This window comes from Malus sylvestris, chromosome 11 (assembly GCF_916048215.2).
Source record: "Malus sylvestris chromosome 11, drMalSylv7.2, whole genome shotgun sequence".
Lineage (NCBI taxonomy): Eukaryota > Viridiplantae > Streptophyta > Magnoliopsida > Rosales > Rosaceae > Malus > Malus sylvestris.
Genome location: NC_062270.1, coordinates 4,983,316 through 5,122,348, shown reverse-complemented (window position 1 = coordinate 5,122,348; position 139,033 = coordinate 4,983,316). Strand labels below are relative to the sequence as shown.

The following is a 139,033-nucleotide window of genomic DNA, read 5'->3' as shown; positions in this document are numbered from 1 at the left end:
GGAGGCCCTATGTATGGTACAAACAGTAGTCCCCCAAGTCTTCAGTCAAGAAAGTCTTTTGGCTGGAGACTTGAAATTCAGTCTATATGTGGGCCGAAGTAACTAGTCTTTTGGCTGAAGACTTGAAATTCAGTCCATGTGTGGGCTGAAGTAACTAGATGTCGTCTTGAACTAATGCTCGGTATGCGGCGGTGCCCGATCTGTAATGATGCTCAACTAGAAAGAGCACATGCTGCGAGGCTGCGAGGCTCGTGGCTTATGTTGCCTTGGTTGGCTCGGCTTGTGGCATTGAAGGTGAGGGAGTCCTTTTTATAGAATAAGAGCTCGATCCTCAATACATGAATGATGGGCTAGAGTTTATGCTCTCTAATGATGATGAGGGAGTCCCTTTTATAGAATAAGAGCTCGCTCCTCAGTACATGACTAATGGATGCTCTCTAATGAAAGTGAGGGAGTCTATTTTATAGAATAAGTGTTCGCTCCTCAATACATAAGTGATGGGCTAGAGTCCCCCAAGTATTTTCCATGAGGCCCAGTTGAGGCCCAATATATATGGTACATAATGTAGTCCTCCAAGTCTTCGGTCAATAGAGTATGTTGGCTGGAGACTTCAAATTGAATCCATGTATAGGCCGAAGTGGCGGTTGTTCGGATTCGGTATTTGTATACCCTGCACTGAAGCTTTGTAGGTGAAGCTTTGCAAGTGAAACTTTTAAAGCTAGAGCTCTGTAAATGAAGCTTTTGAAGCTAGAGCTTTTGTACATGAAGCTTTTGAAGCTGTAACTCTGTAAATGAGGCTTTTAAAGTTAGAGCTTTTGTAAATGAAGCTTTTGAAGCTGTAGCTCTGTAAATGAAGCTTTTGAAGCTAGAGCTTTTGTAAATGAAGCTTTTGAAGCTAGAGCTCTGTAAATGAAGCTTTTGAAGCTAGAGCTTTTGTAACTTTTGAAGCTAGAGCTCTATAAATGAAGCTTTTGAAGCTAGAGCTTTTGTAAATGAAGCTTTTGAAGCTAGAGCTCTGTAAATGAAACTTTTGAATTTAGAGCTTTTGTAAATGAAGTTTTTGAAGCTAGAGCTCTGTAAATGAAGCTTTTAAAGCTAGAGCTTTTGTAAATGAAGCTTTTGAAGCTGATTGACATGAGTGATGCTCATGAATGTTTATGTTGATTGACATGAGTGATGCTCATGGATGTTGACATGAGTGATGCTCATGAATATTTATGTATGATTGATATGAGTGATGCTCATGAATGTTTATGATTGACATGAGTAATGCTCATGAATGTTTATGTATGATTGACATGAGTAATGCTCATGTATAATTTGAAGTACTGGGCGTACTTTTGATCACCTGGTTGGTGATAATAGCGACGGGGTGCTGAATAATTTTTGTAGTACTGGGCGTACTTTTGGTCGCCTGGTTGGTGCTATTTTGGGCTTATGGGCCTTCGCTCTCCACACAACATTTCAGCCCATTTATTTTGGGCTTGCTGTTTTGTTTTATTTTTATTTTTATTTTTATTATTACCTTCTGATGGGGTTTATACAGATGTCTCCGAAAGATAAAAAAAATAAATCTCATCATACAAAAACAAGAAAAGTAAATCACATCATTTTGGTGGGGTGTTTATTCCTTGTTTTTGCTTTCTCTTTTCCCTTTTGGAAAATGGCAGACAACGTTTCCGTATTGGTTGAGGAAGTGCGCAGGCAATTATCAGCTATCACAGCTGGGTTTCTTGGGTCATCCTCAGGAATATTTCTTGTAACCTTGCCGACAAGATCTGCACCGACATAAGCAGCTTTGGTATATATGCCTCCTCCTTTTTCTTTTTTCTGCTATTTGAATACAAGTTGGTCCCACCTGCCTGCCTGTACGGCATATAATGGCATGTTGTTCGAATATGGGCACATGCAAGCTTTGCATAGTTGCAGCAGATAATTGCAGTGGAGATAATATATATATATATATATATATATATATATATCTTCTTCTCTTTAATGCTTTTCCAATCACTTCCCATGGGAGAATCCACTATGGTATTTTGAAAAAGCATCTGAATTTGTCTGACATTGTCCCACGCTGGGGCTTTGCTGGTATTGCCCAATACTAGGGTGTTGCTAGTATTGTGCATAACTGAATCTATAGCATGTACCTCTCGCTCTATCGCTTCAATTTTCACTAGAGGTGAAACAAAGAACTGGGAAAATCTTCTCAAGGCACCCATAAGAAACTCTGGCTTCACTTCAAAATGGTACCAGGTATGCTCTGCTTCTGTGTATGCATTTGATGAACCTCCATGCTTGGACAAGTAATTTTCATACGCATTATCATCTGGAAACTCTGTACTCCCCATGAAGAGCATGTGTTTTAGAAAATGCGCAAGCCCCTATGCTCCAAAAGGATCGCATAAGCTTCCTATTCCAACACACATTGCTGCTGCTGCTTTCTTAGTCTGAGAATCTCCTCCCTTCCCGCTTCCAGTTATCGGCAGTCGGCGGCGGCTTCTGAGCCGACATCGGTTCGGCGCTCGTGCTAGAGCCTCCATTTGGCCAACAGTAGTCGTAACAACAGCAGGTGTGTTTCTATAACACAATCTGGGGGCCTTAATTACGCCAGACTGCTCGATCACCATGCTTCCGTCAGCATCTTGCTCAGTGGCAATGTCCTGAAGAAACCAGTTGGCACTTCCATTGTCGCCGACTTCATGCTTCAATTCCAAAAGCTCAAAGGTCAAGCTTTTATCCCCGGTAGGGTCCACAAAAGTCTCCTGGTGATCGGGAACTTGTCGAATGTTACTCACATCCTCGAATCTGAGAAAGAATGTGCTAGTGATGGCATCACCGAACAAGGGGCGCTCAGAGTAGATATCTTAGGACATTTTGTTCGGCGATGGGAAACACGGAGGCAAGCAGCGTCGTTTTGTTACTCTAAGAAGCAGAAGCTTCTGCTTTCTTCTGCTTGAAATTGACGTGGGCTGCTGCCAGTCGTTGATTGTCGACAAGGAGGCTCCTCGAAACAGATGACATGGTGGCCGCATCTCGAGGTGTGGTCAGTGAGATAACGGTGCTAGACGAGCTCGGCCTGATCAATTTTGGGGTGCTGGAAGAGAATCTGAACCCAGATGTAGTTTCCAGAGAAGACGAAGGCGACGAGGCAAAAAGGTTGCTCACGTCAGAATTCTGAGCGATCTTTGTCTGGATTTGGAGGATCAAGGGATGTTCCGTTGTCTAATATGGAGTTAGAAATGGTAGAAAGATATTGCTTGTTCATGGAGATTGAATGTTTGAGGGGAAAAGATGATGATTTGGTAAGGGAGATGAAATTCCTCTGGGTGATGGTGATGGTATTAACGATTGGTTGGAGAGGAGTGCGACACGTCGTCGTCTGGCAGGACGAGGAGGAGGTGACGGAGGAGATCATTTTGGACAATCTCATTTTAGAGCAGCCTACTGAGCTATGCTGTGTTTTGGTGGGGGTTTCTGCATATTCACGATGGAGGTGAAAAAATGAAAAAGAATCGACACAACTTTTTGTATCGATTCCCACAGACGGCGCCAAATGTTGATGCACAAAACCGGAGGTCTTGGAACAACGTAAATCCGACCGTGAATCTGCAAGAAATGTAAATAACACAAGATGTATCGTGGTTTACCCCAAGGTTTGGGCTACGTCCACACTGATGTTGTATTTATGTGAGAGGTGAGGGAGAAAACCTCTGAATATGAGAGGGGATGTGAGAGGGATGAGAAGGCTTAAGAAATGGCCTCCCCCTATTGTGAGGGTGAGGAGTCCTTTTATAGAATAAGGGCTCCTCACTTATTACATATTTGCCCCTTCCTTTATTACATAATTACATTTGAGTCCCCTGAGTATTTATACGAGATCTAAATACGGATGTCCTAAGTATGATACAAACATAAGGCAATGAGCTACATTGTTTCCCATTACGAGGAACATGGGAAGAAACATCTCCAGTGATCGAGTATGTAAATAAAATGACATTATGGAAACTTTTGTTGGAGCTTGAAGCCTTAAAGAGCAGCTTCTAAAATAAACTCAAATTCTACAATGTTTATTCTACTTATGTTTTTTGAAAAATAAAATTATGTGTTCCCTTTTATTAATAAAAATCAAACATATATGTTATAATATAAGTGAAGGGATAATACGAAGTGGCGGTATCTCGTATACTTAAAAAATTATAACGTTTGGTACAACATACAGAGTTGCAGTTGCCAAACCAGGTCACCACATATCTAGTGGGCTTTGGCATGCCAAGCAATAATGAAATGAGGCCCTGTAAAGTTGGGCCAAATTGGTGTAATTTTATTTGGATTTGAGCAAAGTCAATGAGCTAGTAAATTCGGTATTTACAAAAGGTGAATCCGAAATTTACTGTTGAGAGTGTAGAGATACCACTATATTGTAATGTTTGTAGCAACAAATGCTTGTGACTTTAAGATATTAGATTGACGATTTCATCATAAAAAAACACCAGGAAATTGGAAATTGGAAATTGATTGATCATCACCATTCACTTTGTTCAATTGAAAGTAAACAATCCATCAACAATTAATAATTGGTATTTCAACGCCTATAATTTCAATTCTTTGAAACTAAAACATACTTTACTTGTTGAAATAATAACAAAATACCTAATAAACCCTCACTTAACAAACAAAACCTTCCTTAGCAAAACAAACTATATATAACCCAAAATTATATTTCTCCCAGCTTCTGGGATTTTTGGTTTATTCTTATCAGAGAGAAAGGTCCTTTTCTAAATTAATTAGGCTTCCTGCAGTTCAATCTAATCTCGCCCTTAGATCCAGTGAGTGGCTTGTTATCTCCCATCTTGATCATTGCCTTGGCAAAGTCAGCATTGAAGGTTTCAGCATTGCCGCTGTAGGATTTAACCAATGAATCGGTGGCTCCGCCGTTAAACAAAATTTGATCACTGTGGAGGAGACCCTTTCGGTTGACAAGGTTCTTGAAGTAGGCAGTGTCGAAGGTATTTGGGGTCGTAACGTCTAAAGGTGCAAGGTTGTTGTCTCCGGAGCCAACTGTTCTTGGACATGTGTTTTGTCTGGTCCTGGCAAATGAAGCATCAATGTTGGTCTCGTTGTATACGCGAGCTCTGAAAGTTGTACACCTTGCTTGTCCAATTGTGTGAGCTCCTGCCATATCATGTAAAAGCAAATACATTTAATTGAGAAATCAAAAGGAGCACATCTAATCGATATTGTTGGTGTTACATATGCTGTCAAATTTTCCATCTAGCACCACACATTCAAATAGAGCTCATTCCATCGATATCTCAAATTGACTGTCTAATAATATGAGTACCTGTTATTCATCTGGCAAGATAACATTTCATTAAGTCATCATCCATTTTGTTTTTATCTAGCTTATAGATGAATCAAAACGAAGATCCTTCCATTTTTTAAGGTTCTTTTCTCATTTCAAAACCGAATCCTTGTTAAACTAACCGGGGGTTCAAATCCGCAATGGTAATTAACCGACCAAAACCAAAGGGCTTTGATATGATATTTTTTTTGTCCTCTTTTATTTCGTACATTGAAGAGACAGCTACCAACAGCTCTTATTTTAGTGGTATTCTTCTTTTCAATAATGTTGGAAGGGATTTTAATTTCAAATTTGCCCTCCCGGTTGACCAATGAAATGACAAAAGAGCCAGCAAAAGATGTACATAGTTAAAAGGAAGCTGAAATTTACCAGATAAGGCTACCAAGTCCCTTTGAGAGAGACCTACAGCTCGGAACCTGGTGACGAGCTCGTTGAGGGTGGCAGTAGGAGGAGGGATGACTCCACTATTGGCAGCCGATAGGCTAGCTGTCTTTGAATCCCTTCTTCCAAGTTTAACCTCCCAACTTGGTCCTCCAAGCTGCAGTAAAATAAAATAAAAACCGTTAAATTTATACTTAACTTAGACGATTAAAATCTCCCTAAACCTAGCACATAGTTACTTAAATCATGTAGTTTTGTTACTCACAATTTGAACGGAGTCTCGAGAAGCAATAGCTAAGATATCAGCACAGGAAACGACGCCGGGGCATGCCTTTTCCACTTGGGACTTGATCTTGTCCACAACCTCAAACCCTCTTACCGAGTTGTTATTCGGGCCTGCAGTCTTCTCACCGGTGAAGGAAGAAGTGTCGTCCAGTAATAGAGATCCATCACAACCCTGGTATGATGCATGAATTCAACAACATATGATTAGTATTAGTAATTAATAACAATATCCACTAATATATATTGACTTTTATTATTTGGTTTGAAAGTGAAGAAATTGAGGTTTTACCATAAGAAACATGGATAGAAAGTAACTGGAAAAAAAAAATTATAACAACATCTGGACTGCAACATAGTTAATGTACAACTAGAAAATTACCTGAACACTAAGGAAAATCTTTTTTCACCACCCTATTTATCACCGTTAGATGAATTTAAATTTTAAAATCTATGTAGTGGATAGACACAAATCTCAAAATTTAAATTTATCCAACGTTAATAAATACAATGGGGTGCATTACGATCACTTAAAGGAGAGCAAAAATGTACTCAAACACTAATGAGAAGTATAAAACATATGGTCAGTGTCATCAAATTAGAGGTCATCATTAGTAGTGATGTTAGAAACTATAAGAGGTGTTATCAATTCTATTATGGTTGATAATGGAAGAGATTCATGTATTCCCTCTACAGAGTTGTAAACAGGGAAATCAATTCATGTATTGCCTTGTAAACACTATTCACTCATTCCAAATCTCAATGAAATCAATCTTTCCCTTCATGTTCTCTTTATCTTAACCACCACGGCATCCATACTAGATGATATGTGATCAACATTATCCAACTTTTTAATTAATAGTATGATCACATAAACAGATAATGTGTTTAATAAAGAAAAATTATAATAGAGAGAAGCACATATTAAAAAGAAATTACGTTGACGAAGCAGTCATGAAAGTGAAGGCGAAGAAGAGAAGCGCCCATGCGCTTTTCTTTAGATACAGCAGACTTGACAACAGATTTGACTGTATCAAAAACTTTAGGACAACTCTTAGAATAGAAATTCGTAGAGAGTTGAGCAGAAGAGCTCCCAGTGAAACCCACAAGAACACCGACTGTGACAATTATCAATATGGAACACAAAGAAAAAGTATTACTGAAAGCCATTGTTTCAAATTCAAAATGTAATTGAATTAACAACGTTTGAGAATATGGTGTTGCATGGAGAATACAATAGGGTTATATATAGAGGAAGATAAAGTGGGGAGATTTTCTGGATGACAGGTTAACCTAATCCGAAAGACTAAGACTAAGCAGTGCATGGCATGACAATTTCTACTTCTAGTATTTAATTAGGAAGAGTTTGCTTTTTAGTTGAAGGGATCAACTAGTAGTACAACCACAGCAGCAAAGAATGCGATGGATTGAATGATTTGGATGGAGAAAGGTGGTAAACCTTCAAAGGCACGTTTACGTGAAATGAACCAGCGGAGACAGTCAATGTGGGAATGGATCAAATTGGTCATAACTTTTGGGGATCCACCATTTTTTGTCGTTAATAACTTTTGGGATTTGGTGAAGATACCATGCAAGATTTCGACCAAAAAATAAATAAAATACAATGCCATGCAAGAATAATTATTTCGTAGCTCCAGAAAAAATCTGATGTAAATTATCAAGTCTTGAAAAGAAATACAAGGATGTTTTGCGGTTGTTGGTTAAACCCAAGAAGAAAAAGATCCTTTTACTTTTCTTTAATTTCATTTTATTTGTTATGTTGGTCTTTGAAATGATAACACCATTGATTTGGAGGTTAATTTCAGGGACAAAGTGTCCAAAAATTAGAGAGGAGACACAAAGGAAACACTGAATTGGGCATGCTCACTTACAATGAATAATATTGCAATGAATGAGTATCATTCTATTCATGTGTTAACTAGCAACTTAAGGAATAAAAAAGTAAATGAATCATATACTAAATTTTAAGTATGACATAATAAAATGAAGACACGATGAGAATGCTTATAAACAACTCGATGAAATGCCACTTTGGCATAATTCGGTGAATATTGACAAGTGATGCTCGACATGCCTCGATATCAAACCTTACAAGTTGTCGAAATATCCAAGTAGCACACATGGAAGCTTTCAACAAATATAGGTAGATGATAACATACTCACTATGTGCTCGACTAAATGTATTAATAAAAAAAATTGAATTTTTTTTGCACTATGACACCAGGAAATTAAAGTTATGATGCACCACTCCTAATAGCCTGTTAGATATACATAAATGAAATGCTAATTGCCAATGCGTGTAGGAAACAATAGTTCATCGGTACTACCTACAATGGTGTGCGGAAATATGATGTTATGGACAAATCTCTTTTGATGTAACTAACTCGTTGTTGTTTTCAATACTGCTATAGTGGCAAATCCATGGGAAATAAGTCCTCTCCCGTTGGTAGAGAGCTATCATATTCATAGGGAGGGTCTGGAAGTGACATTTGAGTTTTGAGTGTCACAATTGACAATGTCAGTTCTATGTGTAGCTAATCAAGCAAATACTGGCATTGTAGCAAATACGACTCTTGAATTATTTAAGAGAAATATCGGGCCATATCCCAGCCTTTATTTGTCTTATCTGGTAAGTATTCTGGACAACGAACTTGCATGACAAAACTACGCATGTGCTTTATACTATAATTTGTAAAACCGTTAGTATTAGGTTCGATTAGGTATGGGTTTATAATTGGTATTGTCGATAGCTTTTCTTGACTTTCGACTTTTATTTCAAAACACCAAAATTTCAAAGTTAGGCACCATTGCAGACCTTAAAAATAAATAAAATAAAAGATTATATAAGAAAATACCGGTTGATGGATTTTCTTAATTTCATGGAGAAGATACGAAAAATTGTGAGAGCAATTATGTGTGTGTGTGTGTGTATAGTAAGGAAATGGATCATCACTGGATCCTTTTCCTAGGGATTCTAGGAATCCTATAATTGTGTCCGTTCATCGTATATCGTACGGTTATAAATCATTTAAAATTTAAAATTCAAATATAAATAGTATCTAACGAAAACTAACCGCACGATATACGATAAATGAACACAATTGCAGGATCCCGAAAAAGATCCAGCCAGGATCCTTATATAGTAGTATAGAGAAAAAGTAGTAAAAGAGACTTCAAACTACTCTAAACGTATTATATTTGTCTCTTCAGTCAAGAAAAATGGCCACCATTGCTAGTCTAGCTAGCTTCTCAAAATTCAAGAGAACTTAATTTTTGAGGCTAAAATCTGGGGACTGATTTAGATCATGTTTCATGCACCAATAATTCTCCATTTGTCGATATGCAGACAAGAAGTATGCACTTTGTTAAAAAAAATTGCCACTTAGTATTACGGTTTAGTGGTATTTATCTTCACTTGTAAGTAAGAGGTCTTAGGTTCGATTCTTGCCAATGTGAATTTGAACTATATTAATGCTAACTCATTATGAGGCTAATCCCTTAGAGTAAATAATATCATTTGTTCAAAAAAAAAAATTCACACATTTTGATACCAAATTTTTAAATCATATTTTGTAAACCACATGATGTGGTGACTAGATACTAGACTCCTGCTTTAAATCATTAAAAATAAGTTCAACCATCAATGGTCATACCATTTGATCTACAAAAAATGGTCCAAAAATTTGGTTTCCCTAATACTTTTCAAAATAAAGAAGCTAAATAAAATGTTGGCTATCTTATTAAGATAAATAGAATTTAGTAGGGTTCACGTTCCTTCCAACAACAACAAAAAGTTGATTTCAAAATTCTAGTGTATATATAAATTTATTTGGAAAATGTTTTTCATTTGTTAAGCATATTGTAAATAAGAAAATTCAATTTCGATGTCTAGGCATACATTCTTTCTTTTTATAATTTTTACTTAGTAACTTTCATGTGTTAAGCTCGTGGTCAAAGTTAATTAACTACTAGCAGTGGCGAAGCCACGTGAGGGCGAGGAGTGGCGGCCGCCACTTCTCTTGCCGGAAAACACAACCCCAACACAGGTTCAGCCCCTCCCCTCCTAAAAAACCTAGCCCCTCCGCTCCCTGTCTGTTCTACGGTGAACTGGTTCTGCTGCACTGCAACATAGTGGATTCTGCTGCACAATAGGCAACGGAAAGGAACGGAGCAACAGAGTCGTTTCCTCTCACAGTCTCACTCCAGCCATTTCTTTTCACAATCTCACTCCAGGCTCCAGCCACTGAGCCATTGGCTTCCACTAGGCCAGAGCCTTCAAACTTCAATTCAAAGGTAAATTTATAATCCCTACCTAACCCTAAATAATTATTTAATACGAATTTTATTTAATTGGTAATTTGGTATAGAAATAGAATCATATTAATATGGTAATTATTAAGGGTACAAACGTAATACAGTACAATTAGTAATATAGTTAGAAGGTTGTTAGTATTTGGTTAAAGTAGTTAGGATTTTTCTTATAAAAACTGTGTGTGTAATCTTCATTTAGTTAATCCAAATCCTATTTCTCTCTCTAAACTCTCTCTCTCTCTCTCTCTCTCTCTCTCTCAAAGATCTTTGTGTTCATTCTTCTTCATCTTACTTCTTAATTTTCCCTTCAATTCTCAAACATTGCAATGTAGTTAACATGGTATCAGAGCCACAGAGGCTCACGCCATGGATCTTGGTGGTTGATTCCTCTTCTCTCATTACTTTCTATCGTTTCCGCGTATTTGATCGTTTATGCTTCCATATTCATAGTTCTTATTTTTGTTATCTGGATTTTTCTGCCAAGGGTTTTGTGTTTAGTTTTGGGGTTTCTTCTATAGGTTTCAAGATGAAGCCGACAAGACCAGTACGACACCATTACTCGACCTTCACATGGAAGACGTCGGCCCTGTCCTCTTCCTTCACCTTCAGAACTTCGGAACAACCTGAGCTATGGAGGCAGGCCAGGCGGCAATCCAACTCGGAAATTAAAAAAAAAAATGGCAAACAGGAGGATCTGCCTGATCACTGTAACCAATGGCAAAATCTGAGGGTTGTCAGATGTTAAGTGTGCATCATCAGTTGTAGTATTGCCTGTAACATGATCAAAAGGTGCATCATGTGTACTTCATGGATGTTTGTGATCTCTTCATTTCTCACTTGGGTTTTGCTCAGTCTTGGATTTCTCAGTGTGTGTGAGCGAGAAAGGAAAGCCATGGTTACTGCTAGTCAGTAGATTGATTCGCCAAGGTTTCTAGTTTGCCTTCTCTGTGGTATTTGGCTCAAGATTGAAGTTCTTATCAGGTTCTTGATTTCTGGTTTTCACAGTGCACTTAATCTGTTTGGTTAAATGTTTTAGTAAGAAAATGCTCGCTATTTTGTCAACTAGTAAGGCCGATAGCCAAAGAGTGGTATATTGAATTTACACTCCGCTTGTTCGTCTTTCTTGTGAATCTTTTTTGGGTTCTTCCAGTTGTTTGTGATATTTGTTTTCTAGATTCTTCATGTCAAGATCAATGTTTGTGATATTTGGGATTCTTGGATTCAAGAATATTGATCATTGCTAGATTGTGCAATTGTATGGTGGTGTCCAGTTCTTTCTCTGCTTCATTGATAGTCTGCAAGTTTATTGGGTTTAATCTTTTTGCAACTCGTACTCTCCTTTATCACAATGTCTGAAGTATGGTCGTCTGAACCTCGACAGGCAGAACGAAGAGAAGTCATCTCTGCATCTTGTTGCAGCTCGTCACTAGCTTTACCAGGTTTTGGAACTAGTGACAAGTCATTTGGAACATTTGACATTGAAGCTAATATTGATGCCCTATCAACGACAGAGGGGTCCCCTGATCTTGCCTCCATATGCATGCCATTAACTGGAGCAATTTAGGTTTCTATAATGCTAATTGAAGGAATGATGCAGTACTTTCTTTATTACAGCCTATACTGTCGAGTCTAACCAACTCAATTGTTAGCATGAATCTACAGTAAGTTCGGTTATATGATGAAGTTTGAAGAAGTTGTAAACGGTAAATCCCACGAAGGGTAATTCCATGATGTAAATAGGAAAATCCCACGAACGGTAGAAGAAGTTGTTAACGGTAAATCCCACGAAGGATAATTCCATGATGTGAGTAGGTAAATCCCACGAAGGGTAATCCTACATAGATGTTAATTTTCTGTTGTTGAAATTGTGAAGGTCGATGCCACTGTTAAGAGTAGTTGTATTTTGGTAAGGGCGATCTCGTGGTGCTATAGTTAAGGCTAATGCCACACTATAGTTTGTTATTTTTTCTGTTTTAAAGGCCAATGCCAATGTTAAATGAAGTTGATGATGGTAAATCGCACAAAGGGTAATCCTGCAAGAAATTGTTATAACCGGCTTGAGGGTGCGTTACAATTTTATAAGAGGTTGTTCTTCAATTGAAGCTCATGCAAGAGGCAAATGAATATTGAATTTTTGGATGGAAAAATTGTATCTGCAAAAGGTGCAAACTTCTATTTGGTTTACAGTAGCTACAGATGTGTAGACATCAGTTTGTGGGGCTGAACTTCTTTGGAAAGAACCAATAAGAAATTGCGCAGTTTAGTGATGCCAATCAGTGCTGGAGAAGTTGGAGTTAACAGCAAAGAGATGCCAAACAATGGTGGACAAGTTGGAGGCGAAAGCAATGTGATGTCAAAAGCTTCTCATGCAATTGCTATGCCATGGGCCATGGCACATATGTTTGCAGCTGATTGTTAATATTGCCTAAGGTCGTGGAGTCACATGTTTGGAAGTGACTGTGGCTGGCGGGACCAAGGTTTCTGATAAAGAATTTGTTGTGTCAATAGAGTTGCACATGAGATTTTGCTGTGGGATTGCAAGATTGCAGATGGTTCAACATTGTGTTCAGTAATTGCATAAATGTTTCTCCAATCTCAAACTGGGTTACCCCAGTTGAGATTGAGGGAGAGTATTAAGGGTACAAACGTAATATAGTACAATTAGTAATATAGTTAGAAGGTTGTTAGTATTTGGTTAAAGTAGTTAGGATTTCTCTTATAAAAACTGTGTGTGTAATCTTCATTTAGTTAGTTAATCCAAACCCTATATCTCTCTCTCTCTCTCTCTCTCTCTCTCTCTCTCTCTCTCTCTCTAAGATCTCTATGTTCATTCTTCTTCATCTTCCTTAATTTTCCTTTCAATTCTCAAACATTGCAATGTAGTTAACAGTAATGCACTAAGTTGGTTATTGGTTGTTGATTATTGATATGATATTATGAAATTAATTTTTAGGGTGAAAATTAAAATTAAAATTATTGATTATTGATTAATTAATTGAATTATTACATAATGTATACAATTATTCATATGATTAGTTGAATTGAATTTTTATTTATTGAATAATTTGTATGCTAATTGGTATTGATTAATTGAATTGTTGGTTGGATTAGTTGTTATGCATATTAGTATAGTTTACTCTAGGATTAAGAGTCTAAGAATAATTGGGAATTACAAATGAGTTATCACAAGCATTGCAAAAGAAAGATCAAGATATTGTGAATGTGATGGCATTAGTGGAAGTATGCAAGCAAAGACTACAATCCTTGAGAGATGATGACTTTGGGGACTTGCTTCATAATGTAGAAAAGTTTTGTGAGGAGCATGATATCGTCGTTCCTAACATGGAGGATTTGCATTTTGTACCTGGAAAATCAAGGCATAAAGCTCCAAAAATCACGAACTTTCATTACTATCGTGTGGACCTCTATTTTCAAGTCCTTAATATGCAGCTAAAGGAATTGAATGATCGCTTCAATGAGGTAAACACCGAGCTGCTTCTTTGTATGGCATGTTTGAGTCCGGTGAATAATTTTGCATCTTTTGACAAAGCAAAAATTGTTCGTTTAGCCTATCTTTATCCTCAAGATTTTGATCGTACAGACCTCATGAATCTTCCAATTCAACTTGACAATTACATTCATGATATGAAGATACATAGTGAGTTTTCATTATTGAGAGGAATTAGTGATCTTGCAAAAGAGTTAGTGAAGATCGGGAGGTGTGAAAGCTATATGTTAGTGTTTAAACTTCTTACATTGGCTTTTATGTTACCGGTTGCAACCGCTTTGGTGGAGAGAGCCTTTTCTGCTATAAAGATTGTGAAAACACCATTGCGTAACAAAATGGGAGATCAATGGTTAAGTGATAGCATGGTTGTTTACGTTGAGAGAGATGTATTTGCTTTTATTGATAATGAGCCTATTATGCTACGTTTTCATGACATGAAATCTCGCGGCAACAATTGTAATTTGTTTGTATTGATTAATTATGAAAGACATTACTATATAAACAAATTTAATTGTTGCCATTTTTCTTTAACCTTGCACTCTTTTAAGTTCGCCCTCCCCCCGAGAAATCCTGACTTCACCACTGACTACTAGTATAAAGAAAACTAAAACAACAAGCACACATTAAGCATACTCATTCGATCTAAACATCAAAATAACATTTCGTAGGCTAATCTTAAATAAAGATATATATATATATATATATATATATATATATATATTTTGTCAAACGATTAATTTGTTAAATTATATGTTAGATTATAGAGCCAATGTGATTTGAACACATGTTGTGATGTAAGGGCAATACTCATTTTCATCACTGTGGTAGAGGACCAGTTACAAATAATGACATATATATGATTGCTCAAACTTTTTATTATACGAAATCAAATTATATAATAGTGTACTACGTTGAAACTTCTGCAAAAGATGTTTGGTTGTTTACTTGTTATACTTGAATGTTGTCAATTCGGGTATTCAGCTCTAAGCCATGAGCAGTCTGGGAGCCATGGATGAAATATGACTCGTTTCTTCGAGCTGTCATATTGTCTCACGGTACAAAATACATTTTGGTTATTACGCCATGCATTGTGCGCATAAAATTGATAAAATGTGTGCTGAGTTTTCTCATCTTAGTGGAGACTGTGGAGTCAACTTGTATTTAATAAACCATGACAAATGGCTCAATGAAAAAGTGCAGGCATTACCAAAAAAAAAAAGAATATAACAGGAGGTTCTGCATATATATTGTAAGTTGTGAATCTGTTTGATCGTAACCACAAATAAGGTGCAATTCTCAATTAATCTCCTCCGAATCTAGAAGCGGTGGATAACTGTGGTCCACCATCCGTGGTTACCAACCCATAAAAAGCAAAGTAAAAGAAAACCTTGAGAATATCCTAGTTGATAGAATAGGATTATGCATATATACATCAACTAGAGTGAAAAAGGAAAACTAATGAAAAGGGCTTGAAAACTTTGAGTTTTAATGATAAGGACAAAATAAAGGGTAAAGTGAATAGTACCAGGATTGACTTTTTAGTATAAAAATGTGGTTTTTCGTTAAAGTGAACAGTACCAGGTGCTTTTCGTTAAAGTTCCCTTCAAAATATGATTGAACTGAGACTGTTCGGGTGGGGCTAACCTCTATCTTACCGACCTACTAAAAAACAAAGCATAGTGAGCTTGACTTTTATATGCAACCACCTTTCCTAACCCAAGTAGACATGCCCTTCAAATTCAATTTCTTAAATCAAACGTTTGCTTCAATTATTTTCCCAACACTAATAAACACACGTCAAAGATATCTAAGTTCTTCATTCAACTCTGACTCGTAACAAGAAATTTGTTCATTATTATCATATTGTCACCTAGTGTTACTATTAATTTAAATTATAGAATGAGTTTTATTTATTAATTTTAACTGTATTTTACACACTTCATGTTTGAAAACGGTATGCTTCAATTTGATTGATTGTATGATAATTTATTTGTTTTTTTTATACAACAATATTGGGGAGGGAGTGATTTAGGTCATAGTCAACCATATTTATATCTCGAACTCGTCATCCATGAAAATTAAACTTCAGACTTTTCACTTACAAATGAAGATGAGTATGACTAAACTTTAGTACTAGCAGTGACCGTAAGATTGTGAACGGAAAAATTTTCAACTTGAAACGATAGTTGTACCTATTGGGCTGAGCCCAACCAAATCAAATGGGCTTTCATACGGAGGTGAATTTACTAAGCCCGTGAGAAATTTTGGGCCTAGACAAATATTTTGGTTTAATTCTAACTAATACGACTTACCGTTTGATTTGTACACTTTGAAACGACTACAGCATGTACTCACAATCGTCTCTTCCACTGGCCCATGGCGCCGTCGCATCGTCGTCCACCTTCTCGTTCTCGTCGGAGCCAGAGCCGGGAGGTGTAGAAGAAGCTCTGCTACAGCTCGTCCAGGATCAGCACCACGCCTCCCTCAGACTTCGCGACGTCACCGGTGAGTTGACTCAGTTCCCCCAAATCTAAATTCGAATTCGATCTAAGGGTTTGAAGAAAAGAAGCTGGATTATTGAAATTGGATTCGTTACGGATTAATTGAGTGGTTAATCGTGATTTTTTTTGGCAGAGAAAGCGAAGAAGGACGCGATCAAGAAGGCTGCGCGTGTGGCGGAGCTGATGGTGGATGCGGTGAACGGCGGCGTGCAAGAGGCGTTCGTGAACGAGAAGCGAATCGAGCATGAAATTAGAGCTTTGGCTGCCACCATTGCACGATTCAGCAAACAAACCGATCACTGGCTCTCTGTCACTCATTCTATGAACACTGCCATCAAGGTTCAATTTTTAATTTTTGTTCTTCAACTTTCCTGCAAATTAATTAATTACTGTTGAATTTATAAGCATGGGTTATTTTAAATTTTAATTTTTGGTTTTTGGTGTGGTAGGAAATTGGAGATTTTGAGAACTGGATGAAGACTATGGAATTTGATTGTAAGAGCATCACTGCAGCTATCCACAATATTCACCAAGCATGATCAAGCTCATAAGCACATTATTTGTTTCACCAATTTTCATGTAATTTTGAGTCGTGGAAACAGTCTCTTTATAAAGTAAAAATAAGGTTGTGTAGACGTTACTCCGATTCTCACAAAACAGATATCTTGTTGGTTTGGGTTCGTCCTTTTCTGATTATTTTCTTCTCTGTAATTTGTATAGCATCTGAATTGTGGAATGATAAGTCTTTTTTTTTTTTTTTGGGTCGTCCCAAATGAAGATATGATAATCCACATTCACAATGTGCAAATTTGGTTTGAGGAAGGCATGCAGTCATTTTGTGCATTTGATTCCATTCTTGGTTTTTTTGAGAAGAAAATATTAGGATATGCAAGGCTTGCTTGCAACCCAAGTATATGCATATGTACAACACGGCATCAAGTCTCGAGTTTGGTGGAAGAAGTATTGAGTTCAAATTTTATGGATGATAGAAAAAAAATTATGTGTACAACGTGACAAAGTGTGCTCCTAGTAGTTGACATTGGAATGGTCTTTCCAAAATTGAACTAGAATCAAATACCAATGTTGGTTTTGAAGAGGTCACATGAAGAGAGAGAGGGAAAATGTCAAATGTCAAATCCTATCAATTGTATCAGAAACTCTATCAGGATATAGGCATTGGACTCTGGATGGATTAGCTTTTGGCTCCTCCTGAATTGAAATATGAATGTCAACTTGTAATCAGAAACTAAGGAAAATGTCAACTGTGAATTTGTTTTTAAGCTAATAAGAATAGATTTGAAGAAAGTTGAGGTTTCACCATAAAATTAATTAGCAATATGGGGATTGGGAAGTAGATCAATTATTTATAGGCACATGTAAGGTCACTTCTTTACATGATGTGGAATTTGATACTCTCAACCCGGTCTATCACGTGTGACGAATTTTGAAGTCTAGCTCGTGAACAATGCAAACTGGGTGACGTGGAGCACATGTGGCCGTTAAGGCCATAATATGGGAAATAGATCAATTACTTAGGCCACGCAAGGTCACTCATTTACCTAATGTGGGATTGATACTCTAAACACGGTCCATCACGTGTGATGAATTATGAAGCCTAACATGTAGACAATGCAAATCGGGTGACATGGAGCACGTGTGGCCGTTAAGGCCGCTAAGCTTCACAAGCGAGGGAACCTACTGTAATACCATGAAGAAAGTTGAGGTTTCACCATAAAACCAATTAGCAATATGGCAAGTAGCTCAATTACTTATAACCATATGCAAGGTCCCTCATTTCTCCAATGTGGGATTGATACTCACAACAGGATTAACCAATAACAAAAGTTGCCCGCATCGGCTAATTCTGAGAAAAAAGATTTAATCAGATGGGATTAGGATAGTAATCTAGTGCTAATCCTCTATTTAATTATTGACTAATCAGTACGACTTGGTCGATCTAGACTGTGATATTAACCTTGATTTCATTAAAAAACTTTATCATAAGAGTATAGTTGGTCACCTAATTGCATTCACTTGTTTTTAATTTAGTTCTGCAACTTGGATGTTTATAGAGAGAACCCTCATTTTACTGCAGATTGTGTGTTGGAGGAACGAAATTTTGGTTTCTGCATGTCCTATTCAATTGTCATCTTCCCAGAAAACAGACATCAAAGTCGTTGTAAGCAGCTGTTGTTCAATAGCACAATTAACCATTTATTTATCAAATAAAATTAGCTTAGGGGTTACTGATTAAATATCAGAAAAAGCAGGACTTTACCATGTCTCAATGTTATAAAATTGGTTGTTTTATAATTAAATAGATGATAGGGTTTGGAAATCTTAGCAGCTGACTTAGCATTGTAGCAGCAGGAATTGTCCCGATAGAGACAGATAAGTTGATCCTTACATAGCAAGATATGAACACTCAAACTTTAATTTCCTATTTGTTAATCACTTTCATGGATTCAATTCAACCAATATATTGATAAATAATTAATTGGTTGAATATATAATTTTACACTAGCTCCTTCCATGCGTTTGCATATGCTGTACAATATGGGGAGAAAGAGCTTTGCCGACAAGAGGGCATGCCAAGTCTTGCAATATAATGTCAAAGAAAATCTTTACTATTTAAACATAATAGTTCGTTTTTCGGGTACGTAATAACATTATAGATTACACTTGCCATGATCATAGTAGACAATCACTAAACTTCAGTGTATATCAAGTTAACATCGTTGCTCGCGTGTAGTTTCATTCTTCGAGCAGAAAATAAAATAAAAATGCAAACAAAGAGAGATGTATTTTGTAAAGTATCGTATTTCTCATTGATATTTCAATATCGTAATACAAGGCTTTATAATCCACGGCCCGTAGTCTTAATTAACAGGAGAAACATATAGGTGCAACTAGGGACGAGATCAAAGATTTGTATGAATGGAGGCATTTTCAAATAAAAAGTAGTAATTAAAAAGCTCAAGAATTTACTGAACAAAGCAAAAGCACTTATATGTTAATCCATAAAGTTTTCTATACAACATATTACAATATCCTTCGACATGTTTTCATAAAGTTTTCTATACAACATATTACAATATCCTTCGACATGTTTTCATCTTTTGAAAGCATTGCATGACTACATCATTACCAATACCATCAAATATTTCTCTCAATAAAAATAACCATGTTACCATTCATCCATTGATCTCCTTTCTAATTTCTCAACATATTCTTCAAAAATTTCATGGCCGAAAATACTCTTTCAATAGTGGCAGTAGCAACTGGAAGAGTTAGTGCCACTGTCAGAAGCAAGTAAACTAGTGGATACACCTTGTCTTTTTGCATTGAACCATTTTTTTTCTTTTCAAGATCTCCAATCCCTTTTAAACCTGAAAACTCAATGCTAGACCACATATCCACAATGTAAGTCTCAAGTAGAATCTTACGTATCACCTGCTCATTTATAGAGAAGTCCTTAGGATAAAATGTGCAAGACGCAATAACATTTGGCTATCAAAAGCAGAGAAGGAATCAACTGGACATAAACATGCCAAACAAAGAAGAAACTCAGTGTTAGTCTCATTGAAATGATTGCTTAGTTCTTGAAGTTGCCAATCCAAAACAACACAAAATATACCAACACAATAATGATGCATATTTGTGACTGCTTGAACTTTTTGTTGCCCTTGCCTTCAAGAAAGAAACATATCATCCAGATTAGGCACATCAACATCATTTTTAAGACAAAATTAGAGACTTCACCAAGTAAAGAATCCTAATCACTTTTCATCATTATCTCCCAGGCTTACAAATTCCAACCAACTTCATGGCATTTACAATATCATGATCCTTGCTTTGCAATGCCTGTAACAATTCATTGGTTATTCCTAGTATAGTTTCATTCTTCACACGGATTAGGAAAATAAAAAGGCGTTGATGAGAGATGTAATTTTGTAAAGCATCGTATTTCACATTGAATTTCAATATCGTAATGCAAGGCTTTATAATCCACGACCCGTAGTTTTAATCAACAGAGAAACGTATAGGTGCAACCTTAACATTCATGCACTGTGCAAACAAACAAATAAGTGGAGAATGATAAATATATATTGGAGGCTTTGCACACAGTACCTCCCACAAACCAAGCCTTTGATACATGTTAGATAATCAAGCTACACAAAATTGATATACATAAATAATTAACGACACACGAAAATCTTTGAACAATATAGTATCTCAAATTCGATCCTAGTTGATTTTCCTGCAGTCCAGTCTGACTTCTCCCTCGTTTCCAGTGAGAGGCTTGATGTTGCCCATCTTGATCATAGAATTTGCGAAGTCTTTTCCAAAAGCAGCTGAGTTCTTGCTGTAATGCTGCACCAACTTATCACTATCGCTATCGTTACCCTTAAAGAGCTCCTGATCAGAGTGGAGGAGACCCTTTGATTTCAACAGAGCCTCAAAGTAGACAGTATCGAATCTCTTTGAAGTTGCATCTAGTGGTCTTGTATTGTCATCTCCTCCACTTGTTGGGCAATTTTTTTTAGCCAAGGCTGCAAATTGTGGGTCTATATTGGTATCGTTATAAATCCTGGCACGGAAGGTGGTGCACCGAGCAAGTCCAAGGGTGTGGGCTGCTGAGAGCACAACTAAGTCTTTAAGGTTTAGACCATGAGCTTCGAAGTTTGAGAGAAGCTGTGGGAAGTTGAAGAATGGAGGAGGAAGATTTCTGTTTGCATCATTTACGCTTGCAGTTCTTGCATCCCTTCTTCCCAATTGTACTTTGTAAGTTGGGCCTCCCAACTGAAAAACAAACAATTTAAACACAAATTTCATTAAGGACATTTTGATCTATCGAAAGAAATAAGTGTTAGAACCATCACCACTTTATTTATTTATTTTTTTTTGTAAAATGATATTCGAATTTGTGTACATTCTCAACCTCAGTTTTTGTTAAACCTAGTATTGAAACGTATAACACTGACGCGTTATTTTGTAATACAAATTTGATGAATCTTGCATTATTAATGATCGGACATATATGCACTCACAATGGAAACGGAATCACGAGCTGCAACTGCTAATATATCTGCGCATGAGACCACACTTTTCTTGCAAGCTTTGTCAACAGCTTTTTTGATATCATCGACCACGTTTAATCCCCTGATCGAATTCGCATTTGGCACGGCTGTCTTCTCACCGGTGAAGTTGGAAGTGTCATCAAGCAGAATTGACCCATCACACCCCTGCATTAATCAATAAAAACCATGGACATGTATCAGAAAATAGGTTAAATGTACATTCACATGTTCACTGCCCCTGATATAATAAACAAATATAATAATTGCAAGTGAAATGCATGCGAACGATCAGTCAAAAGCATAATTACATTAACAAAGCAGTCATGGAAGTGCAGGCGAACTAGAGAGGCTCCCATCCGTGGCTCGCGTTTGATGGCCCGCTCGACAGCTTTTCTGATGGCTGGTAGTGCCTGAGGGCACCCTTTCGTGTAGAAATGAGTAGTTAGATATGCAGATGTTGGTTTCATACTAGTGGCAGCAACCAATACAATACAGATGATAGCTAGAAATGATCGGAGAATAGCCATGGCCACAGTTTAATTTTCTTGTAAAACTAATGAATAGTGATAATGATGATGATGATGATGATGATAATGATCAAGGAGTTTGAGTGCTTAAATAGAGATTAATTATTTCCATGTCCGCCCCACTTGTTATTTTCATCCTGTGTATAGACCAATTCCATGAAATATAATGAATAATTTCTGGTGAGGTCTAGTGTGTTCATTGCTGTATATGCATGTACCTGTTCCACTTAAAAATTAACATGGAGCCTTAAATCTTATTCTGTCTTTTAGTCTCTGTGGCAAGAGGTGTAGAAGAAGCAAAGATATCGAACAGGCCTCTTTAATTTATGGAATTAATTAGTTAATTAAGATTAATTACAGTGGTTTGATAACTAACTACTGTAAAAGAGGATGCCATAATAACAAATAATCCAGCAAAAAAATCAAGGCAGAGTGGAGGCTAGACGAAGATTGAGGGCGATACCAACAACAACAACAAAGCCTTTTCCCACTAAGTGGGGTCGGCTATATGAATCCTAGAATGCCATTGCGTTCGGTTTTGTGTCATATCCTCCGTTAGATCTAAGTACTCTAAGTCTTTTCCTAGGGTCTCTTCCAAAGTTTTCCTAGGTCTTCATCTACCACTTCGGCCCTGAACCTCTATCCCGTAGTCACATCTTCGAACCGAAGCGTCAATAGGCCTTCTTTGCACATGTCCAAACCCATTTTGTGTACGTGTTAATGCTTCACCGCCCAACATTCTGTGCCATACAGCATCGCCGGCTTTATTGCCGTCCTATAAAATTTTCCCTTGAGCTTCAATGGCCAACGACGGTCACACAACACGCCGGATGCACTCTTCCACTTCATCCATCCAGCTTGTATTCTATGGTTGAGATTTCTATCTAATTCTCCGTTCTTTTGCAAGATAGATCCTAGGTAGCGAAAACGGTCGCTCTTTGGTATTACCTGATCTCCGATCCTCGCCCCTAACTCATTTTGGCCTCCATTTGCACTAAACTTACACTCCATATATTCTATCTTTGATCGGCTTAGGCGAAGACCTTTAGATTCCAACACTTCTCTCCAAAGGTTAAGCTTCGCATTTACCCCTCCTGAGTTTCATCTATCAACACTATATCATTTGCGAAAAGCATACACCAAGGAATATCATCTTGAATATGTCCTGTTAACTCATCCATTACCAACGCAAAAAGGTAAGGACTTAAGGATTGTTGATGCACAAAATCAGTGAGGACTTTGGTACAACAGAAAGTATTAAGTTTGTGAGCTTCGCTAGATTGCTCTGGTCATTAGTGTGGATAAGTATGTAAATGGATAGAGACAGGAAAGCAAACATAAGATGTACGTGGTTCACCCAGATTGGCTACGTCCACGGAGTAGAGGAGTTCTCATTAATTGTGAAAGGTTTACACAAGTACATAGGTTCAAGCTCTCCTTTAGTGAGTACAAGTGAATGATTTAGTACAAATGACATTAGAAAATATTGTGGGAGAATGATCTCGTAATCACGAAACTTCTAAGTACCGAAGTGTGGTATCATCTTCACTTGCCCTATCTGTCTCATAGGTAGATGTGGCATCTTCTCTGGAAGTACTCTTCCTCCATCCAGGGGTGGTATCTTTAACTGGTGGAGATGCACAAGGTAATGTATGAATTTCACTTGAAGCTTACTTGTAGTTTCAGGCTTGGTCAAACGCGATACAAACCATGTAGTAGCAGTCCCCCAAGTCGCCAAGCTAGGGGATCTGCTGAAAGAGGTGACAGACAAGGTAAGCAATCAGAGCTCCAAGCAATCAGTCCCAGATCATAAGTTTGATTTCGAGTTCCGGCTGATTGTTCTCATTCTCCCTATCTTGCAGGCAACATGAAGGATAAGGATAAGAAAAGGAGAATAGATGATATGAGATACTTTTTCTTTTGAAGAAGTAACTTTCCACAGGCTTATTCTTGAACTGGGCTGAAGGGTTTTCTGGTTTCCTCTAGAGTATAAAGCTGACTGAAGAATTTGAGGGTCAAAACAAGTCTATCAAATCTAGAGTACGTTCGACCCTGCTGATATGGGATACTTTTGCTGTTGACAAAGTAGTGGATGTATCAGCACGTGTTCTGTTACACTTGTCTCCACATGCTTCCTTGTATCCTTCTCATTTTCCCTATCGGTTCCTCAGGCAGATGTGGTATCTTCTCTAGAAGCATAAGATGTTGAAGATGAGTACTCGAGAGCAATGCCAGGTAAGTAATTAGGTAAGTGGTTCCAGGCAGTCAGTTCCTGACTGGAAGCTTGATTCCAAGTGCTGACTGATTGCTCTCTTTCTCCTTGTCTTGCAAGTCAGAACAAGGCTAAAGGAAAAGACAAGGAAAAAGCATGATATAGGATACTCTTGCTTTTAACCCTGATGATATGAGATATTCTTGCTCTGGTGTAGCTTGTTTGCAGAGGTATTATCGGGTGGAAAGAAAACTGAGTATTTTGAGAGGCTTCGTTGGGAGTGCCCTCTCAGATATGAGGAAGGGTTGAGCATTTTTGCAGGTCTGCCTGTCCATTCAGGATGGAGGTCAACATATATAGGAGTCTCCCTAACAACAAGTAGTAATGTTATTCCTTTACCCTGCTTGGTCATAGCACGGTAGTGGGAGCTGCTAGCTTCACGTGTATCAGAGCACTTTGAAAAAGTGGTCTGTGGTATCTGGAAAACTGATATTGCGTGTGAAGATTACAAACAAGCTTTATCCAAGGAGATCTAGCTCTCGAAGTTGAGAAAGCGGTGCCTCTTCGGTTTTCGAACAAGCAATCCTGTCGGGGATCTGGCTCTCGAGATTCAGAGAATGGTGCCTCTTCGATTTTTGAAAGAGCAATCATGCTGGGAGTCTGGCTCTCGAGATTCGGAGAGCGGTGTCTCTTCGATTTTTGAGAAAGTAATCATGTTGGGAGTCTAGCTGTCGAGATTCGGAGGACGGTGCATCTTCGATTTTGGAGCAAACAATCTTGTTGGGAGTGTTTTCTCGAATGTGAGTAAAGGTTGGGCATATTTACTAGTCTACCTTGCCACGGAGCACAGAGGTTGACACACAGGGACTTTCCAATTATCCAGCAGTGGTGCTGTTCCTTTACCCTTGTGGGTAATAATATGATAGCTAGACCTTCAAAATTTATGTGTCTAAACTTTGTTAGTGCTGTTTGCTATTCTTTTACCCTTCTTGGTCATAGCGATGTAATGGGAGCTGCAAGCTTCATGTGTCTAAACTTTGTCAGAGATCTTTAGCAAAGTTATCTGTGGTACCCATGAGCTGATGGTGCGTGTGAAAAGTGGATGATTGAACAGTAAGATTCACGTGCTTTCTACTTCACCAGAAATCTTCAACAGAATGCCCGTAATTTCAACAAAGCTGAGTGTGCATGTGACAAGTGCTGACAAGGCTGAAAAAAGCAGGTGCCTCTTCGATTTCTGAGATCGGCCCTCGTGGTCTCTGAGCATCCCAGCTTTTGAGAAAGCAAGCGCCTCTTCGATTTTTGAGATCGGCCTTCATGGTCTTTGAGCAGCCCAGCTTTTGAGAAAACAAACGCCTCTTCGATTTCTGAGATTAACCCTCGTGGTCTCTGAGCAGCCCAGCTTTTGAGAAAGCAAACGCCTCTTCGATTTCTGGGCAGACGCCTCTTCGATTTCTGAAGCTCCGTCGAGTGCAGATTTTTATAGAGGCTGGCATTAAGTTCCAAAGCACACTTGAATCTTCACCAGTAGAAGCTCTATTCTTACACTTCTAAAATCTTGATTTGTCCGACCTCTTCTCTTTTCAACACCTTTGAAAATGTCTGGCCTCTCCGACCGTCGTTTTGACTTGAACCTTGTTGAAAAGGCAGCCACGCCTTCTCCATACAACATATGGCGCCTATCCTTCTTATCCCCTACTGGTCCTCTTACCGTTGGGGATTCCGTGATGAAGAATGATATGACCGCTGCGGTGGTGGCCAGGAACCTTCTCACTCCCAAAGATAATAGACTACTTTCCAAACGGTCTGATGAGTTGGCTGTTAAGGATTCTCTGGCTCTGAGTGTTCAGTGTGCAGGTTCTATGTCTAATATGGCCCAACGCTTATTTGCTCGAACCCGCCAAGTTGAATCATTGGCGGCTGAAGTGATGAGTCTCAAACAGGAGATTAGATGGCTCAAGCATGAGAATAAACAGTTGCACCGGCTCGCATATAACTATGCTACAAACATGAAGAGGAAGCTTGACCAGATGAAGGAATCTGATGGTCAGGTTTTACTTGATCATCAACGGTTTGTGGGTTTGTTCCAAAGGCATTTATTGCCTTTGTCTTCTGGGGCTGTACCGTATAATGAAGCTCCAAATGATCAACCTCCGATGTCTCCTCCTTCTAGGGTTCTGTCCAGTACTGAGGCTCTAAATGATCCCATTCTGGTGCCTTCTCTTTCTGGGGCTCTACCGACTGCTGAGACTTCTCCTAAGCAACCTTTGTGAAGGCTCCCTCTTGTTTATTTATTTTGACTCATGTATATGTACATATTTGTAACTTATCGGAGATATCAATAAATAAGTTTTGCTTCATTTCCAACGTATTGTGTTAAATACACCAAAGCCTTCTTCACTGAGTGGGGTCGGCTATATGAATCTTAGAACGCCATTGTGCTCAGTCCTGTGTCATGTCCTCCGTTAGATCCAAATACTCTAAGTCTTTTCTTAGAGTCTCTTCCAAAGTTTTCCTAGGTCTTCCTCTACCCCTTCGACCCTGAACCTCTGTCCCGTAGTCGCATCTTCTAACCGGAGCGTCAGTAGGCCTTCTTTGCACATGTTCAAACCACCGTAACCGATTTTCTCTCAACTTTCCTACAATTTCGGCTACTCCTACTTTACCTCAGATATCCTCATTCCTAATCTTATCCTTTCTCGTGTGCCCACACATCCAACGAAGCATCCTCATCTCCGCTACACTCATTTTGTGTACGTGTTGATGCTTCACCGCCCAACATTCTGTGCCATACAGCATCGCCGGCCTTATTGCCGTCCTATAAAAATTTCCCTTGAGCTTCAGTGGCATACATCGGTCACACAACACGCCGGATGCACTCTTCCACTTCATCCATCCAGCTTGTATTCTATGGTTGAGATCTCCATCTAATTCTCCGTTTTTTTGCAAGATAGATCCTAAGTAGCGAAAACGATCGCTCTTTGGTATTTCCTGATCTCCGATCCTCATCCCTAACTCATTTTGGCCTCCATTTGCACTGAACTTGCACTCCATATATTCTGTCTTTGATCGGCTTAGGCGAAAACCTTTAGATTCCAACACTTCTCTCCAAAGGTTAAGCTTCGCATTTACCCCTTCCTGAGTTTCATCTATCAACACTATATCGTCTGCGAAAAGCATACACCAAGGAATATCATCTTGAATATGTCCTGTTAACTCATCCATTACCAACGCAAAAAGGTAAGGACTTAAGGATGAGCCTTGATGTAATCCTACAGTTATGGGGAAGCTTTCGGTTTGTCCTTCATGAGTTCTTACGGCAGTCTTTGCTCCTTCATACATATCTTTTATAGCTTGGATATATGCTACTCGTACTCATTTCTTCTCTAAAATCCTCCAAAGAATGTCTCTTGGGACACTATCATACGCTTTTTCCAAATCTATAAAGACCATGTGTAAATCCTTTTTCCCATCTCTATATCTTTCCATCAATCTTCGTAAGAGATAGATTGCCTCCATGGTTGAGCGCCCTGGCATGAACCCGAATTGGTTGTCCGAAACCCGTGTCTATTGCCTCAATCTATGCTCAATGACTCTCTCCCAGAGCTTCATTGTATGACTCATTAGCTTAATACCCCTATAGTTCATGCAATTTTGTACATCGCCCTTATTCTTGTAGATAGGCACCAAAGTGCTCTTTCGCCACTCATTTGGCATCTTCTTCGTTTTCAAAATCCTATTGAAAAGGTCAGTGAACCATGCTATACTTGTCTCTCCCAAGAGTTTCCACACTTCGATCGGTATATCGTCTGGGCCCACTGCTTTTCTATGTTTCATCTTCTTCAAAACTACAACCACTTCTTCCTTTCTGATTCGACAATAAAATGAGTAGTTTATACACTCTTCTGAGTTACTCAACTCCCCTAAAGAAGTACTCCTTTCATGTCCTTCATTAAAAAGATTATGAAAATAACCTTTCCATCTGTCTTTGACCGCGTTCTCTGTAGCAAGAACCTTTCCATCCTCATCCTTGATGCACCTCACTTGGTTTAGGTCCCTTGTCTTCTTTTCCCTTGCTCTAGCTAGTTTATAGATATCCAACTCTCCTTCTTTGGTATCTAGTCGCTTATACATATCGTCATATGCCGCTAACTTAGCTTCTCTCACAGCTTTCTTCGCCTCTTGCTTCGCTCTTCTATACCTTTCACCATTTTCATAAGTCATGTCCTTGTATAAGGCTTTACAACATTCCTTCTTAGCCTTCACCTTTGTTTGTACCTCCTCATTCCACCACCAAGATTCCTTTTGGTGTAGAGCAAAGCCCTTGGACTCTCCTAATACCTCTTTTGCTACTTTTCGAATACAACTAGCCATGGAATCCCACCTTTGGCTAGCTTCCCCCTCTCTATCCCACCCACACTGGGTGATTACTTTCTCTTTGAAAATGACTTGTTTTTCTCCTTTTAGATTCCACCATCTAGTCCTTAGGCACTTCCAAGTCTTGTTCTTTTTTCTCACTCTTTTGATATGTACATCCATCACCAACAAGCAATGTTGATTAACCAAGCTCTCTCCCGGTATAACTTTGCAATCCTTACAAGTTATACAATCCCCTTTCCTCATTAGAAGAAAATCTATTTGTGTTTTTGACGACCCACTCTTGTAGGTGATCACATGTTCTTCTCTCTTCTTAAAGAAGGTGTTGGCTAAGAAGAGATCATATGCCATTGCAAAATCCAAGATAACTTCCCCATCCTCGTTTCTCTCCCCAAAACCATGGCCACCATGAAAACCTCCATAGTTGCCTGTCTCCCTGCCCACGTGTCTATTTAAATCTCATCCTATAAATAACTTCTCCGTCTGGGCAATTTCTTGCACCAAGTCTCCAAGGTCTTCCCAAAATTTCTCCTTTGAACTCGTATCCAACCCTACTTGAGGTGCGTACGCACTAATCACATTGATGAGTTCTTGTCCTATTACAATCTTGATTGCCATGATTCTATCTCCTACCCTCTTGACATCTACAACATCTTGTGTCAAGGTCTTGTCCACGATGATGCCAACACCGTTTCTCATTCTATTTGTGCCCGAATACCAAAGTTTAAACCCTGAGTTTTCTAGATCCTTTGCCTTAAGACCAACCCACTTAGTTTCTTATAGGCACATAATATTTATCCTTCTCCTCACCATAACTTCCACTACTTCCATAGATTTTCTCGTTAAGGTTCCTATATTTCACGTTCCTAAACGCATTCTACTCTCTTGAACTCTACCCTTCTGTCCTAGCTTCTTCACCCTCCCCCGTCCAATAGGATCAAAGTACTTCTTTTGTGTGTCCTGTGTAAAGTTGATAGGAGCATATGCTCCCAAACAACTTTGAGTGGAGTCGTTCGAAAAGAAGTTTCTATGGCCCCCTTGCTCATTTAACACTGCATCCGGGTGCCGATGGAGATACAGCGACCCTTGCTCACTTATCACTGTGCTCGGGCCACACGGCGCGCCACTTACGGGTGACGCCCTAGCTTTAGCGCGATTTCGTTCTGGATTCATTTTCATAAGGATTCGACATAACCGTGGAGTGCCGGCTGTCGACTACCTGACGCCCTCCCCCTCCTCCTTTACCCGAGCTTGGGACCGGCAATGTAAGATAAACTTACATAGGCGGAGTTAAGATTGAGGGCGATACTGACACGATTAATTTTTAGAAGGTGGCATGAACAGTCTGCCATTGAGGCTTGCACGGTAGTTTTTCAACTCTGTAAGTTTCATATTTTTAATTTCCTTGTAAGTTAATTGATGTAGTAGGAAATTGCATGCATTGAGAGCTGAATGAAGATCATGGAACTTGATTGTAAAAGCACCGCTGAAGCTTATTCATCAAGAATGATTTCACAGAAAGTTTGTTTCACTAAGTGTCGATGGAGTTATGGGTTAATTTTATCTGTAAATTGTAAAGGCTCAGGCCTCCCAAATGTAAATTAATCCCTTATGCTTTACTTTAAAGTCTTTAATAATGCATTTCACATTCACAATGTGGAAATTTGATTGACAAGAGTACTTGTATAAGAAATAGGGTTTCCTTATGAGTTATTTATACACCCTTCACGTGCTTTTGGTTCAAATTCGAAAATATTGTAGGTTATTGGTTAAGAATCTAACTAGTATTTTTGCCAAAAAAAAAAAAAAAATTCTGGCTAGTATTTCACGTTTTCTATTTATCAATAAAAACAGTTCAAGTTTTCTATTTATCAATAAAAACAGTTCAAGTTTTCTATTTATCAATAAAAACAGTTCAATGTCATATAATGATCTTCAAAATGCATCATGTTTAAATGAAAATAGTTAAGTGGACATGATTGTTACTAGAGCACGGCACGAGTATGTACAAGTATTATTCTCACCGACTCTGTTTTTTTATTTTGGTAACAATCACCTACTCCGTTTCATTCAAAGTTGACAATGGATTATCCTACTTAAAATCAACTATTAAAACGTATTGTTGTTTTAGGTCACATGCATGCATGAAATGAAAAGAAAGATAAGCATGCCAAACTTGTATACAAGAAGCGCAGCATGGAAAATTGTACCCTGAAGGGTATTGGCTTTTGGCTGCTTCTGAATTGAATGTCAAATTCTTGTTAATTAATTAGGTTAGTATAACAAAACAAGTTTCCCTAATCCGTTAATTCTGCAAGGGATTTAGAAATTAGATGGTATTTGGATTCTAATTATATATAACATCCGGTTGGACTTTGTCTAAACGGTGAAATGGTGAAAGTGATCTGGATTTCATTAAGAATATTTATATATAGTTAATTTTTCACCTAACCATTTATTTGTTTTCTTGTTCAGTACTACAAGTTGGATTTGTTTGTTCTCAGAACCATCACCTCTTTCAGATCGTGTGTGGATCAATGTCCTTTCTGAAATCAAAGTCGGTGCAAGTAACGTCTATTTTATCAAACAAAACTAGTCAAGCTCAAACATATTCAAACAGCAGGGTTGGTGATAATTAAATTAAAAAAAACAACAACAAAAACCAGGGGACATCCCAATCTCAAAAGCGTTTTGTGCGTGGCCTGTTGCTTAATTTCCATATGTCAACACTAGTAGAGACGTGCATGGCCTTTTGTGCCTCTCCATGATCTCTCTGTCTTCAATCTTCACAACAATGAGAATCTTGATCATTAGTCTTGCCTTAAAAATTGATATACTTCCCGCGTTTCATCATTTTAAACAAGTATCCCTTCCATAAAACTAAGACCAACTCAATTAGATACATAAATAAAGCATGGATTAAATCAATAAATATACCATAAAACTAAGGCCAAGTCAAAGAAAGTGTGTAGAAACAAAGCCTGGATTAAATAAAAAAATATAAATAACAGTTGTGAATGTTTGTAAAGTAATATAGGTTGCACTGCCAAGCGAAAAGAAAAGGTCAACTATATTTGTACAGAAAAATGCTCAAGTTAGTATATATTCTAAATTTTCTATAAAAGGAAATCAATTTTATTATGAATTATGAACCAAACACTCTAACGAGTAAAGGCCTAAGACCAACTTCAATGGTGGGCTAAAAGCCAAATTACCTCCCAAAATTTCCCCCCAAACCCATTCCAACCCATGGGGAAAATTGGGCTAAATGTTAAATGCTAAACCAATGCCAGATTCCTCCCGAAATTTAGCCCAGAAATCGGAATTTAAAATTTTCAATATTTATCGGAATTTAAAATTTTTTAGATTAAAATTTTCATAAAATTAATTTACGATAGTCTACATATATATATTTTTTAAATTTAATTTAACAAAAAAATAGCCTAAGTTCATTTTTTAATAATCCCGGGTTAAAATTTTAGGCTAGAACGGTTGGAGTAGAAAATATGTTTTTGGGCTAAAAGCTAAATTTTCCGGGCTAAAATATTTGGTTTTTAGCCCAACCATTGGAGATGGTTTAAAGGAGCGGGATGGAAAGATTTTTAAAACTTGTTCACCAAACAAGGTGTAAATTCACACGCCAGTTAATATAATGAATGAAGCTTGAAGTTGGCTTAGGTTCAAATAAATGATAAATTGTAACACTATTGTTAGTTCTCACAACTAGGGTGTATCCAATTACGATTTTGATGAATTTTGAAAGAATTCAGAAATCTAGATGTATATATTCAATTAAAATTTTAAATGAATCTATCATACTCTATTAATATTCAATCTTAATTTTTGAAGAGTCTATCAAAATCTGATGGTATTCAATCTCTAGTTTTTTTAAATGTTTCAAAATCTAATTGTATTCAAAATTCAATGAATTTGTAGGAATTTAGGAGTTGAAGGATTTTGGTGGATTCTAGAGTGGAAAATATAAATACCAAAAGCCCTCACAAATCATGCCTCTACCCCTAAGATTTCATCGTGATTCCTCCCCCTACAAAATATCAACAAACCTAGATATGAACGAACTATTCTTCTAAGTAGACATGTAAAGGTAACACACCACGAAATCTACAAACTTCTTTTTTCGATTTTTTTACCTTTTCTGTATGGCCAAATCTTTATCTTGTTTCTCTTCAAGGAAGACAACTTGTAATCAACAATGTTCTTGTCTTCTCCTCATGGCTACTTTTGTTTATTATTTGTTTTAGAGAACCTTAAATCTTGATTCAACTCAATTGAATTCTAAGCATCAATTTCCTTGCTTGAACCTTTTTTTATTTGTTCAATTTCTTGCCTGATCTTGGTATCTCATAAACACCCAACATATGTTGTACTTGCCAATACCACTCCTCTTCATCACCGTAGAAATCTTCCTTTCTTTTCTACTTTTCTTTGGGCATCCTCATTATGACCTTTGACATCTTATGTAAATGCTATAAAAGCTCCATTAAACTCCATAAAAAAATCGTATAAAATTCCTTTTAAATTCACGTGAAGTCTATGTGAAATTAATCATGAAATCAATAGCTAGAGCAGCCTTCCAAAAAGGACTTCCAGCAGACCACCCGTTATTCGGAAAATTGATCATGAAAGAAGATCTAACTCTGGCAGACTCTTTTGCTTTGGCAGAGAAGTATGCACTTTGGGATGAGGCTCGCCAATACACATTCAAGGACTTGAAGAAGTACCCGACATCACATCCCTAGAAGCAGCGGATGACTTATTCACATGTTTGACGGTATCTAAAGTAGCAATAAGCTCTACCATCATGCGAGAAGAGATGGGGGCCCGACTACCTGTATTCCACAGTTACCTGTATTCTACAGTTCAAAAGCTCTCCTCGATGTTATTAAAAATTCAAAAGCTAACTTTGGCGATAGTTGTTGCAACCCAGAAGCACAAGTTTTACTTTCAAACGCATGCAATCATCCTAATGACGTACTATTCTGCCCAATCCAGACGCGCGACGATAAAGGCGTAGACCCTGGCGGATGTAAAGTTTTCTGACGAACGCAACACTGGAAGGACACACTCGAAAGCAAGTTTTGTCCTCGTCACCCTAAAAGATTCTACATAGGAGCAACATGTACCGGCAGTTGAGTACCATTTCTTGCTGCGCATCACACGGCCCTAGCCGACCCTTGCTCAATGATTCAACTCTAGAGTGGCCCAATACCAGCAGTTGAGCATCTCCTGTTGCGTATGACATGGCCCCATCTCCACAGCTCCCTATTGCGTCTTCACGCCGAGCCTAGGTGACGCAACAGAGCGGCCCAACGATGCCTCAGAAGTAGCCGAGCACACTCTAGCTGCGCCTACTCCACCCGATGGAGACTTCTGGCATTTGCATGTCGACGACGCAGAAAAGCCTTCATCACTGCCGGCAGAGAATGCTCCAAAAAGATGGATCCCATCTGGGAAGGTCCGTACAAGATCAGCAGAGTAGGGGGCAAGAGTAATTACACCCTCACCACCATGAAGCGGCAAAAAGATTGAAAAGAAATGGATGGCCTACAATCTGAAGAAGTACCATGTGTGACCTCCCGCTACATCAAAACCCGAAGACTCAATAAGCTCGACGGGCACCACCTCACAAGCTGAGGACTATCCAGTTGTTATGCAGTTCCTACCTTACAGCTAAAGTTCTCGTTCGTTTCACTCGTTTTTCAATGAGGAATTTAGAAGTAATCACAACTTGGCTTGGCTGCATGCTTACAACAATTAATCACTCCTGCACTTCAAAAGAAGACTGCGCCTTTCTTAGGGACTCATCGCAGGAATTGCACCCCCCGAGGGACCAACCATGCTCTCCAATGCTAGAGGGTAAACCAATTCTCCGACACCCATATGGGTCAGCTCTCCAAGACGGGAGGATAAACTTTACACTCCGAATATCCAGACGTGGATGAGCCTGGCTGCCCTAGTATAACTAGATGCACGATGGCTTGCGCCGGGATTCCTAGAAGTAGCCGCAATGGTCTTTTTCAAGGCTTAGCTAACTGAAGGATTTTGGGTCTCTTGGCCTAATCCGTGGGGAACCGGGCCCTAGAGACGGAGAGGGCACATTACGCAGTACATCCGATGGACGGCTGCCCTGGAATCCTAAAGCTGCTACCGAGTGCACTAAGGTAGCCTACGGATTCTGGAAGACTGCCTACGGCTTGCCCTTCGAGCAGTAAAGCCGCACTAGACTTACACAACCGCACATTCTTGTGAAAGGTTAAACAAGCTAGCGCGCATATACGAAGTTTTATCCACTGCCGACATGCTACGTAGTCGATAAGCTTCACCTCTGCCAAGCGCAGAACAACCTACACCAAGTCCTAAAGTGTTGTGATACTTGCTACGCAACCTACGAAATTGAAGAAAGTCAAGGTTAACAGCCTAGTGGTTACGCGGACTTGTCTTCTTCTGTAAGTAAGGCATCCGGCTGCCAACCCTATGGCTAACAACTTTGCAAAGTTCTACACCAACACCTACAGCTGCATAGGCTACGCGAGCTTGTCTGCTTATAAAAAAGTAGCATGCCTGCCACTGGTCTATTAAGTCTAAAGGTTAGGGCATGAACAAAAGAAGTGAAGATAAAGAAAAACGAAGGAAAACATGTTTATAAACAACTAGCAAAGGCCGAAGGAGTTCAAGCAAAACAAGAGCTACAAGGAAAAACAAAGAAAATCCTAAAGGCTACCTAAAATACTACACTACAGCAGCTTGGACATCCCACGACTACTCGGTCGCCACACCTTCAACAGCCGTAACACTCTTAGCAACGGCATCATCCGGCGCTTCACCCCCGGCTGCCCCAGTTTGGGCACTAACTTCTCCAACTACTTCACCAATGAAAGCTTTAAAAGTAAAAGTAAGCAAGTCTTTCGGAGAAATAGAGAAGGTCTTAAAACCTCAAGCCCATCATTCTCACCCTTCAGCGGCTCATTCTTCTTAAGCGGACTAACACAGACGCGCTGCAGCTCATCCACTCCCTTCTTAGCATAAGCAGCGAAACGAAGCTCAGAAATTGCAAGCTTAAGATCTTGAATCTGAGGCGAATCAATCTCAGCAGCAAAGGGAGCAGGCTTTGGCGCCACTTTAGCAGCAGAGTCTACCTTACCACTCTTCATAATAGCAAGTCTCTACAAAGGTGAACCGGACTTGGCTCCCAAAGAACGTCCTGGTACAGACTTCGGCACTGGGGGCATGATAAAACCTTTACGTTGAGCAATCTTATCCACAATTGTACTAGCCATTCTCAACATGGAAGACACCACATGCTCAGATCTAGCAGCCTTATTTTTCTTCCCATTAGAAGAAGTCATGTCAATCACATACCTCTCGGTAGCAAGCGGACCCTCATGAGCAGCAGAAGAAGTCTTCAGTTTTTTCTTAACTAGGCATCTCATGAGCAGGCGGGGAAGATCTCTTCTTTCCATCTTCATTCATAGTAAGCTCCACGACAGCGATCAGACGAGCCAATGCATCCGCCTTGATCCTCTTTACCTCATCTTTCTGGAGCAGCCCACCTTTCTTTCAGCAAAGAAGACTAAGCAGCCAACGACATTCATGGTACTCAGCAGGGGAGCTCAACCCAGCATTCCAGCAGGCAGAAGGCATGCATGCCCAACATTCCAGCAGCCCATGAGACCCGCAATCTCCTTATTTCTCTCAATCGCCAGCCTGGCCCGAGTCAGGTCCAAGAGCCCAAATGACATGAGCCATGCGGCTCGCCTAACACTGTGCCCTAGCGCCACAATCCTTGACCCCAGCTGCACAAGCTGCCCTTGGCTCAAGCCAAGCCAAGCTGCCTAAGCAGTAGTCCCTGCCACGACATCTCCTCAGCTCATGCCGAGCCAGCTCCTGGCCCCTGCCAGCCGACGTGCCGCACCACCCCGCAATAGCACTATCCAAGAATAAGGCAAGAAAAATTAAATTTTTCTTACATTGGTGCGGCACGAGGAAGACGAAGAAAGCAACGAAAGACGGTCCTTTGCACGGGCAAGATGTATAAGATTGCTAGAGGAGGGGGAACAAATATCCTCTAAGCTATCTCTCTCTTGTAGGGTAGAATAAATCGCTCTCCAAAGTTGATTTAATAACCCACTTAAGGTGGACTTAAATAGGCTTTGAGAGAAATTTATTTCCCTTTCCTAGAAGGATCTAATTTCCTATTAAAGAGAGAATCTACAGCAAAATAGGAAGCAGTCCTAAGTTTCCTAAAGCAAGAAAATCTCTACACCTGCCGCCCTTTTCTGCGAGCAGCCCAACAGGTGTGGGGGCATTTGTGGAGCCAAAAATATTCACTAGGCGACACGTGGACTTTTGAACGAAAGAGGACAAAAATACCCTTGAGGCATATCGGGATTCCTACGCGCAAGTAGTGGGTAATCATCCTCAACCAATTCAAAAATGCTCCAAAAGAGGTAACCAATTCCAAATTATCTTATTTTAGGTAATTATTTCCAAAACTTAATTTCCCTAATATATTATTTAGTTAATTAATTATCTAAATAATATATTCTTCCCATATCTCCTAAAATCATCCCTTAATTATCAATTTGAAACATCCACTCAAACCTAAAAAATGATATAGGGCCGGCTACCCCATTCAAAGCCTATTCCATCACCTTTTTCTACCTTTTCCACCTTTCCTTCCCTTTTAAATTAGCCAATCAATACCATAAATACTAAAACATTTCCTTTCATATTTAATTAGTCAATTAATTGGCTAATTAAACCTAAAATAAACCCTAAAATCCCACCTAGTAGACCGGCCACATTCCCTCTCTTTGCTCCACACCTTTTCAAATTTCTTCCACTTTATTAGCCAAATAATGCTAGTCATTCAATTGGGTAACTTCCCATTTATTTCTATTATATTTTATTAGCCAATAAAGTGGCTAATAAAACCACAAAATTCATCCCAAAGCACAAAGAAAGGGCCGGCCATTTCTTGAAGATGTGGACCAATTTGGTCCTATAAATAGTCACCCATTTTTACCAAACACTCATGCCAAATCTCTTGCAAAAATTCCAAAACACTCTAAACACTATTTCTCTCTAAAATTCTAACTTTGGCATCGGAGGTTCTTCGGCCAAAGCCCCCCCCATTCATCGTGGGCGCGTGAGGCTTTTGGCCTTAACCTAAGGTGCTAGTTGTTTTGTAGGTGCAAAATCGTCCAAGATCGAAGAGGTGAAAATTTGCATCCACACTTATCACTATCGGTGCCATTATTCTTATATAGCTCTTGATCAGAATGGAGGAGACCCTTTTGTTTCAACAAGGAATTAAAGTAGACGGTATCAAATCTCCTTGTAGTTGCATCTAGTGGCAATGTATTGTCATTTCCCCCACTTGATGGGCAATTTTGTTGCGCTGAGGCTGCGAAGCTGGGGTCTATGTTGGTGTCATTGTAAATTCTGGCCCGGAAGGTGGTGCACCGAGCTAGTCCAATGGTGTGGGCGGCTGAGAGGACAACTAAGTCTGTTAGGTCTAGACCATGAGCTTGGAAGTTAGAGAGAAGCTGCGGGAAGTTGAAAAATGGGGTGGAAGATTTCTATTTGCATCATTCAAGTTTGCCGTTCTGGCATCTCTTCTTCCTAACGGGACTTGGTAAAGAGGTCCACCCAGCTAAAAAACAACAGACACGAACACAAATTTCGTTAAAAAAGAATTACTGTTAGAATCGTCAAATTTATGCATCAAACGATATGACAGTGTAATATATTTTGCATTGCGGCCACTTAATAACCTCAATAATGTCAGCATTTATTTTTAACAAGATATATACTGACATGCGCATACTGAGACAATATTAATGAACCCAGCGTTATGAATGTACTCACAAGGAATACAGAATCACGAGCTGCAACTGCTAATATATCAGCACATGAGACCACACTGCGTTTGCAAGCTTTGTCCACGGCGTTTTTTATATCGTCGATCACATCGAATCCCCTTACTGAATTCACATTTGGGAAAGCTGTCTTCTCACCAGTGAAGCTCGAAGTGTCATCAAGTAGAATTGATCCATCACAGCCCTGTACATAGTCAACCATGAATATTAATATTTCAGCCAATAAATAAATGAACAATTTCATAACTAAAGACAATTCTGGCAGCCGCAATGCATGCAAATGCACCGAATATGGTTTAGTCTAATTACATTAACAAAGCAGTCATGGAAGTGAAGGCGGAGTAGAGAGGCTCCGATTCGTGGCTCGCGAAAGATGGCCTGCTTGACAACTCTTCTAATGGCTGGTAGTGCCTGAGGGCACACTCTGTTGTAGAAACCAGCACTTAGTTGTGCAGACGTTGGTATTACAGTAATGGAAACTACCACTGCAATACATACTAGGAAAGATTGAAGGGCAGCCATGACAATATAGGTATAGTTAGTTTCTTGTCCAATTGCTAAGCAGTGATGATGAAGATCAAGGAGTTTGAGTGCTTTTATAGAGAAATTTTATTTTATGTTTTATTTTTGGGTTTTGGGGGGCGGATAAGGCTAGTTTGCATCTGCCACTTGTTCCAACAATATAATTATCTGATGTATATAATATGCATGCATAATTAACTTATGGGTAATGTTAGAGAGGCCAAAAATTTTAAACCAAATTTGTAAATCAAATGATGTGATTGTTGATGATTAGATTATTATTTTAGCGTTGATTAACGTGCTTATATCCTATTAGTGACACATCATTTTGTTTGCAAAATTGATTTAAAATTTTAGTCTCCTTTATTAAAAGCACGGAATATACAGCCTTTTTATTATAGTTCTGGACCAATTCCGCAATACGTGTAATTTAGGGTGAGGAATTACTCTAAAACAAGACATAGATAGCATAATACAGAAGCGATAATATTGTTGTTGTGTACGTATGTCATCGACTAAATCAACCCAAGACGAGGGGCAGCCAGTCTCTGCATTTCTGTATCTTAATGTATACGATAGAAGGTTTGCCGTTTGCCAACTCAAGTTGGCGATTTGAATCATTTGATGAATGATAAAAAAAATAAAAGAGAAGTTGACCATGTAATAATAAATAGGAAGTTTGAAGATTTCCAGTGAGATGTTTGAGCACCGAAAGTCGAATAATTCTTGTTTTTCATAAGGTCAAACCCTTTGCATATAACTCGGGATATGATGGCTATCATTCTCAAGAAATTTCAATAGAAAAATATTTTCCCTATAACTGTTCTAAAAATCTCTGTCTAGCGTTGCCTAGGCGGGACAGTTGGTCATCGTCTCGATTAATGTCTAGGTGTTTGAAAATTAAGAAAGGGCAACTAGACCGCCTAGCCACCCACTTAGCCTGCCCGGACCCGCCTAGGCACCAACTAATGTTGCAACTCACTCAAACAGAAAATAGATAATTTTCATTTTGCGTTTTATTTTTTTCAATAAATTGTAAAATATTTATTAAATACTTAAATGAATACACATTATATGCATGTTCCCTATGTTTTCATTATGTTTTAATACTTCCTAATATATATATCATTCTATTTTGTAGTTTATAATGTAATTACATATATTTTATGTATAAACACACTTATTTACACAAAATATAATAGATTTACTTAAATCTGCCTAATCCGCCTAGGCGCTAGGCCCCAGCTCACCACCTGACTAGCGCCTAGCACCTTTTAGATTTCTTATTATCTAATGCCATTTGATTCTTTGAATTAAGCTCTTAGGCAACTACTAAGTTCTTAAGAATAAAAACGTTCACATACTAAACTTTGATGCAAACAAAACTATATTAGTTAAGAGGATTTCCAAAAGGGGTTCCTTTTTTAAGCTAAGTATTTGCTATAATTGTTGCAAATTAAGGCCCAATTTGGTGTTATTTTTTTCACCAAAAATTGTTTCACTGTAAAGTTAAGCAGTAAAAAAGTTTTTGGTAAAAATAAAATATCATGTTTACTTTAAAAGCAATGGCCTCCAGGCAACTTTTAAAAGCAGCATGCATATAAGTTATTTTTAAAAGCTGTTTTAATAAAAAACGGAGTTGAGCCTTTAATAAATATTTTTAATTCCTGTAATACGCTCATTAATTCTTAAAAAATGACATTATTTATCCTTTTAGACACATTTTATCCTTGGAGAACAAAGTGAACACCACCACCTACCACTACAAACCCTAACTTCTTACACCATTGCCATTACCATCATCATTGTTACCAATACCACCACACCACAACTGCGCTACCACCACCACCACCACCACCACAACCATATCCATCGCCACTACCACCACTACCACCATAACCACAATTGTCACTACCATCGTTGCCGCCACTACCACCTCCATAAACACAATCGCCACCACTGTCACCAAACCACAACCAAAACGACCACTACCATCATTGCAATCACCACCATCGCCGTTATTGCCGCCCCTACCACCATTGTTACCTCTACAGCCCAACCACCACAATCTTTTATTGGCACCACCACCACCATCACAACCATTGCCCTTGTTACCGTTGTTAGTTGTTGTCGCTCACACTATCATGTCCATTTTTGTCATTATATACAATTATATTACTTTTACATTAAAATTTACCAAACATTTTTACACTGATTTTCTTACTCAAAACACTCTTAAAAATACAGTTTTATCAAATAGTCGGCTACTTTATTTTGCAATGACTAATTTTAAAGCACTACAAAAGTAGTTTTTTTAAATAAATAAAAAATCATAGCAATCCCAAATTGGTCCTAAATCATTTTAGTTAGCCAACTTTTAATTTCAATCATTTATAGAAACGATATTTATTAGCTAAATTCTATTGTACATCAAAAACATCTACAAAACATTAAGAATGAAAGTAATAACCCAAAAAAGAAAAAACTAGAGCAGAGCAAAGCCACACAACTAAAACAATAAACCAGTTCTATGTTTTTTTATCCCTATTAATAAACTCGAAACATAAAGATCTGGACTCTGGTTGTGAAATACAATCCTTAAGACATTATTTTTATGAGCTTTTAGAGGCTAATTAACCTAATTTAGGAGGCTAGGAGCCTAATAACTACTAGAGTTGTTGGATTACCTTTTTCTGTCGACACTTCCCTATGGTTTAGCTTATCAGCCGCATGCTATTATATGTATAATTTCATAAGAATTCGATTAAATTGGATTAATCATGAAAAAATTTCAAAGTTTTGTGGATGATAATGTAACGAATATCTTATTAATCTTAGTCAATTATATGTTGGAAAACTCAGACCAAGTGCAATGATTGTGCAAGGATCCGAATCATCGGTCTAACCTGATCCCAACCCGATTTCTCATTCAACCCTTAGTCATATGACACGTCCCGAACATCAGGGTAAGTACGTGATGGCCGACACCCGAAAGTGACACAAGCCATTTAGGATGCATGAGAACAAGAAATAAATAAGACTTATAAATTTAAATATAATTAATATGCAAATGAGGAACGTGTTCAGAGCATACAACTAATTTACTGACACTAGCAGGGAAATAACATAAAATTTAATGAATAAAGGAATGGGTCCTACATCGAAAGGACTCGAAGATGCCGATGCGGAAGTGATTTGATGCCGGAATTGTACATCTCGATTCTAAGTCATGAGGAGGCACAAAACAAACATGAGTGGACAAAGTTGATATATATAATACTAAAACATTTATCAACATACTAACTCCCAAAGTTTTATGAAAACTAATAACATAATATGTGCTAGGTTTTTCCGAAAACCCTAGCATGCTGTAAAACTTCATAAAACATATCTCGTATATAGTGTGCTAACTAGTGCTATCAATATCGCCCAAAGGCATATATAACTCTTCCTTCAGAACACTTCCTTGACAAATATCAATCATCTGCAGGCTCCTACAACACCCAACCCGAAAGTATCAATCGCCCGAAGGCTCCTACAACACTCAACTCGAAGGTCAATACAAGTATCAATCGCCCGAAGACTCTTACAGCACCCAACCCGAAAGTCATTAATAGGGACCAATAGATACGCACAAAACCATTGAAAATAATATTTCCAAACATAGGTACATATATCTCAAAAACATCTTCATAGTATAAAGTCATCCATCATCTATACTATAAAAAAACGTGTAAAAACATGTTCTAAATAATATATCGTCATCCATCAGATATCCTACAAGAACATGGATTCGATAGAAAATATGGTATTCCAAAATAAGCTCAGTATCATAAAACATAATCATTAAATCATGATTTCATGTATGCATTTCTACTATTAAAACATGCATTTTAAAATGAGTCCACTCACACTACTTCGCCGCCGAAAAGCTATGCAGACTAGTAAAGGCTAAACGCCGCAATATATGCACCTAAGCACATAAAGGATTCAATTAGTCAAACTCTACTCAAACGATTTAATTTGAAAAAAAAGGACATCGAAAACGAGTCCAAGACATCGAAATTAGCTTATGAGGGGTTCCGGATGAAACCCGAAAAATCAACGGTTAACGTTGATCGGTCAAAGTCAATGGTCATCGTTGATTAGGTCAACAGTCAGACCGGGTCAAAAGCTGAACCGGTTCAGTAGGCTGGACCAGGTTCTTAGGCTTGGGTCCTATGGTTAGTGGACCGGATCTAGGGACCAAAGGCCTGGATCCAATAGGGTTTTGGGTCTAGGCTTTTAAGCGGGCTGGATGCAAAGGCCCGAAGGCCTAGGCCTACACGGCTTTAACGCTTGAGACCGAAAGGGTTTGGGTTTTCCAATTGGGCTAGGCATTGAGGCCTGGCCCGATTGTTTTTGGGTTATAAAATAAAATAATATAAATAAACATAAAAGGGTTTGGGCCAAACAGGTTTAAACGGGCTTAGGGCCGGATTTCTTAACGCGACCCAAAAAGGGCCTAGGTTCACTGGACTTGGGTGACCCATTCCTCGCCGGGGATGGAGGCCGGAGCCTCCCGTGCTTCGGTCGACACCAAAACGTAACCCTAGACTCCGATCTAAGTGTCAACTTGAAAAGTGAGACAAGGAGAAGAGGTTGCTACCCTTGGTTTCCCGAGAAAAGGTCGGGGGTGGCCGGAATACCGTTTGAAACCTACGGACGTCCGTCGGGGTTTCCTGGGTTGCTGGGCTTCGCTGAGCTCCACAGAGACGAGTGAGGGTGAGAGAGAGAGAGCCCACGAAGCCGGTGGTGGTGGCACGCCGTCGTCGGGGTGTGGGTGTCTCAAGTGTGCGTAGGTGGTGTGGGTTCGATCGGGGAGAAAGTGGGAGAGTTAGAGAGCTGAGAGAGAGAGGGTGAGAGAGTGAAGAGGTTGACTCGGGGAGAGGAGGAGGAAGAGAGTGAGAGAGAGTTCAGTGCTTGCCATGTGGCAGCGTGAGGGAGAAGGGAGAACAAGATGGAGGGTCCGGATTAGATAAGAATAAGGACCCAAATGCACATTTTAAACACTTTTTGGGATAAAGTGAAATTACAATTTAAAAATTGGGGGTGGGGTTTCACATCATGACTGGCGCACTTGTAGGTTAATTTTTTTTTTTTTAGTAAAGTGATAACATTAGTGGGTTAATTGGTTAGTTGTTAGGGGGCATGAGAATCAGTGGGGATTAAATCCACACTGAAATGTATACCCATGAGCTTTTCGTCACTACGGTAAAGCTTCATCTACATATTTTTAGTTATTTAAGAGAAGTGAGAAGAGAACTTTTGAAAAATGACACGTTAACTTAGCCATTAGAAATGCATGAAGCTGTAAATAGAATAATAAGGGTAATTGTTAGCTCACACCTAATAACTTGGCCATTTAGCTACTAATTAATTAATTAAATATATTTTTTTTGGCCAAACAATAGAGATTTATTAGATTAGGGAGCCGACAGGGTTCAACCATGATTGGATCTATAACTTTTAATTCCTCATATTTCCGTGTTCTGTTCAATATGGAAAAGAGCTTGGCTTTTTATAGACCATGTACACGTTGTATTCTAATCTCAAAGCCAATCTCCATATTATTCAATAAATAGTCTTTTTTGGGTACATTATATAGCTTGATCATAGATTATGCTACTTTGCAAAATCATGAAAAACATATATCTTTTTAATCGTGACAACAACACACACTAATTGATTTTCCGACAGTTCAATCTTACTTCTCCATCATTCCCAGTAAGAGGCTTGAGGTTACCCATCTTGATCATAGAGGCTGAAAAGTCTCTAGCAAAAGCAAATGGGTTCCTGCTGTATTTAAACACCAGGTTATCACTATCGGTGCCATTATTCTTAAATAGCTCTTGATCAGAATGGAGGAGACCCTTTTGTTTCAACAAGGAATTAAAGTAGACGGTATCAAATCTCCTTGTAGTTGCATCTAGTGGCAATGTATTGTCATTTCCTCCACTTGATGGGCAATTTTGTTGCGCTGAGGCTGCGAAGCTGGGGTCTATGTTGGTGTCATTGTAAATTCTGGCCCGGAAGGTGGTGCACCGAGCTAGTCCAATGGTGTGGGCGGCTGAGAGGACAACCAAGTCTGTTAGGTCCAGACCATGAGCTTGGAAGTTAGAGAGAAGCTGCGGGAAGTTGAAAAATGGGGGTGGAAGATTTCTATTTGCATCATTCAAGCTTGCAGTTCTTGCATCTCTTCTTCCTAACGGGACTTGGTAAAGAGGTCCATCCAGCTAAAAAGTAACAAACACAAACACAAATTTCATTAAAAAAGATTACCGTTAGAATCGTCAAATTTATTCACCATTTGGCATTGCGGCCACTCTATAGCCTCAGCATTTTTTTTAACATTCTGACATGCGCATACTGAGACAATATTAATGAACCCAGCGTTATACTCACAAGGAACACAGAATCACGAGCTGCAACTGCTAATATATCAGCACATGAGACCACGCTGCGGTTGCAAGCTTTGTCCACGGCCTTTTTTATATCATCAATTACGTCGAATCCCCTCACTGAATTCACATTTGGGAGAGCTGTCTTCTCACCAGTGAAGCTCGGAGTGTCATCAAGTAGAATTGATCCATCACAGCCCTGTACATAGTCAACCATTGTTAGCAGTCCCACATCGGTGGGGGTAAAGAAAAGCAATAACTTTAAGTAGGATTACCCCACTCTAACTAATACCAACCAAAACCTTTGTGATAAAACCCCACATCTAACGGATTTGGCAGATGGTAAAGTTGGACAATATCTGTGTCATTAGAGTGGGGCCTCTCGGACCCGTTGATCTAAAAAAAATTCAACAACCATGAACACAATAATATTTCAGCGACTAAATAATGAACAATTTCATAACTAAAGAGAATTCTGGCAAGCCCAATGCATGCACATGCACCCAATTTAGTTTAGTCTAATTACATTAACAAAGCAGTCATGGAAGTGAAGGCGGAGTAGAGAGGCTCCGATTCGCGGCTCACGAAAGATGGCCTGCTTGACAACTGCTCTAATGGCTGGTAGTGCCTGAGGGCACACTTTGTTGTAGAAATCAGCACTTAGTTGTGCAGACGTTGGTATTACGGTAATGGAAACTGCCACTACAATACATACTAGTAAAGATTGAAGGGCAGCCATGACAATATAGGTATAGTTAGTTTCTTGTCCAATGGCTAAGCAGTGATGATGAAGATCAAGGAGTTTGAGTGCTTTTATAGAGGAATTTTCTTCTATGTTTTATTTTTGGGTTTTGGGGCGGCGTAGGAGGTGTGGTGTCAGTCTCTACATTTCTGTATCTTAATGTATACAATAGAAGGTTTGCCGGCCGTTTGCCAACTCAAGTTGGCGATTTGAATCATTTGATGAATGATAAAAATAAAATAAAAAAGAAGTTGGCCATGTAATAATAAATAGGGAGTATGAAAAATTCCAGTGGGATGTTTGAGCATCGAAAGTCTGTATAATATTTAAAAATAAAATAAAAAGTCGTATAATTCTTGTTTTTCATAAGGTCAAACCATTTGCATATAACTACGGATATGATGGCTATATAATATATATCCATTCTCATAATTTTCAATATAATAATATTTCCCTATACTTTGCATAGGTTTCTTATTATCTAATGCCATTTGATTCTTTGAATTAATTTCTTAGGCAACTTCCTAAGTTCTTGAGAATAAAAACTTTCACATACTAAACTTTGATGCAAACAAAACTATACTAGTTAAAGAGGATTCCCAAGGGGATCCTCTTTTTTAAGCTAAGTTTTTGCTGTATTTGCTTCAAAAAGTCAATTTAGTTAGCCAACTTTTAATTTCAATCATTTATACAAATGACATCCATTATCTAAATTCTATTGTACATCAAAGACATCTACAAAACACTATAAACATAATAACCCCAAAAAGAAAAAACTAGAGCAGAACAAAGCCACACAACTAAAACAATAAACCACTTATAATGTTCTTATGCCTATTCATAAATTCAAAACATAAAGGTCTAGAATCTGATTGTGAAATACAATCCTTTAAGACATCATTTTTTATGAGCCTTTATAGGTTAATTAACCTAATTTAGGAGGCTAGCTAGGAGCATAATAACTACTAGAGTTGTTGGATTACCTTTCTTTGCCTACACTTCCCTATGGTTTAGCTTATGATCAGCCGTATTCTATTATATGTATAGTTTCATAAGAAAAAAGATAAAGTTGGTTTAATCACGAAAAGTTTTAAAGTTTGTGGATGATGTTGTAACGAATATCTATAGATACATTAAATCAAAGATTAAAAACGAAAAGTGCATGCGTGCATGACTTGTAGAGAAGTTTGATGGCCGGTGGGCGGCGGTAGGTGCAATGGAAGAGGAGGGAAAGTGCTGGGCTACTGGGTTTTCTTTTATTTACTTGAATCTTATTTTTTTAGTACTCTTTCCAATATATTTAGTTTAGTATGTATTTTTTAGGTTACAACGGAAGGATCCGAATCATAGGTCTATAGGTCTAACCTGATCCCAACCCGATTACTCGTTCAACCCTCAGTCATAACTGAGGCAATTGTAAGTTAATTAATATTTTTATTGGAGCAATAACATTAAGTTAATAGTTAGTTGTTAGGTGGCTTGAGAATCCGTGGAGATTAATCCACACTAAAATGCATAGGCATGAGCTTTTTGCCACTACTGTAAAGCTTCATCTGTATGTTTTTAGTTATTTAAGAGAAGTGAGATGAGAACTTTTGAAGGAGTAACATGTTAACTTAGCCATTTAGAAATGAATGAAGCTGTAAATAGAATAAGGATAATTGTTAGCTCACACCTAATAACTTAGCCATTTAGAGATGGAAAATAATTTTGTCCAGGATTTAGTTTCAGACGTTTTGTTTTAATTAATACTAGTCTTCTGACATAATTGAATTTGCAGTTCTGATCACCTATATTAGTATTGATTATTTATTGGATAGTGGTAGTAATTCTACATTTCTGCTTCGAGACATGGCATATAAGTATTTCGCACCAAATCTAATCAAACAAGAACTATGAAAACTTAGAAATAAAAATTACAGCATCTGAAGTCACTTGGTTTTACTGAACTAGATCATTTTAAATGGCCCGGATCAGTTTATTTTGCGACAGTTGGTACGAACTTGACCACTCTTTCCCGTAAGCGGGCTAAGGCTCCCCATTTTCAGCATGGCATTTGCAAAATCTGTATAAAAAGTTTCGGCAGTGGTGCTATAAGTTTTAACCAGAGAATCTGTTGAGCCACCACTGAAAAGCTGCTGATCAGAATGCATTAGACCCTTGCTATTCACCAGGTTCTTAAAATAAGCATTATCGAAGATGAAAGGGCTTGTGACGTCTAGTGAAGAAAGGTTGTCATCAGTCCCGGAGCTCGCAGTACAGTTTGATTTCAAAGATGTAGCAAATGATGAATCGATGTTAGTCTCATTATGTATCCGTTCTCGAAACACTAGACACCTTGCTTGGCCCGTTGTGTGAGATCCTAGTCACAAATTTTTGATGATTTTCAATGGTGATTAATATAATTCCTTGGAAAGTCAAGTAATTGAAATTCGAGAATTTCCCAAATATGTTGTTGCTTTTTTTTCGTTACATATGTACTTACCCGAGAGAGCTACCAATTCTTTGGTAGTAAATCCTTTAGTTGAGAAAGAAGTGATGAGGTCATTAAGATTTAGACTTGGAGATGGGAGCTCACTAGTTGCAGCACTTAAACTTGCTGTGGTGGAGTCCCTTCTGCCCAACTGAACCGTCCATGAAGGCCCTCCCAACTGCATGACCATATATACATTTAAATCAATTTCCGTAAATTTTATTCTAACTTATACATTTTATGTTACTTACTGAAACAACTGAATCGCGAGCTGCAATGGCAAGTATATCTGCGCAGGAAACAACCCCGGGGCAGGCACCTTCTAGCTGAGATTTTATGGTATCGATCAATTCAAATCCCCTCAATGAGTTTGTATTTGGTGGCGCCGTCTTTTCCCCAGTAAAATTTGCAGTGTCATCTAATAGAACAGACGCATCACATCCCTATTTTGAAATAACACGAAAAAATCGTCAATACTAATAATGACCAAGGAGAAGGATTTTATTTGTGACATAAGATTTGAACTGAATTAGTACAAAAGAAAGTTAATCTTGTGAAATACATGCGTGCATGCAAAGTTACTATTTTCTTTCTACAGCAAGAACTATTTCATAAATGCGCTCGCAAAATCTGAGAGTGGACGGAGGGTAGGAAGGGACATACATTGACAAAGCAATCGTGGAAATGGAGACGGAGTAAGGATGCCCCCATGCGATGCTCCTTCACCACTGCATTAACAACTGCATTCCGAACAATGGAAAGGGTTCGAGGGCACGTTGTCGAGTAGTAATTGGAGGACAATTGGGCAGACGATATCCTAAACAGGAATAAAAGCACAAAGAAGCAGAATCTGATATAGCGTGAGATAAAAGCCATAGCCAAAAAGATAGAGGGTACAATGTACTTCTTTTCCTTTTTTCTTTCTCCAGTAGAATGGACCTTAAGGTTGCATAAATAGAGGATTACGTTAGTGGACTATTAACTGTTTGCCGATTTACTATTATTTGTTCCAAGTCAAAGGTCCTAAAGGTTTAGCCAAACCAACCAAAGTCGTCAGATTTTAATTGTTATCTGAACCAGCAAAACATGATAAAAATCAAATATGAAGGGAAATGATTTTGGCACATCGTTATATTACAAATGTATTACTTTATCTTTTTATTGTCTTAGAATTGAATAAATTAAGAGAAAATAAGAGAACAATAAAATGAGACAAGTTTAGAAGAAGAAAATGAGAGTTCGAAAATCATTAAGCAAACATCAAATACAAATTTTTTATCAATTTAATTATTGTTTAATTAGTATTTAACCCTTCAACCCAAATTCCACTTCATAGGAAAAGTGTCTGGTGGCCTACAAATCATTGTAATGCATGTTGAGAATGAATCATATATTGATGAGAAGAGAAATCTTGCATGGGCTTATAAATATGTTATGCTACTCTATATTGCCAATTGGATTTAAGGTGGAACCCCAACTTTCTTCATAGTATAAAAACCAGGTTTGTCCCACGTGTGAAGGTTAACAACTATACGTGCTCCACGTCATCCGATTTGTGTTGTCCATGTGTTAAGCTTAAAAATATGTCACACATATGGGACGTGTTGAGAATGAATTCTACATTTATGAGAGATGAAACTTTACATGAACTTATAAGTAAATTGAGATACTTTCTTCAATGCAGAAGATGTTCCTCTGAATTTTACTTTGTTACTTTTTCTAGATAATTTTCAAGTTATCGAAGTGGGAGAAACCAAACACAATAGTGGTTAATTTGACCATGACTGTTATATGTTAGTGTGTGAACGTGTTTTTTCATGGAGGTATCTAATCAGTCAATCGAACAAAAAGGCTGATGCCACTTCCATATTTTCTACCACCTTTGCGTGACCATGGTTGAATAAATGTTTGTGCAATGTCCCCAAACTTTAGAATCTTCCAACACCTTGTAGTATAGGCACAAATTCTTACATTCAACACGGATATGCCGGATTATTTTATCACATAAGATATCTCCGATTACACTCAAGTTGTTCTTCTTCGATGGTTGCAAAGTACGCTTCATAGAAGACTTTTTTACACGAATTTAGTGGCATCTGAAGGATTTTATTCAACGTTTTCGGTTTTCCTTTGAATATGGCTGGTTTATATTTGACAAAACCATAAGATCAGCTAAAGTAAAATCATGACAGGAAAGATTACGAAAGAGATAATATGGACTTAGTGGACCTAAGATAAATTTAATATAATTGTCATCTTCTAGTCACACGATGTTCATGTCTGGTTGGTCAGTATTCGTCTTGCCAATTAGAGTCTTGAAAGCATTGAAGACGCTAATTAACATAGTTTTTCTTTTTTTTTTTGACAAAACTGAGATATTCTTAGCTAACACAATATTCATAGAGGGTGATTCTAACTCAAGGGCAAAAGAACGTGTACACTGCTCTAATCAAATGATCTAAACTAAATAGGTATTTACATAGTGAATAGAATTCCAAACATAAACAAGTACGAAGGTCAAAATTTCTTGGGTGCAAACATCAAACCAAACTACCATCACTTTACGTATTATAACAAGTGAACACTGAAATAACATAACAGCAATAATATTAATATATAAAAGTTTGCAACACCATGTCGTATGATACGGTCACACCAAAAAATTTCTCCAAACCGAAACATTTCTCCAAAATTTGACCTCGCTGCATAGAAGAGCTAAACCATAAATTAAACCGAAAATTCTGTCAATCCAACACTTGTGCATCTTAATGACACAAACAAGCCAATGCAATGTAAAGCAACTATAAAATTCTAAACCAAGAGTGATCTTCCCTAATGTATTTTATTCAAAACATTCTATTCAGTCGAAAATTTTGTTGTATAACAAAATTAAACGATACAATCAAATCTTATTTTCCGGCTATCCAGAATTTTCACAATCCCTAATCACATATTCTTTGTTGTGCCTTCTACTACGACTCAGAGACGATCAGAATACAAACTTTTCCTCCTCCGCACCGATGGTTTGTAATCTATCTCCCATCTCCTGGAGAGTAGCTGCCATGCTATCACTAATGCCCAGGAGATACTGCAGGCGCGATAATTTCTCAGGTGCCGCGCCACTTTTCATGTATATAGCGAAGAGATCGGCCAGCTCCTCTGGAACATCCCATGAAAGTGGCTTGGCAGGCACAGCTTTGTCACAAGCCAGCAAGTCATTAAGAGAGGATACCTGCAAAGCACAACAAATCATCAAACTCTGCCATTCCATCAAATTTACCGGCCTATCTCCATCAATTAACTAAGCAAAATTAGCATGTTGGAGTTACAGGACTAAAATAATAAAGATAAAACTAATCCATACCACTCCTTGACGATTTCTCTGCCTCAGAAGTGACACAGCTTGAATCAATGAGTTTGATAATCTGGTCTGTGCAAGCTCTCGAACAACATTCTTGGCCTTCTCAGCATTAATATTGAGATCTGCTGGGATTTTCTCATAGACTTCTTCCTCATCAAACTCTCCGGTGCCCGATGAGAATATCTCATCCACGGTCTTTTTAAACAGACTTTCTCGCAAGCTCTCAGATATCATGCTGTCTAAATTAACACTTGATTCTTTAAGTTCTCTTATCTGCTTAATATTAAGCCTCCCCTGACCAATAGCCGTTTCAATCGCAGCTGCCATTTTTGTAGTAGTTATATTCTTTATTATCTTTTCCACATACTGAGGAGGCAAGCCAACTTGCTTCTGCAATTCATTAAGTTGCTCTACCCTTGCTTTTGTCAATTGTCCATCGGCTAAAATTACCTCTGCCTGTTGCCTGAAAGCTTGCTCGGCCAGGCTCCTGTGTACTTCCACTATCTCCGTAGTGCTTAAGCCCAATATCGCCCCAAGCTGATTTAGTAGCACATATTCTGAATCATCCTTCTTTGTAGTGATCTGAGCACCAAACGGAATCCTCTTCACTTCCCCAGTTATACAAAACAATAAGTATGTTTTGTATAGGTCAGTCCTCTCTCTTTCTTCCAGGTCATCTTTAAGAGTAATCTCAGTCTGGCCGGGCTTCCCCAACTTTGCAGCAAGCTCCTTGTCAGGTCTAATCTTTCTAAGTGTCTGAATAGATTCCCATTCCTCATCCTCCAGGACCTCTGGCTCTGGCTCCTTTATTGGCTCTTCTGTGGCGGAATCAGATGATTCCCCTTTTATGTCTGCCACCAATTCAGTCACAACCAATGTGTTGAAGGCTATCATCTTTTTAAGTTCTTTTGCAGACTCAGTACGGCTACCAACTGACCGCGCTCGTTTTACATAGTTAATAAAAATCTTTCTTACCTGCATAGATTGAAGTAAACAAAGAAGAGAGCATGTTAAATTTGAATTCACAAACTTTTTACATAAAAATGTAAATAAATAAAGCGATCAAATGGATACTCACTGCCTTGCCAGCAATAGACATGGCAGCCTCTCTAGACAATCGCAGACCGTGAGCTGCCTTTCTCACAGCTTGTTTTACATCAGCGTCGTAACCATCAACACCAGATGCAATTGCATCCTTCACAACCTGGACAGAAACCACCACAAGAATCAGTATAAAGCTTATTCCAAAATAGTAGATTTTTAAACATATTAAAGCATCTCAAAACATAACAAATAGCGGAGCCTCTAATAGGAAACTACATTAAGGAGCAACTCAAACTAAGAAAAAAAAAATTTATGGTACATGTACACATGCAGATGATGGGTCATGAGGAAAACCACCATACTGGTCCATGCTAACCAAATATCGCAGATACCAAACAAAGAACCTTAAAAGAAAATTTGTAGTTACCTTTTCAAACAAACTGCCACAGATATCTGAATGGGCAGCCTCAATAGTCTGCTGAGGAATACAAAGCATGACCCGTAGCCTTAACAATGCAGCAACATCATCATCATTCAGCTCTCCATCAGCAACACACTGCTGAAGCTTTTGTCGGTATATTTCTAGAACAAGAAACACAAGTCAGATTCTGAGAGGGGCAAAATAGACTATTCATTATAACACCAAGGTAGTGTTTGATTATGAATAGTGTTTGATTATGAACCAAGGGAACAGATATTCTTAAATGCACATTAACTGTTTGATTGACAAAATAAAAATGGAATGACTTGGTGAGTGTTTTAGAATAATTTGTACAAATGACGAGCATTACAACTTCCATTACCTTCATGAATCTGGCTGGCTCTTTGTGGATCAAAATGCAACTCCTCACAGATATTTTGAAGGAAGGCTGCTTTGCTGTCCGCTGCTTCTAAATCACCCGATGTAACAGACTGTGAAAGACGTTTACGGTAAACCTTCGAAGTAACATCAAGCACAATGGATTCTGCCTCTCGTTTGCCTAAACCAAATATATTCCTTAACTGATTCAACGCGGAATGCTACACAACCAAAAATTAATCATGAATACGAATAGTATAAACGGCAGCAGCAATGGTAGCAGTTGTTAAAGCAGTTTACAAGCTAAAAAATATGCATGCCAGCCTTTGTTTACCTTACTCTCTTCCAAGCGACCTGTGGATAAAGTATCTGTAACATATGCTCTGAAGAGGAGCTTCAAGTCGTCCATCTTTCTATCAGCATCGTAGTCGCCACCTAAGTCAGATATACAAGTAAGTAGAGCTGGGGTGTCCAAAATTAGTCATTAGAGACGAACAACCAAGAGACCAGTACAGATTCTTACCATGTAAAGAAACTGCCCCAAGCCCAGGTGCAAAGCGAGCTGCATCTGGATGGTTCTTTAGTGAGATGAGCAAATTATTGAGTTCTAGCATTTTATCAAGCTCTTCCACAACTTCTGTGATTCCAGTGCTGAAAAACTAAGTTTATTAGATTCCACTAGTGTTACAGTTTGAAAACCCATTAATGTCATCGAAACTAAAACCTCTTAAAAAACTGAAAACAAAACAACTTCTTTCTACATTCATATTTTGCAGGACCGTAATATCTAGGACTCTTTCGTACACAAATAACATAGCAATAAGCTGCATGCACTTCTGTATGGAAGTAGTGAACATACGCTGATCTGGTTCTGGATTTGAGTATACGAAGTGCTGCTGATATATTTGCCTCAACTAGTTTTCTTGCGTGTTCTTTGAACAAGTCTTCTGCGTGCTGCATCAAACAGAATTATCCACATCAAGAAACAACTACATACAATATAGTGCAGGTCTAGTAAACACATTGCAAAGAAGGTACCTCATCAGAGAGCCGATAAATGCGTTGTGCTTCCTTAAGCTTAACAAGCTGCTCTGCGCCAATATCTGAGAATAAGATAGTTATATTTGTCAGGATTTAGCGCATAAAGGTGTAAGAGCATTACAATCTTACATAAACAAAATGTTGAACTCATCTACTGAATATTTCGCGGTTACCTCTGCCAACAGATTTTAGCTTGGAAGCATATAAACGCTGGGCATTGTCACGGATAGCCAGCTCAACCTGTCAGAAAAAGGGAATTGTGAGTCATGCAGAATTACGATGTCATACGAGTCTGAACCAATTAAGTTCCAACAACCATAGAATAACAAGTAAAATGGCAAGAACACTCCGGGAATAAAACATAAAGCACAACCATTACCAGTCAAAGCATTTACAAATCACGATACCTGGGAATCGGTAACTTTGAAGACACGCTTCCAAGGTAAGAGGAAAGATGAAGCGTCCCCAAACACAAGAGTCGAAACATATATCAGCTTCTGAAATGCCTGCACTGGAGACTCACTAACAATGGTCAAAGCCCTGTACCTCAACTATTTAAAAAGGGTAACAACAATCTCAAAGTTTATAGCACCAAAGGCCTACCCGACGCTGCTCTAGATCACCCTCGCGGTCAGTCTCAAGCCTCTGTCTGAAAATTCGCCTACCAATCTGAAACCCGTAAACCACCAATGCATTTTAAGATGGCCGAAAAAGAAAACTCATTTGCCGTCACAAACAGAGAAGTAAATAAAAACCCACCTCCATATGCATTGAAGCTGCTTCAGGGTCATCGATTCCCAGAGAATTCTTGAAGCTGACGATGGTATCCACTTCATCGCCTTTGAGTTCTTGAGCTCCAGGAGGAAGAACAGAAGTGACAAAACGACAGTACAAACCACAGAGCTCGGCATTAAACGCCTCGTCTTGCTTGCTCACACCATATCTGCAAAAAGCAACAATTTTTAACCGGGACTCACAGTAAATTGCACTACCCAGCTGAAAATTTCGCTACTTGATTCTCACTTTCTCGCAATGCCTTCGATGTCCTCCTTCTTAACAGCTTTCGGGTCGTCCAACCCAGCAACGTAATTGTGCAAGTTGACGGCGGCGACCTCGGGAGCGCAAGAGTTCAAAGCGTAGACTGCTGCCCCACCGGCGGCTCCGAGCACCGCTGCACCACCATACGCTGCGTTTTGGGATTTCCCCAACCGGAGACCCAACCCGTATCCAGCAGCCACAGCTCCGGCAAAAACAATTGCCGAGGTCACTATCCGGAGCGGCGGCGTCAGCTTCTCGACAACGGGCTGTACGCCGGTGAGCTCTCTCTTACCGCCGAAGACATCGGCAGGTGGCGATGAGGCGGCGTCTGTTGATTGTTCCGAGGGGGCGGCAGAGTTCCGGGAAAATGAGACCCTGAAAGGGCGTCGTCGGGATTGTACGGAGGTTGCGGCGGGGAGAGAGATGGGGTTGAGGAAAGGCGAGCGGAGAGAGGAGCGCTGGGAAGTCAGAGTGGAGGGATTCATGGGTCCCACCGCGGCGGGATAAGGAGAGACGACGTCGTTTGGGGAGTTGGGGAGTGTGGAGGGAGTAAAAGGGATTTCGTAGGGTTTGGGATCGGAGGCTTTTATTGGGTTTAACGGAAAAGAAAACTGAGGAGGATTGGAGAAAAGATAACAGGACGAAAAAAGTAGGGAAGATAAAGAGCCGCCAACCCGATGAAGACGACAAAGTGAAACAGTTTGTTGGCTGTTGGCTACCGTGAACTACAACGTTAGCCTATTTGGGCTAAAAGGTACGGAAAATAAAATGAAAATTTTAATCAATCGCTTTTGGTACGTTTCGTTTTAAACGAAAAATTATATTTTTATATTTCTCTTGTACTATTCATTTATATCATTATTTGTTCTTTTTCATTAAAATTAAATTTTTTTGAACTTTTCGTTAGTATTTTTAAATAAAATTTAGGATCAAACTCTTTAATTTTTTAACGTCATTTTAAATTGATCTTAATTTTTTTAAACACATCAAACAAGTATCTCAGTTTATTAAAAATGTCACATTCCCTAAATTCTAATTAATTTTTCAAACATGGATTATGTTCAAAATTCATCAACTGGGTATATCATGAATAATATTAATATTAGTTGCCTCAAAATCTAAATTTAAACATAAATTATATAATATGGGATTGAATGATCAAACGTGTATTGAATTGAATAAAAAATTGACCCAAATTGAAATACATCAGAAGGCAATCTCTTAACAAAGAAAATGGTTAATGATTCCGATAGGTTTTTAAGGAGTTTGTTTATGCTCAAGTGATTTCCTCATTAGATGATTCTTGGCTTGTAAAGCTTCCAATTCTTCTGGTTGACAATGAAGATGGTGGTGTCCGCATCATAATAGTCCATACCATTTCAACAACCTTCATAACACTCTTTTTACTGTTGGAAATTCAACAAAAATAAAATAAATTTAAAATTAATGGCTATTAATGTGGCACAATGAGTACCGTTCGATATTCAGATCAACTGTCCAGATTTTTCAACCAAAACAAATTTAAATAAATAAATTAAATGTCAGAAATTAATAATATTTTTTTATAAAGTCAGAAATTTAAAAAAAAAATTAATTATTTTATAATAAAATTAGTAATATTTTAATAAAATTGACTAGACTATTTTTTTTAAAAGTAGAGATGTATTTAGTCTATTACTGTTCATTGAGATTTATCACTATCCACGTGGATTAAATGGGCTGAATGCTGGGACTTTTTTTTCTAAGGATGGACTTGCTCTAAAAGTTGGAAAATTTAGATACTTAATCCTAAACTTTAATTGAACATTTTAATTGGGCTTAAATTTTGCTATTTGGGCCTAAAAGTTATGAAAAACAAATTTTAATTGGGCCTAAATATTTATTTTCTTTACTTTCTAACCTTCTTTCGTTCACTCCAAGTCTGCAGCTCCCCCTCCCCTTCGGAATCTCCAAAAATGGCCGTCTCCTCACTGCGACACCCCTTCTCCCTCTGCCTCCCAAAGTTCCCATTTCGCACCTTCCATTTTTCAAAGCCAATTTTACCCCTCAGACTCAACCTTGTTTACTGCTGCTCCTCCTCCTCCCTCTGTACACCCGAACAAACATCAACCCGCTCCGGTCACAAATGGCAGCCCGTCCGAAAGAGGAAAGTGGTTCTCCGGGTCGGGTACGTCGGCACAGAGTACCGAGGTCCGTTTCAAATTTCCACCATTTTTATTGATTTTTTTGGTCAGTAAATTTCTGTACTTTTTATTTGGTTTTTGCATTTTATATGCAAAGTTTAATACTTTATAGCTCTCTCATTGTGTTTTCTTTCAGGCTTGCAAATGCAACGAGACGAAAATTCATTATCCAGTAAGTTGTTTCGTCTTTTATCTTTTTATACAAGTGATATTCTACCTTAAACTAATTTAATTTGCGAGAATTTGAACTATCAAAACAACATAATTTATTTAATGTTTATTTATTGTCTTCGATTTTTATATAAGTTAACGTAGACTAGTTGAAATGAGGTGAGCCTTGGTGCAACCGAAAGGTTGCTCTTTTCGAGTTGTGGAAACTGTCTCTTTGCAAAGCAAGGGTAAAACTACGTACAATAAACGCTCACCCGACTCTTGTAAGGGGCGGAGCCTTGTTGGCTTTGTGTAGAATAGTTGAAATCCCTGGCAATGCCATGAACACTTAACCATTGAGTCATGGACATGTGAAATACGTATTTGAATCAGCTTATCATATGCATGGATGGGATGTAGCTAAAAAGAATTAACATTTTGAAATGTAGCTATTGAGAAAGAGTTGGAAACTGCCATATATAACGCGGGCGGTATCCGTGAGAGCAATCTGGGGAACCTTAACAAGATTGCGTGGGCCAGGAGTAGCCGGACTGATAAAGGAGTAATGAATCTGACTTATAACCAATTTCCGTTTGTTTTGGGTAACCTTATTGTTTGCTACTCGATTTGGTTGTCTGGTTTTCATCTTTGTTGCGGTGAAATTGATGTTGTAGGTTCACTCTTTAGCGACGATGATATCATTGAAAATGGAAATCCCAGAGAATGCATGGGTCGGAGACCCTTTTGGCATGGATCTTGTGAATCACATTAACTCTTATCTGCCTCGTAATATCAAAGTTTTCAGCATTTTGCCTGCGCAGAGGTATGAAATGAGTCACAGAGTTTAGTATTTCCAGAGTGGAATCAGGACATCCATCTCCTTGTTAATGTATTGTTCCAGTTTGCAGATATTAATTAATTCTAGATTTTGTTGGTATGTTCCTGGGGACGGCATGCATTTTCTTACTAACAAGTTTATTTTACGGGTGGTTTATTTGATTGCTTGTCCATTTTAGGAGCTTTGATCCTAGAAAGGAGTGTAATCTCCGCATGTATTCATACCTCCTTCCTGCTGAAGTTATTGGAATCAAAAGTCATCTCAACGCAGATGAAATTGATTATCACATCTCAGACTTCAATAATATACTAAAAGCTTTTGAGGTGTGGTGTTTCTGTTTTCATTCATTTCTGTAATACCGGCTACGGTCCTTTGAGCCCCTAAATTAGTTGCTTACTTGAGAAATATTCTTGAATAAAGTTTGTCTGTGAATGCACTCTGCAGGGAGAACATCCTTTTCATAATTATACTATACGATCTAAATACAGGTCGAAGTATCCTGCAAAACAATCACCCAAACATGGAAAAGTGGCGATAGCAGGTCAATCAACCAGAGAGGCAACAGCCTCTGAGTCTGAGTCTGAGTCTGAGGAAAGTGGCGGGGAAGAAAATTTTGATGAAACATATGCATCAGAATCAAATGCTGAGGAACTGAACCAAAATTCTTCGTTTTCTAGCAATAGTGAGGACAGCTTACTCGATGCTTGCAAGAAGCAGGGAGATGTTCTAAAGGTTCAAAGTGCTGGTTCGGTCATCCGTGCAAGATGGTTATTTGAACCTGATGAAAGAGATAGAATTGGTGCTTCTCATTTCAGAAAGATTTTTCAGTGCTCTTGTGGGAAGCTGGAGAAATCGCTTGGACATGATTATGTTGAAGTTTCCATATGGGGAGAGTCTTTCATGTTACATCAAGTAAGTCATTTTGGCGTGACCCTGAAAGTTCTTTGGCACACACACACACACCGTACTCTAATTCGTCGCATCAATATTTCAGATTTCACCCCAATAACTAAGATATTTTCTTGTTGCCATTTGTCTGCTTCTTACTGGGAGAGTTAGTTCAGTAACAATAATCTTTGTATGCTCACCAGATCCGCAAAATGGTTGGAACTGCTGTGGCTATAAAGCGCGAGTTACTCCCTAGAGATATTTTGACATTGTCACTGGCCAAGTTTTCCCGGATTGTCCTACCACTTGCCCCATCTGAAGTTTTGTTTTTAAGAGGGAACAGGTTTTCAATTAGAGTAAAAAATGTAACAAGGCCTGAAATGACGACAATGGTTGAATCAGAAGAAATAAATAAGGCGGTTGACGAGTTCCTCATATCTGTTATGTTGCCTCAAGTTACAAAGTTCTTAGATCCTTCAGGATATCCTTGGAATGAATGGGTTGAGAATTTGGATAGAAACACTGGCATTCCAGATGCAGAATTGGATGAAGTCAGGAACGCTTGGAAAGTGTGGAAGGAAAAGTTTGATGGTTTTGCATCAGTCCGAAACCAAAGAGACAAGGTAGATGCCGAAGATTGCACTGGATAAGGTTTCTCATGGTTTATTGGGATCTAACCGGAACACCCTTTTATGTTCCTTTGGAAATACACCGAGATCATACAAACTCCAATGCGGGAGGTGAGACAGCTTTCTGTAGTTTATATTAACAAATCAATATGATACTAATGCATGCATACCTGGTTTATTGAATGCTCATCGTACTTCGATCATAACATACTTTCACGGTCTTGAATGTCTTTGAAAGCATAACATGGCGAGCTCTCTTCCTTCTACAATAGGGCAAATTTCATAAAGCTAATATTTACAAGGACTCTGGTGTTGTATGCAGGTGCGACGGACTGTGGAGTTCATCAAAATCAGCCGTGGTTTATTCACTGCCGGTGCTGACTCAGCAACCCGACGTTATTTCCATGACAAGAAATAAGGGAAACAGCCTGTATTTCCTGTGCTCTGATACATGTTATTGAATTGTTAAGCACTCTCATTGTTTACTGAACCGGTTCGATCATTTTTTTACTACATAGGGTATTTCATTTGTAATTTGTTGAGCAGAAAACTTTGATGTTATTCTTTCAGAGCTTAACAAAATATGAGTTATGCAAACGTAGTTTACAGCCGACCCCGCGGGATAAGATTGTGTTGTTGTATGATTTTGTATCGTCCAATGGTTCTTTACCGATATTTTCTTTTTCAAGTTTGCAATGCTTTTACCTCGACTTCACTAACATTATTGCTGTCAAAATTATGAGGCGTTTTTTTCCCTCAAAAGCGTGGTTTTTGTTAAGTGCCATTTTCTCTAAAAAGGGTATGTGTTATTGTTCAGTGTCATTTTAGGACGGAAAGGTGAATGGAAGTGGACATAGGTGTCAAACCACAACACTTTGAAGTTTGAATGGTTATTTGTAATTTTCTTTTAGTTTAGGTGGTAATTGCACATATTTAAAAACTCAAGGTGTCATTCGGTGAATGCCTTTTTAGAGTGAATCTTCAGTGAGTCTTTCTGACTAGGATAAATCTTATATTGAGTAGGGTGTACATTGAGTAGGACTATATGGATCAGTTGGATGTATGGGCAGATCCAGTCTTGGACCCAGGTGGTCCCAGGACCATCCGAACATCCGAAGAAGCACCTGTGAGGACTTATGAGGACCACCCAACGGCCTGGGCATGTGTTGAAGGAGAGAATACCAAAATAGCTGTGTAGATGTTCTACAACAGAAGCTTTGAACCAAGAAGAAATATCTAATTTCAAGCAAAGTGAAACACAGAGAAGACCGTCATGGCTCTGTTGTTCTTGGACCTTGGTTACAAAGAAGAAACACTCTCTCCATTGCTCATGTGACCAATTCCCATTTTTCATTTTCTTTTTTCTTTTAATTGTTTTCCAATCAAGTTATGCCACCCTAACATTTTAATTAATTAGCAAAGGGATGGTGTATTCCTCAACCAATATTTTTATGCCGTATGTTAACACCGTTATTTTAATTTTAATTTTCTATAAATTCATAAGACCTCTGAAAGGTATTCCATAAAATACTATGGACTCGTAGTCAATTGAACTTTCATCTCATATCATCAAATTTACTAAAATACTAAAGCAAAAATTCTGATATTTTGTATCTTATAGTTGAATAATAAACTTAATTAAATAATAAGCCCCAAATTTTCAATACAAGTATAGTTTTTTTGGAAGCTTAAATAGGCACTTACTTGTATGATACATATAGTTAGTTTACTTAAATATGCTTAGTCCTTCTAGGCCATTGTCTAGACCCGCCGCCGGATTAGCGTCTAATGTCCCTTGATTAGGATCATCCAATGTTAGAATCTTATCTGCCATTGGTTTGGATGGGATCAAAATATAAAAATTTCTCATACTTTTGTGAGACGTGGTACTCAAAAAGAGACTTACCCTATAGGTGAGGTGGTTGGCAACTGGACACAAACTGGGAGAATTTCTAATGACTGCTCATGTGTTTTTTTTTTTTATTGGAGTTTCTTGCAAATTCTTGGTGGGATTAATGCAAAGCGTGGTTTTCATTCTTTCTGGTTCATGTCCATTAGCTAGATCGTGAGTAAGGACTTGTTACCATTTGAAGCCGTTACTATCGAAAGGGACACACGTTCTTATGATCATCCACTTATTATGGATTTCCAATTCATTAATGTATATGTAATTATATGTAGAGTAAATTACATAGAAACCCCTTAAGTTTGAGGTCTATTACAACCTCATATAACATCTTTAAAACATTTCACTTTTATACCTCACGTACTATTTTATTTCAAAATAACACCTCTGTTAGATTTTCCATCCAATGGTCTGTTAAATGCTGACGTGACTACCACATTTGTGCTGATGTGGCTGCCACGTGGCAAAAATAATAATTTTTTATACATTAACAATATTATAATATTAACCCTATTATTATAAATAAATAAAACCCACAAAAACCCGAACTCATATCCCCTTCCCTTTCCCCACATCCCACCCCCTCATCTCTCTGCAACTCAACTTACATTTACAAAATCTCTTCCCCCCACCCCTACACACGACCTACTACCCTCTCCCCCCCCACCTGCCTTCCCGCGACGACCCACCTGCCTTCTCCACCCAGGAGCACGATGGTGCTCGGCGACTGGGTCAATTTCATCATGGGAGCCCTCCTCCCTCTCTCTCTCTCTCTACTTTCTCTCTCTATCAAATGTGCATATGTTTGAATTGGGTTTATGAATTGTATGTGAAATTGATCGAATTTATGGTTTTTTTGGTAAATTAGGGGTTTGAAAATTGTCTCTATAGGTGGTAAAAGTGCAATACTGACATCTTTATGTGTAGGTGAAGAGGAGAAAGGGCTTGGGGAAGGTGAGGTGGGGTGGGGGGCTTGTGGGGTAGGTGGGGGTGGGTGGGATGGGGGGTGTGGTGGGGATGGATGGAGGGGTGGAGGGAACGGACGGACGGGAAGGAAGAGATGGGTGAGGGGGTGGGGGTGGGATGTAAGGTTGTGGGGAAAGGGATCTAGGTTCGGTTTTTTGTGGGTTTTTATTTTATTTTTTTTAATAATAGGGTTAATATTATAATATTATTAATGTATAAAAAATTATTATTATTGCCACGTGGCAGCCACATCAGCACAAATGTGATAGCCACATCAGCATTTAACAGACCATTAGATGGAAAATCTAACGGATGTGTTATTTGAAATAAAATAGTACATGAGGTATGAAAGTGAAATGTTTTAAAGATGTTGTATGATGTTGTAATAGACCTCAAATTTGAGGGATGTCTATGTAATTTACCCTTATATGTATCTATACGACCAGAAAAGGGGAAAATCTATAATGAAATTACACGAATAAAAATGATCATTAAAGCACCATAGGTCATTATACAAGTGGAGAGACTTGAAGAAAAAAAATTTCCCTCCACTTATATAATAACATATAGCGCCCCGTGTTCTGGGCATTGAAAATCTCTCCATAGTTTATTTGGTAAGAAAAAGAAAAAGGTAAATACAAATTCTCATTAGTTTTATGGCTTGAGCAAATCCATAACCTATATATGCTTGCCATAAAACTTGCATTATTCTTGTAATTAACTTGATTAGGATGAAAGAGTTAATCCTTGCATTGTTCTTGTTGTTGGTTAACTTCACTCCAGTTTTGAATGGCTTGCAACATCGCTTCTTTCACTACCTCAACATCTTTCTGGTCAGCACTTGGATTATCCTACAACATCAAATTCAAGAGAATAAATCTTCAAACATGTTCAAATTAGGAAAATCATACGCTTCAAAAGAGAGGCAATTTTTCCAACGTATTCGAGTCAGTCAAGGAGGAGAAAAGGGAAAAGATCTTATATATATATATATGCTCATGTAGAGTAATAAATTCCCTATAAAAAATTGTATTTTATGTTCCATCATTTGTTTAAGTACGTGTGAGCCTTAATTATATGATGCATGTGATCAGAATATTTGTGTAAATATATGAATACGAATAAAACGAGACCGATTCATCAGTTTTTATTATTCTTACATTGACTGTTCCAACAGCTTCTAGAAGAAAATTGTTGGAACAAGAAGCCCTAGCTTGATGCACATTAAGGCCTAGCTCTCCAAAAGCTTCCAATATGAAAACAAGTAACCCACTGCATCTTTTTTCAGTGAACATCTTAATCTGAAAGCCTCTCTCCCCAGCTTCGACTTTGAGTTGCTGATGATACATATGATGAAAAGAAAGAATTAAACCCCAATTAGAAAAATTCTTAAATAAAAATTAATGAATTAATCCCTTGGCAATAAACTAAATAAGGATGGTATAGGGAACTTAGATACTACCACAGGGAAGGAGTTTAGGGAAGTTGAGGTTTCCGCTGAGGCAATCATCTGTTGATTCATTTCCTCCACTTTTCGCTTTAAGTTTTGTATGTACTTTGATGCATCCAATATAATTGAGGTTTTACTGTGCTGCTCACATACACACAAAACACATGGATAGTCATGAATCGTGAGTACTGTATATACATATATGTGTGTGTGTATACATATCTGTGTATGTGTGCTGTAAGTATTAAGATTAGAATTTAAAAGAGAAATGAATTGTAGAAATTTTCAATTAGCCTTAGTTTGAAATCAGAGAAAAGCTCGGGATTCTTGGTTTCAAGAAAAACGAAGAAGATCATTATGATGATAAGTCAATCGGGTATTATATAAGTAGAGAAATTAAATGAATATATACATACATACATACGTATATATATGAATACACATGAGTAGTACCGCATGGGACTTAGAGATGGAGCGAAGGGTTAGCAGTTTCTTGGATACTGGCGCTCTCTTCATCTGCACCTTGGAGATCATGGCCTCTCTCTCTCTCTCTCTCTCTCTCGCTCTCTCTCGCTCTCTCTCTCTCTCTTCTTGCTGATGAATATATATGTACTTATAAAGTATAAGTTGTGGGGGGAAAAAAGAGAGAAGAAGTAACTAGTGATTATTACTATCAACCTCAACTCACTTTTACTAAATAAAATAAAATCTTCATAATATTTAATTGTTGAACATGTGAGAAAGATGTATTATGTAATTGCTCCAACATCATATATAATCTTAGGATGTTGTTGGCATTTAAAAAAAAAAGACCTATTGCGCTTCTCATTAGTGAAAAGATAATATTGAAGGAGTTTATGATGACTATTTCAAATTCTCTTAAAGGCGTGATTCATTGTGAAAACCTCACTTATAATTAAAGTGTCTTTAATTTGATCTCATATATTGACATGATTTATTGTTTTAAGTATGGAATCATCACTTACAGTTTAGTTTCTAGTATTGAATTAGTTTATCGCTTAGATGTTAGGACATAAGCACATTTTGGGCCACATAATTTGATTCTTCAAACCTAAAATCAAAAGTTTTGTATGACCATTCTATACAATAGCGGAGCAAATATGGGATCATTGGTTGCCCATGACTCCTACAGCTTTAAAATCCCCATGTATATTTGGCTGTGTATTTGTATTTGATCCTTATAAATAATTATAGCAAACAAAATCATAACTTCCTCCGCCTCCTAATTTTGTTTTCTTTTATCATCTCTCTTCCTTTTCTCTCTATTTTTGTGCTATGCTCTATCTATTGTGTGAATCAAGTACTTGATGAAATGCTTCAGTTGACAATCCTTAATAGTCTTCAACTTTGCTCGACGGTTTCCTACAATTGCCCTCGACTAGTCTCTAAAGATCATAGTAGTTGTCGACGTAGTTGGTGTAAGCTTTTGACAATTGTTGGCATAAATGGTTCATTGAATTTTTTTTTTGTCGAAATGTTCCAAGACCTTTCCGGTTTTGTGTATCAACAACCCCATTATTTGAAAATCCTAACTCTGCCACTGATTTTATATCTTAAATAATCAAACCTGCCAATCGGATAGAAATGAATTTTTGTCAATGTGTATTGTCTTTACGTTTTGAACTGGGAATTTTTATATTGTTTCATTATTGAAGTGTTCACATTACAAATGTTACAAATATCACGATATAGTGATATTCTTTCTTACTTGTAAGCGAAAAATCTTAGATTCGATTCTTATAAATAGTAAATTGGATCAAACACTTATGTTGGAGAACATTTCACCGCATGGTAACCTGAATAACAATCTCATTCCCTTTACGTAGTAATAATGTAACTAATATATATTAAGATTTATATAAAGATGTATAGACTCCAGCATATTTTTCTTTCATTCGCACATAAACATCATGGATGTGGAAAACTTGAAATGTGGTTGCGTGGAATGAGAAATAATAATTATAGAGAAGCATTGAGAAGCCAGCTGGGAATGGAGGGCGTGGGGACATTTTGGAAAATAATTTATGGAATTTATGAAGCAGACATTTTGCATGGGATAACAGTACTGTCTAGTCGTGACTCAATCAGCAAGCGAGGGTGGTGGAAAAAAGGATTCATATAGTACGAATATACTGTTAATGTGACATTTTATGTTAATAAAATAAAAATATGTGTAAATTTTTGTCTATATTTTCTTATTTGGGAACTATTATTGAAATTCCAAAAATCTCATTATACACTCCTCACGAGTGTATTTTTCTTTTCAAATATAGAAAGTTTGGAGTGTAGAATGAGATTTTTGAAATGCCAATAACAATTCCCTCTTATTTTATTTATACTAAAAGTTACGTGATGGTGTACTAATCCCATTTATCTTGTTATATATCGGGTGATGGTGGGTGGGGTTAACGTGAGAAGAAAGAATCTACTCGTGATTGGGACACCATCGAAACTTGCAAAGGAAGCGTCAAACCATGTTCAGTTTTTGTGTTCTGAATGCCTCCAAACCTTCCTCACGGGAAGGGATTATACAGTTATATATACTCTCTCTCTCTCCCCCCACAACTGCACAACTCTATTTGGCATTTGTTTCTTTATTTGATTCCTTTTAAAATCGCCATTTGATTGCAATGCATGCCTATCATACCAAACAGCAAACCCTTTTCCAAGTGTGTCGTATTTTATGTAGCCTTTTTATTGTTTCTCCTCCTGTTTTCGGCACCTTCAATTTCTTTAATTTCTCTAGAATTTTTTATAAAAATTCATGTTTGTTTTTAGGGTTTAAGATTGCTCTCCTGTTAATTGAAGACTGGATTTTTATAAATACATCTCTGTACGTGAAGCTTTCTTTGGAGTGCCAAGAAATAAGATTTGGCACGATGCAGGTAGTCTTTTAGTGATGTGGCCTTCTTATAGTATTATTTGGTTAATGTTATGTATTCTTGGTTTCTTGGTCTTCATCGTTACCGTAACTGCGATGGAATTCTTAAGCAGCACCCATGCATGCATATAATGCATACAACACGAGCTCAAATGTTGCGACCAAATCTGATGTAAATTACCAACTAGCTATTATTATTTGAAATACAGTATACATACAATATTTTACTTAAACGTGAGCAAACTCACTCTTTTATTCTTCCCTCTGGTGGTTCTGGTTAGCCTGCAGGGAATTTAGTGGGTAGCTCATGTGTTAGTTGGAGTGCTACTTGCTCCGAAAGGTTGTCTGCATTCAGCATACATAAGCAGTCAACCATCTGTTCACATGAGTTTCCCAACTTAATTATTACAACCAAACATTATATACCCCATCCACAGTTGCCCCTTCCTCTTGTCCTTTTTGAATGCGTCCTTAACGTACTGCTTTTATTTCAGTGCTTTTCATCGTTCATATATGTAAATAGGAAGAAATTTTTCAGTGTGCCAGGAATACTCCCGGTACACTAAGGGCTGATTTGGTATTGCTGTGCTTTGAAAAAAAACTGTTGTGAGAATAAGCGGCTGTGAAATGAATCAGCAGAGTGTTTGGTAAACTTTTTTGTAAAAGTGCTTTTGGAAAAAAAAGCAGTCTGATAGTGGGTATTTTCATTAAAGGAGCACTGTAGCTCTGTGTGCTTTGAAAAAAAACCAGTTTTCCAAAGTTGCAAATAGCAGCTTCAGCTTTTTCCTTTGATTTCAGCTTATTCTCACAGCAGCTTCCAAAATAAGCCTTTTTTTTCAGTTTACCAAACACCTAAAATCCTCACAACTTTTTTTCATGGGTGCTTTTTTTTTAAGCACCTCACTCCCAAACCACCCCTAAGTGTTATAATATAAATGATAGGAGATTTTTTTTTTCAAGTATCTAACCATTTGTATTATAACACTTGTTGTACCGGACCGTATTTCCTACACACTGAACAATCTCTCGTAAACTGGGCTTCTATCAACCGTCAATCTCTGTATCAGTGTCCCAACTTAATCATTACAACCAAACATTGTGCCTAAAACTATTATTCTCATTTAATTCACTTACATTCTCACATGGGAATGCAAGTATTATCCTATTAATATTGCCTCAGAAGCAGATATAAGTTTCATTAATAGTGTTACCATATGGTGCATGTGTCTCCATTAATTTGTTTTGTAACATATACAATATTCTTATACAGGGGCACTGGCACGTAGTAATTTCCTTGTGCATTCCAAGCACCAAATATTTCACTCTCAGAAATTTTTATTTCAGATCATATATATGTCCATGTGGGTATAGAACTCTTCAAATGATTTTATGCATATACCAAGTGACATGGAAGAAGAACTTCTATGCCAAGTACATGACAACTATAGGATCCAGTACCAATATTTATTTTGTTCATATGACATTGTATTATTAGCAATACACCACAATATAGTGGTATATAACTATACCATATAATATACGAGGCCAGTCTCCAGTGCAGTTGCATGCACTCCTGATGAGCTGTACATGTCTCCTATATGTCAAGCATAAGACAAAAATAAGGCCATATCAAGTTGTTTATTAGGCTGCGGGCGTTTTGATATTTAGTTCTGGAATTTGATTAATTGTGTGTAGCTAGCATATACAGTGTGGAATTTCAGTTCCAAATATTCTATCCTTCTCGTGTCATCAATATAATATAGTTTATGATATTCCATTTGGTACGTATAATTTGGACAAGTTGCTCTTCAGATATCAAGGTACGTTCTCAATTATATTCTTTCTGTTAACTACATTGTAATATTTGGGAATTGAAAGAAAATCAAGAAGAAAGATGAAGAAAAGAAAGATCAATACAGAGAGTTTGAGAGAGAGAGTTTAGAGAGAGAAATAGGATTTGTATTAACTAACTCAAATGAAGATTACACATACTGTTTATATAGAAATCCTAACTACTTTAACCAAATACTAACTACCTAACTATATTACTAACTGTATTACATTTTCACCCTTAATACTCCCCCTTAATCTCAACTAGGGAAACTCAGTTTGAGATTGGAGCAGACCGATCAATGGCGCTAAGTAAGAGTAACCCAATTCCCCAGATTTGGGTGCACCAATCTTCCAAAAGCTGAAAGCAATTTGCAAAGTACTTTAATCAGACATCATCAACTTCTTCTTGTAAAAAGAACAAGAAAACAACTGTTCCATCATGGGTGTGTAAAATGGCAAAAATGAGTATCTTCTCTGCTTCAAATGTTATCAACCCGTGTCCAATTTCAACTCATTCAACTTGATCTGGGCAAATAATTTTCCATTAATCTGTCACTTGCAGTTTGGAGTAGTGTGTAATAATGAAGTTGTTCATCTTGCTATTTCCAGCTTCTGACTCCAACCAGTAGACTGAAAACATGACATCCTTCCCCTGCCTCTAACAGTATCTTCACAAAGAACAACCTTCTATAAAGGAGTCGTAGCACACCCTCATGCCGGTTATAACAATTTCTTACGGGATTACCCTTCGTGGGATTCACCGTCAACAATCTCATTCAACTTGGCTTCGGCCTTTAATATTTACAAAAAACAGAAAATTAACAAACTATAGTGTGGCATCGGCCTTAACTATAGCACCACGAGATCGCCCTTTGTGGATTTTACCAAAAAACTTCTTTGAACAATGGCATCGGCCTTCACAATTGAAAATCAACATCTATGTAAGATTACCCTTCGTGGGATTTACCTACTCACATCACGGAATTACCCTTTGTGGGATTTACCGTTAACAACTTCTTCTACCTTTCGTGGGATTTACCTATTCACATCACGGAATTACCCTTCGTGGGATTGACCGTTCACAACTTCCTTCATCGTATAACCGGACTTACTGTAGATTCATGTTAACAACTGAGTTGGTTAGACTCTGAAATTATAGGCTGAGATAAGAAAATATACTGCACAACCACGATATAAACGAATTGTAAGTAATCCATCGGGATCTATTCCTTTGCTTAACATTTCTGATACCATTTGCAAAGCCCAAACTCTGTCTCCACAGTTCCACAGTGCACTAAACATGGTGTTGTATGAGCTCACATTCGGAGGACAGCCCACTTCACAGTGCACTAAACATGCTGTCATATAGAGGCCAAAATGCAAATATGAGAACAAGAAACAACTCATGCAAGACACTGTTAGGTTTCTGATTCCCTTAGTCCAGGTCCATCAATGTTGTAAATGACAACACATACTATACATTCATTTGTCGTATCTTCTGATCCATAAAAAAATGCAAGAAGATCATCCATGAACCAAGAACTAAATGGTTGTTGCACTTTTGACGAGCTTCTAGAATGAGCCCTTTTGGTTTTCAATTGATCCCACAGAAGTTCAGCTAAGACTACCACAAAGACTTCACATGAAACGTTTGAGTTGGGCATTTCAACAAACACCTGGACTGCACCCATGTCTGATCTTTCTTCCATACCAGAGAACAGAGTAGAGATCAAAGAATTTACTGACCCATTCCTTCAAACAGTTGGAGTGCACATAATCATAACCTGAAGAGCTCCCAAGATTTGCAATCTTAAACAAACAACAACCATTTCCAGGCAAGTAGTGAAAACGCCAAGAGTTGCCCAACAGCCATGATCAAGATATCAAAGAAACCTCCGCAATCGGACCCAGAATACTAAGTCTCCTTGTACTGCTTTATGTACCTCTTAGCAAAATTAACGTAGAAGAAGAGCGGTTTCTTGTTGTTGGAGACCTGAATTCTGTTCTTCTTCGGCAACTCAATCGATTGCGGCGGTGGAGATGGGACTCTCTGCATTTGCTCTGCCGCCATTTTGCTTTGAAATTTTCTCCAACTTTCGATCTCTCGCTTTCGATCGGGAATAGACTCATGAATTTGATCGAAAAGAAATCAACCCAGAAACACATCAACCCAGAAGTAAAAGAACGATCGTGGAAGCACCCAGAAACTTATCGTAATTCCTAACATCTAATGAAAATTTGGATAGAAACTAAGCTAGAACCAAATGTAAAATAATGGAAAGTGAAACCACCAGAATCCATGGCGTGAGCCTGGTGGCTCTGATACCATGTTAACTACATTGTAATATTTGGGAATTGAAAGAAAATCAAGAAGAAAGATGAAGAAAAGAAAGATCAATACAGAGAGTTTGAGAGAGAGAGTTTAGAGAGAGAAATAGGATTTGTATTAACTAACTCAAATGAAGATTACACATACTGTTTATATAGAAATCCTAACTACTTTAACCAAATACTAACTATCTAACTATATTACTAACTGTATTACATTTTCACCCTTAATACTTTCATATATCTCGAAAACGCACTTGCAAGTTGCAAATCTTACCACTAAATATTTTTTTTTAATAAATTATTTTAGAAGAATTAGCTACAATAAATATATTTTGACATTTGATTTGCGATAATGATCATTTTTTCAGGAATTAGCTACAATAAACATATTTTGACATTTGGTATGCAAAAATGATCAATTTTCAGTAATGAAAACATTTTGATTATTTATATATATTGACGGTACAACAATGATATAACTAATGGCAACACAACAATAACATATAAAATAACGACTGATCATTTCTACAATTAAATGTCAAAATATGTTATTATAGCTAGTTGGCCATTATTTAATTTCGTTCTCACTTTTACATGCAAGACTTGCAGGTGATATTTTTGGCTAATAATAGATATGGGATTTGTAAGCATGTCCTGTACACGTTTGTCGATTATATACATTGACAGAGAGGAAGTACACTCACATGCAAATTATATTATCAATGACAACAAACATAAAGTTTAAAGGAACATGCCACATAGACAAATCTTTTAGTCGTCCAAAGGATTAATTCCTAGGCATAAAATAAACACCAAAGACAAATAATTTGTTTGGCAGCATACTTGCAAAGATATGTAACTATTGATAGGAAAAATACTGTATACATCTTAGAGTAACAATTTTCATTAATTGGAAATTTTTAATATGATCGTTATTAAACTTTGATTTAACAGAGCTACACAAGCACACAGAACAACAGAAAATTAAAAAAAAATTCTCTCAAGTACAAAGATTTGGCATGGTGATTAATTACAACTCTTATGGGATGTTAACACAATGAGTTCAATGACATTACTAATTCACGTGTCAAAATATAAGTGATAAATTGATATCATAATTTTTATGACATCGAATTGGTAGTTTGATTTATGCAAACAAATTGGTAGTTTAATATGTTGGACTAATTTCTCCTGACCAAATTAATTTGTAGCCATGAGAGTCATAGACGGGATATTTTGTTTGTGTGTCGGAACACAACCTAGTATCTAAAGTGGCATAACATAAGTGGTTGAAAATTTTATTTTTCATGTATCCAACCACTTGTATTACGACACTTGATGTATCAGACCATATTCCCGGCATACTCATCATTTTATTTTTTTGAAAAGATACGGTAGTAGATTCATTTACTGCAAAAGAGGTGCGGTACAAGAGTTACATCCAAAGCCAATTATGGCATTACATTATCCTCCACAAGTAAGTCAGTGACAATACTTGGGGGAGTAACATCCCATATACAATCTTGTTGCATCAAGAGACCAACACATGCAAGGTGGTGAGCAACCGAGTTTTCTTGGCGATGAGTGTGGGTAATTTTACCTTCAGTGATCGAACGGAAGAGCACCTTGATATCTTCTACAATTTGCCCAATTGATATCTTCTACAATTTGCCCAATGAATGACAAATTTAGAGAGAAATCACACGACGCCTCCACAATTTGAAGTGAATCGCTTTTGAAATAAATATATTGAAAACCCATGTCAACTGCCCAAGACAAACCCGCCCTTAAGGTCATTGCTTCTGCTTGGAGAGGAGAGAAAACATCCTTTTCCCTGCCACATTTTGCCGACACAAAATTACCAGTTTCATCACGAACAATGGCACCAAACCTGGCCACATTTTGTTCGCCGTTCCAGGCCCCATCAATGTTCATTTTGAGGCGCCTCGATGGTGGAGCCTCCCACTTGGAGAGAATTTGTACCCGAGTACCGTGACCTGGCACTGAGATTCGAGCGAACTCATACCACCACATTGTAGCCCGATTGACACAAACATCAGGAGGATCCGTCCTGTCATTCCATAGCTTGCCATTTCTTGCGCCCCATAACGACCAGCAAATCATAAGGAAAAGCTCAAAATTTTTCTTTGAAACTAAACTTGCCACATCATCTATCCATGACAGAAAGTTTTGGTGGTGTACATTCCTCAATAATGGTCCAAGAATTGAAGCCAGCCAGGCACACTTTGCAAAGGGGCATTCCTTCATAAGGTGGATGGTGGTATCTCCATGAGTGTTGCATAGAGACACAAGCCAAGTCCGTAGTTATATGTCGCTTTGCCAAAAGTGCTCGGGCATGTATGAAATCATTGGTAACCCTCCATAAACACACCTTCACCTTTGGTGGGACTTTGCATTCCACAACCTGGACCATAGCTTGTTTGCAATTTGCTGTGTTGATGAAGAGGCCCCATGGTTAGATGGTTGTAACCATTTCCGACCAAGGTGGTATGCGCTGCGCATTGTGAACCTCCCATTTTTTCTCGTAATGCCACGTTAATTTGTCCAGTGGAGAGCGGATACTTAATGGGATGGAACGAATTGAGGTTTCCTCTTCCTTCGAAAACGGAGATGGTAGCAAATCAATCTTCCAACGATGTGTAATGGGGTTGATAAGTTCGTTTACGATTCTCAACGTACATCCTGGTGGCTTGGGAGAGAAGGGTCGAAATGAAAAAGGAAGTGGCACCCAAGGGTCATCCTAAATACGGATGGTGGTGCCACCTCCCACCGCCAACGTGATCCCATTTTAAGTACATTTCTTGTGGCACATTTACTCTTCCAGCAATACGAAGAGCTAGGATGCAAAGGTGCTTCCAAAAACTGCTCATTTGGGAAGTATTTCGCCTTTAGTATTGTTGCAACCAACGAGCACAAATCAATCTCCACCCTTGCTTTGCTAGCATTCCAATATTGAATGCATATAGATTTCGAAACCCAACCTCGTTCCGCCTTTGGTATGCACAATTTCTCCCACGAGCACCAATGCATTTTCCTTTCCCCTTCATCTCTATTCCACCAAAAGGACGCTATCATTCTATTTAAATCTTCACAAAAAAGCTTAGGGAGAAGGAAACGGCTCATTGTATAGTTTGGGACTGCCTAGGCCATCGTCTTGCCAATATCTCTTTTCCTGCTGCAGTTAGTAATTTTTCTTTCCAACCTTGTAGTCTTTTCCATAGTCGGTCCTTCAAATACCCAAAACATTAGCTTTTGTTTCTTCCAATTAGTGTTGGCATTCCTAAATATTTTTCATGGCTTTTCACCCGCTTGACCCCAGTCATGGTAGCAAGTTTTGTATGCACTTGTCTTTTGACATTTTTTGTTAAAGCAAATTTCGCTTTTCTCCAGATTGATCTTTTGCCCTGATGCATTCTCATACAACTCGAGAATTTTCATGACATGGTAGCACTCTGTCTCAATAGCACGGCACAATAGAAGACTATCTCGGCAAAGAGTAAATGGTTTACCGATGGAGCCGCAGCACAGATTTTGACGCCCTTGATGGTACCTTGGCTTTCATACTGAGCAATCAACGCCGACAATCCTTCGGCACAAAGATAGACACTTTGCAATAAGAATTTGAGTTCATTCGTTGCCAAACGAGATCCCGGCCTCTTTCTTGATGAAAACATTTTAGCCTCTTGAGCTAGAATATTTTGAGTCCATTATTCGTTGTTTACTATCTGAGAGACAGAGAGAGTATCTCATAGCTCGACATAATTTGTTAATGTTCCTTTGGAGAAGAAACAAGCGGTATGAAATTACAATACTCAAAGAAATCAGGATTATAGATTGTTGAACCTTTAAATTTGGATGGAAGATGGCATCGAGTGGTTGTATCATTTTCCTTTTTAGATTGGAGAAATTCTAAGAGGATTATCTCAAAAGTGAAACTCTTTATGAACTTTCTGTCACCTCACAGTTATAAGGACCGGTGATTGTAATAAAATTCATAGAGAAAAGTCTCACTACAATATACAAGAGGAAGTTGATAGTAGTTATATTTGGGACGTTGATTGATGGTGCACCATACCTTACTATTTGTATATCTTTGAGATAGTTTCCATAAAAGTGAGGGAAAAACTCATAAGCTTAATACATGCTTTAATTAGAGTAATTCGGATCGTCTACTTACATTCCGCGTGTTGTTTTATTATATAGCTATATGCAGTTGAGACAACAACTAATGAAAAACCATATGTTAACCAAAGAGCAATTGTAGTGCTTACATTTTAATTTAATTTTGAACCATATGTTGTGAAAATCTAAAGAAAACGTCATCGTAAGGGAAGGAGGAAGGAGTAGCACTTATGCTTTCTCCCCTCCCCTCCTCTTCACCCCACAACGCTCATTGTCATTTTTTAAAAATTTATTGTGGTGAATAATAGTCCTCTTTGTGGTGACTAGGTCTTCCTCTTGGATTTGAGTTCTTCGTCACTTATTTTTTGTCCTTTTTCAATTCAATCCTTCTCCCAAAATCCTCCATCTAAGGTTTTTTGGGTAGTGTGGATCTAACTCTTTAATCCAGCAATTATAATCTAGCTATCTATTATTTGCAATCTTAGTCAACAATTTATACCGCTAACAATAAAGAGAATCTTAGTCAACTATTTATACCGCTAACAATAAAAAAGCTTTTAGAGTGTCACTTTGACTTGGTTTTGACATTCGACGATCGATGTATTTTGTCATTTCTTTTTGTAGTTAACGAAAAAGAACCCTATACTTAATTTTTGGAGAGCCAAGACGATGAAAAATATGAAAGCTGACACACTCTCAATATCTGAATGATGTTGTTTAGACACTCTCTAATAAGGGTGAGTTCAAACATATGACTTGCAATGTATTGTTTCATTTCTACCTTACATGTTTTGTTTCAACGGAACGGATTCAGGTAAGCTCATGTTGCCACTGTGAAGTGTAAACGCAGTGTATTAGTGTGGATAGAAGTACAATTAAGTTAGGTTGTCTACAGACACCTTGGCCGTTTGTTGCTCCTCGTGTCTGTGTAAGACTTTCAGGAGAGCCGTCAACATTGTCTGAAAATGACAGAGATATTACTGTAGGCCAGATGGCGTTATCATTAGGTCAGCCGAACGTAAGCATCAGCCACAAGAGAGTAAGAAAATGGAAGGTGTTGGGAAATTGCGAACCTCAAAAATTCATGGAAACAAGAAATTACCGACTGATGATGTAGTCAATATATAAGCAACAATATCGTTAGACCATTGTACAGAAATTGTTGGATCCTCTCATGCATGTATTAATTCATACCATAGCGATCGCACCAGACTAGCGTCCCATGTTAAAAGATCAAATTTTTGGTCTACATATCCTTAAGTACAGTACTTGGTTGCTGCAAATTCATCAGCATCACATGTTTCTACTTAACTACAAATGAACATATGTCTAAATAATTGAAATTGTCAACACAAATTGCACACATGTCCATCTATGTGGTTGGGTAGAAGCATGAATATTGCTGCTAAATTTGCAACAGCCAAGTAGTGTTCTATCCTTAATTCATTAACACAAATTTGTGTCATGTAAATTGTTATCGGATAGTACTCAAGAGCCAAGAGACCAAATGCTCTATTCTCTGTTACGTTTTGACTACTGTCTTAACGCGCACGGAATACAAAAGAGAAGGAAAAAAGTATGTCCGCGCATGCATCTCTCTTTCTGAGTCTTGAAGCATGTATCGTGTACATGCAATATTTGTGGTATTTTCTTAAAGGAGAAATTAGGTTCACATTCCTCGTTTTGCTACTCCATTGATTAAAACCTTATTCATTTTCAATTTTTAATCAAGGTCCTTGAGTATTAATAACATCATTAATTATTTCAATAATAAATATTTTTTATTTCTAAATATATTCATTTAGTGTAAAAAATATTACAAATAGTATATTTATATTTATGGCTAAATTTTTTATCATATATATATATATATATATATATATATATATATTTTAGTTTGTACACTTTTTTAATTTGCAACCCTTTTTTAATTTGTACCAATTTTCTTTTCAGTTTTAATTTGTACACATTAATTTCTTTTTGTGCCCATATTTTTTAAAGTTTTATTTGTATTTGTACCCATTTTTTTTTATTTGTACCCATTTTTTATTTTTCTAAATGTACCCATGCTAATTATATTCACCCATTCATGTAATTTTTTCAAATTTTTAATCTTAAAATGTACTCATTCTTAAATATACCAATTTGTTATATGTAAAATATACCTTTTTTTTTTTATAATCTATTCAATTTTTTTTCTAATCCATTTTTAAACTTATATGGGTACATTCTTTTTTCTTTGATTTGAGAATGTATCCATGTCAAGTTTAATTGAAGAAATTTACTAATGTTATTAAGCTTAATATTTTTTTTTTTTTGTGATTTTGAAGAATGTACCCATGTTTTTATACACACACACACAATAGTATATTTATATTTTAATATTTTTAAATCCCCCAAATTATGACTTTTTATTTAAAATCTCATTAATATAAACAACTATAAATTTCAAATTTTAATTTAAAAAAATAGTAGCATATATAGAAATAAATTATCACATTAATTTCAGAAACTTTTATCAAAAATTGAAAATCAACAAGGTTTTAGTCAAATAATATTTATAATTAGGGACCGCATCTAAAGTCTCTCTTTCTTAAATTTCACTCTTTTTTTTTGTGGTAATTCTTTCCACCTTTTGTTCTTTGTCATCTAATATTTATAGTAGGCAACGTCCATAACCCTATTGTCTTGTCGTTTGAATCCCCAAACCAGCTACGACAACCACTCACCCCAACCGTCTATGTCGGCTGCAACTCCCTTCATCACCAACAGTAAAAATTTTTTTCTTCTTTCTCTATTTTTCCATCGCCGGCAAAGCCGCATCTGTCTCTTGGATGTTCGATTGTTTCTTCACGTCAATTCGTATCTCGATTCTATCGATCAGATCTCTTCGTCATCTCTAAATTCCAAAATTCACAGAAAATCTTTATTCTATGACAGGCTGGTTCGATCACAATCTATTTTGCGTGTTCAAAGAGAGACGAAGAGGGAGAAAGGACGACGAGAGAAATAGAGAGACAAGTAAGATGGAATTTTCGGCCATAAGGGCAGCGTCACCGACGAGATGGTGCGGTTGGGTGGGTGGTTGTCAGCATAGTTTGACGTTGGAGTTTGGGAGATATTTTCCGGTGTGACTGGAATATAAGATGGTACACTACGTGTTATTATACAAATGGTGAGATATTTGTGTTAAAAAGTTAATAACTTAAAAAATAGAATTTTCCACTATTTAAATAAAAATACGTGGTTTACCTTTCGTATTCCGGTCATAAGGAAAAAAAATTCGGAGTTTGGAGGCTGTTTGATGCTTGTTTTCTTTAATTTGTAGTTTTTATTTTTATTTTATTTATAAAACCTTTAAAAAGGTTAAATAAGGAGTTAAATTGAGGAACACGTGACAAAAATTGGAATGAAAACATAAAGAAGGCACAATTTTGAAAGAGATTTTTCAGTGTATTCAGAATATGGAGTAAGACAATACACTACATCAATGGTGAGATACTGTTTGGGCCCAAAATAATAGTTTGGGCCGAGGGTAGGATCACTCTCGGCCCAGGAGGCCGGGCGGCAAAAGGACCATGGATCGGTCAACCCGTGGGAGTCCAAACCTAGGGCGGTTAGGACGAATCCTAGTGCAATGGGGAGTCTCGACGGGATCGGATATCCAGGAAACTAATCCAGCTTAGCTAAGGGCTAGGTTCATAGTCCTAGTAGATGTAGGACTGGTCGAGATGATCTGGAGAGGGAAACCTAGTCCGAGTAGGATTTAAACTCGGACTCAAAGTTCAGTACTATAAATAGGGGACGCTGTGCATCAGAAAAAGCCCCCTGCAAATTAACACAAAATTGCCCTGCGCAAACTCTCACAACTTGAGATCTTTTGCTTTTCCTTTTTCGCTGACACATCTTCCGTTGGCATCAACAGCACTGTGGAAGCAACCGGTGATATCTTAAGTCGGCATAGATAGCTCTGTCACCGTAAAGTCGGTCGGTCTCGCAGTATCTTCCGTTGGCATCAACAGCACTGCGGCGAGAACGGTCGATTACCTATCCAAGTCTCGGTCGAGAAGGGTTTTCGAATCCTTGTTGGTCGAGGTCATCTCATTAGCCTTCTCGGCGAGGTGAGGTGTCACAGTTATTACATTCGGCACATTGCAAGCCGAATTCGGTTCGTGAACTTTGTAAGAAATAGCAGCCTTGTCTTCAGGATCGAAAACCCAAGAGGCCGAGGCGTGTTCCTTTCTCGGCCGCAATCGCAAGACGCAGAAGTCAGTAGCGCGACCCAACGCAGCATCATCAAATTTACTCCTCGGCCGAGCCTCGGCCGACGAGTTGGCACGCCCCGCAATCACCGAAGGACGTAGTTAGCTTAGAATATACTCGGCCTGCACGCCACGTAGGCTTTGTAATTTCTAGGGTCAACATTTTGGCACGCCCGGTGGGACCCAGTGCTAAACTACGAAGTTCATGCCAATTGAAACACGATCGGTAAAAAAGAAAACAGCTATGGGAAAGTCGACAGCCGATTTACCGAGTCAGAGCATAGGACAGAGTGTGCCACAGGCGCAGAATCCCCTTAGCGTTGGTACACCTGAGTCCACGAGCGCGACTCACCGAGAGAGAGAAGTTAATCTCGGCGGTCAACTCCGTGGTTTAGAGATCCCTAACAGAAACACATGCGTTCTCAATGAAGGGATAATAGAGGAGTGTGACGAGGATGGTGGTGAAGGATCAGACCCACCAACGAGGTCGTTTCTCCGAAAGCGACTGGACGAGCAGTCTCGGTCAGTCGAGCAGACGTTCAGTCGAGGCATTGACAAGCTGCATGACGCGATACTCAGTGCCAATTATCGACAAACCAAGCTGCTCGAAATGCTGGTTAGTCAAGTTAGTGGCAGCAGGCCTTTCGATCTTCGCCAACCTTGTTTACCAGGAAACAACCCGGTACCGATTGTACCGGCCGAGCCTATTCCTGCCCCGCTCAAACCAATTAACTTGGAGAAATGAGGAGGGTCGAATAGTAGGTCAGATGGGACCGACCAGAGGGTCGAAGCAACACCTGTTGATATGACCGAAGTTCAGCGGATGATTGACTCGGCCATGAAGAAAGGGCTGAAGTTTCCTAAGTTTATTCATCCGTACCCAGCTTACGTGGAATCATTTGGGTACCCGAAGGGTTTCAAGATCCCAGATTTTAGTCTTTTTACCGGTGAATCGTCTTTATCTTCGTTGGAGCACGTGGCTCGTTTCACCGCGCAATGCGGAGATGTCAATAGCGACTTTCATAAGTTACGGCTATTCAACTTCTCATTGACCGGCTCGGCATTTGCTTGGTACATTAATCTACCCCCTAATTCCGTCCATAACTGGGAAGAGTTGGTCGAGAAATTCCATGAGCAGTTTTATCGACCAGGGATGGAGATGTCAGTTTCTTCATTAGCAAGGATGGCTCAGGCATCTGATGAATCACCAATGGACTATCTCACTAGGTTCAAATCGGCCCGGAATTGGTGCCGAGTGCCCTTACCCGAAGTTGAATTTGTCAGGCTTGCTTTGAACGGCCTCGACGTCGAATACAAAAAGAAATTCCTGGGGGCAAACTTTCGGGACATGTATGAATTAGCCCAGCATGTTGAACAGTACGACTACTTGCTCCGTGAGGAGAAGGTTTCGAAAACGCCATCTCGGGGGACGTTGTACAAAAATCCTACTGTCAGCTATGCGTCAACCGAGGATGAATGCGTTAGTGTGGATGCGGCCGAGATAGTGATAGATAAGCCATACGTTTGCAAGGCATTAACTCAGGTTGATTCTAGAGAAGTCAAAAGTCGCTCGGCCGCTGAATGAGCGTTGAAACCATCAAAGGTCTACACTTTTGATATTACCAAGGCTGACGCAATCTTCGACCAACTGTTATCCGTAAGAATCATCAAGCTTCGGCCTGGTCACAACATTCCTAAGGCCGCAGAGCTTAAAGGAAAGGTGTATTGCAAATACCACAATTCAAGCAAACATACGACAAACAATTGTGTCGTATTTCGCGACAACGTTCAAAACTGGATTGATAATGGCAAACTGAAATTCCCCGAAAAGAAGATGAGTGTGGATACTGATCCGTTCCCCACGGCAACAGTAAATATGGTCGATGCGTACCTACCGAAGGACAAAGGGAAAGGAAAGGCCGAGGTTGTTACCACGCAACGCCCGCAGAATCAGAATTCTCGGCCATGGTTCATGGCCGATTTTCATTCAAATAAACCACCTACGGCTTTAACGGGGCCCGCTATTGTCAAACCTATGATGGATTATAGCACCGATGAAGATAGTGGGACGGCGGTTTTGTGCAGGAAATGTAGAGCGAAGGTCGACAGTGAACCAGAGGAGAAGCCTTCTTCGGAGCATGTGGCCGCAACTCGGCAAAAGGTAGCCAGTGAAGGCCACCATCACGGGGTTTTTGAGAGGCTTGGTCCTAAAGTATGGATGGAAGAGACACCCCCGGTCAGGCGGCGCCTCGATTTTGATGCTTCGTTTTATGACGATGATTACTATAAGCGTAATTCTAGCAGTTCAGGATCATCACGGAGTCAAAAGACCTTTAAGCCTCCCGAGCCTAGAGATCAACGTTGGTATACATATCATTCTTCGAAGGGTGTCTACACCGCGTTGTCCAAATCTCAGAAACGCCGGCATCAACGGATAGATTGCATGGCTCGCCGACAAGCAGCCCAAGAAACTTCGGCCCCTAAGTGGCGGCCGAAGGATACCGTTGCCACTGATGAGGAGCGACCACCTCCAGCAATTATGACAGAGTTGGCTCAGGGGAAACGGCTGGTCGATCAAGACGTCGAGACCATGTTTGAAGAAGCTGATAAACGGATCAAACTTCTCATTCGACCAGGGGAAATGAAGGCACGTTTTGAACATTTCAGGCAAGAGGCCGAAAGCAAATTATCCCCGCTAGTTATACAAGAGCCTTTGGTCAAAATTCGACGGAATTTGCATCCCCCGTTCCTTGGGGAGTCTTTGGAGTATATGCAAGAATTTCATAAGAAACATTCGACCAACGATCTATATGGTTTGCCGAAGGCGTGTCAGGACACCATTGATCTGATCCTGACTTGTCCGGATGCTGAGCGGATTATCCAGAAGACCTCAGATCCAGGATTGAAAGCAAGGTTTCAGCACATACGAGAAGCTCGTGTTTTTGGATTTGAAGTCGACCCGTATACCGATATCGATGTCGCTGACCTTCCTTTCTCGTTGGAGGACCTTCAGTATTTACGGTATCACTTTGAAGTATTTTCGGCGGTTTCTCTTTTCGGCCTTACGACCGATGAAATCGCACGTATTGCCCGTCTGGATGCTTATCTTGACACTAGGGATGCTCGGCTACACTACCAGGAGCAGGTTCAGGTTTTGACCCTAAGTTCATTGTCAATCTCGACCCTACCTGAGGCGGTCACGCAGAACCAACAAGTGGCCGAAGCGGCTCCGCCGAGTGACATTATTGAAGAAGGGACGGATGAATCTCGTTGTCCGACTCTGACGATAACTGAGTCCGTAGTCGCTGACCAACCGAACGAGGAAGGTCTTGACCAGTTGGGCCCGTCAGTCCTGGATAATATGGAAATCAGTATGGTCCATGTGTTACCTGCCGATTTTCAATCAAGCACGGCCCAACCAAATTTCCTCGATGGAGATGTGGTTGCTGAGGAACCCGGCCATGTTGATTTCGTATCAATTGCTGAAGGCGAGCCAACAACAAAAGATGATAGTCTAAAGGCTGCTTTGGCCGAATTGTTCCCTCGTTTATCATCGGCCAAGCTTCACCATTTAAAGCCATTGTATGTAACGGCACACATCGAGGGATATCCGGTTTCTAAAATTTTTGTCGATTGTGGAGCTACTGTCAATATCATGCCCCTGAACATCATGAAGGCTTTACGCCGTTCAAATGACGAGCTTATTCCGTCAGGGATCACAATGAGTAGTTTTGTCGGCGACAAGTCCCACACCAAATGTGTGATTCCGTTAACTGTGAATATTACCGGTCGCACCCATATGACCGCATTTTTCATGGTTGATTCCAAAACCGAGTATAATGCACTGCTCGGCCGAGATTGGATTCATCAAACCAGTTGTATTCCTTCCTCATTGTACCAAGTGCTTGTCTTTTGGGACGGCAAATCGGTCACTGTTCATCCGGCCGATAGCCAGCCCTTCGAAGCCAACATGATTCAAGCACGGTATTATGACGATCACGTCGGCTATATTACGTTGCAAGGCTTCAATGAAGAGGGACGGCAGACTCGGATTTCCGTTTAGAAAGCTATCGAGGTTGGCGCCGAGACTGTCCAGCAGGATTCGGCGAGACTCGGATTAGCTAACTTTCTCCCCGAAACTGATGTTTGACACCGATCGGGAAGCACGCAGGGCCGCTGTTTCATCTACTATGGAACGACTGCTGGCCCATTGGTATACGATATCTAAACAACCAAATTCAGGCGTCGACCTTGTCGAGTTCCTTGCTGAGTGAGATAATGGGCCTGCATTATCCTTTGATAAAATTCGAGCCGCCCCGGCCGAACTCGAAGATCATCGGCCCCTTGTTAAGGACCCTTTGGAAGAGATTAATGTTGGGACGGCCGATGACCCACGGCTTTTGTTTATTAGTGCGTTACTTCCTCAACAAATGAAGGACGAGTTGCGGGCCTTGCTTACGGAATTCAAAGATTGTTTTGCTTGGAGTTATCATGAAATGCCCGGCTTAGATCGTGCTTTAGTCGAGCATGAATTACGTATTAAGCCCGGATTCAAGCCTTTCCGTCAGCCACCTCGTCGATTCTCGACCGAATTACAACTCAGTGTCAAGGACGAACTAGTTCGGCTTTTGAAAGCCGGGTTCATTCGGACAGCTCGATATGTCGAATGGTTGGCGAATATTGTTCCTGTATTAAAGAAAAGTGGTGCACTGCGCATCTGCACCGATTTTCGAAATCTGAATCTGGCAACACCCAAAGAAGAGTATCCCATGCCGATCTCAGACCTGTTAATCGATGCCGCGGCGAATCATGCGATCTTATCCTTTATGGATGGACATGCCGGGTACAACCAAATATTTATTGCCGAAGCCGATGTGCACAAAACTGCTTTCCGTTGCCCGGGGGCACTCGGCACTTACGAATGGGTTGTCATGCCATTCGGCCTCAAGAATGCCGGCGCCACGTACCAACGGGCGATGAACACCATCTTCCATGATTTAATTGGCACCATCGTCGAAGTTTATATCGATGATGTTGTCGTCAAATCTAAACGCCGACAGACACATCTGGACGATCTCCGACAGGCTTTCCTCCGCATGCGTCAGCACAACCTCAAGATGAATCCTGCCAAGTGTGCCTTCGGTGTATCGGCCGGGAATTTTCTTGGTTTTCTCGTACATCATCGTGGGATTAAAGTCGATGAGAATAAGGCTCGCGCCATCATCACTGCTCCACCCCCAACAACGAAGAAACAATTACAATCCTTACTCGGCCAGATCAATTTTTTACGCCGATTTATTGCTAATTCGGCAGGTAAGATGAAAGCGTTTTCCACACTTTTGAAACTCAAGGACTCAGATAAGTTCGTGTGGAATAAGGAGCATCAGGCGGCGTTTACACAGATCAAGGTTTCTCTCACAAATCCACCTGTCCTGGTCCCTCCTCAGCGCGGTAAGCCTCTCAAGCTATACATTTCGGCGGCCGAGGAGTCCATCGGTTGCCTCCTCGCGCAAGACAACGATGCCGGACGGGAACAGGCTATCTTCTACCTCAGCCGTAATCTGAGTCATCCGGAGATCAATTATTCCGCCGTTGAGAAGCTCTGTCTCGCCGTGTTCTTCGCTGCATCCAAGCTTCGGCATTACATGCTCCCGTCGGTCACCCAAGTCATTGCCCAGACCGACGTTATTCGGTACATGCTTACCCGGCCAATTGTGAAGGGCCGAATTGGGAAATGGACGATGGCGTTGTCCGAGTTCAGTTTGCAATACGTGCCGTAAAAAGCTGTGAAGGGACAGGCGTTGCCCGATTTCCTTGCCCAGCACCCTTCGCCTTACGGTTTTGGGAGTGCTGACGTCGAAATCGGCATGGTAGTGACCCGCGACAACTATTGGACGATGTATTTCGATGGTTCCAGTACTTCGTCCTCGGCAGGCGCAGGCATCGTCATTCAATCTCCTCACAACGATCGTTGGTATTTTTCGCTCAAATTGGATTTCGACTGCACCAATAATCAGGCCGAATACGAGGCTCTTGTCATTGGTCTTGGCCTCCTTCTTGACCTACATGCCACTCGTGTCCTCGTCCTCGGGGATTCTGAACTAGTGATTAACCAAATTAATGGGTCTTTTTGCTGCATGAGTTGTACTCTGGCGCCTTACCACATGGTCGCCAGCTATTTGGCCGAGTCCTTTGACGGTATTACATTCGAGCATGTTTCTCGGGTTCATAATACCGACGCAGACGAGTTGGCTCAAATCGCCTCCGGTGCACAACTCCTGGGGGGCAAGCTAGGCCGGGAGATACCGGGCTCAAATCGCCTCCGGTGCACAACTCCTGAGAAGGAACGAGAGGTTCGGCCACCGGGGTCGGTTCCTCGACCGTGCGCTTGCCACGATTAGCCGGGGAGGGGCCGGTTTGAACCGCCATCTCGGATACTGGAAGAGGTATTCGACGAGTATGAGGACGACGCGCCAGCGGGACCTCGTCGCTCCCCTCACTCTCTTCCAACACGAAGATCGAGGGCTTTGGATTCTTGGGAGAGGTTCCCTCGGTCGAAGGAACCGCCTGTTGTGAGACAGGTGCCTTCTCGACAGAGGGAGGTACAACTGATTCGCCGGCCACAGAGGCAGGCCGCGCTGGGGCCGTCTCTACGGCCGAAGCCGGCTGTTTCTCGACCCCAGAATGGCCAGCGGCGGGAGAAGGGGAAGCACTGGGAGTCGTCGTGTGGCTGGAGATAACGTGGATCTCCCGTGCACCTTTCTTCGCCAGTTGTTTGACCCGCTTGGCAGGCGGGGAAGGCTCGATAGCCGGCCCGGCTTCTTGGCGAGGTCGTTTGATCAGCACAGCCCTACCAGCGGGTTTGTCCTTTTGGGCCACGGCCGATTTTTTCCCGGCCATAGCAGCGGCAACTGCCTCCGTCTTTCTCAAAGGCCGACTACCTAAAAAGATAAAGACAATTCAGTAAGGCAAATCAATATGCAAGGTTGATGGAAATGAGGAAAATGGAACAGGTACCTTGAGTATGAGGGGCCGAGGCCTTCTTGGGTCGGTCGCCGAAGAGTCTGCTCACCACATCTTCGACCGGCGCACTAAAGAACTCTTAGGTGTAATTTTCCCACCACTCACCGAAGGTGTCGGTGCAATGAGTTTCTGGGGTGGCTGGTCGAAGCTGGACTTTTTTGCAGTGCTCTTGGAATTCCCTCACGGCGGTTCTACACTCCTTCTCAGAGGAACGAGGTTCGCGTCCACGGCTTAGGACCGTTCGGGATGAGAGAAGGGGGATAGGGCAGCCCTGAAGGTAGCCGAGCTGTCGGGCAAGGAAGTTCGGATGATATACTTCCCAACCTGACTGTTTCCCATCACAGCCGAGAGGGAGGTCGCGAGCAAGCACAAACGACCCCCAGGTCTGACGAAGATCAGCGTCCTCCTCCGCGCTCCATGGGGAGGTAGGCATCCTGATGGAGGAAGGATAGTCTCGACGACGACATATTAGGAACTCGTCGTTGGAGAAGTCGTCGAGAGCGAAGATGTACCGAAATACCTCTTCGGCTTGATGGGGAGGTGTCGGTCGAGAGGCCAGTTGAGGTCCAAGCGCCTCTGTTGGTGAGAATTCAGCTATGGCCGGCCGAAGGGAGGCGAAGTATACCTGCAACCAGAGTTGGAAGACCCAGAGAGGACCATTCTGGTGTGGGTCGACCTTGTGGAGGGTCGCCTCGGCAAGGCATCGGAAAAGTTGGGCGAGAATATTGGAACTCAGTGCCAAGACGTGACCACTAGCCAGGGCTTCGGCTACCGGCATGTTCTCGACCAAACACTTGTTTGACTTGGTACAACAAACGTATTTGTTGTACCAGTAGAAGAGGAAGGCTTCATGCTCTCCCTCTCGTAGGTCTTCTTCTCCTCGGCCGGCGAAGTGAAGATAGAGGGTGTTGTAATTGCAGAAGTTCTTGTGGAGCTTCTGAATATCTTCCTTCGACGGGATATGACCGTCACGGTTCAAGGTCTCGAAGGCCCGACGGTCGAAGAGCGTTTTCAGGTCGATATTCGACGGATGCCCAGAGAGGGTCGCGTCGACAGGGATCCCGGTCGCCGAAGTCCCCAGAATGGCAGTGATATCCAGGACGGTGGGACCAATGGGACCCAGAGGAATGACCATCGTGTTGGTGGCCGAGCACCAGAAGCACAGAGTGGCTTGGAGAAGCTCCTTGTCGGGGACGATTTCCATATACGAAAGGAGGATGACTTCGTAGATGCCAAGGGCCTTCCATTGCTTGCCGAAGAGTCGTTCCATTCGAACGACCCAGGCTGCCCAGGATGTGGTCGTCGAGGGCCAGGAGCCCTGGGGTTTAGCCGCATCCCATCGCGACCATTCAAACCCTTGAAGCAAGGGTGTTAGGCAGTGCTCCTGTAGAAGGCCGATGATAGTCGGCGGTATTGTAGCCTTGAAGAGAGGACCCAGGATTTGGTACTGGGTGCTCATGTCGTTTTCAAACCGGATGGTCTTGATCGAGCTCCGATCAACAATCTTCTGGTGTTGGTCACATTCCCTGGAAAACTTGGAGATGAAGGACGCCATTGTGAGAAAGAGGCACGGAGTAAAAGGGTTGTCTGGGTTGGGGATTTAAAGACGAAGACTTGGAATAGGAGAAATGCACTAGAAATCGATGGCAGAGGATTTCAGGAAGTTTGAGAGCGTAAAAGTACAAATGAGGGAATTTCGGTATTTATAGAGTTATGGGGGGAAGAGCAATCGTTCGAAATTCAAAACAAAGGGCAAAATCGACCGAAGGAATTGTTGATCATGATGAACATTTGGGAAATGCGGTTGAAAAGACCGAAGGTTTTAGGGTTTTGGGGGCGCATGATTGCGTGTGACGGCGAAATTAATGACGAAAGACGGTTTGACGCCCACACGATGACAAATGGGCTCACGGACTGAGGTAGTGGCTCGCGGATTGAGATAGTGGTCATGATGGCAAGACGGTTCAGGCTGCCGCACGCCTTAGACGTCATTATGGGGGATTGGCCATGTTAGAGGACGCCACGTGGCGAGTGGGTTAGCAGGATCAAGATCGTGCGATCGTGCTCAATAAATGCGCCTTGGAACTCGGGTATTAGGATCCTGAGTGGTAGATTCGCTTCTTCAAGGCCGAAACTCGGCCTAAGGTTTCAGGCCGAGGACCTCAGAAGCGATGGGGCAATGTTTGGGCCCAAAATAATAGTTTGGGCCGAGGGTAGGATCACTCTCGGCCCAGGAGGCCGGGCGGCAAAAGGACCATGGATCGGTCAACCCGTGGGAGTCCAAACCTAGGGCGGTTAGGACGAATCCTAGTGCAATGGGGAGTCTCGACGGGATCGGATATCCAGGAAACTAATCCAGCTTAGCTAAGGGCTAGGTTCATAGTCCTAGTAGATGTAGGACTGGTCGAGATGATCCGGAGAGGGAAACCTAGTCCGAGTAGGATTTAAACTCGGACTCAAAGTTCAGTACTATAAATAGGGGACGCTGTGCATCAGAAAAAGCCCCCTGCAAATCAACACAAAATTGCCCTGCGCAAACTCTCACAACTTGAGATCTTTTTCTTTTCCTTTTTCGCTGACACATCTTCCGTTGGCATCAACAGCACTGTGGAAGCAACCGGTGATATCTTAAGTCGGCATAGATAGCTCTGTCACCGTAGAGTCGGTCGGTCTCGCAGTATCTTCCGTTGGCATCAACAGCACTGCGGCGAGAACGGTCGATTACCTATCCAAGTCTCGGTCGAGAAGGGTTTTCGAATCCTTGTTGGTCGAGGTCATCTCATTAGCCTTCTCGGCGAGGTGAGGTGTCACAGTTATTACATTCGGCACATTGCAAGCCGAATTCGGTTCGTGAACTTTGTAAGAAATAGCAGCCTTGTCTTCAGGCTCGAGAACCCAAGAGGCCGAGGCGTGTTCCTTTCTCGGCCGCAATCGCAAGACGCAGAAGTCAGTAGCGCGACCCAACGCAGCATCATCAAATTTACTCCTCGGCCGAGCCTCGGCCGACGAGTTGGCACGCCCCGCAATCACCGAAGGACGTAGTTAGCTTAGAATATACTCGGCCTGCGCGCCACGTAGGCTTTGTAATTTCTAGGGTCAACAGATACTTATATTAAAAATTAACAACTTAAAAATAAAACTTTTCACCATTTATATAAACATGTGATAAATCACTCGTGTTCCAAACACAATAAAAATAAAAATTTCTCCAATCTTCGAGATAGCAGATATGGGGCCTTTTAATCATGACATTGTTAGGGTCAAAGGTGAAGTTAATGCCGTGCACGATTTTACAACTGCAATCGTGCAAATTATTCCAATAATGCTGCAAAACCATAATAACTAGATAAGGGAATTTTTTTTTTACCTAACTATTATGTATTAAAATACGAGTATCCATCGTAAAATTAATTGATATCATGAAATTAATTGAGAATAAAAATTAATTGATATCATGAAATTAATTGAGAATAAAAGAATGAGAAGTTCAAAATCATTTCAACTGTTAGAGAAACCGAAAGTTAAATTTCTTTTTCCACAATGATATTCGTATTTTCAACAACTATCGTCAATTATTTTTTTCTATGCAGTATGAATTCTTTAAGTACATGCAGTACTCTTAGGAGTTCATCAACAAAAATATATACTTGTCAAAATATAAGCAGAATATAATAATATTTGTGTAACAATACTGGTTTGTCATTAATCTACAGCTTACAAAGTTAGATCAACATCTAACCAGTTTCTGCACTGTATTAGTATCTGTACTTTTCTTTTCTTTTCTTTTTACCTATAAGTTTTCTTAAGAAAAAGAAAATGCTAAAGCATTAAAACCCTAAAAGTCACATATTTAATGATCTTTGGGAGTAGAACTTTCGTGTTCGTGCATAGAGCATTAAAGCTACGCCAGTTCCCAGAAAACAAAGGCAGCCCCATATAATAAAAGTGCTTCTGTAGCAAGCCATTCCCATGCACTTCCCGTCACCATCATGATTTCCTTCTTTGTGGTAAAGAACAGCAGACAAGTATCCAAACACAAAAGACCCGATTGATATGTTGGCCACCACCACATTGTGGTTCACTGAGAAACTCTTGGTCCCAAACAGCTCTGTGGTTATGGACACTGCGATTGAAGTAATAGCTCCAGTACAGACTCCTATAATTGCTGTGCTGATGAAAAGTGAGAGGTTGGCTGGGTTGAGAAGCAAGAAGAAGGCTCCTGCTATTGGTGCCATTAATGCAACTACTAATGCTGGCCTTGAAATCATATACTTACTCCTGCAAAAATGGAAGGATAAAAAAAATAGGAATTTTAACGAAAAATTCCCGATACTGTTTATTTTAACAAAAAACTACATTTTTATACTAAAAAAGTCAATCTTAGTGGCTAGTACTATTCACTTTACCCTTTATTTTATCCTTATCGTTAAAACTTAAAATTTTCAAGTTTTTTTTATTAGTTTTCTTTATAAAAAAAACACATCATCCACATATATCAAATGTCTTTTCAATTTATCAAATTATTCGCTTGTCACACAGTCTGAATCTCAATCACTGTTACGTGGGACAATATAACATATCAAATATGTGAGTTATGAACAAGTGAACAAGAATTACATTTGGACTATCTCCAACCCATGAGATCAAGCTTAAAATATAAGCTTTAAACCCTCCCCCCACACCACCTCCAACCATTGGGCTAAAATAAGTTCAGGTGAAAATATATCTTTGGGCTAGATTCCTCATAGAATTTAAGTTTGATTTAAATTATTATGAACCCACCAAACTGTCATATTTCAAACATTTTTTTTTCTGTTTTTTTACTTATACTCTAACGGCTATGATCAAATGAGATCAAATCTAATGGTAAAAAAAAAATTTGACAGTCCAAAATTAAATGTAACGTCTAAAATAATTTAAATCAAATTTAACTTAAAGTTGTATAACTATACGTAATTGTATGATTTTTAATTACTTATCAGAATTTAAATATTTTTAGATTAAAATGTTCATAAAATAAATTAGGATAATCTACATAAATTTTATTTTAAAAAAAAGTTACAAAAAAAAAAACGTTAGGCTAAAATCATTATTTAATAATTTCAGGCTAAAATTTTAAGCCATAAGGGTTGGAGAAGAAAAACAGTTTCTGGGTTATGGCTTAAAAATTTTTGGCTTAGATTTTTAAGCTTTATCTCCAAAGGTTAGAGATGGTCTTAATATATAGAGCATAATTGATGTCCTTCAACAAATATTGAAATTATGCAAATGACCCTCTACCACATAAGGAGTGTTGCCCTTACACAACGTCGTGTCATCGAATCTCATCCGCTCTCTAATCTAGCATCTAACAATTCTATCATTTGATAAATAAATTAAAAAAAACAATATTAAAATTATTAAAGTAAAAATAAATGAGAGAGGGAGGGAATACCTTGAGAAGAAATAGTCCAAAAGAGAAGGCATGAGACGGCCAAAAAACCCAAATGAAGAGGATAAAGAGACCAATGAAGAAGTTCTGGACGAGCCCCGGGACTCTGAAATCTGTCCCAAGTTGTTCAAGAACACCAACCCAAGTGTTGCACCGAACAAATACACAAAGAAATATAACCAAAAATCAATCCTTGTCACCATCAACTTCACTCCAATCTCCTCCCTAACACCAACTTCAAGAACTTGTCTAGCATCTAATTCTTCTCCCACATTCTCTAAGCTCCCCGTTTCGTTGTTCTTCTCCTCTATGGTAAAATTATACACTCTTCTCTCTCTGTTTATGTTCCATTTTTTTGAAAATACTTCTCTCATTTTATCCACAAGCGGGATTACTAATGGGACTAATAGGAACAATCCGGTTCCTATTACATTATGCAAAGGAGATAACCCGCTATAAAGCGACCCTAAACTGCTAATCACCGCGTAGATTCCTGTAGCAATTGTTATGACGAACATAAAAACAAACCCGGCTTCCATGTTACTTTGCCTTCCCATCAGATCAATGTCTCTAACCAATGGCGCGACGATAACACACACAACAAGTGGCAAGAGAGAGTTGAGAAGTAAGTAGGCCTTGGCTCTTCTGTGAGGCGAAGATGAAAATGCAGCGCCAACAATATCTGTATAAATCTTGGCGCTCAATCCTTGGTAACTTGTTGTTATCCCCACGGCAATTTGTTGATGACATGGGAAGTTTCTAATGCTGACTACATAGCACACAGTGTTGATCCAGCAAATGCTATTCCCAGCCATAACAGTTAACAAGAAAATCTGCCAATAGGATGGTGATGGGATTAGGTTTGTGATGAAGAGGAACTGGACGCCATACCCGATTAACCCCAGAAACGAACCGATCATGAGGACTATCCAGAGGGGTAAGTGGATGGCAGCAATGCCGGAAAACCATCCGAGAAGTTTTCCGGCATCTGAGGCGAAGGCGAGGTTATTGAGCTGTAGTTGGGTCATGGAGAGGACGTTTTTGAGCTGGGAGGAGTAAGCTGGGAAGTTGCTGTTGGTTCCATTGATGGACTGGAGCCATATGATTCCCACAAGGCTTAGCCATTGGAGAGAAGAAGAAGAAGAAGAAGAAGAAGACGACATGACGAAATATGAGGTGGGTTTTGATGCAATTAGGATTTCTGTTACTGTTTACTGGTGATTTACAGGTGCAGAATATTGATTTATAAAGCGTGGTGTACCTATATGTTAGGCTTTGGAGAGGAGGTAGGAGGAGGAGAGGGGTGTAGTGTGAAAAGAGGGTAAGCAACAGCCAAATGCTGGCAGATTGAGGAGGACCATAGGAGTTTATATGTCCATTCGTTTTCTGAGTTACAAAATTGACAGATAACTGGGGATAGGGAGGAGTGTGTAACCATTTATATAGGGTTTCTTCTAAAATTTGTTTTTGTTAGGAAAGGAAATTGAACGTTTATTTTATTTTATTTTTCATTATTTCATCAACCCATTAGTAAATGGAAAAACTAAAATGAAAAAAAAATGGTAGGTTTTGTATTTACTTTATAAATATATCTTTCCTCTCTTCTTGGTCTAGTCTTTTCCCAATTATTTTCATTCAAAGTCATGTAGAAACAGAAAATACAAAAGAACGGAGAGAGGGATAAGAGACTTCTACACGCTTGTTTCCCCCTCTCTCTAACTTTTTATCTAATGTTAATAATAGGAAGACCAAAATTTTAAACCAAATTTGCAAACCAAATAATGTGTCACTAATAGGAAATAAGAACATTAATCAACATTTGAGTAATAATCCAATCATCAACAACCATATCATTTAATTACAAAATTTGGTTCCTCTAATATCTCCCTTTAACTAAATTTTGTATTAATCATGAAGTAAGTTTTCCTCCCAATCATGTGACCTTGACTTTCTCATTTCTTCTTATCCAAACAAAGCTTCAAAATGAAGGCTATAAAATCCAGGTTATCCCTAACCTGAGTGCACTATTTCCAAGCCGAAAGTGTATTTTGAAGCTATAACATCCAGGTTATCCCTAACCTGACTGCACCATTTCCAAGCCGAAAGTGTCCTTAATCTCGTCATCTTATACTTTAACTAATGCTTCTTCTCAATGTTAAATGAGGCTCTAAATTAGAGTCCTCTGCCATCGTTGATTTAAAAAGGTATAATTTTGGTTAAAAACCATATGGCCCTATAACTTCATAAAAATAAACAAGAATAAAGGGTAACTTTCTTTCAAACAAAACTGAGGGCAAACTTCATAAAAATAATTAAATAAGAATATGGAGGAGGGAGGGGGGCATGTTTATCCCATTAACCAATTTTTTATCCTTAATTCTTCATATTCTCATTCTTTATAGCATTCATACTATGCAAGTAAACATGCCATGAACATTAGCTAAATAACCTTTTATAATGGGGTATAATTGATTGATTCTCTCACCTTAACTGAATTTCGGTATAGACTTTAGAATCGTCCTTATTTGGAAAAGGGCTTTTTTTTCTTTCAAATTAATGTTAAAATAGTTAGTTAAAGTGACTAGTATATTGGATTGATGGCTCTTTTCTATCACTTGTAAAAGTCACATTTATTTTGACTATTTGCAACCGACGAAAAGGGAAAGAGAAAAACAATCAGAGGTTGATTTGCTTTTCAAGTTTTCTTCATGCAGAGCAGAGTAGCTAGGTATATAGTGGTTGTGCTTATGCAATGTGGTTCTCTAATGACCACCACATTCACACAATCAATGGTTTTTATTTGAGTGTGATAGCTAGAAACAGATAAACAAGGAATTATGGTGTTAATAATTAGGCAATTAGATGTAAAAGAGCTCGTGATATTAGTATAAAGAAGATTTTATTTTTTTGTCAAACATAAGCTTCATTTATAGAAGAAAATGTGCAAAAGATTAATTTAATAAACGCTGCTAGTAGGCTAAGTGGACAAAGAAGTCCTAACAAAGCACATGATAATCCAATTACTCTGTCGGTTGACAAAAGTCATCTTTGCACACCTTCATTTTGAGCAAGCGACTCGCTCTCGAGGTCAAAGCACCAATCATGATGCATATATATAGAGAGAGTTTTGTAATTGGTTAATCCGTTGAAGTTGAACTAGTAGATAGAACTGTGGAAACAAAATAGTAGGAGAATTTTACGATTTGAATTGTTGTGTATTATTCTCTCCATGAGGCTTGATATATACCAGTAGAATTGTCTACGTACATGGAATCCCTAATTCTTTTTTTGTAAGGCCCCATAGAAATATGCTATGCTGAAGTGAGTCAAGCTAAAGCAATCGTAGTATTTATATCATTTGTAGGTGAGGCTAACTCCTCATGAGGTAATTGTATGATTAATCAAGAAGGAAATCTCTACAATACAAAAGTTACAATTATACTTTAAATATAAATTGTTGACTTATGCCAACACTAGTGCTGTTAATATTTTAAGACGGTGTTTATTAAAGATTTTTTAGTAAGATTGTTATACAATCACATGTATAGAATCTTCAATTATAACAAAAGTATGTAGGGTTAAAACCTTGAGAAGATAACTACAACACATAGCTGCGTCACGATCTCACCCAAAAAAAAATCTCGTACAGTATAGCTTTGGAATGAGCCGTGTGCAAGTTGGTGGGTGCAACTACAAACACATTATGTGATATAGGCAAGATGGTAGGATTATGACCATGCCATCAAATTCTATATCCTAGATTTTGTGCTCTCTTACCATGAAAAGACAAGGGGCCATGCATCTTCTTAAGGACAAGAGATAGGGAAAGCCCCATGTTAATGTGTGTCACAAATTTAATCGTGTGACATCATCCATGAGAGCATGTAGACCAGTTGGCTCAAAGATTCCTTATATATCTAAAGAATGGGAATTGCCCATGTGTATGTCATAATCTAGTTAATTTACCGTATGTAGAATAGGAGGAGAATGTGAACATGGTAAAAAGAATGGCATGTAGTGACGGCTATATATATTTACAGACCTTTTAGACAAGCGTTATAATGGAAGGGATTTTCATTTTTTTTTTAAATGGGATTAGTTATGAGCCCACACCACATTGAACTTAAATTTTTTTTTTTAAGTTGCACCTTGTAGATCATCATAACAAAATATTAATCAAATCAAAACTATTTGAGACATTTAATTGAGTAAAAAGAAATTGACGAACAATATGTTCTAAGAAACATTAAAATTTCATTGTAATAAATAAATAGACAAATAATTTCAAATTAAATCGATTTTTTGTAAGAATGATCTATAAATCGAGACTTACAAAATAAAACGGTTCGAATTGTTGAAGATCGATGTGAAATGAGTCTCACAACTAATTCCTATTTAAAAATATAAAAAAAATTAACAGAGATCTCTTCCCTTAAAACAGCCTGACCCCTTTAGTTAGAAATCTTTTTAAGTAATCCATTTGTAGAGTTTGTGACTTGGAAGTAATAGTCTTGATAGACAAATTAATCAAAAATTAAAATTTTTGAGTGAGGGTTGTCATATATGTCATGTTTCTGAAAATTATCCAATCATGTGTTAAGAAGTTTTTCCTCACATTAAGGGTTTGATTAAGTGGACGCTAATTAGTCAAAATTACCTTCCCCTAAGTAATTACCTTTGGACCTCCTTGCTAGTTGTCTTTTGATACTGACATGGCTATACTTCCCTGGCTGCCAAGACATTGTGCTCAAAATTAACTCTTTCTTTGGGACGTGACAGCCTACCTTATGGCTAGTACACCTTGGTAGTAAAATACATTGTTTTAGTTAATGTCTACGGCTTTTCACAAATAAACTCACATTTCACAGTCAGAAACATTTAAAGCACGATTTTGAAGAAAAATACCAATGAACACAATTTTACTCCCCTCGACATTCACAGTTTATATGTGAGGGCCAGTTCGTTTTAATTTATAATTTAATTCTTGAAGTGTTTCTCACTAATATTAACAGTTGTTGAGAAACATGCACCAGTTATGTATAATTTCTAACATAACACGGGTGGCTTAATTTTAGTACAATCATGATAACCACCTAAGAAGAACAGTAATAATTTCTCTGTATTCTTTTGCTTTTTGCATATATTGGACGAATTCAAGCAAAACTTTAATTCCCAAACTAATAGTTAAGCTTGAGATTAGGGACTCTGCCACTACCATGTAATGCTGGTGCTTAATTGATTAGGCCCACACGCAATGCCATAAAAATTGACATTAAGCCGAACCCAGTAAAAGTCGGTGTCCCTCTTCAATTGACCTGATTGGGTTTTCTCAATTAGGATAAACAAATGATCATGATTAACTTGGCTAATAAATCAAACTCTCTTTCACTAAACCAAACTTGCCGCAAAGGAAAAAGAACATCAACACGGGAAACCACAATCATCACGAAGCCCCACATGCCCCAAAAAAAACTTGATTATTTTGACTTTACTAATGTCTGTGGATACCACATAATCTATCATATCACTAATTTTAAACGCTTGATTGTGTATAAATTGGTAATACATAAATAATCTTGGTAATACATAAATAATCTTTCTCGTGGATATTATAGACAGTGGTGAATTCAAGTCACGAACTTTGCGAGTTCTAGGGTTAAAAGTTTAATTTTTAGATAAAATTAGAGCACGAAGCGTGCAAAAAATAAAATATTTTATTTACAGAGTTATTTCGTCGAACACTTAGTAGGCTTATTATCGTTAGCCAAACCATGTTGCACACATATCAACATATACGACATAATGTTAAAGCAATCTGATAAATGATATCAAGATAATTTGTCGAGTGTCGTCGACAAAACCAATCGAGATATGCTTAGATCAAACAGTTGATAAGCACAAAAGGTTTGTACCAGACATTCAAAGGGTTTTCAGAAAATCTTCACATATATATTTCCCAAACCGTCCTGGAACTACAGTAGTTCCAATGTACATTTGCCTCTTACTATAGAAAACAATAATACTAAACACCAACTATTTTTTCTATTCTAATGTCAAGTTTCTGACATTGCGTGAAATTAGTATATTATAGACTTGTGTAAATTCGTGTATGGCCTATCATTTTATATAAGAGAAATGAGACGAGTTCGGCCTAGAGTTGAAGTTTTACCGTGTACATATAAGAACATTCTGCATGCTCATTAAGTGCTTTGATTTTTCCTTATTATTTAGGTGTAGGAGGTTGGACCTCATTTACATCTTGGCCATAGTGGTAGTTCCACTGCCCAACTACTTCTAGTTAGTGATCAATCCATCGATCACTGCAGTTCATAAAAGTTATACATATTAACATATTCATTAATATAAGACTAGCCACCTCAGTCAAGCTATAACTTACAAACATAAGTATTCTTGAAATTTTTAGGTCGATAGATCAAGGGTCCCATCTAATAATACCGATAATATCCTCAATTTGGTAATTATCACATGCCCAATCTGTCAAATGTGCGATTTTTATCATAAAAAGCATCGGTGTTAGTTAGAGTGGAATAAGCATATTTAAACTCTTTCTTTCTTCTTTTCCTCACCAATATGGGATAGCCAAGAGGTACACTAAGCTCAAGGACCACTAATTGACAGAGGTTAAATTTCCTAGTCGTTTGTAGACCATGATTTATGTAGAAGAAGAAGCTGAAGGACCACCAAGTTCAAAAATCCGTCCCTTTCTCACCCGATTCTCTCCACAATCTATGTAATTAATTTAGAGTAGAATGTTGCTTATAAAATAATCCTTATCGTTTAATTATGTAGACTAGATCGATTTCGTACACATTAATCAAATATACACTCCTTTAAATCCATACAAAAAAATATATAATTTGGTATTTTATTTATTTACGTTTTAAAGTCTAATAGGGAAGAGAAAGCCCTTTTGGTTTGAAGAAATTCTGAAAATTCAACCTGTTTGCATGGTGGACTTGTTGAAACGTTTCAGAGAAGATTTGAAAGCAACAACATGCATCTTAACCACCACAACAGAGTCTCCTGAAAACGATCCCCATGTCCCATCCATCGATGGACCTTTAAAACAAGGAATTTGAGGCTCTCAACAGTGCCAACAAGAATGCTATGGTAATCCCTATCTAGGAGGACTTATAGAAAAACAAAAAACCTAAAAACAAAAAAGAGAGCAAGGATCAATGTATCCTAAGTTGGACGAAATCAACTTCGCCTCGAGTGGGACATTAACTTTAACTTACATGTGAGACATTTGTTTATACATAAAACACTTGTTAAATGATACATGTTTATATATGAGACGCATGTGATGTTCTTGTTTAACGACATCTGTTTATATACGAGATACATGTTTAATGACACTTGTTTAATGAAACAGGAGTTGACTATATTGATTCTCCTTAGCCTTGGCCTCAGTCCAGACCAAAAATTGTTATTAGAGATGTTGTAAACATACAATAATATGGTAGTATATTTTCTAGGAAAATAAAGAACAATTTAACAACAATATATATTGAAGTTCTAGTCCCTTGAAATTTGAAGGTCCATTTAACATTGGCCCATTGGGCAACAACATAGGCTGCATTGCAGATATGGGACTACATATATTAATTAAAGTTGACTGTATTATTTTTTTTCGAACGAATTCGTGGCACCACTTTTTTTTACATAATTTACACGTTTTTATCAGACTTACTCCGTAATGTATTTCAACAATCGGGATTTTTTATCTTTTAGATCTTCCTCAAAGATCATGTTTATAAAAAATCACCCAAATCTAAAGCCATATGACTATTGGATTAAGAGTTTATAGTTTCTTTATAGAACTGTTTCGTCCATTTTCTTCACTACAAATGAATGTCTTAATAGTTTTAGATTTTTGGTAGACATGATCTTTGATGGAAGACTTAAAAGATAGATAGTTCGGATAGTTGAATACATTACCAAGTACGCGCTACAAAAACGTGTGTAAAAAATTGTGTAAAAAAGGTGGCTTCATAGATCTGCTCCCATTTTTCTTTGCCTATAATTTATGATCTTGTAGCTTTTGTTTTCTACAAAGCACGCAATTATTTCCCAAAAATTCTTAGCAGATGTGCTCCATATTATATGGCAAAGATTGAAGGTCCAAACATAGGTAGTAGTGTGTATCTTAAGAAGGACGACCAGCCAGGATGGTACCAAATGCTAGTTATGTATTTATGATTTTCTTGAAAGATTGAGATGTGGTAGATTCAGTAATGCATGATGTAGTACAACAAGTGTGCTACTTGAAGAACTTAGATTTAAGGAATTTAAAATTATCAATAATAAAATGGAAAGGTGATATTACCTGAGGATATTTCTTACTCTAGCATGTTGAAATTTAGAGAGTATATAATTTTATGACTGGTAGTAAGACAAGTTATTATAATAATATATTTTATTTTCTAATATATTCTTAAGATTTTAGAGATTATCGTCTCATTCTATTTCCTTATAAAACTAGTTTTTCTTTTCTTTTCATTGATTTGTGAATCTCAAGTCAATGGAAATAAGGCAACAACTTAAAAAGCTGCTTTGGATTGGGATTTGGAAAAGAGAAGTTTCCACGATCCTTAAAGCATATGAGAATCCGGTTTGATAGCCAAAAGGTACACTAAGCTCAAGGACCACTAATTGACAGAGGTTAAATTTCCTACTAGTTTGCAGACCATGATTTATGTACAAGAAGAAGCTGAAGGACCACCAAGTTTGAAAATCCGTCCCTCTCTCACCCGATTCTCTCCACAATCTATGTAATTAATTTAGAGTAGAATGTTGCTTATAAAATAATCCTTATCGTTTAATTATGTAGACTAGATCGATTTGGTACACATTAATCAAATATACACTCCTTTAAATCCATACAAAAAAAATATATAATTTGGTATTTTATTTATTTACGTTTTAAATTCTAATTGGAAAGAGAAAGCCCTTTTGGTTTGAAGATATTCTGAAAATTCAACCTGTATGCATGGTGGACTTGTTGAAACGTTTCTGAGAGGATTTGAAAGCAACAACATGCATCTTAACCACCAGAACAAAGTCTCCTGAAAACGATCCCCAGGTCTCATCCATCGATGGACCTCTAAAACAAGGAATTTGAGGCTCTCAACAATCCCAACAAGAATGCTATAGCACTCCCTATCTAGGATGACTTCTAGAAAAACAAAAAAACAAAAAAACAAAAAACAAAAAAACAAAAAACAAAAAAGAGAGCAAGGATCAATGTATCCTAAGTTGGACGAAATCAACTTTGCCTCGAGTGGGACATTAACTTAACTTACATGTGAGACATTTGTTTATACATAAAAGACTTGTTAAGTGATACATGTTTATATGTGAGACGCATATGATGCTCTTATTTAACGATATCTGTTTATATACGAGATACTTGTTTAATGACACTTGTTTAATGAAACAGGAGTTGACTATATTGATTCTTCTTAGCCTTGGCCTCAGTCTAGACCAAAAATTGTTATTAGAGGTGTTGTAAACATACAATAATATGGTTTCTCTAGTATATTTTCTAGGAAAATAAAGAACAATTTAACAACAATATATATTGAAGTTCTAGTTTCTTGAAATTTGAAGGTCCATTTAAGATTGGCCCATTGGGCAACCACATAGGCTGCATTGCAGATATGGGACTACATATATTAATTAAAGTTGACTGTATTATTTTTTTGGAGCAAATTCGTGGCACAACTTTTTTTGCACAATTTACACGTTTTTATCGGACTCATTTCATAAATGTATTTCAACAATTGGGATTGTCTATCTTTTAGGTCTTTCTCAAAGATCATGTCTATAAAAAATCACCCAAATCTAAAACCATATGATCATTGGATTAAGAGTTTATAGTTTCTTTATAGAACCATATTCGTCCATTTTCTTCACTACAAATGAATGTATTAGGTGATTTTTGGTAGATATGATCTTTGATGGAAGACTTAAAAGATAGATAGTTCGGATAGTTGAATACATTACCAAGTACGCGCTACAAAATCATGTGTAAAAAATTGTGTAAAAAAGGTGGCGTCACATATCTGCTCCCATTTTTCTTTGCCTATAATTTATGATCTTGTAGCTTTTGTTTTTTTTACAAAGCATGCAATTATTTCCCAAAAATTCTTAGCAGATGTGCCCCATAGTATATGGCATGGATTGAAGGTCCAAACATAGGTATAGTGTGTATCTTAAGAAGGACCAGCCAGGATGGTACCAAATGCTAGTTATGTATTTATGATTTTCTTGAAAGATTGAGATGTGGTAGATTCAGTAATGCATGATGTAGTACAACAAGTGTGCTACTTGAAGAACCTAAATTTAAGGAATTTAAAATTATCAATAATCAAATGGAAGGGTGATTTTACCTGAGGATTTTTCTTTTATGGTACATTTTTATGATGTTAAAAGTAAAAAAAAAAATGTATTCAAGTGTTTTGACGTAGTTGAAATTAACATATTTCTTACTCTAGCATGTTGAAAATTAGAGAGTATATAATTTTATGGCTGATAGTACGACAAGTTATTATAATAATATATTTTATTTTTTTAATATATTCTAAAGATTTTAGAGATTCTCGTCTCATTCTACTTCCTCGTAAAACTAGTTTTTTCTTTTCATTGATTTGTGAATCTCAAGCCAGTGGAAATAAGGCAACAACTTAAAAGCTGCTTTTGGATTGGGATTTGGGAAAGAGAAGTTTCCACGATCCTTAAAGCAGATGAGAATCCAGTTTGATAGCAGCTTACCAACTTTGAATTGGAATCGTAAAAAGCAGATGATCTGTTATCTTATTTCCTTGAAAAAGCCCGTTCCCACTGTGCTCACGGGCCAGCTGGCCTGCTAGTGGTAATGGGAATTCTCTTGTTCTCTATTCAAAGACTTGGTAGCCTCCGGGACCTACTCCACTATATTGAATTAGCTTTTATTTTGATAGAACTCTATGCAAAAGAAAAAGGCTGAATAGCCAAAATGGTCCATAAGATTTGCATAACTCATCACTTTGGTCCTTAACATTTCAAATCGATAAAAGTGGTCCCTTAGATTGTCCATCATCCATCATTTTGGTCATTCTGTTAAAAACTCCGTTAAGTGTCCCGGAGCTCTTGGCTGGAAGTTTGGATAATTTTCAAAGCTTCGTAACTCAATTGTTTCTTAACCAAATTCGACCCATAATATATCAAAATGAAGATAGGAAAATGTAGACTAACATTATACCTATTTGGAAGCCCAATGGGTGCCAGAGATAGCCGAAAAATAGTCTCAAAGTTGACTGGTCCGAAGGAAAACTGGAAAACTCGTCGAAAACTGGATAAACTTTAAACGTTCATAACTTCTTTAATATTCAACGAAATCAAGTGATTCAAAAACGAAAATCATACTTCTCGACGAGAAAAAAAGAATGGTACCTTTTTAGATGGCTAAATCGACGTGGTTTAGCTGAAAACGGCTCAAAAGTGGTTGTCTTGGTCTCAAGTTAGCCACTTTCGAGCCGTTTTTCGGCCCAACCACGGTGATTTAGCCGTCTAAAAAGAACCATTCACTTAATCTTGTCAAGAACTATGATTTTTGTTTTTGAATCACTTGATTTCGTTGAGTATTGAAGAAGTTATGAACGTTTAAAGTTTACTCAATTTCCGGCGAGTTTTTCAGTTTTCCCTCGGACCAGTCAACTTTGAGGCTATTTTCCGGCCATCTCCGGCAGCCATTGGGCTTCCAAATAGGTATAATATTATTCTACACTTTCCTATCTTCATTTTGATATATTGTGGGTCAAATTTAGTTAAGAAACGATTAAGTTACGAAGCTTTGAAAAATTGCCCAAAGTTTCGACCAAGAGCTCCGGGACACTTAACAGAGTTTTTAACGGAATGATCAAAATGATGGATAGTGGATAATCTCAAGGACCACTTTTATCGATTTGAAATGTTAGGGACTAAAGTGATGAGTTATGCAAATCTCAAATACCATTTTGGCTATTTAGCCAAAGAAAAAAAAATACACATCGTTTAAATCTTGTATTTCTAGAGTCCAATTATTAACTTGATAAATGTGGCTAACAATTGAATTAAAAACAAAAAAACAATCTCATTTTCTCAACCAAGTTTTGAGTTCGAATTTTATGGACGAAAATAATTTAGTAATAAATAAATAAATTGATAATTGTGCACCATATTCTTGCTAGTCTTCTCTATGGTAATCAAAAGTTTTTTTAGAGAAATTCCTCCAAAAAAAATCTAAAGAAACTTGAACTAGTCCGGCCCAACTTGTTACCAGGCCTACGCACACAACAACCCGACTCATTTAAGATCCGACCCGACCGTTTCCTTCGTTTCCAAATTCTTAATTGCAGAAATGCCCGCAATACAAAAGCTTGTACAAAATTCCCAGTACGCGCCTCGTCCCTCTACTCCGTCATCTCCAACTCCCGCCGAAACCCTAATTCTAATCGCCGCTCCAGATGGCGGTGGTCGCCGAGAGCTCTTCGGCTTCGCCTAACCCGCCGGAAGACAAGCCGGTGATCGTTAGGGTTAAACGCAAGGCATTGCAGTCCTCACTCGACGCTTTCTGTGAGTGTCGCTTAGTTTGTATCCATTTTTCTCTTTTTATCTTGTTTGGTTGCCGGGAAACTGTAGGAAAGTGGAAAATAAACTTGCTTGAACTTGCAAACTGTGAAAAAATTGGAATTTGTGACGAATTTCGGAACATTGTGCAATGTAGGGCTGGAAATCAATGAGAGGCCGGTGAAGCGTCCGTTGGTGGATTTTGAGAAGCTTTCGATGTTGGATTCAGCTGGAAAGGGTAACGAATGGTGCTCGTATTTGTCAAGCATTGTTGTTTTATATATGTGCGCGTGTGTGAACTGTAATTACTGAAATTACTAATATTTGGACTAACACAAAGTTATCCAACTGTTTTTGTTCACTTTGATGTAATCGTTTTGTTAAAAAATTGTATACTAAATAGTTGCGATTTTCGTTATACCCAACAAAGAAATTCCTTTATGAGTTGTTGGATATGTTGTTAATGGAGTTATTGATTAAAAAGTTACTGAGTATGCTGAATATGATCAAAGTTTTTATTTTTTATTGTTCTGTTGATTAGCAATTGACAAGGTTACGTTTTTTTTCTTTCAGTTTTTGGTTGTCTCTGTTGAATTAGAATAGGGTTTTGTGATTTTGCAGATTTCATTAGAAGATGGAAATTTTTAAAACTCTTACAAAACGTGGTGCTAATTTCTTATATTTTTAATGCAGCAGAACTGAAAACCAAGAAGGTTTTGGTACAGCATGTAGAGACAGTAAGCAGCTTTGACACCAGTGTTGATGTTGTGAAATCATTTCTGGTGAGCAGGGCTGCGCATCTCTTAATTTTGTTCAATAACTATTCTTGTTTTGTAAACTATTTACATAAGCATGTGTTCAGGAATGCCATGTAGCTCAGCTTATTGTTTTAAGGCTTTGTGACCCCTCCACCCCTTCCCCTGTCCCCCGTCCTCTCCACAATCTCCTTTCTCTCTCTATCTCACTCAGCAAGTTCATTATTCCCATTGCAAGATTCTGTGTGTGATTCCCATGTCATCTACTACTAAGAGGTTGGTGAAAATGTCTCACTGTTTCTTTTAGGACCCTAATACTGGTGACATGCGTGATCGTAAAACAAAGATTGGAGAACGTAAATACGCTTTGAGAAAGGAGAATGTAAGCTATCTGTCTCCTCCTCTTGGTCTTACGCACTTTATTACATTTTTACTTTCTAATGTACTGTCCCTAAGGTTACTTGAACTTATTCTTTCATTCCCATTGTAATAGCAGAAACAAGATCTGATTTTGTCTAAAGCCAGACAGAGGAAGGAGGTACGTGATATAGTATAAGTTAATTGTATTGTTAGTCCATCAAGTACAGGATTTGTTATCCCTTGTGCTTCCATTAATATGATTTGTTCTTTCATGTCTTAGAGAGATAACGACGCACTAAATTTTCATACAATGAGCTTATTTATTCAGTTGCCCCATTCATACTTTTTTGTTTTGTTTATTGTCCATTGTTCTCATTTCAATCTTTATCTTGTGATAATAACCATTGTAAGACAATGAGTTCTAATGTGCTTCAAATTAGGATCATGCAACTTTAAACTTTGCTAGTTTCTGTGAAATTTTTTATCATTTGTATAGGCCACAATCTTGGATTTTTTATTTTTTTTTAGATTAAAAATTGTGTTTGTGAAAGATTATTTATGATAGATTGAAAATAAGAACTAATAACCACATATGGCTTATTGATGCCATTTTATTTTGGTCCAAGTTTTAATTAATAGATAATCACGTTATACCAGATTGGTACACATGTAATCCCAAAATAAGTTTTTCAGAGTGGACAAATTTTTTCCTTCATTTCTTTTTGTTTGGGTTTTTTGTTGTTTAAAGTAGCTATATGCTTGATGATGATGATATAAAAATGATCAAACTGAGTATTCTAATAAGGAGGGGGAAGTGGGTGGAATCTGGGATAGAGTCAGATTCTTGCTTCTCTCCAGACTTCGCTGTCAAAATATTTCAAGAACATTCCTTTAGTGTGTTTTTACTTGATTGGTGACGGCTTTCTAGGATGCTGTTCTGTCTGTTGGTTTGGGTTTATTCATTGAGTTTTTGTGTTTCTATATTTTAGGTGTTTTATGAACTACTTGTCTGTCCATGCTTCTTGTATTCTTTGTGTGTTTCATTAATAAATCTGGTGTTTTTTTTATGAAAAGTTGTGTACTTGGAAATTTGTTCTGCAATATTTTCCTGGCCACTATCTCATTTTGAGTCCTTTCTAATAGGTTGTTGCAAAAAATGCACGTTTTGAACAAATATGGAGGAGCAGAAGAGGAAACAAAGAAACATCACATGAGAATTTACATGAAATGTGTCATTTCTATGATATTATACGTGTTGATGTTGCAGAAAAACCTAAGGAGTAAGTTATCTTTAGTCATGGAATTCTCTTGCCCTTGTACTTTAGTCTAGTTGAAAATGACACCCCCTATGATTGTAAATTTGTAATACAGTGAGATATCTTTGGAGGACCAGAAGCTTTTGAACAGTTACTTGCCTCTGCTGAGAGAGTTCATCCCAATTGCTGCTTCTGAGATCGAATCAGATTTATACGCTAACAGTTCCAAACAAGGTTGGTTTTACATTTAAATGGATTGCATCGTGTCAGTAGGTGCTGCCACCCATTTAATAGTGACATTAATTGGACCCAAGGTAGGAGAATCGGATACTTCATAGCATTTTGTCCTTGGTCCACTGTCCGCAGTCTGCACTTGTAATTGCTTCTTGTAGAGTTGAATATTGATTTCGGCCTTCATATTAATACTCATTATTTTCTTGTTACGGTTTGATGATTTCTTTTATGTGTTTGTAGATTCGGAAGATGAGTATGTGTATGACTTGTATGCTGTGAAGGAGGAAAGTGATATGGCTATTGAAGAAACTTCAAACCCATTCCCCTTGTAAGTATCATGTGTACCATACTTGTTAAGCTTCCGCCTTAATCTCTTGCTAAACTGATCATAATAACTTCGGTACAGGGTCCAAGTTGATGACGAGGATTTCTATGATGGGCCTGATGAATCTGAATATGAATCTGATGATTCAAATGGTAATCTTAAACAATCTTTCATTTATCCATTTTCTAGAAGTTCTCCTTATTCTTGCTCTAACTGATTGGTGATTTTCAGCTGAAAACAACCCGCTAAATGATTATCCGGATGAGATATCTGAAGAGGAAGAAGAGGAATCAGCGAAGGAAAACTCCGATGATGAATCAGAAGAAAATGAAAGTTCCAGCGACAAATCATCAGAACCTGAGGATTTAGATGAAAATGACTTTTTTGAAGATTATATATACGATGAAAACAACGACGGCCATGACTCTGATTACCATGTTGATCCAAGTGATGAAGGTGAAGACCGGAATACGGTCTTATAGGTAATTTCTCCTGGACAAGTAAACCAATGTCGGAAGTTAATGATGGATTAGTGGTTAGATGTGTGAATATGAAGCCCTTTTTGTACAGCCTTGTAGCGATGGATCTATTAGTATGGCCATTGAAATCTTTCTTCTGTTATGCTATTGCAAGTCCATCGTTTCATTGTTTTGTCCAGTGAGTGGATGTGAGATTTATGGACCAAATTATGGACGAGAGATTTTACAGTGTTACTATGTACTCGAGTTATGCATCTGTGAACACGTGGGTTGAAAATCTAAAAATGCTTTGGTTAAGATGAAATGAAGTTTAATTTTATCAAGAAATTTGCATGATTACTTAGTCGCGATTGAAGATAAAATGAAGGAATCGGGTAAGATGCGACTACAAAACGGAAGCTCTTGGCAAAAGAAGTAGAGGAAGACTCAGGTAGACTTTGAAAGCGACTATAAGAAAGAATATGAAGTACTTAGAACTAACGGAATATTTAGGACAAAATCTAACACTATGACGTTTTAGGATTTATCAGCTGTTGACACATGATGACTTGAGGCTTGGTTGTTGTATATTTTTTACATGCATCAAGTCCACCATTGTAAATATCATTTGATTAATTGAAACTTACCTACGACGGGATGTGAAAAAAACCTAACCACCCTCCTAGAAAAACTATCTAGCACGGGATGTTAGGGTGATAAGAGTGGAGTCCTGTTACGTGGAGAAATTCTCAAGTACAACTATTGCACCCGTCACTCATCCACCCATAAAACAAACCAACAGGGTTGTCTTCGGATCTTTGGCGAGGATCATGGGGATTTATGAATCGTGTTTGTTCATTGTATATCGTGTGATCAGTTTTTGTCAAGTACTGATTATGTTTAATATTAAATAAAAATACTTAAAATAATTTATAACCGCACGATATACGATTATATGATTGACGGATCCTCGAAATCGAGAATCCGGATTAAAAAACAAACAGAAAAGTCTTTATCTTCAACGGATACTTACGCGAGGGGCCGTACTCAAGAATTTTTCCGTTTCGGAAGTCGTTCCTAAAGCCTGTTCATCACCAGCTTTCTGCTTTTGGTCTTTAAAAAAGTTGAAAAAGCCGGCTGAAGAACCAGTTTCTCTTCACACCAAATAAATCAACCCAACCCAGTTTCCAGAATTCCCAAAACTCAATTGAATTCAAATGAATCCCTTGCTTCTGTAAAATGGCTGACATCGTTCCAGCTTCAGCCCCTGTTCATCCCACGAGCTCACAAATCCCGGTCGATCTCTTTGTCTCCAAGAAACATCCCGGCCTTCCACGTGGCGAATTGGGTTTCCTCGATTCCTCCGGCGACACCGTTTACAAAGTCACCCATCAATCTCCCAAGACTTCTTCTCACAAGCGCGTGCTGCTTGACGCCGCCGGAAATCCTCTGTTTTCTTTGCGCCGTAAAGATGTATGTCACCTCTCTGGCCCCTGTTTGTTTCCCTAGAAAATAATTTTTCTGGAAAAACTTCTTTTTGATTTTCTCTTTTGGGTTCTGGTTCGTTTTCTGGGATTTGTAGCATGGAAGCTGGGAAGGATACAAAGGGGGAGATAGTGAGGAGAAAGACTTGAAATTTAGAGTGAAGAGGACGAAAAATAAGCTTACCAGAACTGAGTTGGAAGTGTTTCTTGTTGGTGAGAACTCAGCAGATTCAGCCTGTGATTTCAAAGTGAAGGGCTTTCCTTTCCAGAAATCTTGCACCATCTACAGAGGCAATGAGATAGTTGCTCAGGTATGATTTGCTTTTATGTTGTGTGGATTTTGAATTCATTGCTAGTGTTGAAATTTGTGTGTTTAGAATGGCCAAAAGTGCTTATCGGTAACCAAAATTGCTTCCTGTAAAAGCGCTTTCGAGCGAAATGGTTTCCTGTGAAGCATTTTCAAAAGGGCCATAGCAAACCAGGGATTGTTTTATTTGACAAAGTTCAGTTTAGTTAAGCAGTTGTATGAGTTGCTTGCATATGATTATTGGGTGGAGGGAATTTGATTGCAAAACTTGGTAAACCTTCTACTTCTGTGATTCTAAGTCCTAACCAAAAATAGGTTTTTGAAGACTGTTGCCTTAAAGTTTATTGAGAAATATACACAAATGGAACTAGTTACAAACTTTTAAGCGAAAATGGAACCCGGGAGGGGGCACTCAACTGCAGTTATATACAGTTTATTGGCTTATTGTGGAATGAAATTTCAATCTCGGGATGGTTATATACAAGCCTTTCACATGTACTTTACCTCCAGTTCTATCTGTGTGTTATTGGAATTTGTAACCGGTTCCATTTGTATGTTTCTAAATTTTAGTAGCACAGCTATTGGCTGTATAGAAAGAGTGTTGTTGTCTATATATCGGTGTGGTAGCGTCGTGATATAGAAATGGGGAAGTTGAGTAATGGGATCATTGCTACGGTTTAGTACTTGGGAAGTTGATTTATCAATGCAGTCTATCCTCGGATCTGCATCTTTCTTTTGAATTTAAATCCTTTTGCATAGCATGGTTATATGAACAAGTTCTGAGATCTCAGCAACAAATGTGTGGTTCTGCGTATGAAGATTTTAGCAACGTCTTTTGTTACTTGACCATCATACAAGAGCGTTGTTGTAAGTTGTTCATAAAGGTCGTGTGTAATTATCTGATTCGCAAATAGCATTTACAACGATTTTATCGTTTTTGAACTTTGCAATTTTGCGACCTAGTAGTGCAATAATTGAATCTTAGAAGTTTGTTTAAGGTGCTGTTTCTTGGTTATGAGATATAGTCTGAATTCTTTCGCGCTGTCTTGTTGCAGACGAGTCTTATGTACAAATTGCACCAGCTTATGCCAAAGAGAGGAAAATTTCGACTAACTATATTTCCTGGACCCGTGGATCATGCTTTGATAGCGGCCTTGATTGTAATATTTCTCGATTGATCACAGATTATAGAAGAACTGGCATCTAACATTTTCAAAATTATCAACGCAAGAGTGCTACAACACAACCTATCAGGGGCAGAACCAACGAGATGCGAAGACATGAAGTAGTTAAAGCCCCCGATACTTATAAACAGACTGGTTGGTCGGTAGGTTATGAGCTCTGCAACCATTTTTCCCATTCACGAGTTGGATTATATTTCTTTGTCAGCTGTTAGGCGCAATATGGTGTACTTCAGCATCACTTGGTAAAGATCAATGATCAAGTAAGTAGTTTAGGTTTTCGCTTTTCATTCAAAGAAATTGTGGTCTTCGTTTGCGAAGGGTTGAAACTGGCTCGGATTTTCCAGTTACTTGTCTGGGTTATGAACTTACATGTTTCAAGTTGAGCAGCGTAGCAGCTACAACCACAAGCGAATTTGAACCACATTATTGCTAGTCTATTGTGAGGCTAAACCCAACTCCTCTTTGTTAGTGTAGATAATATCGTTTGTTCAAAGAAAGATAAAATTACGAATTGTGACCCGAATCTTGCTTCACCTAAGATGTAAGAGCAGTGTATAAAGGTTGGTATGTTCAAAGTAATTAATGAGTTACTTTGGATGCTGGCCCTAACTATTTCCAAACTCGCAATTTTCCCAGTTGAAATTGCCAATATTGCTCAAAAGAGGTACTTTTATGTCCAGTGGGAGCAAACACACTCGTCCTCTGATTGTGAACCGATCAATTTATTAAGACGAGTAGGAATGTCTTATGTCTACACACCGAGAAACGTTACTAGTTTCTCAAATACATATGAAATTGTGAACTGATCTACATATGATACAACGTCTTCAGACACTTCTCCGGTCGCGCGAGAAGTTCAATGATCACGAGTGCAAACCTCGATCGAAAACACATTATGATTGAATAAGATCAAAGTCAAAGGGGCCGTGAGGCGAAAAAAGCAGCTCTGCCAGTTTGTGTCTTCTGTTACTACTGTGATACAAAAATCATATTCGCTTGTCACCTTTCCGAAAGGAACAACCATTTCCCTGCTTCAAAGGAACTAACTATCTGCCCGCATCAAAGGAAGTAGCCATCTCATTTCTGCTCCATTTCCGTTCGACAAGTAGTATACTTTCTTCCAGTTTTCCTCTGTGAATGCTTCACGGCGAATAAGCCGCTGTCTGCCATAGAAAACAGCAGGGAAGGCTGAGAATGTGAAAAGTTTGCAGGCCAAAGACATCACAAAAGCTTTAGACATGAAGGATGCCCCTGACGAGTTTAAGCATCTAAAAAACACTGACCCAAAGACTCTAATGCATTACCATTATGGGGCACCAAACCGTGTCTTACACCATTAAAAAAATTTGTATTTCACTAATTTCGACCGACATTTGCATGACCCGAGGTAAAACAAATTAAACCGGAGTATATAAGCAGTCTAACATACAATCATGCAATAGATATGCGATCAGCAAGAGTATCGCATGGCAAGCATTAACTAGCATACCTAAGGTAGTAATGGCAAACAGCGGCTGCTTCATCTAAAGTGTAGCGGGATAGGTTGACACGAGCATCTACGGGTACATCTGGCAAGTCTTGACGAAGCTTTCCTACTGCCGTTGAATGTGAAAACGCGCCAACCATCATGTCATCATTTCGCATAGATCTAAAAGCCTTCACCTGGAAGAATTTTACCACGTATGTGCACATCAGTTTCCGATATACAACATATTGCAGACAAACCACAACTTACTACCACCTTGTACACCCAAACTTGATTGCATAAGTGAAATAATCAAATAAGAACCACACTGAAGGACAACAAGATTATTTGAAGCGGTAATACAAAACCTAGAAACAAATAGATGAAAGGATATTCTGATGGTCCATACAGATTAAGATTACAATTTACAAGTACACACCAGCACATTATTATTTCAACCAAACATAGGGGACCTACCGTAGCGAGTTCTTTAGCATGTATTGGTCGAGTAGAACGAACAGTTACTGGCTCTTCATACTCACTGAACGTAAACCAGTTATTATACTGCAGACAATGAGCACAAAAATATAGCAAAAGTTTACAACACAGCTCCGGAAACAAAATTCATCCAATAAATTAAATTATCAATTATCTAGTGATTGGTCGCACCTGATCAATTGCAATAAGCACGGGGATATTTTTCACAACAGATAATTCCTTCCTCAAACGAACCACTACTCCAACAGCTGCATGAGTGTGCCTGATTCCTGAATTAACTAGGTCATATAGAGTTGAACCTTCGGGCATTGCCATGGAATCAGTTCCATCTCTCATCCATCCAACACCAGCACCCTCTCCCAAAGGAATAGGATCGAGTATTTGGCACGACAATTGTTTTAAATGGGATTCGTTAAACTTCAGGAAATCCTGGAATAAAATGACACATTAGATGAACATAAAGCCATGGAGATGATCAAAAGCTGAAATTCAAGAACTGCATAATGAACAGAGAACCATCATTTACGTCACATTAATTCAAAATTTCAAACATAAACCATGATAATCATTTCTTTTAGGAATGATCACTGAGACAGATAAGGTTTATGCACTATTTTCAATTGTCAAAGATTAATCCCTTCATAGGTAAACCTACATAGATTACTGATCCTGTTTAAGTTAATAGCATATTATAATAAAGAAAATAAAAAGCTCCACAATCTTACCCTCAGAATATTTTCAGCCTGAACAGGTGTGTCCCAAAGACCTGTTTGTGGGTTTTTATAGAAAAAGCCTCCATGAGTCCATTCCCTGCCTCTCGGGACGTATAAAACCAACCAGCCTTCCTCACGAGCCCATTGAACTAACATTGCAAGAGTAATACTCTTTCCACAGCTTACGGGACCGTCCAAGACAATCTGCCTTTGAGCTTTTGTACCTGAAAAGGCACACATGGATAAGGCCATCTTACATGTGACCCATCGTTCGACATGTACACGAAACTAAACATGCATTACAGCATCGATTATCTACAAAGGGATATATAAGAATCTATAAAAAGCATAACGAGGCCTCATAAGATTAAGAAATCAAAAGAATTTATACAATTTTTTAGCTTCCTAGTCTTCAACTCCAGTGATTAACAATTTTCTAGCATAATGACCCCTCGGAAATCTATGGTTATCGAAACCGGAACTTTAAAGTCGAGTTAGATCATACTGTGCTACAACCAACGATGATCATTTTCAACCGTGCCGAATGACAACATTCGTCCCAAACTTTACCAGCTCTAAACAAGCAAAGGATCAATCAAATGAAAACCAATGGAACACAAAGCACACACCTTTGCTGCTAGCCGAGTCCAATGGCGGGTCCACAATCCTTCGAAAATTGTCACGAAGATCGAGAAAGTTCTGGCGGACGAGCACCGCGCTCTGCATTGCATCCTCGAACTCCTTCACCATCCCCAATGGCAACCCCTCGGGCAAAACATTGTTCAATTCCTCCATCCTTCAAATCAAAGAAAACAATCACATCCCAACAAATACATACAAACACAGATACAGAGCTACATCGATTTCGTTACGGATTTCGATCGGGGTTTAGGGTTTTACTTGAGCTTGAAGTAGGAGCAGGTGTCCTTGCGGCTGAGCTGAGAGAGTGTCGGAGTGGAAGTGAATAGAGGACGGCCGTTGGGTCCCACATCAAGCGACGGGTCCCTCTCGTCCGCTTGGAGCTGGCGTGCGCGGGAATTTTGACCGGAGAGAGCCGCGTCGGCCTCCGATACGTCGTCGCCGGCGGTAGCTGAGGGGTCGTTTTTGGATTTGCCCGTCTTCTTCGCCTTCTTGGCTATGGTATCCTTGGACGTCGAGTAGCTCATTGTCGCCATCAGCCTCCAAGGGTCGGGTCTTGGGCCGCCCGAACCGGCTGCCCGTCGGAGAATGGTCCGAAACATTTCGCTGTTCTCAAAGGTTTTGCGAGGTTTATGGGAGGAGGAGACGGCGGAACTTTGTAGCTACTGAGAAATTGGCTCAACCAGGTGGTGGGTAAAATTGTAATTTTATTGATAATTGGGCCTAAATCTGTTTGGTTTCAAAAATGGGCCTGATCGTCGGATTGTGGGCCCAATTGTTTGATTCTGCTGGGTTTCATTTCTCCCGAATCTGTGGGTTTGGGAGTATAAAACCCACCAAAGCAGAAGTAAAATGCCTAAGCCATGGTGGTGAAAGATAATCTTGAACACAAAATGCAGTGGATAGAAGTGAAAGGCTCTAATTAACAAGACAATCCACCATTGCTAACACTTTAGTACGGGAGAAACTTTCTTGCACACGGTGCACAGTCCTGACGACATCACTCATACAATAACGCTTTCCGCATGTTCAAAAAGTGAACTAAATGGTTCAACAAACACTTGTTACGTAGTGAATTGGTGACAAACGAGAATTTCTCATTTAACAGAGATAACTTTGTTATTGTATGGTGTTCAATATGTGTAAGAGAATGTGTCAACAAGTACGCCAGTTTTTCATTTTTCAATAGCATTATTTCCATGCACGATGAAAATAGATAATAAAAAAAGTAAAGAGACTTCGAGTGATTGATAATTAGGTATAGTAAGATTAATGATAATAGTGGTGTTTGTGGTATGGACAATAATAGAGTTAATGGGATCAGAGTTAGAGATTGTGCAATCCAACTCAGAAATCAAGATGATCAGTGTTAAAAATAATATGCTAAATATATTTTAATCTCCACAATGCTTGGTTCATAGTGTAAAAAAGGAGATTTGTGGAACACGTATACGATCGTTCACATTTTGGGTCACCCTACATGCGTATAACTTTGAGTCTTTGATAAGTTACATTCTGGGTAACCCTACTATAAGGGAATGAAGGATTTGGCTAGATTACATATTTAGGTTAGTTACTTTAGGTATCAAACTCAATGCAAATATGTTACGTTATCGACATTTATGTGAGTTGAATATGAGACATCTCACAAGAAGAATACCACAAGATGGTAGTACTAGTTGATCACTGTAATCCTAATAAAAAAATATTTTGTGCTCAATTGTTTTTTATTATCTTTAATCCTAATTATTTATAGGGGTACATTTCAGGTAAAAATTATTTTTGATTATAGAATTAAGTTAATTGACTTTTTTCAGTTTAGGGATAGATAAATGAAGAGTTAAATTTTGATAAGTAATTCTTTTATCTTAATTGAAGAGAAATATTTTTACTGGCCTATTCTTGAGAATAAAGTGACTATTGACCTATGATCAAATATATATATATATATTTTTCTAAACCAAGTTTCCTATTATTTTATATTTTAAATCAAATGGTTTGTGAACTAAAACATAATTTGGATTCATAACATGCCCTCTTTAGCATTCATGGATAATAATATTTGAATTTGTAATCACAAAAAAAAAAAGCAAAAAAAAAAAAGAAAATAGTCTTTGAATTTTTGCTTAATTGGTCCCTCAATTTGTCATAGTGTGGATAAATGGTCCCTCTGAGTAATACCGTTAGAACTTCCATGGTTTAATGGGGAAAAGAAAGTTTGGATGTTCTAATGGAGTTTCCAAAAGAGCCATTGTTTCACTTTGTGACAAGTTTAGAGATCAATATTCACGAATTTTTAGTTCAAAAAATAAAGCTCCAACTCAACTAAAGTTGAAGGGCCCATACTCCAATTTCTCTAATGCATATAATTACAACTAAAACAAGCAAAAAAACATAAAATGGAGAATATATATGCTGGGAGCGTCAATCTCACGTTAGGAAAATGATTAACATTTTATGTGCTTATAAATAATTGGACTACTCCCATATTGCCAATTGATTTTATGGTGAAACCTCAAATTTTTTTTTCTTCAGAATAAATAACTATTCTAACAAGAGAACAAAGCATGCAATCCATTTGTTAGAGAAATTTTTCTGTGTGTTTGTTTCATTTCATCGAAAACTATAAACTCTAAATTCGCCAACAGATTTTCAATATTGTATATGTACCCTAAGACCATGAGTTCAGACACGTGGTTTTCCAGTGTGTAATGAGATTCAAAAACGGAATGCCAGGTGGCTGCAAAATGATCGGAATATGGGTGATACACTAAGTGTTTTTATATAAGTGGTGAAAAATTTCATTTTTTTAAGTTATTAACGTTTTAACACACATATTCCATAATTTATATAGTGACAAGTTATGTACTATTCCGTATTCCCATCACTGATAAATCTCCGCTAGATTTGACGCTTTAATTTGGTATCGCACAAAATGACAGCGATTCAGTGAGGTATTCGATTGCATGCGATCGAATTAATATTTAGTTGATCACGTATATAAACCACTTCTCGATTGCATGCGATCGAATTAATATTTAGTTGATCACGTATATAAACCACTAATGACCACAGGCTTAATTAGGTAAATCCACTAAATCAACTTTTTATTATTTTATAGGTACTACAAGAGAGATCATCTATTTAAATTATATTTTGTAAATCATATAATGTAGTTGTTCATGATTAAATTATTACTTAATGTTGATAACTGATTATTGATAATATCAAAAAGTTGAGTAATCTAGTGTTTACCTTAGAAATTTTATTATTTGAATTAAGGGAATTTTATTATTTAAACTAAAAGAATTGTTATTGATACTCCAGTATCTAATTTTGCACTTCAAGGAAACGGATTGAAGCGATTAAGGCTTTTTAGCTAAAATGATTTTTGAGATTAGCATAATTCTTCACTTTGGTTCTTGAAAATGAAAATCGCTAGAGGTGGTCCATTTGTTCACCGTAAATCATTTTGGTCATTACGTAAAAAATCTATCAATATCCTCATTAAATTATTATGTGAACGACCGCGTGGCGAACTTAAAAGTATTTTTGTCAAACCAACTATTTTGACTAAAAACCCAACAATTATTGTTCTAGTTTGTCTTTGTAAAGGGTAATGCTAGAAAAACTACATTTGTAAACAAAATCTTCTAAACTAAATTACATGGAAATTGATGATTCGACTTTTACTTAAGTGTTAGTTAACGTGCTTATTTTTATTGGTGACACATCATTTAGTTTGCAATTTTAATTTACAAATTTAGCCTACCTAGCATTACTCCTTTGTAAAAAGAGTAATGCTATATAGACTAAATTTGTAGATTAATTTTGTAAATTAAATTAACATAGAAGTTGATGATTGAATTATTATTCAAACGTTGATTAACGTGCTTATTTTTTTATTGGTGACATATAATTTAGTTTGCAAATTTAATTTACCTAGCATTACTCTTGTTAAAAATTGGAAGGTGACATGTGAGGAAGTTCTTACAATATTAATCATGACCCTTGGCCTTTGGACCCAATGAAATTCCAATTAAGAAGACTAGTGAAAAAATAAAAAAACTAAGCATTGTGATCCAATGGTTTGAGTTTGTTCGTCTCGTTTAGCAAATGCATGCACGGATATGTTCACTAGACTTGAATAAATGATACATCAATTATTGAAATAAAACTAACTTAGTAAGTTAAAATTCTTGTCATAAATTTAACACGTGTCGATCAATAATAGAGACCATAAAGAGGCCATACACAAAATAAGTGCAGAAAATTTGATCTCAAATTTTTGGTATGTAACGTTATACTATATACAATTATAGTCAAAACTATGTACGAGCATAAACAAAACTCCATCGTTTCAGACTATCTTACTGCTTCATGCAACTACCCAAACTCCCCCACTCACCAACTTTGTACCGCTATATAAACACCAAGGCTCGTCCAACTTCAAAGTACAAAACTGTGAAACACTCCCAACTCAGCAAGTCCCTCTTACCGAGAGCCATTGCTTTGAGCTCCAGACCTGGCAAACTCTCAACCATGTCTGCTGGAGGGAGAACATTCGGAAGAAGCCAGAAACGAAACGACAGTGACGGCTTTATACCAAGCCTTAACCTCCAAGGACGTTGATGTCGTTCACTTTCTCCTAGCCCCGTATCTCGAGTGGTGGTTCCATGGCCCCCCAACTCACCAGCATTTGAACCGCCTGCTCACCGGCGCACCTCCGTATGACTCATCGTTCAAATTTGTCCCTCTCTCGATCGTTGCATTTGGGTCAATGGTGCTGGCTGAAGGATACGACGAGGTTCGTTCGGTTTCGTGGGTGCATGCATGGACCGTCAAGGATGGGATTATTACCCAGGTCAGGGAATACTGCAACACGTCCGTGACGGTCACGCGGTTATCCTCACCGGATATCAGATCACAGCGGGGGACTTGCCAGAGCGTCTGGCAGAGTAAGCTCTCGGATAATAAGTCTGTGCCTGGCATCGTTTTGGCGCTATAAGCCTATAACTAGTAATTAAAAAAAAAAGTGCTTAGATATGGGTCCAAAGTAACTAAAAATTAGACCTATTTCAAAAGTATGCCTATAAAATTGGACCTATTTCAAATTTTCCCTTAAAATAATGCTACGTTAATTATGATTTGAAATCTTACAAATTAGTATTAGTTTGAAAGGGCACACGAAATAACCAAAGTAACATGCATGTATTATTGTCGGTTCAAAAACCAAAATAATGCTACGTTATTTGCAGTGTAGCGTTGTACTATTTATCTGGTGATTACACAAGTGTTAAGGGCTAATTTACTAATCCGTAATTAGATTGAGAGGAATTGAATTGAGGAGGAATTTGAATGAGGTGAAATCAGAATCAAATTCTTGTTAAACATGTTCACTAAAATTGGTTGAAATCGGAATATGAATGATATTGATTTATATAAACTGTTTACTAATTCACATGAATCGGAATGAAAATTAATATGATTACTAAAATACCCCTATTGTAACTAATTTATTTTATATCTAATTATTTTTAGTAAAACTTACCAACATAAAACAAACCCCAAAAAAAAAAAAAAAAAAAAAAAAAAAAATCACTTAGCTGTCCTCTCTCTCCCCCATCTCTCTGCTACCATGCTGACCCATCCATTTCTAAAATTTCCCAGGCACCTCTCTCTCTTCCCCTATCTTCCCCATCTCTCTGGTGACCCACCCCTTTCTAAAATTCTCCAGGCATCTCTCTCTCGTCCTCGTCTCTTCCCCATCTTCCTCTACTGTCGACCCACCCCTCATTGTGAGACCACCATCTTCCCTGTTCTTTGGTCTTCGTCAGGAACGCAAGCCTTGTCAAGCAAGGGCTTGAAGGCAGCACCTATGGCCAACCATCACCATCACAAAGGCTGCAAACACTAACATTGTTCTCATCTTTGGAGTTTGAGGGTATTGCCGGTATAAAATTTGGATTCCTGATGAAAACCATTTCTAGGAATCCAAATACCTCCTCCTACTCGAGAGTCGGACTCTGGCCATTTCAGGAGTTGAATTCCTGATTTTATGCGGGTCCCATAATTATTTTGATTCATGATGGTTTGGTAAACATTGGAATGGTTGGGGATATGTGCAATTCCGTTTCCCACCATTTCATTCCCCTTTGGTAAACATGCCCCAAGTGATTTGGCTGTCGAGTATATAATTTGCGTATGGATAATGTTAGAGAGACCATCAATTTAAATTAGAGAAAAATGTAGCAATGATTTCTCAACTTTAACCTAATTGGAGTAATGGTCTCTCAACTAAAAATATTTGACCATTGATCCCTTAACTCATCAAAATGTGCAGCTATGATCATTTTTGTCAACTTCATGTTGGAAGAAACATTACTACAATTGGACTAAAGTTGAGGAACTATTGCACCAGTTAGGTTAAAGTTGAGAGAGTAATTCTCCAATTGAGTTTAAGTACCATTGTTACAATTTTCTCATTTGGTTTCCATATTTGCTCCTTGATTCAGCCTCACGTCCGTGGCACGTGACTCATATTGACGAAAATTCTATTGGAGTTGATAAAAAAGATCATAATTGCAGGTTTTGATGAGTTAAAGGATCAATGGTCACAAATTTTTAGTTGAGGGATAATTCATCCAATTGGGTTAAAGTTAAGGGATCATTGCTACAATTTCCTCGTTAAATTATATTTTGTAAATCATACAACGTGGTTGTTGATAATTAGATTATTACTTAATTGTTGACTAACCTACTTATTTTTTATTGGTAATACATCATATAGTTTACAAATGTGGTTTAAACATTGGTCTCCCTAACATTACTCTTTGTGCATCTTGTCGTGTGGAATGTGTATGATCAACATCGTAACATAGTCGAAGTCGCAGTGATACACAGAGATGAAAGCATGATGAACTCGCCAGGATCCTTCTCTCAAATTTATCGAACTTGAGCACCTTTTTAAGGCACGTGCATAAAAGTTAATATCTAAATTATTGAAACCTTTATCAAAAAACCAAAATTAATTGATGAAGTTTAGTACAAAAGTATAAAAGTATTTAAATGTTATCAATGATACTGAAATAATAATAATTTTCATGAATCGTAGTCCGACTCTAATTCAAATGTTAGTTAAAGAATGGAAGACTTCCCGCTTTGCAAATGTAGAAGAATACTACTAAACTGTCTAAAAGTGATTGCGTCGCTTATTGATTCATTTCTTCGATGTATCGATAACATAAGCTTTTGCTTTATGGCCGAAGTATCAAAAACATCTTAAGGGGTTACAAGCACTTCATATGGATGTCTGTTTTTCAATCTACGTCGCTTCAGGGGGTCTTTCCAACATGCAGTTGCCATCCATTTGGATCTATTTCCACCTGAAAACAAGACATAAAAACGCTCATTTGACCCTCATCAGTGATTCAGTATAGTATTAGTAGCCAAAGTAGTGAGGGATGTCAGGAATTTGACATGAGGGAAGAACTTGTTAAAGAACAACAGTCTCTACAATTCTGACCATTGGCGTCAGTTGTTCTTATGTTGTCGTCCTTACCCACAAAACGCTATATGTCGGAGGGCAAGTTTTGTTTCTCGACGACTAAAATTCATGAAATTAACTCAAATTATTAGCTTAACATGATGGAGCTGCATCAGAACTGAAAGAATTAAAAGTACCTGGAATGCCTTGTTCCTCCAGTGAAACACACAGCCGCGGCCTTCCATGTGCTCAAAAATATATTTAGGGAGCAATGGTTTGAAGGATGTGTGGAGCTTTACTTTTGTTAGGCCTCCACATGCCAATAGAGCAGCAGCAAGGCCGTTCTGAGTCAATCCCGCCAAGTGTAAAATAGTAATGTTCTGTAGGCGGTTCGTGTTCGCAAGAGATAAGAGTCCAGCATCGGTGACTGAACAATATGACAAGTTTATCTGCAACATGAAGAAATGAACCCATGGTCTTAGTTTTGCATCGACTTTGATGTTCCAGACACAGTGGAAAGGGAAACTACCTGTCTGAGGTTTTGGCAAAATTGACCAAGCGCAAACATTGCGTTATCATTGATGTCGACACACTTTTTTATGTCTAGAACTTCAAGTTCCCTGCATGCCCTTGCAATAGTTGAAAGACCCACTGTCGAGACACGAGGACATCCTCGAATTTCAAGTATCCTTAACCTCAAACACTGTGACAATGATATTAATGAAGAATCTGTAATTTTATCGTTATAAGCAATGTTAATCATCTCCATTGCAGGACATCCGCAGGCAATTTTTGCAATGCCGGCATCAGTTATTCCCCTGGACCTAAAGGGAAAAAAAGAGAGGAAAAAAATCCCAAATAAAATTACTAGCAGAGGAAAAAGCTTATGAAAAATGCATAAATTTCGACATGGAATTGGTATTTGAGAGCTACTAACTTGACATGCCAAATCAGGATATCAGTGCCTACATTACTTTGAGAGATAACACCAACAAACGTTTTTGTTTTAGAAACTTGACAGCAGATGGAAAAGTTAGTAGAAACTACGAAACAAATGCAATTTAACCAATAAGGTGATACACAGATCCTGTCTTAAAAGAATGTTCAAACCGAACCTATTTGATCATTCAATTCATCAAATGATTGAACACCCCCATACATGTAGCAGTCAGTCGTTTCAGATATAGGACTGAAGGGAATACCTACTAATCGCTAAAGTCACTAACCTGTACAAATCGAGCTCTTTAAGCTTTGGACAGCCACTTCCAACATGTGTAAGTCCATCATCAGTAATGTTCAAGCAGATCCCCAGCTTTAGACAACGAAGTTTGGAACATCTTGAGATATATTTTAAGCCTAAACAAATCAAAAGTCGTCAATTATGAAGAGATAGAAATTACACACGAAAAGTAGTTAAATCACTCGAAGGAGATGTTAGATTTGAAATAAACCTTCATTGTTGATTTCGTTGTCCGTGACATCCAATTCCTCCAAGAATTGGCAACGCTGTCCAATCAAGAGAAAAGCGTCTTCAGAAACAAGGCTACACGATTCCATCCTGAGGGAAGTGAGGGAGGTGCATGATCTTGTTATGCAGTCTATAGAGGCATAAGTTATTTTGGTGCAGCAGGTGATGTCTAATTTCAGTAACTCTCTATGGGATTGCACAAGGAATGAGACACACTCATCTGTCACTCCCGAGCACTTGCTTAAGCTCAGCTCGGTCAGTGAGGCACACCAACTTCCGATGGCTTTTGTCGCAGAACAGGTGACCAAACAGCCATCTAGTCTAATCGATTTCAACCTCGAATAATTAAGTAGGCATTTTCCCAAGTCAGTGGTGACCTAAACCACAATTTAAAAAAAATGTCAGAACAGGTTCAAGCAAAGAAATTGTGACTAAGGTGATTACCATAGAGGGTTTCAGACTCACTGCAGGACCATATGCTAAAACAAGCTGCTTCAGGTGTTCAGCACCATTTGTCAGAGAAGACAAACCCACGTGACTGATATTCTGACATTTCGACAAATTAAGCGTCTGCAGAAGAGAAAATTAGTGAAAACATTAACACACATACAGCTGAAATGAGTGGAGAAAAATGAATGCTGCTCCTAATTGAATTTTTATAAAGCGGAAGACATTCACCGTCAAGTGGCAGAAATTTATGATTCCCTTCTGTTACATAAATACATCATATATTGCTAAAGAGCGGTGTCTTAAACTTATGTAAACTTATCTAAAGCATCATGTTTGTACCATACTTAGGGCCCCCGTATTTAGACCTCGTATAAATACTCGGGGGACTCACATGTAATTATGTAATAAAGGAAGGGGCAAATATGTAATAAGTGAGGAGCCCTTATTCTATAAAATGACCCATCACTCTCCTTATTAGGAGAGGCCAATTCCTAGGCCATAAGCCTCACATCCCCTCTCATATTCAGATCAAAGCTCTCCCCCTCTCAATCCCCTCACAAACAAAGAAATACAATATCAGTGTAGACGTAGCCCAAACATTGGGGTGAACCACGATACATCCTGTGTTATTTACATTTTTTGCAGATTCACGGTCGGATTTACGTTGTTCCAAGACCTTCGGTTTTGTGCATCAACACATCACAAGCAAATGAATACCTTGAGGGACTTGCAACTATGGTTAAGGGTCGCAAGGCCTTCATCATCAATTCCAAGGCATCCTTCAAGAACCAAGTCTTCAAGATGTTGTAGTTGCAGGATAGGTGGAAGACATTTTTCTGTGATCTGCAGTAAAAAGCATACATGTTTTTCTTCTGTTCATAAAAACATTCGAAATGGCGTGTACCAAAACAAGTGAAAAACATAAACTACCAAATGTAAAACTGGATCAACTGGGCGTGCATTCCTCCATCTTAATTCACTTGTACCTAGTTTTGTTCATGATTACATAATTACATCGCCCTAATATGTCTCCGTAGGCGAACAAATCAAGATCAAACAAGCATCCTTTTAACTAATGATCCACCACCGAAACCTTACCCCTTCGAAGTATCATATGCACAATGATAAATCATTTAAGAAACAGACAAATTTGCTCTAGGCACGCGAAAAATACGTCATGAGACCTACAATTATAATCATATTGTAGTCTGTAGATCGGGGTAAATGTTTCGTATCCGAGCTACCCTTATGCACCCGAGCTCAAATACCCTTCCCCGCACTTACATTAGTTTGAAAGTAGAATATCGCTTGTATAAAAAAACACCATCAAATGCAAATAGCTGAAAAGTGAAAAAGCAGAGAGAGCCAGAGGCAAAGGAATACCGGCAAGCAAGAGAGATCCAAGCTCCGAAGCTCCTTGCATTTCACAGCGATAAATCCAACGCCCAGATCAGTGATACGTATGCACCATCTCAAGCACAGCAATCTCAGCTTTCTACACCCAACAGCCACACAACCAATCCCGATATCCGTAATCAACTTACACCGCGCCAGCATCAACCTCTCCAAGTTCTTCGCCTCCGCCACAGCCTCTGCCGCCACGTCAGTCAACTCAGTGCCGTTCGACAAGTCAATTTCCACCAAAAAAGAACAGTTCTCCGCCAACCTACGCAGCCCAGTGGCGGTGAAGTGTCTGGAGCGCGAGAGATTGATCGAACGGAGCGTGGACTTCCAGGAAGCAGAGAGTGAGGCGAGTAAGGAGTCGTTGACGCGTGGACAGCAGGAGAGGTCGAGGTGGGAAATCGAAGGGAAGCGGTGGAGGACTCTGTGGAGGAGCTCGGAGCGGAGGGGCTTGAGGGATTTGCGGTGGAGGCGCTCGAGGAGGTAGAAGGACTTGCAGACGAGAGAGAAGGACTTTCTGGTAAATGGGTCGTCGTCTAGGTGATCAAGGACGGCGTGGATGATCTCGTCGGTGAAGATATCGAATGGGTTGTTCATGGCGGCTGTGAGGCTGAGCTTTTTCATGGGAGTGAGTGCGTGCCTGAGTCGATAAGAGTTTGAAGGCGACAAACTAAATTAACAGAAAACGGTGGATTTGGGGGACGGAAGGATATCCGGATGTCAAATTACGATAATGTCCTTGTTGACCATCGACTCCATTCTTTCTTATCAGGGAAAGTAAGCATTAGTTGTGACAGGAAATAAGCATACATATTTTATCGTTTGTTTAGTGACACGTGATGTACCATCCGGTGTACCGATAATGAAAAATTTGAGCTCCAACACATAGAACGAAAAAGTCCATCATAATTAATTAACAAATTCGTATTAGTGAGTTGAACCTTTTACTTATAAATAATAAAAAAAAAAGAATATCGAAGAGATTGTAACGTAAATGTCAAGGTTACGCATTTCATTTCACGATCCTATGAGTGACGTGCAACCAACCAACCGTCCAAAAAAGAAGCGTGAAAGTGGAATCTGATGGTTCTCAAGCCGAGCTATGATCAGTAGCACGACACCTTTGATCTGTATGTGATTCACACTCGATCAAGGGTCAAAAAGGGCCCCTGCATACACGAGCACGTTGGGGTCACGACTAAAAAAAATTGATACTGGAGAGACTAAATTTTTAGACCATTTTTTGTAGATCATATAATGTGGCGTTTGATGATTGAATTTTTTCTTAAATTATTAAAAAAAAAGCTCAACCATCAACCAACACATTATACTGTGTACAAAAAATGTCTAAAAATTTGACCTCCTAACATTTCCCAACTAAAAAATTGCCGGCACGTTAGCAAAATCAGATGGTTCTTAGCTGTTGAACTGGTGGAATATGATGCTTCGCAGCTTTAAGAGAAGTGCTTTTCAATGGAGAATATCAACAAAACCCAGTTCTCATGTATTTAGGTTCAATACTCCGATTACATATGAAACCAAACATATGATAAATTGCTTCTGCATTTAGTTTCTTGAGGATCAGCATGAGCACAGTAAGATTAACAACTATTCAACTATTACATATCCGCAACGAAACAACACTCGACTACAGAGAATAGGAACCGTAATTTTCGGTTACTTCTTGGCAAAAGTGATGGCAACGGCATTTTGAGGGGTGACTTTGAAGCCTTGAAGGGCCTGCATGGCGATCGATGACTGAATGTCATCCTCATACTCTACAAAGGCGATGCCTGGCTTTGCATCAATCATCCTGACTTCCCTAAACCCTGCAAACTGTTTGAAGAGCAGTTCAAGCATATCGCTAGTGGTTTCGTGGGGCAAATTCTCAATGAACAGAATATTGTTCGGAGCTGCTGCTTCCTGTGCATTTGAGTTACCATGGCGGGATGGGGCCTGTTGGCGATACACAGAGAATTCAAATAAATCCACCATTCAGAGCGTGGGAGGGAGTGGACAAAGAAGTATATCAAATAGCATTGCTTAGCAGTGATCATATCGAAAACACTTACCGTTCTGCCTCCATTTTCAGCAGCTGCACCATTTTCGGTAGCAGGTTGTTGCCCTTCATCACCTCGCCGCTTTCTTTCAGCTGAATCAACAGATTTGTTTCAAAACGTAACTCACTTGATATTAAACAATCTAATTTGAGCAAACATTTTTGTCTCTAGAAACTGAAAATTTTGATATTCTGTATCAGCCAACTTGTATATATATCCAACCTAAATAGACCTTACTATATTAAAACCACGTCAATCAAATATTATCTTAATTTTCCCAAGTCAAGGGAAAAATGAATGCTATAAATAATACCGTGATGTTCCTGCAACCAGCAGGCCAGAGAAACCCAAACAAGTCAAATGCAGTCCATCAAATTTCTCTGGACGTGCGGCCAAAGTAAGACAGTACTTTAATACTAAGAATGGCTCGCAAACTATCACAATAATATTACTTTTTCTTACTATTAGTACGCACATACCCAATAGGTTCCAGTGGTTCAAGTGGAAGCAATGTGTTCCTATGCCCTGATGGTTCAATTGGAAACAATGTGTTCTTAAGATCCTCGGGAACATATAAAGCCAGTCCTTTCATTCATTGTAATCTTTACATTCTTATGCTATAACGGTGGTTCATGCATATCATAACTAATTTTAAGGTTATTCATAATTCAAAGAAAGTTTCAGTCACCTTTGTCTTCCTGCTTCCTTTTCTTTTCTTTTGGAGCTAAGGTTCCTTCTGCTTCAGCAATGCAATCTGACTTTGTTTTGGCATATTGAATCCGCTGCACCAAATAAATTGTGCTCGTATTTACATTTTTGAATAAGAAAATTTAGTGGATGTGAATATCGCAATAGTTAAATCAAATGCCATCATTTGAGAAAAACAAAGCAACTCAAAAACAGAGTGCATGTCCGTAAATAGATTATTTTCTTTCAAAGTAAACTTCGAGGTACCAATAACTTCATCTTTCAGTGTATGCAATGCCGGTTGTGGTCTTCAAGCTCACAATTAAAACAAAATCATCCTCAATGATAAACACGCATACATATAGAACTAAAAATTGAGAAAAAAAGGAAGAATAATGCATAGGCAGGAAAGCTTAATATGGTTATAGAATTTGGATTAGTAACAAGCATGTCCAACATATATAAATACGCTACCAACTGGGCTCATTCAATTTTAGACTCACCATGGGTTTATCATAAAACGGAAAGTTTTGCATCTGCCGCACAGCATTACTGGCAGAAGCCACTTCTAGAAATGCAACCCATGCTTGCCCCCGAAGCCTGGGTGTCTTCAAGGCAACAACATCCAAAATCCTTCCATATTGAGAGAATAAGCAATAGAGGGACCTCTTCAATTCTGCTAAGTTAAAAGAATGCCACTATTAACATACAAAGCGTATCCCTAAAGGTAGTAAAAAAACATCTTTTCATGCTAGACAATTCAAAATTCGAATGCACAAAAACCAAAGCAAGGTGTCAAGACCAATATAGATAAGAAAATTGTGATTACTCTCTTGCCTATATAGCGTCACTTTCTCAATTTTATGATCCATAAAAGCACCCCCAGTGAACCAGAATCATTTTACAAACACCAAATTGTCTAGTGTTGCATTTGGTTTGGCGGATTCAGATGATAAAATTTTGAATTGATTCTTCATATAAACTATATGATGAGACGCTAGAAGTAATAAACTTGATTAAATGAAATTGAAAATCTTTGAATCCCTTGAGAATTCAATACACCATGTATATCAAATGGTTAAATCTAAACCCTCCTTTTACATTCATCAATCAATTTTAACCTGAGTAAATTTAAGCATCCAATTCAATCTGCAACCAATTTCTCAATCACCCACTATTCCCAATGTCCACTAAATTCACAAATGCCCTAGCTTCTGAGCTTGCATTCACCAATTTAAACCAAAACCCTAAACCCCAAGTAGAGAACTTAAAATTCAAAATTACAAAAATAAAGCTTAAATTTTGCGTACTATAAATTACTATGGTGAATTTAAAATTAGAGACCCAACATTTAATTTTCCTGTAGTTTCTTTCTTTTGTGATTTTCTCGGCAACCAAACAAAGGGAACAAGAGATAGGGCAAAGATTGAGTTACCTTCTTTTTTGATTTTCTCGTTGAGGTTCTTAATGTATATGGTTTGGTTCGGTGGAATGTCCCCTGAAAGCATGGTCGCGCAGAGAGAGAGAAAGAGAGAGAGCGCACAGCTTGAATTGTGTAGGAGGGAGGGAGGGAGGGAGCGAGAGGAGAGAGCCTCGGTGACGAATCGGATCTGAGCCCTAGAAGATGTTCATAGCCGCCATTGGGCTGTAAGGTTTCTATATAAATTTACGGGTCATTGGGCCTTGCTCTTTTTCTTTTGGGTCAAAACTTGGGACCATACCCTTTATAATCCCAATTCCTTACCCTTTTGTACAAAATTAGCCCACATGCAAAGGCTTGAAACTGCTTATAAATGATGAATAAACTGTTATTTAACCTCCTAAACTATCACGTGAGTGTCAATTTCCCTTATGAACTAATTTTTCAGCCAATTGACCCCCTAAACTATGTTAAAGTGGCCAATTCACCCCCTACCGTTAAGTGTCTTTAACTCCATCTAATTTTCTGTTAGAAAGTGTCATGTGCTTGGCACTTGACCACCTTTTTACATTTTCTGTCTAAATATTTACAAAGAAAACATATAAAACAAATATTAAAAAAAAAACATACAAACCCTAAACTTAATCATTCAAAATAATAGAAAAAGTAAGGCTTTTTATATTAACACCCCACAAAATGTTGAATGCACCCTATATTAAAATTTAATATTAAATGACTTATTTACTCCACTATGCAATGACAATTTTGACTTTATTATGTATTTTTTTAAAAAAAAATTATAAATACACCCCAAATCACTTTTAGCGTATTATTTATCTTCTCAACTATCAAAATCATCTCATCCTCCATTGTTGAACAAAACCCTAACCAATGAAACTACAAACATGTTGATTGAGAAAAATTGTTTTTGATGAATGAAATACGAAATCGATGTTTTTGAAGCTTCACATGAGTTAAGACTTCACATTTTTCATTGTTTTAGTGATTTTGATGACATCGATAATTATTTACTCTTGCGTTTGCTGCATTATTTTTCAATATGAACCCTAAAAGATGAATATGAATATAGAAGTTTAAATAATACAGCAAACACAAGATTAAATAATTACCGATGTCATCGAAATCACTAAAACAATGAAAAATGTGAAGTCTTACCTCATGTGAAGCTTCAGAAACATCGATTTCGTGTTTCATTCGTTAAAAACAATTTTTCTCAATCAACATGTTTGTAGTTTCATTGGTTAGAGTTTTGTTCAACAATGGAGGATGAGATGATTTTGATAGTTGAGAAGATGAATAATACGCTAAAAGTGATTTGGGGTGTATTTACAAAATTTTATTTTATTTTTAAACCTAATAAGGTCAAAATTGTCATTGCATAGTGGAGTAAATAAGTCATTTAATATTAAATTTTAATATGGGGTGCATTCAACATTTTGTGGGTGTTAATATAAAAAGCCTTACTTTTTATATTATTTTGAATGATTAAGTTTAGGGTTTGCATGTTTTTTCTTCTTTTTTTTAATATTTGTTTTTATATGTTTTCTTTGTAAAGATTTAGACAGAAAATGTAAAAAGGTGGTCATGTGCCAAGCACATGACACTTTCTAACAGAAAATTAGATGGAGTTAAAGATAGTTAACGGTAGGTGGTGAATTGGCCACTTTAACATAGTTTAGGGGGTCAATTGGCTGAAAAAATAGTTCAGGGGGGAAATTGACACTCACGTGATAGTTTAGGGGGTTAAATGACAGTTTACTCTATAAATGATTGACATTTTTTTTATAGAAAATGTCTTTAGGTTACAAAAACATTTAAAGTACTTCTTGCAAGAAGTAGTAAAGTGTTTTTTTTTCTTTAGGATTCACTGTCATTTTACTGAGAATTAATTCCAAAAGTATTTTCACTAAAAACGCTTTCAATCATCTTAAAAGCACTTGTTAACAAGCCCAAAATTATTTGGCTCGCTTGTAAATCATAACACACAAAGATAAAATAATAAAAAAGCAGGAAAGAAATAATTTTGGATGGAGCAATTGTTAGTTTTCATGCTTCGATGGTCTTGACTCTTAATGGAGTGATCTTATAATACGGAAGAATTTTTTTTTTTTTGAACAAACGATATTATCTATATTAAGGGGAAGAGGGTGAGCTTAGGCTCACAATGGGCTAGCAATAATGTGGTTCAAACTCGCTTTTGGCGAGAATCGAACCTTAGACCTCTCACTTACAAGTGAAGAGAAATACCACTAGACCGTAGTACTAAGTGGCAATACGGAAGAGTATTATTTAAGCGTCTGTTCTAACAACAAACATTGAATCTAGTGACAATGGATTGTTCTTTTTTTTTTCTCTCTTTTCTTTTATTATTATTATTATTTTTTATTTTATTTTATTTTATTTATAAAAGGGGATAATTGGTGATAAGTCACAGTTGTCCACTCTTTTCGGGCCCGAAAAAGCTATGGGGAATTTCACCCTGTTCATAACCATAGTCATTGTAACCAAGTTGAGTCTTAGATGTTAAGATTGGTTGATTCTACTCAAGTTATTCGGTTGAAGGTAAAGATCAAAGCTTATAATCCAACCAATGTACGTTGTTCTAAGGTAACTTAATTGTGATCTAAATTAGATTCCATGTTAGAAACCGTGCATGCATACCTAGGTGGTTAAACTCAATCAGTATTAGTTAATATGTTCTTAACATGCATCTATGTTTTCATATCTAGATTTAGGAATAGTTCTAAACTGAAAATTGAGTGGGTGCATGTCGTGCTCAGCGGAAAGTGGTTGGCACTCAATCTTCAGTTTCCTGATTTCGGGTTTTTCACACGTTTTTACTCAGTTTTTCTGTCCTTTTTTTTGGGTTATCTTCTAATAATATTAGGGTCGGTTCTCCTACTTGCCATATAACATTATAAACATATATATCTTGATCCAAATTAAGGTAATAAGAACTCACATATGTTGAGAAAATTTTGTATTTTATCAACAGTCTTTTCGGTGAGTTCATTGTGGATATTATGTTCCTAATTATTATGTTCCTTTGTTTAAGATTTTTTCTAAGGTTTGATGAAAATTTTGTGGAGAATAGTCGTGAGACAAGATTGTCATGGTCGAAAACGACAACGGTTAGAACTTGATATGTGATTTGCTAAATCAACTTGTTCATTGAACCCTAAACTCCAAATTAATATAATCTTTTGAATGATAAGCTTCATACAAATTTATTTTACATATTTTTGACAAAAGATAGCATTAGCATATTCAATAATTAATTGTTAGGAGGTAGGCTATTAGTAGGGATGGAACCCACACTAAGGTGCGTATACATCATTACTTTCCACAATTGTGACAAAGCGTCATCTGAAAAAAATAATTAAAAATATAAAATACAAATATTACTCTATTTTTAATATAATATATCGTTGTATAGAAGAAAAAAAATATTAGATGATTAGAGAAAATAAGAGAAAGAGATTGAAAGGACCGTAATTTATATCCTTCAAAAAAACTCATTGCACGCACATGACTAATCTTTTTTACATATCAAATTTTAAATAGGAAAAATTAGTATCCGGTCCCTAGTTCTTACTGTTTATTAACTAAGACCTTATTAGTTATCAAATTTTGATTCAAGTCCCTAGCATTAATGTGATAATGAATTTACATGTTTATTATATAATTTTTTAATATAAAAAGTAGTAATTAATTTAGGGTTTAATACTCACACCTCTATTAAACTTCTAATTAATTTTCAATTCAAACATTTCCAAAATAATAAAAAATTAAATTAAATTAAGTTTGTACCTATTAGTTTTTTTATATATATAAAAAGATTCTTAATTTTTAATCTTAAATGTACCCATTCATATAATTTTTCAATTTTTTTAATCTTAAATGTACCCATTCTCAAATATATCAATTTTTTATATGTAAAATGTACCCTTTTTTAATATAAAATCCATTCAAATTTTTTAATCCATGTTTAAACTTATATGGGTACATTCTTTTTCGTTGATTTGAGAATGTATCCATGTTTTGGTACAATAACTTTTTTTGTTAATTTTGGTTAATGTACCCATACATATATGTACACACACACAATATAATAGAGAGTATAATTTATATTTTATTATTTTTAATCCCATAAATTATGGGTTTTATTTAAAATCTCATTAATATAAACAATTACAAATTTCAAATTTCAATTTTTAATTTAAAAAATATAGTAACTTACATTATTACATTAATGTCAGGGACCTCAATCAAAAACTAAAAACTAACAAGGTTTCAATCAAAGAATATTGATAGTTAGGGACCGCATCCAAAGTGTCCCTTTTAAATAACATCATTTAATCAAATACAAGAGAGGGTATGAATCTGTTCCACTTATTTTAGCCGATCCAATCAAATATAATCTGTCCAGTTGCTTCAGTTTCCCGTATTGTAAACGTGAGCTGCCAAGCGCGGCTTCGCATACGCAAGCAGTGGCTTAGCGAGTAAGAGGTCGTTTTGTGACTCCGTGAGTTCAATGCTCGACTCAGTAGGCGGCACGTGCCAGCTAAACCCATGAAGAAGCCTAGCAAACAGCATGACGGTCATGGCAGTGCCCAGTCCACTGGCTACGCAGCCCCGCATTCCCGTGCTGAACGAAATGAACCGCAACTCCGACTCGGTGAGCACCACCCCGGACCCGTCGTCCTTGAGGTGCCGCTCCGGCTTGAACTTGAGAGGCTCGTCCCAAACTTTAGGGTTACGGCCGAGCCCGACTCGGCTGAGAATCACGTGGCTACCCTTGGGGATGAAGTAATCTCCGACGGTGGTGTCGGCCATGGACACATGGGGCACATTGAACGGTGCCACAGGATGGAGGCGGAAGGCTTCTCTGGCGCAGGCCTTTACAAAGTTGAGCTGCGACAAATCGGACTCTTGAACTTGTCTGTTCTTTCCGACCACAGCATCAAGTTCTTGTGTTGCTTTCTCAAAGAGTTCGGGTTGATTTATCATCTCTGCAATTGCCCATTCAGCAGCATTTGAGGGATTGTCCACTGCTGCCATTATTAGTTCCTGTATCCACACAACAAATATACATGTTAATTTCTTGATCATTAATTGGTACCAACAAAAACTTGAAGAGGATTTATGCATATTATTGCAGTTTAGGAGTATGAATTCTTTTTAGAGGAATTATGTTATGTAACTATAGGGATATTAATGACCAAAACAGTTAAATTTCTATAAAATAATAGCCTTGGGATTAAGAAAATTTATTAATTTAGCAAAATATCGAATACCTGATAAAGTAATAATTTATTAATTTAACTATTAATTAATAACTTATTAATTACCAAGGCACTTCTTTTTTTTTCTTTTTCTTTTATAAATATTGTACGTTTTACTTAGAGAGTTTTATAAACTAATAATTCTATGTATTTGTTTGTACTTATTTTTCTCTAAAATAAATAGTAAGTTGCCCAATGTTCTGCATTATTTTATTTTATGAACATTTAACTAAACAAAAACTCTATTTATATAAACAAAAGTTATTGTAACAAAAAATTATTTATTTATATCTTATAATTTTTTATAATGTATTATCTTATAAATTTAGTAAATTATTAATTTAGCACGTTATCGCCAAATTGAGACAGGCCAAAAATATTATTTAACCAATCACAAGCTAGTTGTTCAATGGTAAATGACGAATTACGAGTCTTCCTTAAAACTAAAAATTGGAGGTATCGGGTTCGAAACCCACTATTGGTGTGAAAGCTAGACTTGTGGCCAGAAGAGACTGAAATGCCTCTGTGAGTCTTCTCCGTCCCCGAAAGTGATGGATAACTGTGGCTTGCCATCAGTTATCTCATTTTTTAAAAAAGAAAAAAAATATTATTTAACCGAAGTTATTACTTTATCGGGTACTAAATGATCGAGGTTCTATTGTATTACACTGACGCTTAATAATTATTTATTATTATAAGCACATGCACAAACTGTAAAAACTCAATAATTTCAAGAGAGATAAGAGAGAGACTTACGTTGACTTGAGCTTTGATTTCCTCCACAGACAGTAAGGGTTCACCAGTCTTGTCCTTGAGAGAGATAAGAATGTCAAGCAAGTCTTGTGCTTCCTTGTTATTACCAAGTTCCATATGTTCACGAACCCTCTCTTCGATTAAGGGGTCTTGGTATTTCCCTGTATCTCTTATGGCATCCTTGATAATCTTCTCATGGCCATCCAAGTCAAGCCCTCTCAAGCATGGGATGTAATCGGATGCAGAAAATGAATAGATGTAGTTAAGCATTGTAAATACATTTTCCAAATACTTTTGTTCCTCCAAACCAGGTCCGCCATCCTCCATTTCCTCCCCAAAGTATCTCTTGTTGAGAACCATTTTCTTAATCACATTTGCACAATAATGTTGAGTGGCAAGTCTCAAATTCACAATGCCACCACCTTCATTATTCTTGCATTGGTTGTACACATACTGAACGATGTGATCAGCCTCCTCGACCCTTTTGTCTGTGAGCCACTTGTGCCTCATCGGAGAAAGCAATTCGCTCGTGATTACCCTCCTCATTTTCTTCCATTGTTCTCCGAAGGGCACCATAACCGTAGTTATGTACCCTTTGGTGATAAGGAACGTGGAAATGCTAAGTGGCCGCGAGGCAAAAATCGCATCTTGCTTCTTCAAGATTTCGCGGCTGAGTTGAGGGCATGTGATGGGAATCACATTCGTGTTTCCGAGGCGAATGCATGCAATTTCGGTGTTCATTTCGTCCATCATCTTGTGTATCCACCGGAACGTGGGCTTGTTCGCGAGCAACTGGGGCAGGTTTCCGATAATAGGCCACGGTTTTAGGCATTTGGGAGTGGGAGGAAGAGGGTAGTGTTGCTTGCACACTTGGTTTTCTTTACAATCCCTTTGATGCCAAAAACGTTTGGTTAAGAAATGTATAAAGGGGACTAGTAAGAACAATGAGAGAAGGCCGATATTGGCTTCCATCTTTGCACTTGGAAAGGATTTAGCTAAAGAACTCTTGTTTCTTTTCTATATTGGTAGCTACAAAATGTTGAGATCTCTACAAAATGTTGGTGTCATTTCACGTATTTATACAGGGCTACCGACATGGAGAAATGAAAACATGTGAAACTTAAAACAAAATACTATGGGTTGGTGGAGTGGGGAGGATCAGTTGTCCTCTTTTTTCTTCAATGACATGTGTTTCGATTCGCCATATTAGATTAAATATTATTATGTAAATTATATTAGATTAGAAATGTGATTGTGTAAATTATATCATATTTGGATATCTTTATGGGATTCTACCATATCTCTTAGATTAAATATTATCCTATTAAAGTTGTAATCTTATTGGATTAAGGAATTTACTTTCCCTACCATTATAAATAAAGACACAACGGAAAAAATGTGGAAAGTTTTGTTAATTAATTGTTAATTTCTTTTGTTATATGTGGACTCATAAATAAGAGAAAATAATTAGATGGATTCCAAATCCCTATACCAAACATTTTATGGAATTATTATTAATGTTGCAATCCTATTATATTATAAATGTGATTGTGTAAATCATATCATAATTGGATATCCTTATGGATTCTACCATATCTCTTATATTAATGTTGACCCTAAAAACTACTAAGTTTACGTGGCATGTAGGCCGAGTAACTAATGAGCTAACTACGTCATTCGGTTATGTACGGGGCGTGCCAACTCGACGACCGGGAGTAAAATATGATGATGTCGCGTTAAGCGTGCTGCTGACTTCTTGATCTTATGGCTGCGGTCGAGGAAGGAACACGTCTCAGCCTTCGATTTCTAGAGCCTGAAGAAAAGCTGCTAGTTCTGCAAAATTCAATATCAAATTCGGCTTTTAATGTGTTGAACGTAGTAATCTGTAACACCTCACTTTGCCGAGAAGGCTGATGAGATGACATTTACCAACAAGGACTAAAAAATCCTTGTCAATCGAGACTTGGATAAATAACCATTCGATCGAGAAGCAGTGTTGTCTATCCAAACTGAAGGTGATCCTCGATCGGCTGATTCTACGGCTCCAGTTCTATCTATCCAAACTGAAGATGTCGCTGGTTGCCTTCACAGTGCTATTTATCCAAACTAAAGATGTGTTGGCAGGAAGAAAGGGGAGAATGATAAAATCTCAAGATTGTTGAGAAACTTTGCGCAGGGTAATTTGTGTGTTGAATTGGAGGGGGTTTGAACGATACATTGAGTCTTGTATTTATAGGGTTGGTTATCTACTTGGCACGACCTAATAATTTCATAGAAACCAACTCAAACTCAAACTCTTATAATTAAGGTTGATCTGTGGCATAGGTTAAAGCCTATCTTCCAGATGGCTGACTTTTCAAACAAGATAAAAACCTATCCCATAACCCATCCAAAAGCCTATCCGTGGCAAACTTATCCCATCATAACCAAAAGCCTAGCCTACCCAAGCTTTTTACCTCATCATAATTCCATCAATTCACTTCACCAATTGAATCCATCATGCACATTTCCCCTGACGAAGACCATGTACATGCATGATGGTCCCTTCACCAAATTAAACTCTGAAAAGTAATTCTAATTGATGAAATACAATCACCATATCTCAAGATAAAGCCATGTGCTACAACCCCATTCACTCCAACACGTCCATGAATTCCAAGCCAATTTGAATTGTACCACCCACTTCAATATCAGAGATAGGACTTGGTTTTGATAATAATTAGCCACGTAGGAGATTGCATGCACCTGGGGCTTCGATATGATGAGCCCATTGGAATGTCTTTGTGCAATCCTTTGAAGACGGATCCTCTCTTTTCAAAACATCCAGCTGAATGTACCTAATATTATAT

General features: G+C 38.2%; 16 protein-coding genes, 2 long non-coding RNA genes and 1 pseudogene across 25 annotated transcripts; 6 read left to right on the top strand and 13 right to left on the bottom strand.

The window, feature by feature from the left end:
- Window positions 1–4,559: 4,559 nt before the first annotated feature.
- On the bottom strand, window positions 4,560–7,336 carry LOC126590712 (peroxidase 4-like). Its single transcript, XM_050256208.1, has 4 exons — window positions 6,968–7,336; window positions 6,012–6,203; window positions 5,735–5,903; window positions 4,560–5,175 (listed from the first exon to the last, which is right to left on the bottom strand). The coding sequence occupies exons 1-4, from the start codon at window positions 7,196–7,198 to the stop codon at window positions 4,784–4,786; spliced, it is 984 nt and encodes a 327-aa protein (XP_050112165.1). The 5' UTR covers window positions 7,199–7,336; the 3' UTR covers window positions 4,560–4,783.
- Window positions 7,337–16,183: 8,847 nt separating this feature from the next.
- LOC126590717 (biogenesis of lysosome-related organelles complex 1 subunit 1-like) lies at window positions 16,184–17,123 on the top strand. The gene is made up of 3 exons (XM_050256212.1): window positions 16,184–16,373; window positions 16,503–16,708; window positions 16,819–17,123. The coding sequence occupies exons 1-3, from the start codon at window positions 16,214–16,216 to the stop codon at window positions 16,906–16,908; spliced, it is 456 nt and encodes a 151-aa protein (XP_050112169.1). The 5' UTR covers window positions 16,184–16,213; the 3' UTR covers window positions 16,909–17,123.
- Window positions 17,124–20,371: 3,248 nt separating this feature from the next.
- On the bottom strand, window positions 20,372–22,077 carry LOC126590713 (peroxidase P7-like). Its single transcript, XM_050256209.1, has 3 exons — window positions 21,759–22,077; window positions 21,421–21,615; window positions 20,372–21,172 (listed from the first exon to the last, which is right to left on the bottom strand). Exons 1-3 carry the CDS (start codon window positions 21,975–21,977, stop codon window positions 20,618–20,620), a joined length of 969 nt encoding a protein of 322 aa, XP_050112166.1. The 5' UTR covers window positions 21,978–22,077; the 3' UTR covers window positions 20,372–20,617.
- A 14,265-nt stretch (window positions 22,078–36,342) lies between these two features.
- Window positions 36,343–39,051, bottom strand: LOC126589326 (peroxidase P7-like; annotated as a pseudogene).
- Window positions 39,052–42,025: 2,974 nt separating this feature from the next.
- Window positions 42,026–43,881, bottom strand: LOC126588576 (uncharacterized). Its single transcript, XR_007611524.1, has 2 exons — window positions 43,639–43,881; window positions 42,026–42,963 (listed from the first exon to the last, which is right to left on the bottom strand). It is a non-coding gene; the product is annotated as an uncharacterized LOC126588576 (long non-coding RNA).
- A 700-nt stretch (window positions 43,882–44,581) lies between these two features.
- On the bottom strand, window positions 44,582–46,190 carry LOC126588575 (peroxidase P7-like). Its single transcript, XM_050253682.1, has 3 exons — window positions 45,957–46,190; window positions 45,435–45,629; window positions 44,582–45,265 (listed from the first exon to the last, which is right to left on the bottom strand). Exons 1-3 carry the CDS (start codon window positions 46,167–46,169, stop codon window positions 44,711–44,713), a joined length of 963 nt encoding a protein of 320 aa, XP_050109639.1. The 5' UTR covers window positions 46,170–46,190; the 3' UTR covers window positions 44,582–44,710.
- A 1,755-nt stretch (window positions 46,191–47,945) lies between these two features.
- LOC126589505 (cationic peroxidase 1-like) lies at window positions 47,946–49,553 on the bottom strand. The gene is made up of 4 exons (XM_050254812.1): window positions 49,309–49,553; window positions 48,897–49,088; window positions 48,658–48,823; window positions 47,946–48,534 (listed from the first exon to the last, which is right to left on the bottom strand). Exons 1-4 carry the CDS (start codon window positions 49,519–49,521, stop codon window positions 48,146–48,148), a joined length of 960 nt encoding a protein of 319 aa, XP_050110769.1. The 5' UTR covers window positions 49,522–49,553; the 3' UTR covers window positions 47,946–48,145.
- Window positions 49,554–51,326: 1,773 nt separating this feature from the next.
- Window positions 51,327–56,647, bottom strand: LOC126589503 (protein TIC110, chloroplastic-like). The gene is made up of 14 exons (XM_050254809.1): window positions 55,914–56,647; window positions 55,650–55,833; window positions 55,494–55,559; window positions 55,298–55,396; window positions 55,064–55,130; window positions 54,888–54,952; window positions 54,709–54,803; window positions 54,373–54,500; window positions 54,184–54,284; window positions 53,854–54,070; window positions 53,478–53,632; window positions 53,085–53,210; window positions 52,010–52,981; window positions 51,327–51,877 (listed from the first exon to the last, which is right to left on the bottom strand). Exons 1-14 carry the CDS (start codon window positions 56,411–56,413, stop codon window positions 51,635–51,637), a joined length of 3,018 nt encoding a protein of 1,005 aa, XP_050110766.1. The 5' UTR covers window positions 56,414–56,647; the 3' UTR covers window positions 51,327–51,634.
- Window positions 56,648–57,834: 1,187 nt separating this feature from the next.
- LOC126589504 (putative tRNA pseudouridine synthase) lies at window positions 57,835–61,229 on the top strand. 2 transcript variants are annotated; one of them, XM_050254810.1, is made up of 8 exons: window positions 57,835–58,118; window positions 58,248–58,283; window positions 58,711–58,823; window positions 58,936–59,084; window positions 59,278–59,422; window positions 59,544–60,011; window positions 60,191–60,727; window positions 60,939–61,229. In XM_050254810.1, exons 1-7 carry the CDS (start codon window positions 57,884–57,886, stop codon window positions 60,635–60,637), a joined length of 1,593 nt encoding a protein of 530 aa, XP_050110767.1. In that variant the 5' UTR covers window positions 57,835–57,883; the 3' UTR covers window positions 60,638–60,727; window positions 60,939–61,229. The 2 variants fall into 2 exon arrangements, with proteins under 2 accessions (XP_050110767.1, XP_050110768.1); XM_050254811.1 differs by lacking the exon at window positions 59,278–59,422 and having other exon boundaries at window positions 59,588–60,011.
- Window positions 61,230–64,067: 2,838 nt separating this feature from the next.
- LOC126588561 (uncharacterized) lies at window positions 64,068–65,547 on the bottom strand. Of its 2 annotated transcripts, none has more exons than XM_050253661.1 (4): window positions 65,392–65,547; window positions 64,948–65,079; window positions 64,649–64,825; window positions 64,068–64,339 (listed from the first exon to the last, which is right to left on the bottom strand). In XM_050253661.1, exons 1-4 carry the CDS (start codon window positions 65,470–65,472, stop codon window positions 64,229–64,231), a joined length of 501 nt encoding a protein of 166 aa, XP_050109618.1. In that variant the 5' UTR covers window positions 65,473–65,547; the 3' UTR covers window positions 64,068–64,228. The 2 variants fall into 2 exon arrangements, with proteins under 2 accessions (XP_050109618.1, XP_050109619.1); XM_050253662.1 differs by having other exon boundaries at window positions 64,951–65,079.
- A 13,302-nt stretch (window positions 65,548–78,849) lies between these two features.
- On the top strand, window positions 78,850–79,538 carry LOC126588564 (uncharacterized). The gene is made up of 2 exons (XR_007611522.1): window positions 78,850–78,918; window positions 79,088–79,538. It is a non-coding gene; the product is annotated as an uncharacterized LOC126588564 (long non-coding RNA).
- Window positions 79,539–91,058: 11,520 nt separating this feature from the next.
- Window positions 91,059–94,277, bottom strand: LOC126590860 (protein NUCLEAR FUSION DEFECTIVE 4-like). The gene is made up of 2 exons (XM_050256375.1): window positions 92,867–94,277; window positions 91,059–91,710 (listed from the first exon to the last, which is right to left on the bottom strand). The coding sequence occupies exons 1-2, from the start codon at window positions 94,024–94,026 to the stop codon at window positions 91,275–91,277; spliced, it is 1,596 nt and encodes a 531-aa protein (XP_050112332.1). The 5' UTR covers window positions 94,027–94,277; the 3' UTR covers window positions 91,059–91,274.
- Window positions 94,278–105,277: 11,000 nt separating this feature from the next.
- LOC126588201 (RNA-directed DNA methylation 4-like) lies at window positions 105,278–109,211 on the top strand. 3 transcript variants are annotated; one of them, XM_050253276.1, is made up of 10 exons: window positions 105,278–105,481; window positions 105,633–105,713; window positions 106,169–106,257; window positions 106,538–106,612; window positions 106,727–106,768; window positions 107,734–107,870; window positions 107,962–108,080; window positions 108,321–108,408; window positions 108,487–108,557; window positions 108,637–109,211. In XM_050253276.1, exons 1-10 carry the CDS (start codon window positions 105,373–105,375, stop codon window positions 108,885–108,887), a joined length of 1,062 nt encoding a protein of 353 aa, XP_050109233.1. In that variant the 5' UTR covers window positions 105,278–105,372; the 3' UTR covers window positions 108,888–109,211. The 3 variants fall into 3 exon arrangements, with proteins under 3 accessions (XP_050109233.1, XP_050109231.1, XP_050109232.1); XM_050253274.1 differs by having other exon boundaries at window positions 106,724–106,768; XM_050253275.1 differs by having other exon boundaries at window positions 105,279–105,481; window positions 106,172–106,257; window positions 106,724–106,768.
- A 697-nt stretch (window positions 109,212–109,908) lies between these two features.
- On the top strand, window positions 109,909–112,259 carry LOC126590920 (protein LURP-one-related 7). Its single transcript, XM_050256441.1, has 3 exons — window positions 109,909–110,336; window positions 110,446–110,658; window positions 111,710–112,259. Exons 1-3 carry the CDS (start codon window positions 110,103–110,105, stop codon window positions 111,830–111,832), a joined length of 570 nt encoding a protein of 189 aa, XP_050112398.1. The 5' UTR covers window positions 109,909–110,102; the 3' UTR covers window positions 111,833–112,259.
- Window positions 112,260–112,541: 282 nt separating this feature from the next.
- LOC126590919 (uncharacterized) lies at window positions 112,542–115,816 on the bottom strand. Its single transcript, XM_050256440.1, has 7 exons — window positions 115,415–115,816; window positions 115,144–115,310; window positions 114,527–114,738; window positions 113,973–114,230; window positions 113,781–113,867; window positions 113,328–113,500; window positions 112,542–113,001 (listed from the first exon to the last, which is right to left on the bottom strand). The coding sequence occupies exons 1-7, from the start codon at window positions 115,753–115,755 to the stop codon at window positions 112,881–112,883; spliced, it is 1,359 nt and encodes a 452-aa protein (XP_050112397.1). The 5' UTR covers window positions 115,756–115,816; the 3' UTR covers window positions 112,542–112,880.
- A 3,853-nt stretch (window positions 115,817–119,669) lies between these two features.
- LOC126588407 (wound-induced protein 1-like) lies at window positions 119,670–120,189 on the top strand (the record flags this gene model as incomplete). The annotated part of the gene is made up of 1 exon (XM_050253495.1): window positions 119,670–120,189. A coding segment is annotated over one exon (492 nt), but the record flags the coding sequence as incomplete, so codon positions are not given.
- A 1,973-nt stretch (window positions 120,190–122,162) lies between these two features.
- On the bottom strand, window positions 122,163–126,617 carry LOC126591441 (F-box/LRR-repeat protein 3-like). 4 transcript variants are annotated; one of them, XM_050257116.1, is made up of 8 exons: window positions 125,941–126,617; window positions 125,275–125,400; window positions 124,552–124,677; window positions 124,091–124,484; window positions 123,866–123,995; window positions 123,169–123,463; window positions 122,837–123,088; window positions 122,163–122,538 (listed from the first exon to the last, which is right to left on the bottom strand). In XM_050257116.1, exons 1-8 carry the CDS (start codon window positions 126,580–126,582, stop codon window positions 122,488–122,490), a joined length of 2,016 nt encoding a protein of 671 aa, XP_050113073.1. In that variant the 5' UTR covers window positions 126,583–126,617; the 3' UTR covers window positions 122,163–122,487. The 4 variants fall into 4 exon arrangements, with proteins under 4 accessions (XP_050113073.1, XP_050113075.1, XP_050113076.1 ...); XM_050257118.1 differs by having other exon boundaries at window positions 124,573–124,677; XM_050257119.1 differs by lacking the exon at window positions 125,275–125,400.
- Window positions 126,618–127,439: 822 nt separating this feature from the next.
- On the bottom strand, window positions 127,440–130,317 carry LOC126589602 (U2 small nuclear ribonucleoprotein B''-like). The gene is made up of 5 exons (XM_050254954.1): window positions 130,141–130,317; window positions 129,209–129,381; window positions 128,707–128,800; window positions 128,031–128,110; window positions 127,440–127,914 (listed from the first exon to the last, which is right to left on the bottom strand). Exons 1-5 carry the CDS (start codon window positions 130,211–130,213, stop codon window positions 127,636–127,638), a joined length of 699 nt encoding a protein of 232 aa, XP_050110911.1. The 5' UTR covers window positions 130,214–130,317; the 3' UTR covers window positions 127,440–127,635.
- Window positions 130,318–134,115: 3,798 nt separating this feature from the next.
- LOC126589599 (phenylalanine N-monooxygenase CYP79D16-like) lies at window positions 134,116–137,228 on the bottom strand. The gene is made up of 2 exons (XM_050254953.1): window positions 136,188–137,228; window positions 134,116–135,216 (listed from the first exon to the last, which is right to left on the bottom strand). The coding sequence occupies exons 1-2, from the start codon at window positions 137,154–137,156 to the stop codon at window positions 134,581–134,583; spliced, it is 1,605 nt and encodes a 534-aa protein (XP_050110910.1). The 5' UTR covers window positions 137,157–137,228; the 3' UTR covers window positions 134,116–134,580.
- Between the last annotated feature and the right edge of the window lie 1,805 nt (window positions 137,229–139,033).

Excerpts from the sequence above, each read along its gene's own strand:
- LOC126589505 (XM_050254812.1), bottom strand. The coding sequence starts at position 49,521 with ATGGCTTTTATCTCACGCTATATCAGATTCTGCTTCTTTGTGCTTTTA. Across the intron at positions 49,089-49,308 it reads TCCACGATTGCTTTGTCAAT|GGATGTGATGCGTCTGTTCT; the intron begins GTATGTCCCTTC and ends ATTTCAAAATAG. Across the intron at positions 48,535-48,657 it reads AGAATTGGTAGCTCTCTCGG|GATCTCACACAACGGGCCAA; the intron begins GTAAGTACATAT and ends ATTTGTGACTAG.
- LOC126588575 (XM_050253682.1), bottom strand. The coding sequence starts at position 46,169 with ATGGCTGCCCTTCAATCTTTACTAGTATGTATTGTAGTGGCAGTTTCC. Across the intron at positions 45,630-45,956 it reads TCCATGACTGCTTTGTTAAT|GGCTGTGATGGATCAATTCT; the intron begins GTAATTAGACTA and ends GACTATGTACAG. Across the intron at positions 45,266-45,434 it reads CTCGTGATTCTGTGTTCCTT|CTGGATGGACCTCTTTACCA; the intron begins GTGAGTATAACG and ends GTTACTTTTTAG.
- LOC126589503 (XM_050254809.1), bottom strand. The coding sequence starts at position 56,413 with ATGAATCCCTCCACTCTGACTTCCCAGCGCTCCTCTCTCCGCTCGCCT. Across the intron at positions 54,501-54,708 it reads AAATCCAGAACCAGATCAGC|CACTGGAATCACAGAAGTTG; the intron begins GTATGTTCACTA and ends TTAGTTTTTCAG. Across the intron at positions 53,633-53,853 it reads AGCCAGCCAGATTCATGAAG|AAATATACCGACAAAAGCTT; the intron begins GTAATGGAAGTT and ends TTCTTGTTCTAG.
- LOC126590717 (XM_050256212.1), top strand. The coding sequence starts at position 16,214 with ATGTACTCACAATCGTCTCTTCCACTGGCCCATGGCGCCGTCGCATCG. Across the intron at positions 16,374-16,502 it reads CAGACTTCGCGACGTCACCG|AGAAAGCGAAGAAGGACGCG; the intron begins GTGAGTTGACTC and ends TTTTTTTGGCAG. Across the intron at positions 16,709-16,818 it reads CTATGAACACTGCCATCAAG|GAAATTGGAGATTTTGAGAA; the intron begins GTTCAATTTTTA and ends TTGGTGTGGTAG.
- LOC126589599 (XM_050254953.1), bottom strand. The coding sequence starts at position 137,156 with ATGGAAGCCAATATCGGCCTTCTCTCATTGTTCTTACTAGTCCCCTTT. Across the intron at positions 135,217-136,187 it reads AAATCAAAGCTCAAGTCAAC|GAACTAATAATGGCAGCAGT; the intron begins GTAAGTCTCTCT and ends GTGTGGATACAG.
- LOC126589504 (XM_050254810.1), top strand. The coding sequence starts at position 57,884 with ATGGCCGTCTCCTCACTGCGACACCCCTTCTCCCTCTGCCTCCCAAAG. Across the intron at positions 58,284-58,710 it reads AGACGAAAATTCATTATCCA|CTATTGAGAAAGAGTTGGAA; the intron begins GTAAGTTGTTTC and ends TTTGAAATGTAG. Across the intron at positions 58,824-58,935 it reads GTAGCCGGACTGATAAAGGA|GTTCACTCTTTAGCGACGAT; the intron begins GTAATGAATCTG and ends TTGATGTTGTAG.
- LOC126590860 (XM_050256375.1), bottom strand. The coding sequence starts at position 94,026 with ATGTCGTCTTCTTCTTCTTCTTCTTCTTCTTCTCTCCAATGGCTAAGC. Across the intron at positions 91,711-92,866 it reads TTGGACTATTTCTTCTCAAG|GAGTAAGTATATGATTTCAA; the intron begins GTATTCCCTCCC and ends CCATTTTTGCAG.
- LOC126591441 (XM_050257116.1), bottom strand. The coding sequence starts at position 126,582 with ATGAAAAAGCTCAGCCTCACAGCCGCCATGAACAACCCATTCGATATC. Across the intron at positions 124,678-125,274 it reads ATAGTTGCAAGTCCCTCAAG|ACGCTTAATTTGTCGAAATG; the intron begins GTATTCATTTGC and ends TCTCTTCTGCAG. Across the intron at positions 123,996-124,090 it reads CAACGAAATCAACAATGAAG|GCTTAAAATATATCTCAAGA; the intron begins GTTTATTTCAAA and ends TGATTTGTTTAG.
- LOC126590920 (XM_050256441.1), top strand. The coding sequence starts at position 110,103 with ATGGCTGACATCGTTCCAGCTTCAGCCCCTGTTCATCCCACGAGCTCA. Across the intron at positions 110,337-110,445 it reads TTTCTTTGCGCCGTAAAGAT|CATGGAAGCTGGGAAGGATA; the intron begins GTATGTCACCTC and ends TGGGATTTGTAG. Across the intron at positions 110,659-111,709 it reads GCAATGAGATAGTTGCTCAG|ACGAGTCTTATGTACAAATT; the intron begins GTATGATTTGCT and ends GTCTTGTTGCAG.
- LOC126588561 (XM_050253661.1), bottom strand. The coding sequence starts at position 65,472 with ATGATCTCCAAGGTGCAGATGAAGAGAGCGCCAGTATCCAAGAAACTG. Across the intron at positions 65,080-65,391 it reads CCATCTCTAAGTCCCATGCG|CACAGTAAAACCTCAATTAT; the intron begins GTACTACTCATG and ends GTATGTGAGCAG. Across the intron at positions 64,340-64,648 it reads AAGCTGTTGGAACAGTCAAT|GATAATCCAAGTGCTGACCA; the intron begins GTAAGAATAATA and ends TTGATGTTGTAG.
- LOC126589602 (XM_050254954.1), bottom strand. The coding sequence starts at position 130,213 with ATGCTTTCAGGGGACATTCCACCGAACCAAACCATATACATTAAGAAC. Across the intron at positions 129,382-130,140 it reads CGAGAAAATCAAAAAAGAAG|AATTGAAGAGGTCCCTCTAT; the intron begins GTAACTCAATCT and ends TTAACTTAGCAG. Across the intron at positions 128,801-129,208 it reads CGTTTTATGATAAACCCATG|CGGATTCAATATGCCAAAAC; the intron begins GTGAGTCTAAAA and ends TATTTGGTGCAG.
- LOC126590712 (XM_050256208.1), bottom strand. The coding sequence starts at position 7,198 with ATGGCTTTCAGTAATACTTTTTCTTTGTGTTCCATATTGATAATTGTC. Across the intron at positions 6,204-6,967 it reads TTCATGACTGCTTCGTCAAC|GGTTGTGATGGATCTCTATT; the intron begins GTAATTTCTTTT and ends GCATCATACCAG. Across the intron at positions 5,176-5,734 it reads GGACTTGGTAGCCTTATCTG|GAGCTCACACAATTGGACAA; the intron begins GTAAATTTCAGC and ends ATGATATGGCAG.
- LOC126590713 (XM_050256209.1), bottom strand. The coding sequence starts at position 21,977 with ATGGCTATTCTCCGATCATTTCTAGCTATCATCTGTATTGTATTGGTT. Across the intron at positions 21,616-21,758 it reads TCCATGACTGCTTTGTTAAT|GGGTGTGATGGGTCAATTCT; the intron begins GTAATTATGCTT and ends TGATTAATGCAG. Across the intron at positions 21,173-21,420 it reads CTCGTGATTCCGTTTCCATT|TTGGGAGGCCCAACTTACAA; the intron begins GTGAGTGCATAT and ends TTTGTTTTTCAG.
- LOC126588201 (XM_050253274.1), top strand. The coding sequence starts at position 105,373 with ATGGCGGTGGTCGCCGAGAGCTCTTCGGCTTCGCCTAACCCGCCGGAA. Across the intron at positions 106,258-106,537 it reads ATGTTGTGAAATCATTTCTG|GACCCTAATACTGGTGACAT; the intron begins GTGAGCAGGGCT and ends TGTTTCTTTTAG. Across the intron at positions 106,769-107,733 it reads AAGCCAGACAGAGGAAGGAG|GTTGTTGCAAAAAATGCACG; the intron begins GTACGTGATATA and ends CCTTTCTAATAG.
- LOC126590919 (XM_050256440.1), bottom strand. The coding sequence starts at position 115,755 with ATGTTTCGGACCATTCTCCGACGGGCAGCCGGTTCGGGCGGCCCAAGA. Across the intron at positions 114,739-115,143 it reads GGACTCGGCTAGCAGCAAAG|GTACAAAAGCTCAAAGGCAG; the intron begins GTGTGTGCTTTG and ends GTGCCTTTTCAG. Across the intron at positions 114,231-114,526 it reads AGGCTGAAAATATTCTGAGG|GATTTCCTGAAGTTTAACGA; the intron begins GTAAGATTGTGG and ends ATTTTATTCCAG.